Source organism: Dermochelys coriacea, chromosome 5 (assembly GCF_009764565.3).
Source record: "Dermochelys coriacea isolate rDerCor1 chromosome 5, rDerCor1.pri.v4, whole genome shotgun sequence".
Classification (NCBI taxonomy): Eukaryota; Metazoa; Chordata; order Testudines; family Dermochelyidae; genus Dermochelys; species Dermochelys coriacea.
The window spans coordinates 41,715,931-41,849,230 of NC_050072.1; the positions used below are offsets into that span (position 1 = coordinate 41,715,931).

General features: G+C 41.5%; 1 protein-coding gene across 2 annotated transcripts; it reads left to right on the forward strand.

Annotated features, from left to right (window-relative positions):
• Window positions 1-6,580: 6,580 nt before the first annotated feature.
• On the forward strand, window positions 6,581-85,099 carry LOC119855380 (regulator of G protein signaling 7 binding protein). Of its 2 annotated transcripts, XM_038401175.2 has the most exons (6): window positions 6,587-7,411; window positions 10,116-10,282; window positions 54,427-54,557; window positions 74,796-74,943; window positions 76,542-76,612; window positions 84,852-85,099. In XM_038401175.2, the coding sequence occupies exons 1-6, from the start codon at window positions 7,253-7,255 to the stop codon at window positions 84,941-84,943; spliced, it is 768 nt and encodes a 255-aa protein (XP_038257103.1). In that variant the 5' UTR covers window positions 6,587-7,252; the 3' UTR covers window positions 84,944-85,099. The 2 variants fall into 2 exon arrangements, with proteins under 2 accessions (XP_038257105.1, XP_038257103.1); XM_038401177.2 differs by lacking the exon at window positions 84,852-85,099 and having other exon boundaries at window positions 6,581-7,411; window positions 76,544-76,616.
• The last annotated feature ends 48,201 nt before the right edge of the window (window positions 85,100-133,300 follow it).

Here is a 133,300-nt window from a genome sequence, read left to right on the forward strand (position 1 = left end):
CAGAGTGCTGAATTAGGATGCAGAAGCATACTATCAATGGGATGGATTCTGCCCTCCTTTGCCCTGCTCAAGCCCAGGCAGACTGATAAAACAAGAAGGACAAGCACTGAGTCCCAAAACAAGAAGAAAGTGAGCTATGGAACGTTATGTCTTCTGCTCTCAACCACAGCTGAACCCTCCCGATTCCATGCAATATTCTCCATAACAATTTTATTGGCCATAACCTGGAAATCCCTCCATCTTAAAAACCAAAATTTTTCCAGTGGCAATAACACAGATGGTGGGCAGCTGTGTGGATCTCATTCCTGGCTCTGCATTGCTCCCTTTCTGGGCTGTTCCCCGAGTCCATCCTCAAGGTGCTTGGAAAGTGGTATCAGAACATCCATTGGACGATCTGGCCAGTCCAAGGCTTCTAGCTTTACTGTTTGTTCCTGGGACTGGAACGTTCACTGCTGTCCCCACTCCCTCCGCATGAAAATGCGACCACCCTCATTGAGTACTATGTCATGAAGGACAATGGGCTCTGTGCTTGGGACAGTGGCACGCACCCAGTTAAGCCCTTAATAGAAAGGGCATGTAGAGGGGGCATTGCAGGACCTGCCATTTTCATCCTAGGCCTTGGGGTACATGGTCTTCAGGTGCTTAATCCACTCCCTGCATTGCACAGAAGTCCATGATGGTCCATATGGTCTTTCAGAGGTGGATATTTCTGGAGCACTTCCTGACATGATCCTATGTGTAATCACAGCAGAGGTTAACTAGAATTCTAGTATGCCCTTTCACCCACCATCCAGCACGCAGGTAGTTGGCTATCTTCTGAACTATTTGGCAGAGCAGGAGTGAGCTGTTCACAGACTGGAGCAGGCTCCATGAAAAATGAAGGGTTAGATGCCCAGCAAGAGTACATTAACTGGTAGGTAGCTTCCAGAGCACAGAGGGTGACTAGGAAGTGAATACATAAAAAGGTCTTAAGATACTGGTGCAGAGAACTGTGGGAATGGTGCTAGTGGAGGACTATCTAAACTTGATCCCAGGTGCCCATGCCATGCCTTTGTTACCTTCACACTGCAAAGTGAATGGATAGAGTGCAGTAGATGTGTATTTAAGGGCTTTGAGTGTGGATGATAGGGGGGTTGGGAAAAAATGCATGGCATGACATACAGCAAGCCTGCAGTGTAGACATACCCTTAGTCTTTCCCGCTAAAAGCCTCCCCCCACTCACTTCCTTTCTCAGTCACTGTGGACAGCACCACTACTATCCTGTCTATCACTCAGATCTGTAATGTGGCAATCATCTTTGACTCAGACCCCTTTCTAGGTCCTCACATCCAGGCAATGTCTAATTCTTGCAGATTCTTTCTGCTTAACATATTTAAGATACAGCCTTTCATATCCATCCCTACAGCTAAAACTCTTGTCCAGAATTTCATTATGTCTCATCTCAATTACTGCAACATCCTTTTCTCTTGACCTTGACAAACGCTATCTTGGCCAACTTGTATCCCTTCAGAATCCTGCTACAAAGCTCATTCTCTTAGCCCATTGCTTTGACCATGTCACCTTTTTTCTTTGAATCCCACCACTGGTTCCTGCTTTTCCATTGCATCAAGCATAGGCTACTTGTTTTCACTTTCACGGCCCTTCACAGCCTGTCCTCACCCACTTATCCTCTCTCATTCACTTTCAAAATGTTGACTCTGACTTCCGACCATCCTGTGATACCAGCCTCTATTGCTCACTTGTTAAAGTTTCAAACAGGCACCTTTATGCTTTCTCCCATGCTGCTCCTCACATTTGGGAGGATCTCCCCATAAACATATTCAAAATTACATCCTTAACCTCCTTCAGATTCCTCCTTAAAACTCTCCTCTGACATGATGCCTCCAAAGAAACTGACAGTGGTTAGGTGCACAGACACTATTATCTACCATGCTGACCAATACTGCCTCATTGTTTCCTTGTACTCCCCATTTATATCTATCTGTTGTCTCTTTTGTTATAGCTAGATAGTAAGGTCTGTGAGGCAGGGACCATCTTTTTATTTTGTACAGTACCTAGCACAATGGAGTTTTGGTCCATGACTGGGGCTTCAAAGCACTATGGTAATACAAATAATAAACTAGGAGGCTGACACTTTGTAACTTCTGTAGTTTGAGCTCATTGTACACACCAGGGCCTTCTTGCATTCTTTCATCTATTTCAGGACTCCATATAACACCCTGAATATATCTCTCTTAATGGGGTTCTGTACACCTCTCATTTCCTCCTCTTCCCATAACAAGGAAACATTTGTTTCTGTACAATTTCAGGAAAAACATGTTGCTGCAAATATACCTGTCTTTACTCAGGAGACTATTTTGTTTCCTTCTGGTAGGAATTTCAAGTAGAGCCTCATTTTCTTTTATTCAGAGGCAGTCTTTGATAGTGTATTTTGGAATTCTTCCCCAAAAATTTTGAGAATCAAGAAGCTGTACAGAACTGCCTGTTTTTTCTTCATTTCAGAATGACTTGTTCTGTCTTTCCTCCTTCTCCTAAGTAACCTTACTGATGTCATGAAATCCTTAACTTTCCATGATGATCTCAAAAATCTGCTGCAAGAGTAAACCAAGAAAAAATGACAATTGCAAAATCAGCATTTTTATGCATGGCCAGAAAACAGCACAATTCATATACATTCTAGAATAGGGACCTTTTGAAAATATAAGCCATCAGGTACAAATGCCTCATAGATTCTGGGGAGATGAAGGTTGTGCCAAATATAAGTTAAAATGTAAAGTCTCATTTGACTTATTACCTCAGTTTCATATGGTGAAACTTTCCATGAGTGAAATCCTGAGCCTATTGAAGTCAATAGGAGTTTTACTCTATATACGAAATATACAATCAAACAAAAATGCACTCTTTTTTTGGATTTCCTGTTATCATCATTATTTTGTTATTTGTGTTATGGCAGCTTCTAGACACTCCAAACAGGACTAGTGTACTTTGTGCTAGGTGATATATGAACTAAGAGTAAAAGACAGTCTGTCTCAAAAAGTTAAAATAGTACTTAAAACAAGATGCCAATTATTGGGTACAACAAAAAATAGGAAGAAACAATACAGGGAGGATGCAAGAAACAGTAATAAGAACATGTGTTTGCATAGGCCAAATACATGCATACCTCAATGGTTTTAAACTGGTAATATTTTTTAAAATTATGACAAATAAGATAAATATCAGAAGTCCCTGGCCATTTATCTAGCCACTATCTAGAATGTCATTTTGCATAAATTCAGTGGTTCAAATTAATCCTCGATGTAGTCCCAATGACATCAGTGGTTTACACTAGGGGTTCATTTGGTCCAGTAAGTAGAACTCATTAATTTCTAATAGTTAATTTATGTATACTGGATATACCAGCTCTTCAGACATGCAACTCCAATAGCTGAAACTAAGTGCCTTAGAAAAGATAAGTACTTTTTGTTCTGCAAGGACAGTGTAGGATGGTGTACCAATTGATGAGTGAAAAATTAGTCATCTGTGCTTTGCCGGTGATATTGATCCGATTGAACATTGCAAGAAGGGCAAAAATTGCTAGAAAGAGTAGTGGTGGAAGCAGAGAAGTTAGGTTCAAAGATAATGGTAACATCTTAGTCTGCTGAAAAAATGAAGCTATTCCTACCCAAATCTGAGGAGGCACTGGAGTGCATTGAGCACTTCAAATAGCTGGGTAGCATGACTACAAGGGATGCCAAACATCACTTAGAGATCTGAAATAGAACTGGATTTGCAAATGCTGTTCTAGCAACACTGAGCCACATTTGAATCGGTAAAGGTATTACTATGACATGTAAAATGAAATTACGGCAGTCTCTTGCTATATGCATGTGAGACGTGGATGCTAAGGAAATAAGATATTAAGAGGCTTTCTGCCTTTGAATTGAAATGCCACAGGCAATTGCTGTGCTTTAGCTATACCTTGCATGCAAAAAATGAAGAGGTAAGTACACAAATTTACAAGATAGCCAAGTTGATACCTGATATCATCTAGATGACAAGAGGAAGAAAACTTGAGCTTGTGAGACAAGTGAGTCAGATGAGCAGAGGAAGATTGACAAAGCAAGTTTTGCAGGGTCTGGTGCTGGGGCATGGGTGATTAGATGATGGGTCTGACTGGACAGGATGCGGTATGCTGCACTTCTTAAAGCTGCGTGAAGATTGTAAATTGTGTAGGAAGGCTGCTGACCATTGACTCCCAGGTGGTGTGGTTACTGTTCATTGTGATGTGACTAAATGGTGATTTGTACTATGAAAGTATAATAAAATAAACAATGACAGTGTGAGGAAAAATTGCCTTCATATCTTTGTCTAGAGAAGAAGTGTAGTCCCATGGCTAAAGGCGCAGAAGCCTGGACATTTATGTTCTTTCTGGCTCTGCCCAATGAATCAGTGTGTGATCTTGAGCGAATCACTCAGATCTTTCCAGGCTTCACTCTTCCCAACTGTAAAATGGTGATAAGGATACTTGCCCACTTCTGTAAAGCAGTGAGATATACCAATGAAAAGCACTAAGTAAGAACCAAGTATTACTACTACTACACAGGGGTTGAGCTATGGTACTTAAACTCCTTTGAAACATAAATTTATAGGCCTGCGACACTGACTCAGCCCTGTAGCCTCAGCAGTAGTATATTATGCAGTTTATTGTGAAAAGGAAAATGGGCTGTCTTTCAAATGGCACTTAAGAGATCCTCTCGGCTCTGTCTGGCTGTTGAATGGCACTTCTTTATAAAAAATAAATAAATAAAGGCAAGGTTTTGGCCCAGTGTTCTTGGCCAATGGTTCGCTGCTGCCCCCCATCTTAGACCGTATCTACTTTAGAGGTTTTTTTTTTCCCCTACAATTTTTCCACCAGGGCTGCAACCAGGGCAACTCCACTAGTGATAGTAACATTGGTAGTGTGCCAAAATAGACCTGCCACCACCATTATAATCACAATGTCGTCAAACACTGCTCAGAGCAGTGGTTACAACAGTGGGGGCCACTGATAACCAGTCTATACTAACACTTCCACTGTTGCTCCTGCTGGCAGGAGCACTGGTGGGAAGTTTTAAGAAAACAATTTGAATGTAGACAAGCCTATAAAGGTGTCTGCATTCCATTTTGTGTATCCTGCAAAAAGGTCTGCAGTCTTGTCCCTTAGACTAGTGCTTGAATCTCCACTTGCATCTTCAGAGGCAGGATTGGGCTCCGAGTTTGTAACGTGCAACATTGTTGGTCTTAAAGATGTAAAATATCCAGCATTGTACTATGAAAAATTCTACTTTTCATACTGTAGAGAAAGTTATCATGCAATACCTCAAGTGAGGCAAATTCAGATGTGACCATTACTGCATTACTACTAACAGGGATGGCGTGGCATAGGTTTGTAGTCAGGCCCGGCACCTGAGGTATTGGTTTAGACCAGTAGCCTGCATCGGGGTGCCTGGCTGATTAGTCTTGTTGGAAGAATGTGGCTGCTGATTTGAGCCAATCTTACCATAGCATAGCAGCCTTCTCCTTCTGAGAAAGAAAGTGCATTCGGTCCCTGGGGTGTTTCACGCTTCACCCCATTGTGCAGGAATATTATGGAATTCAAGGAGTATAGAGGAAATGAGAAGAAATGTTTATATAATGCTTTCTACCCTCCAGGAAGAAGGTCTGTTGTGACTGTTGTTTGACGGCTGATCTTTTCTATACTGAGTCTTTGTGTTGTGTGCTGCAGAATCTCCCCTCCCTAACCTCAGCTAAGAGCATTTTCTCTAATGTGCAAAACTCCATAACAAGAATATTTGTTTTTGTATTCTAGGGGCCCATTTTGGATCAAGGAACCAATGACTGTTTAAAAAGACAAGCCCTTCCTCTAAATAAGTGAGGTGATTGTGGATTAGCCCAGGAGCTTTGCAAAAAATCAGATGTGGCACTGGGCTCATGGTAAAGGATAGTGCTTATAGTACTGTCACTGGCGTCAGTTAGATCCAATTGATGTACTTACTACAGTTATATCAAAGGGAAAAAGGGATAACTTTTTGCGTAAGATTGCTCACGGTGCAAACTGCTCAGCGTTTGTAAGCTGTGACTCTTAGAAGCTTAGGGGGAGTAGCGATTAGAGCTATCAAATTTTTGCCACTCACCTGGACACCTACACAATCCATGTCATAAACACTTGGCTTGACATACGGGCGCGGGACAAGGGGTTTCACTCTGACACGTCTGCCCTCTAATACCAGAGCCGATGTGGTGTGAACATTGGTCTGCTAAACCGGGGGTTGTGAGTTCAATCCTTGAGGGGGCCATTTAGGGTTCTGTGGCAAAAACTGGGGACTGGTCCTGCTTGAGCAGGGGGTTGGACTAGATGACCTCCTGAGGTCCCTTCCAACCCTGATATTCTATGCAAGTATCTCATTGTCACCTTATGAGTGTATTGCTCTGGAATTTTTTCTATGCAAGTAATAGGGCATTGCAAGTGATGCTCTTGGCGGATGGGATGGGGTTAAGGAGTGTGTGTATGTGTCTACACCGTAGGGGGAGTTGCACGGGTGGATCACAGTAGCATTCCCGCCCTATCAGTGGGCCAAGTTGCTCAGCACGTCAGTCTGCCCGCTTCCCTACGCCTAACCAGTCCCACCAAAGGGTTCCGGTGGGATCTTCGGCGAGGCGAGCCCTGGCAGAGCGGATCGAGGCGAACGCTCAGAGTCCAGGAAGGCGCCGGGCCGCACGCGCGCGGCCCTCCTCTCCCGCCGGGCCGGGCCGGGCCGGGCCGGGGGGGGATGAGGAAGCCGGCGCGGCTCTGGGAGGCCACCAGGAGAGGCAGCCCCGGCAGCGGCGCGGCTTTGGAAGGCTGAATTCCCTCCTGAATGGGCAGCTGCCAGCTGCCAGCCCCGGCCGCACCTGCCCGACCTGCAAGCCGGTGCCGACGGGAGGAGGCCTCAGCGCGCCCGCCCAGGCTGCTGAGCCGGTAGGAGTTGACGAGCCCGCTCCCCTTCCTGGCTGGAGTGGGAAGGATGCGGCCGGGCCCCGCGCTCCTGCTCGCCGAAGGTGACCAGCCGCCGCTGCCGCATTTGGGGGTGTGACGGGAGGCGTGTGGGGAGAGGAGAGTGACTCCGGATCCCTCCTCGGACTCATCCTCGCCGAGCCGGAGCCGCTGCCGCTGCCGCTGCCGCGGGCGGGGGGAATTTGCCCGCTCCTGCTGGGATCAGTGCAGCTGCTTTTGCTTGCTGGATGCGTGTGCATGAGTTCTGCACCGCATGGGCGCAAGAAGCGCCCCGGGACCGCCGGCTCTATCTTCCAGATCAGCAAACCCCCCCTGCCCGGCAGGGACGGGGGACGCCGGGCCAGCGGCTCTGAGAGCTCCTGCAAAACCCAGAGAGCCCTGGAGGACTGCAAGATGGTGGGTAAAACAAAGGGCTTCGCCCCCCCCCGCTCCCCAATGTATTTTTGTAGTTTGCGGTCGTGCCACGCCCCCTCCAGCTTGTCTATTCCGATCACACTTGCAGCTGCACTATTTTTAAAACCGCAGCCCCGGGTTAAGTTTGACACCCTTTCGCCCGAGTCGTAATGGCTAAAGACCAGGTGCCGCGAGAGGGGGAGAACTGATGGACCCTGCAGATTTTTGACCCTCAACCCCCCCAATTTTATTAGCAAAATAGGAAACAAGGGTGGCAGCGGCTAGAGCACCAGAATAATCCAGATCCACTGCAACCCATTGCAACAGTGCTGCAAAAACCCGGCTCCGGCACTCCCCGACACCTCCCCCCCCCCCACAAGATCCAGCCAAATTTTGGCCCCAACCCGCCCAAATTCTAATATCTTGCCTAGAAAGATCACAAGTGTAGCTTCTCCAACTGCACTAATTAAATCTGTATCGTGATTCATCTCACCCTAGCAATGCTGCAAAAAGCAAGATCTGGCACCTAGATTCTGCTGAAATCTGCCAATTTTGGCCCCAACCCTTTACAATCCACCACTTAAATAGATAAGAAGTAGAGGTGCTTTTAGTATGTCAAAAATATCTGTACTTCCATACACCTTAGCAGTGCAAAATCCTAGATTAAGCACCAGAATCTTACTGGATCCATCTAATTTTTTGGCCCCTCAAATGTAAGCGCACAAAATTTCTTCACTAAGATAGTCACTCTTAGTATGCCCTAAATATTTGGACCCCAGCAAAACAGCAGCACAAAATCCTGTCCCTGGCACCTGAATCCAGCGGGACCTCAGCAATGCTGGGCCCCAACTCTGCAAATTAGAGACTAACTAGAAAACAGTGGAGCTGATGCTATTTTTCACTAAAAATCTGAACCCTGAATCTCAGCCCTCTATCACTGGAACATGCACTGGGGTACCTGGATCCTGCCAGATCCTGCCAATTTTTGCCCCTAATATTCCAAATTGAAGTGTCTAAGTAGAGGGGGAAATGTAGCAGCTCCAAGTGCACCAAAAAAGTCCAGACCCTATTGCAAGCTGTCGTGGCAGCACTTTAAATACATCTAGCTAGCAACGTTTTTTCATTCTAATCCCCCAAATTCGAACATCTTAACAGAGAAGAAGTGGAACTGGAGAAGCTGCACTATTTAGCTGGTAGAATGTTTAGATTTGAGATTAAAAAAACAAAAGTTTGGGACCAAAAATTGCTGAGACCCAGCAGGATCCAGGTGCTGAATCCAGCTTTTTGTGCTATCGCTGTTCCCAGATGCACAAGGATCCGGATTTTTTGCTGACATAGTAGCAGCTACCATTGCATTCTATTTAGGCAGTGGCTTTGGGGTGATAATTGCCAACATTTGGACGTCTTCACCAGAACCCAGGGTCAGATTTGAGGTTTTTATAGAACTTTGTACCACAATGGATTGAGGTCCAGATTTGTTTTATTATTAATTTATTATTATTATTTTGTGCACTAGCATCTACACTTGTTCTCCTCTTAGGCCATGGAACTTGGGGGCTTGAGGCCAAATTTAGCAGGATCCACGTGCTGCATCTGTTTTTTAGTAGATGTATGAGGATGCATGAGGATCTGGATTGTTTTGGTGCAATAGAAGCAACTAAACCGGTTCTCTGATTCATGCTAGGGAATTTGGGGAGGAAGGGACAAAATTGGCCAGATCCAGGTATGGGAGATGGGTTTTTACAGCACCCTTGCACAGGGATGCATTGGACCCAGCCCAGACTTTCTTGGTGCAATATGAGCAGCTACCCTTGCTCTCTATTTAGGCATTAGAATTTGCTGGATCTGGTAGGAACCAGGTAAATCCAGATTTTTACGTCCTTCTTCCCCACTACAAGTGGCCTTTATTCATGCTTTTATCTCTTGCAAATCATAACTGCATTCAAAGTCAACATACATTTTGTTTCTTTTAAAATAAAAAGAACGCACATTGTAGATTAATGGAACAAAATAATAATTTTTCCAATGCTGTGAATGTAAAGATTTATCCAACAGTGTCCAAATGTGTCTGCTAGTGTGATGCCAGGTTGGAGTATTTCTGTGGCAAGGCTGAGAGGTTTATCTATTTCTTTGTCTGTTTATTTCACACTGGCCAAAGTGCTTTCTGGAATACTAAGTGGAAAGTGCCTTTCTAGTACATCTTATCAGCCAACAACTTCAGATCAATTTCAAGTCTGAAATCTGGGTTAGAGGCCAGTGACAGGAAGGAAATCATTACAAAATAAATTAGCAAAGACTTCAATGCATAAATGAAAGGTACTTTCCACTCCATAACTGTGTTGCTAATCAGAAACAGAGGGAGTGAAGAGAATCATCTCTGGAGACATTTTTGTCTTTCGTTATGATAAAAAATAATCTCTTGCTATCAGGAGAAGAAAAGCCTTATTTATGTCTGCATAATAATAAGATTAACTACCCGAACACGTTCAGAAGTTTAGTTGGGATATTACTTTCCTGCAAGAGAACATGTACTTATAAGGTAGCTCACATGAAGGCCCTACCCATTTGCTAAATGTTAAGGACTTGATCCCATTCTCTGTGAAGTCAATAGGAGCAGGCCTTGAAATAGGAACGTTTTTATAAATGCCCCATTATTTTATCAATTAGTTAAATGTTTCATGTAAGTAAACAATCTCTGTTTTTTCAGCTTGTTCAGGAGTTCAATACCCTGGTGGCTCTATACCGGGAGTTAGTCATTTCCATTGGGGACGTCTCCGTCAATTGTCCATCTCTACATGCTGAAATGCAAAAGATTAGAACCAAAGGATGTGAGATGGCCTATCAGGCTCATCAAAAACTAGCAGCAATCTCTGGGTAAGAGTCTTCTTAGATTTCTTCCATTCAAGCAAGTACCTTCATAATATTCAAGTTTCTGGTTGCTAAACAGTATTTCAACGGAGCTTTGGGCAAAGGCACCAAACTGTTATACTACAGTCTATGCAGACACCATTGTTAGGATTTAAATTAAGAGCTGTATGGTCTTGGAGTTTACGGAATGTACAAATCCTTATCACAGCATCATTTTGGGCCAAATCATGCTGCTGATAGGAATTTGGCACTGATGATAGTATCCAATTCATTTCATTGAGACTTTTTCTGTAAAGTGAGAAGGGTTTGGCCTTTAATTGGCAGTCACAACACAAAATGATCAAAAGAATATAATCCGTGGTTGAGCTTCCAGGGTGAAATTCCATGAGCCTGATCCTGCAGTCCTAACACAGTGGGAGTATTACATGACTAAAGATTGCAGGAACGGGCCTTAAGATAATATGGTTTTATAAATAGCTAAATAGCCTGTGCAGGGAGAGAAATCACCAATTTGATCACTAAGCTACTCAGAAGTATTAAAATTGCACACCGCTCAGAAATCATGTAGGGGGAATTCTTACTTTTTTTTTTCCCCCTGCTAAAATTTGTTTTAAGAAATGTATCTCATTTTCGAGGCTAAGGTAACAGATAGACTATGGGCAAAATTTTCAAGAGACCAGCATCCCTTTTTGCAGTTGCAATTTACATTTGTAAAATTTACACCTACAACTGAACTTGGGGTGCAGGTATTTAGAGATGCTAATATTCTGCTTTACACCTACAGTTGATTTTTCATGTACAAAATAAAGAGATTAAACTTCTGCCCTTATGACTATTTACCCCTAGATCAGCAGTTCCCCAAAGTTTATCCTAGCATGGATCACATCTTAAAGGAAATATTGTCTTGTGGACCATCTCCTGTCTCATTTGCTACTGTGGGAACTACAGCTGTTGTTTACATCAAAAAGACATAGAGGGGAAATATTTATGTATTTTCAGTCCTCTTTAATGTAATGAGTATTTTGTCCTTTTTGAAAAAAAAGTTAATCACAACATCTCTTAATTTCGTTTTCCCTTCACATCTGTTCTGTTTCTCTCAGCTGAAAACAAGGATGAGAAAAAAACAAGCTCTCTATGGACCACCAGCAAGTGCTCCTCAGACCATAAGTGGTCCACAGACCACAATTTTAGGAGCTATTGCCTTAGAGATTTTAAGTTTGGATCCTGCAAGTTGCCGAGTGCCTCCTGTAATTTAAAGGACCACCTGTCCACCAACTTCAATGGGACTTGAACTAACTCAGCATCTTGCAGGATCAAGCCCTTGAAGTGGGGCATATTTTAAAATACATAGAACTTAAACATAAATTATTTCCATAATTTACATCTGTATTTACCTGTCACATTTGCCTATATTAAATCATCTTTCTTATGTCTGCTAACTCTCACCTATTTGTATTGAAATGAGGGCTACAGCCTCCCAGACCATATTTCCCCATTTGAGTCTGCAGTAAAGACATATTCTAAATTTGTGACATCACATCCTTGTCATGGTAACAGAATGTGTCTTCAGAAACTCAGGATTATGGCTCATTGCAGGATAAACGAAGAGAAAAAGTTGATCTCTCCAATAAGGGTAAAATCCCCCCCCCCCCATAAAGCCTGAGTATTTGGGTTCTGTGGAGGTGAAATCCACTTGCCAATTAGTGGTTGCTGCATAGCACTCCTGCTTCTGCTGTTTCTGCCGATAAACTGTAGTAGCTGCCCCCAGTACTTCAACATCAGCCATGCAGGGTGTTAGGGCCACTGCATCAACATAAATGTATATCTCCCTTAGCTCGCCATAGCCTTCTGTGCCTGCCTGTGAAGATCCAACATGGAGATGCTTCCTGTGACACACAGATGATGCACAGAGATTCCTGTGTGGCTGCTCTGCCTGTGATTTCCCAAAGCTAGTCCCTATTGGGCTTAAGTGAGATGGAGAGCCTTTTATTGGCCTTCCATACCACTGGTGAATCTCACTCCAAAACCAAAACAGAAAAAACACAGTGCTTTTGGCATAATTTTCTTCTTTTTTCAGATTTGATTTTGTGCAATATTCTCTTTTAAATAGACACTGTTCACTCCAATTTGTTTCCCAAGCAAAAGACAAACTCTTACAAAACCTAGGTCTGACCGCACTAAAAATTCAACCCCCCAAAATAGCTACTATTTTTAAAATTCATTCCATTTAGGTGTAATAATAAAGGTAAGGAAATATGCTTGTTTCAAAAGATACGATTTTAACATGTTCATGTCTCAGATAGAAATCTGATGCAGTCACAGAGATGTCCTGCAGGTGCTATGAAATTGACTTGTAACTCATCTAAGACTGTATTAAACAACTGTAAATGATGTGATATCCATAACAACTGGTAAGTATTAAAAACCCAACAGTTCACTGTACATTGCTTATTTTGTCCAGTAGGCATTTCACAAGATGTGCTTTGCATGCTTAACCTCCTTCACCTGAATAATGAGAGCAGCAGAGAGAGCCAAATTAACTTGTTTCATGCAGTGTTTGAGGACTGGATTAAGAGGGCCAGGTCAGGGAAGGGCGGAGAGGGGGATACAATGAGGATTCAGAGTGGGAAAGAGAGATGGCAACAGACATGGCGTATCGGTCCCTAATTCTGTAAGAAGAATGATATATTGAACATGGTTTGGGGTCTGGACTGAGATAGGAGAAGACAGACTGGAGGGGGAAACGCATTAGGGATGGTAACAGAACAGAAAGGAAAGAAGCGGGAGTAGAGATTTTTGAAGACTAGAATGCACTGGTCAGGAGGCAGCTGCACAAGGAGAGGCAGGATTGGGACAAAACATGGGAGGATAAAAAGTTAGAGTAGGAAATAAATGGACAGGAATGAGTGGGGAACAGGAAGAGATGGCACCCATTGTGGGGGGGGGGAAGGGGCACCTGAGGAGGAGGGCTAAGGAAAGTTAAGGAAGTTAGCTAAGGAAAGGGAGGGACAGGTGTCTTCTGTAGCCTTTAAAATTAAACGAGCGAGAGAGAGAGAGACATAAGAAGAAAGACAAAAAACAAGACAGCAGGAAAAGTGCTGCTTTGACACAGAGTTTGTTGTGGGGACACAGCCCCCACATTGATTTTAGTACCAAGAAGAATGTCTAACATTGCCTCTTTGGCAGTTAGCGCCACTTAAAATATATTTTACCTAAGTTAAAGGAATAAGAAACAGCTGAAAATATTAAATAGCCATAAACATGTTTAATCAAAAATGCACGTTCTGTTCATACTCTGAATACCACGGGAGTCTCTGTGTACTGCACGTATAGTTCCCGAAAATTCTGATACAGTAGCCAAAGTTACAGTAGTCAGCTGGGCAAAGCCACCTTCCCAACTCTCTCGCCTTCTCTTATGGACTTGGTGTAGGGGTTCACACAAGAGAGAGGGCGGAGACTGGTCAGGTCAGGGGTGAGAAGCGAGCAGACAAAAACAGAGCCAGAGCTAGTGTAGAGCCAGAGATGGACTATGGGAATTCTCCATTTTTCTGGATGGAGCCCTCTGGGCTATCACATGGAGGCACAGCACCACAGCATAAAGATGTGGGAGGAACTCCATAGTAGACTCCTCAGGAACACAGCTGCAGTGTCCCCAACCTGCAGGTGTTCCTCTGAGAGGGGATAATGAAGTCCTGGCGCGACTTCAGATAAAATAATGCTCTTTACGCTACAAAATCTTTCAAAATCTTACAGTGCAGTACAAAGAAATTCAATTTAGTTTCTTGTGAAAAAGCACTCTAACTCCATCATAATGGTGTAACAAGAGCCTAAACGCAATTACATCCCTATATTAAGTTGCTTGCTTATATATTTTTGTTGTTGAAACATGTTTCTCTGAAGTTCCCATAAATAAGCAGATAGTGTATGAAATAATATATTGATGTTGCCTCACCAACACTATTATGACTTTTGGGGAATAACAAATATAAATTAAAACATTTTGAAGTAGAAACATTCCAACTTTATATCTTCAAATTGCAGCAATGGAAATGCAAGGAAATCCTTTCTGATGGTGCTCGTGCCTTACCACTTGAGATCAAATCCTGCTCACCTTACTCCCACAAGAATCCCATTAACTTTAAAGAGACTGTTTTCAAGAATAAGATGAATAGGATTTGGCTCTTGGGCTGAATTATTGCAGGTTATTATGGTATCAGAACCTAGAAACCTCAATAGAATTCTACTTCATATTATATGTGCGTGTAGGATCACAGGTTATGGTCAAAGGAGCAGAGACTACAGCAGCAATAGAAAATGAGTCAGCAAGATTTTCTTTAAAGGTAGAGCTCAGAGGAAGATTTAAAAATGGGAAAGGCATCTAGATGAGGATGAAGGAGAAAGTACTGAGAAGATACTTTCCTATAGACCAGATCCTCTTCCAAAAAAGAACTGTAAGGGACTGGGTAGGGGCAGTGATTGGCAAGGGAGCAGTGAGTGGAGAGCTGGGTTTGTGGGCAAAGTACATTATTGTTTTGGGGCATAAACAAGGAGAGAGAGAACTCGGGGCTGGAGTTTCAAACACAGTTATGCACCACTGCACGCACACTTTTTTGCAAATGCCTAATTTATATACTCAGATACCTGATATGCATGTATAATTGATATGCTGTGTGTGCACATAGCTAACTAAACATCTAACTGGCCATGCCTATATGCTAATGGATGGTTTACCTGTGAATATTGGCTCTTTTTGCATGAAAGTTGGTCATGCAAATGTGTGTGCACGCATGCAGTTGTGTGCATCTAACTTTGAAAACCTGGACTTACTATTCAGACAGAGCTCTGTATTTTTGAGGGATTAGCCAGACTTTACAGAACTGCACAAAACCTTTGGCTATTTCCTGCTTGATACTATATTTTTGGTAACCTGTAAGCTTACTCAAGGTTTGCTTTCAGAGACCTTGATAATATAATTGAGTATCCTAGTGTATCTCTTGATAGAGAGCCAGTAATAGTTAAGTGATTATGTAACAATACAAGGAAAAGTTCCCGTCAAATGGTTATGGTGCCATTATAAGCGATAGCAGTGAATCTTGTTGTGAGAATTCCAAGACGAAGTTTCCTTACATTACACTATGGTATATTTATTTTTATAACAAAGTCCATGCAAATACTAAGGCAGAATAGTTTAAAAAAAAATCATAAACACTCAGGAAGAACAAAAGTTAAGGCTCCCACAGCAACTTTACTTTGGCCACATTGCATTCCACTCCTGACATCACACAAAACATTGACTATGGTCTTGCTTGAACTATGTAATATTTATTCAATTTTATTGTTGTTTTTTCCTGGTGGTTTTCAATACATTTATATTGTTTTCTGGACCAACAGAGGATCACTCCTCTCTGGCTTATTTAATACCCAGAAATTGCAATGGCTGTAACAAAAAGCTGAATTCAAACCCATTTTTGGTTGTGTTTTTTATTAAAATTTCTATGAACTTCCCCAAATCAAAGTTTTCTAAAGCAAACAAACAAATAAATAAATTGTATCTTGGTCCAAATATTGCACATGTTGAAAAAGCCAAGTTAAAAAAAAAAGACAATTCAGACCTGTAACCAGGTGAGAGCTATATTAAGACAGACATAATAGAAAAAGTTTTAACCGTTTCACTTGTGAAATTAAAGAAGGCACTGCAAGAATAAGGATGGCTCAGCAGAAACATAACAAACAACAGTCAGTAAGGGCTGTTCAACAGGAGAGAATTTTTATAATCATGAGTCAAAGTGAGGTAATGTAAGCAAAAGAACAACAAATCAGAGCTCTCAGCACACAGAACATGAAACTCTACCCTCCCTGACTATTTTCACTGCAGCTGCCATTTCAGTTCTTTCCCAGAGCACTCGTACAAGGGGAGAGTGATGCTGGCATTAATTCCTTGAGTCTTGGGGACCAAGTGGTGCCCCTGTATCCTGCCATGGTTTATGGCTGGGGTATTTTTAGGGCCAAACTTGCCTTTTGCTAACATAGCTTTTTCACATAGGAAATGTTTGGGATCAGAGATAATATAACTATTGAGTTCAATCGGACTTTACCTCGCTGTAGCAGAATCTGGCCCATTATGTATGTATAATTTTAATTAAATAGAAAAAAAAAGTGGTAAGAGAAAACGCTTTAAATTAATTTTCAATGAAGTGTTTTATGATAGCAAATGGTATATCTAAGGACTCAGCTATTCCTACATTAATCTGCTATTGCCCAAGTATTGCAAAGATTTTTAGAATGGCAGAAGGGTGGAATTTTATGGTGGATCTGACTTGATTCAGTAAAAACAACAAATGTCTGGGCTTCTGCACTGCAGCTTCTTGCTACTCCTAAATGGAGTAATACCTTACTTGGCAAGAAGTCCTATTTATTTTATAAGGACTAATCACCGAATAAGATACTATTAAACATGAGCGAAGGTAGCAAAATCCAGCTCCAACTGAACAAGAGCTTGCAAGATCCAGCCCATGTTTGTTATAAACATTCCCATTCCATCATAAATAAGGCATGATATACAATGTGTGTGTGCGCACGCGCATGTGCAACTTCTGTTGATGTTTACTATAGTCCCCTTAAACTCTTACAAAAAATCTGTTATTTAGTGGGAGTACAGAATGTTATGGAGCCACATTCTAATTTCATTTGCACCATTTTAAATGTGGAGATTCACTGATTTCTCACTTATGGAATTACTCCAGATTTATACTGCCATAGCAGAGATCAAAACTTGGCCCACAGCAACTGAAGTCACCAAAATACACTGTTTGACCACTGTATATTTAAAAATGATGTAAAGGGACACAGCCAATGTGAAAGCTAGTCAATTAAAAAAAGACATAAAAATCATTTCAGTAATTACACATATCCTCGCATCCCTTTCCTGACTTTTGCTGTTTGACAGTCAGGTTTTCCTATTTAATAAAATGTTTTTCTCTTCCCTGTTGCTGTGTGATAGATCCATACAAAGAACAGAAAAATATAATAAAGGTTGAAGAGAGCCAGCCTCAGTCTATGCACCAATTAAGTACCAGTTAAGCCCTCAAAAAAGGACTTACATGGCTCATAAGAGTTATCATTTATTTTTTGCATTACTCTAGTGCCTAGAAAGCCAATCAAGATCACGTGCCACTGTGCTAGACACTATACAAACATGTAGTAAGAGAGAGTCCCTGCCCCAAAAGGATTTCATTATAACTCAATGAACCAGTTTCATCTCTGGTGCAACTATGTGAAGGTCTGTGGAGTTTCACCAGGGACGAATTTGACCTGCTGTGCTGGCAAATGCACAAAAGATCAAATTTATTCCCAGGCAGAAAACCAGCACATGACCCAGGTACCATTTAAGCCATGCTTTGACCACTTAAGTGGATTGTTAGCCTTTGCTGGCCCTCTGCACAGGGTTGCATATGCTGGGTTGCAGCAAATAAAAACCTTAGCTAATTGCTTGATTTTGTTATAGCATATTATTGACTTGTTTTAGATAAGAACATTGAAATCCTAAATTTTAAATCCTTAGGAAGCTGGATTCTTAAAAACCATCAGTCAGATTCTACCTTACTTCAGGAATAGTTCCATTGATTTCAGTGGAACTTCTTGTGGAGTGAGGTACTATTCAGGGTGAATAAAGGTGCCAGAATTTGACCCACAATTATGTATTATGGAAGTACTGGGTGGAGCATTAGTTTCTAAGGTGCCTTTTATTAATTACTTTATATAGCTTCTCAGGTGCAAGATTATTTTGAAATAGAGGCACCAGTTGGATGAAAGCACATGCAGATACATTCAGCAGAAAAGTAAAAACAGCAGCAGAATACATAACAGTGAGTTTAACCTGTGACTGCACCCTCAGATAAAGTATAAAGGAGGCATACTCAAGCCTACTTAGAACAGTAGAAGAAAACAATTTCTGAACACACTAGTAACCCTATTGCTGTATTCCTCCCATTCCCCAGCAGGCTTGATCCTGTATTCCTTACATCCCCCAACACCTCATGTGCCCCCAACATTGGAAGTTTGGGATGTTCAAGGAATGCAATATCAGCCCAAAGACAGTCAGAGGAACCCAGTTATCCTGCCAGTAGTGCACCACTCCCCTTGGTTTCAATGGAAATTGTCCATGTCAACTGACGGAATAATCAGGCCTTGAATTTATTAAAATTTATTAAAATACAAGAAGATTGCATCTCACTTAGTCCATCTGTTTGGGTTTTGTTTATGGTGTGCTAATACTGTGACCTCTCTGATTATCAGAGAAAACAGAATAACAAAATACTTTACAGCAATATGTATACTGGATTCAAAGATGCAAAACCCTATTTTCCAAGGAATCAGTATATACCAGCAGTTCTAAAACTGTGGGATGGGACCCCAAAGTGAGTCATGAGTCCATTTTAATGGGGTCACCAGGGCTCGCTTAGACTTGCTCGGGCCCATGGCTGAAGCCAAAGCCTGAGCCCCACTGTCCGAGGTCAAAGCTGAAGCCCAGGGCCAAAGCCCAACGGTTTCAACCCTCGGTGTCAGGGCTCAGGTTACAGGCCCCCTGCCTGGGGCTGAAGCCCTTGGGCTTTGCCTCCCTCTCCACCTGGGCTGGTGGGGCTCAGGCAGGCTCAGGGTTCAGTCCCCCCTCCTGGGGTCCTGTAGTATTTTTGTTGTCAGAAGGGGGGTCATGGTGCAATGAAGTTTGAGAACCTGTGGTATATACAATAAACCACACTCAGAACCAGAAGTCCTTTTAGTCCATTTATTCCACAAATTGCCACATTGAAGAGGAATTTTAATACTGTGCCTTCTTAATGCATATATTTACTGTCGAACTGAAATAGAACTAGTTCATGTGGATCATTTGTTTAGGCACAATCTGTACAGGAGAATTATGTTTACTATTCGAGCAGGGAAACTGCTGCTTCCCTTAGAAATCTAGTAAGGGCAGGTTTTCAAAACCTTGTGAGGGATTTAGGAACTCAAGTTCCATTGAATGCAACTTAAACCCCTTGGGGGCTTTTGAAAATCTCCCTCTAAATGGAGAAACATGAGGCCCACAGTAAGACCCCAAAATCCCACTGATTTCAGTGGGAATTTAGTGTATGCAAGGAACACCTGTGTTCTGATTCATCTTCGTTGAAATCAGTAGCAAAATTCCCAGTGGTAGCAAAGGGAGTAGGATTAGGCTCTGAAAGCAAGAATGGGCCTTAAATTTGTACCTGTTCTTTGTGTTCTTCCAGATTTCTAAATCACCTGCTACTGTCAAACGTGAATGATGTGAAACGTGCCAATAATTGCTATGCTACAATCATGCACTGATTCCTCTTTGTTTCTATGGAGTTTAAAAAAATAAGTGACTTAATAATGGAAAATTAATTAATTTTAACACATTTAAATTATATTCTGAATTATCCTTAGACTCACAGTAATATTTCTTTGGGTACGCTTTCATGGAAGGTTTCAGACTAGCAGCCGTGTTAGTCTGTATTCGCAAAAAGAAGAGGAGTACTTGTGGCACCTTAGAGACTAACAAATTTATTTGAGCATAAGCTTTCGTGAGCTACAGCTCACTTCATTGGATGCATTCAGTGGAAAAATACAGCGGGGAGATTTATATACATGGAGAACATGAAACAATGGGTGTTACCATATATACTGTAACCAGAGTGATCACTTAAGGTGAGCTATTACCAGCAGGGGAGCGGGGAGAAGGAGGAACCTTTTGTAGCGATAATCAAGGTGGGCCATTTCCAGCAGTTGACAAGAACCTCTGAGGAACAGTGTGGGGGGGGGAATAAACATGGGGAAATAGTTTTATTTTGTGTAATGACCCATCCACTCCCAGTCTCTATTCAAGCCTAAGTTAATTGTATCCAATTTGCAAATTAATTCCAATTCAGCAGTCTCTCCTTGGAGTCTGTTTTTGAAGTTTTTTTGTTGAAGTATTGCCACCTTTAGGTCTGTAATCGAGCGACCAGAGAGATTGAAGTGTTCTCCAACTGGTTTTTGAATGCTATAATTCTTGACGTCTGATTTGTGTCCATTTATTCTTTTACGTAGAGACTGTCCAGTTTGACCAATGTACATGGCAGAGGGGCATTGCTGGCACACGATGGCATATATCACATTGGTAGATGTGCAGGTGAACGAGCCTCTGATATTGTGGCTGATGTGATTAGGCTGTAGCTCACGAAAGCTTATGCTCAAATAAATTTGTTAGTCTCTAAGGTGCCACAAGTACTCCTCTTCTTTTCATGGAAGGGTGTCATTTATTTGTATCAATAAGTTAAATTGTTTGGAACAATCTATTTTTTATTTTTACAGTTTGATATATTGTACAGGAAAAAGTAGAGTAATGACAAATATCCAATTTAATAATGTCAGAGCAAATTATATGACATTTGTGTGACTGTGCATTTTGTCAGCATGTATGTACGCAGAACAGTCCAAGCCCTTGTTCACTTTATTTTAGAGTACACTGACCTTGGGTTCATAGGCAACTCATACAGATGAAATACATCCTTGTACAAAGGGCTCGGATTATAAAGGTTATAAACCAATTAAACCCATATTTGAGGGCTTGAGTGGGGCTTTCATTGTGTACATCCCTTATGCTAGACCTCTGCACAGGGATGAATTTCAGTCATAATGTTTAATCCTGCAATGCCTACCCAAGGGAGTAGCCCCGTTAACTTCATTGATACTACCCATGATTAGGGATTACTGACATGAATAAGGGTGGCAGGAGCCAGACCTTAATTTGGTTTTTAAAGTTTTAGAGCCAAAATCTGTGAAATTCTGAGCATCTTATAGTTGGTGCTAAGCATCCCCAAATCCTGTTAATGTAAATGGGAGTTGAACTCAATTACCACTTCGCAGGACAGGGCAAAGCTCTATATTGTCATAAATCAGGCTCCCCAGAATAATGAGATAAAATTGTGGCATTCTTTTCATCTGCCTTTTGCTTTTTGAATCTTTAGGGTTCCTGTTTTTAAGGTTTCCTTCACAACCAGGAGAGCTAGAAACTTACTCTGTTTGTTTAAAGAAAGAAAGATGAGTCTCACTAATCACAAGACCTCAGGAACTGCGGTTTACAAAAAAACACAGAATATTGCAAGAGTTACGATAAAATCGTGATTTGCTATCACATAGGGGAAATGGAGTTTAATATGCAGTTGCTACAATGCACAGTACTTCACATTATGACAGTGTATTAAGTGGAAATTGTGGGTGCTCCAAGTCACTGAAAGTTAAAACACTTATTTAGGTCCCAAAATTCTGGATTTGGTGCCTAACTGAACATTTTAGCCTCACTCTGTAATACTCTAATTCCCTGACTCCAAAGTTTGTGTGTTAAAGAAGGAGACAGCTTATTTCAGATTGCATCAATAGCACTGTATTTCTGCTGCCTAATGGTGTCACCATTTATATTATAAATCCTTACTTAGATGGGTTTATGATTCAGTCATGAGAATTTGCTCTGGACTAAAGCATGATTTGCAGATGCTCATTTAAACCCTTTTAAAATATATATTGTGAATGAAATCGATTTAGTCAGTTTTAAGTCCAGGGGAAAAAAACCACAAAAATAATCATTTGTGATTCCAGACCCTTGTAATGGCTAGTCTCCAAGAGTGGAATCGAGGGAAGAAATTAATGGAGGAGAAAACAAGGTTATTTACTAAAACTGGCATTCTCAAAATATCTTGCCTCCACAGATTCACCGTTCCTTTGTCCCTACTTGCCTTTGGAGAGTTGCTCTGGGTAGGCTGCTGGATATCGAAGATGCAAAGCATAAATACCTCCCTCTATAGATTTGTTCTTAACAACTTAAGGCAGGGGTAGTCAATTATTTTTTGTCAAGGTCCAAATTTCTCGGTCAAGGTATAGTCAAGGTCCAGATTCCAGAGAAACATTTTTCACATCACAATAACAATAACGCTAATAAGTAAATAAAGAGATTTCATGGTCCGTTCAAAAGTATATGGTGTTCCAGATTTGGCCCCCAGTCCACCTGTTGACTACCCCTGACTTAAGGTATGTCTCCACTGCAGTCACAGTGTCACTGCAGCTTGCGTAGACATACCCAAGCTAGCTTTAATCTACCAAGCTCAGGTACTGGTGTCGTGAAGCTTGTGCTTCAGCACCGGCTGTACAAGCCCACCTAGAACCCTGGGTAATTAGTTGCACTGCTAGCCCAAGCTGCCATGCTCCACTGCTCTGACACCCAAGCTTAAAGCTAGCTCATTTACATCTACACAAGCTGCAGTGACACCCCATGACTGTAGCGTAAATATGCCCTTAGTGTGCATGGATCCAGGTATTCCACTCACTTAGGCTCTACCTTTTTTCACGGCTCTGAATGTGTTTGACGCCCAGAATGTGGAGGTGTGTCAGCAATATATTATGGGGACTCCAGTTATAGGTAAAAAAATGTAGCTGAAGCATTACAATAGCAACTCTGAGTATAGAGTTGAAATAGCCATTTGGTTTTAAGCTAGTTCTAGCTAAACAAAACACTTTTAAATCACAAGTTTAGAGGGGGAAAAGTGACTGACTTACTGACAGGATACGGAAACAAATATATTTTTAAAAACACAACCAAATTTGAGGTTTAAATTAGGTTGTCAGGGTCCCTTTAACAATGGTGTAGTATCAGAATACACTGATATAATTAGACAATACAACATGGTTGCAACCTCTATCGTGCTCTCCGTATGCTCTTGTTCACAACCTACCATTGTCTCATTCTGCTCTTCCTTCCAAAAAAATGTCCTTTAGCTGTAGAGATTAAAAGCTTTTCTGAGCTTTTCTATGAAAGCGTTTTTTTTAGGTGGGCACCTTAAATCTCTGTGAAAATCATTCTTTATCCAAAAAAGTTTTTGGAATTGTACTGAGTTTTAGAAAAGAGCTTCCAGAAGAGATGGTTTAGGTGGTAGAAACCAAGCAAGATAAAATAATGTGTTTTCAGCATGTTTAACAGCGAAAGTGTGTTCAGTACTTAGAACTCAGCACCTTGAGCTGGAACATCTGTGTTTTCTGCCTGGCTCTGCTACTAGTCACTTAGGCCATGATTTTCAAAAGTGGGATAATGATTTTGGGTGCCGCAATTTTTGGGTGCCCAACTGGAGACCCTTAAAGCAGTGTTTCCCAAACAGGGAGCCACAAAGCGTTCATGGAGGAGCCATCAGGGTTGGGAGTGGGGGGAGGGATTTAATCAATAGGCCTTCTATTTTTTCTTCCTAAATGAGAAACTATTAAACTAGGCTTAAAAATCAACTGTGTATTATCTACGTATCTGCATCTTATGTTGCCGGTACTGCTGCCAGGCCTGGGAGCCTCTCTGCATCCTGGGCAGAAAGCCCTCTGGCGGCGTGGAGGGCAAAGAGAGGCTCCAATGGCCAGCAGCAGCTGCACCAGCAGATAAGGGAAGGGGGCTGAGGGAGAGACAGGTATGTCATGTCTTTCTAATGGAACAGTTTTTACCATGTGCTACGCCTACATGAGCAAACACTCGGCTGCAGAAAATGATGATTTTAATTAAATTAAACAGAAAAGCAGACAATACGATGACAGGTTACATTAGTTTGTATTTTCATGTCTCAGTATTACTGCAAAAAGTCCACAGCCACAATGTGTCATTTGTTTTTCAGTGTAAGTAAATGACAGTGTGAGGCATGGGGAAGTACAGAGACATTTAGTAACCCCAGAATTCATAAATAAGAGCTGCAATTTTTTCCTTCTGAAAGAAGAAGAATTAAAACGACAACAAAAAAGTGCCTCTAGAGAAGCAACTGTTCTTCTAAAAGCTTAGAAGCATCTATTGTTGTGGCCATGGACTTGCAATGCAAACAAGCACACCCCAATAAACAAGCACGTACTATTGGTGAGATGCTCCTACTTCTAGCTGCCAGTGGCGTGCAGAATTATGACTAGGGAGCAAGCGGCCATGGCACTGAAAACCATTCCTGTGTCAAATAGTACCATCTGCCGCCTCCTTGATGACTTGTAGAAAACATCCAGGACCAGGTGGTAGAACAAGTAAACAAAAGTCAATATTTTGCACTGCATCTTGATGAATAGCTAGCATGGCTCAGCTTCTGTGTTACGTGAGATTTGGAAACACAGGTTCAATAGCTGAAGAATTTTTATTTTGCAAAGAAATCCCAACCTGAACAACTGATGAGGAAATAGTCAAGATCCTCGATAAATGGTCTTAACTGGGGCTGTGCACTGGTGGAGCAGCAGCAATGACCAGAAAGAACAGGGGGGTTGCAGCATGAGAAAAGTTGCAAAATCCTCCGAACTCTAGTGTCCCTCTTGAATGTAGTGTCCTGAGTTGGTTAAAAAATAATGGCATTTGGTTGTGGGGAACCACCAAGTTTTAAAATACCTGTAGGGATGCCTCAGTCCTAAAAAAATTGGGAACCTCAGCCTTACAGAGATTGGACTTTGAGAAAATCAGACCCTTTTAAGATGTCTCAGGTTTGGCTCTCAAAAATTGAAGCACCCATAATCACGAGTCATCTCTGAAAACCCTTGGTTTTAGTCCAAAGCTTTCAATTGTTGGCACCTAAATCCCTATTTAAGCACTTAAATAAAAGGGGCCTGATTTTCATTGTGCTGAGCAACCATAGTGCTGTTTAGATGCCTAAATATTGATTTGAGACACACACACACACACACACAAGTTTAAAAATGTTGGGTTTAACCTCTCTCGGTGCCTTAGGTTAATCATCTGTGAGCTGTGTAATAATACATACCTACCTCCCAGGGGCATTGTGAAAATTATTTAATACTTTTCAATCACATCTCAATCCTTTAAGGAAAATCTTAGTAGCAATGGTAAGTACTTCTATTTTGCTGTTATATCGCTTCCTAAATAGGGCAAGTAAAGATGACATTTTTATAATAACCTTTTTCCTGAAGTGGCAATTGGAATATATCAGTTTAGTGGGGTTTTTTTTCCCCTGTAAAACAATTGCTACACATTTAGGGCCAAATACTTGAAGAGCTGAGCATCTCCTATTAAGCTCTCAGTATGTTACAGGATGAAGCCCTTGCTGAGTAAAATATTCCCATACAAAACCTTCATTGGTAGAGATTTAAATAAATAATACTTTTAAATGGGAAGAGGTCTAGATTTTTAAAGGTTTTGAGCCACCAAAAAATGCACATAGGTAGTTGCCTGAATACCTGTAGAACCTAACAGGAAGCAGAATGACTGCAGATATAGTAAATTGCTCTCTAAACAACATAGTCTCCTTTAAACCATAAGTTAGGACACTCTATATTTCTGGCATTTCTGTTTTGTCAGGCCAGGACAAGATACAGTTCTCAAAAGACAGTTCTGCTTACGGTAATGGGTTAGCATAATGGTAAGCCAATCAGATTGATTAGCTTCCCCACCTTGTTTTTTATAAACAACTTCAATTTATATAGTGTTTTATCATGCCAGAACATTTTCCTCTGCAGTGTCATTACAGTTCCAGGAATAATAATTTCTAGACAATGTGACTGATGTTGCTTGCCAGCAGAGGGAGCCCAAAATATTGAGGTAAATTTTTAGTGTGATGCACCAAAGAGTTGCATGATTCATTAATGCTAATAGTTGCAAGGCAAAATCCATACTCATATTGTCTAAAGCTTACCCCATTATGGTTTTTTGAATTCTGCAAAAATAGAAGCTAATGGATTTTGTTGTTTTTGCTTTGATTTCTTATTGATGGCAAGGTTTTCAAAATAACTTTTTGAAGTTAGGAGTACTTTCCTGATCAGAATTATTTAATTTACCAGAAAAGACCTGGGGTTCATTTGCAGCCGCTCGAAAAAATTGAATTCCCAATCTGTTGGATATGCCAATATTTCAAAATAGGAACTCTTTTTGCAGAACAAAAAGTTCTGAAAAATTTCAAATTATGAAATGTCTAAACATTTTTCAACATTTAAAAAAATGGTTTCAACATTCCCTGAATCAAAACATTTCATTTCTCGAAAGTAATCTGCATCTGCCTATGCTGCCTTGTGGTCTCTTGGGAGTTCTAGTTTGGGTGCCTCATGCCCATATGGGCCAGGCTCCCTGGCTGTCTACATTTGCCATGATAACCTGCAGTATCTCCCACTGGGTTAGCTGCCAAGTTGCATCATGGGAGAGGTGGTCTGGCCAAAGCGCCGAGCCCATACAGCAGTAGTTCTCAAACTTTTGTAGTGGTGACCCCTTTCACACAGCAAGCCTCTGAGTGCGACCCCCCTTATAAATTAAAAACACGTTTTAATATATTTAACACCCTTATAAATGCTAGATGCAAAGCGAGGTTTGGGGTGGCAGCTGACAGCTTGAGACCCCTCATGTAATAACCTTGCGACCTCCTGTTTGAGTCCCAACCCCCAGTTTGAGAACCCCTGCCACAAAGGATAATGGGGACATGAAACTCTAAAACTACACATCCCATGAGACACCACAGCAGCATAGGCAGATACAGATTGATGCAACCTCAAATAAACATTTCATTTCAAAATTTCTTGTGGAATTTTTTTTAAATGGCAAAATGTTGATTTTGCAGAAACTATATCCTCTGTCAGAAAATAAAACCCCCAAACACATTTGAACTGACACATCCTAACCACTTTTCTATTATATATAGGTTTTTACATCACATGCATTGCTGCAGTGTCTGAGTCCCTCCCAGTAGTGCATAAGCAATGTAACTACATCTCTGTCACATACTGTTTGTTTTCTCATCCTCTCCTCAGAGCGAGACACGTGGGGGGGACTGTCTTGTTTTGGTAGGGTGATGGTGGTGGTTGTTTGTTAAATATGCCGGTTGCTATATGTTTATATCAGAGAAGACACGGTCAAAGAAATGTGCCCTGCACTTTAAGCAGAAAGTGCTGAGGTTTGTGTTAGTCCTTAGTTCCTGGGAGGAGTTCATTCCAGTATTGGATCAGCACCTGAGGAGGTTCTGTCTCCTGCACAAATGAGCTTTATTTTTATTGCTGAGAATTTCATTATGCCGGAGGAGGAAGTTGTCAACCACGGTCTTCATCCTGGAGCTTTAGGTGGTCTTTTAGGTATCCTGAGCCCACGCCATGGAGCACAAAACCAAAACCTTGAACTTTTTCCAAATTCTGTGGGGTCCACTGGATTTAGAGCAGCCTAAGAGGCTGGGTTGGCAAGGAACTGGCCCCACAAACAGCATCTTTGTGTCCCTCTATTCCCAGTGCTTTATGGGCCTGATTCGCTAGTGTATTATTCTAATGTCATGTCATACATCTCCACTGAAATACAGCCTTAGGTGTAGCTTAGAATCCATCCCAGTATTTTTAGTTCCTCTTTTCAGAAGGTCACTTTCTGAAACTTTGCTTAAATTTAGAAATTCCATGTTACTAGAACTTTGAGAGTTAGAAGTTCCATTTATACTGGTTCTGTGTTGCTTTCATTCCATTGACTTCAATAGAATTATTCCTTTTATCTCACCAACCCTGTTGTAAATCTGCAATATTTTTGGAATTTGAAAGCGGAAGGGAGAAACAAAACAATCAATACACAGAATCAGCAGAAAGTGAGAGAATTAGTGAGAGTGATTAACAGATAGCTGGCGAGAGGGAGAGGAAAGGCGATCAGTTTGTAAATGTATTAAAATAGGCTTTTTAAAAAAGAATTTCAGATTCTTTCCAAATAACAAACAGCATTAAACTGAATTATTATACCAGTCTTCATCGTGTGATACAAATGCAAATGAAAACCACTCACCATTTTGTTTTATTTTAAAATAATAAGTTTAGATAACCACCTTTTGCAGCAACTGCTGATGAATATCTAGGGTCATTGTATGACTTTTATAGTTTCTTCAGTAATATTGTTCTGTAGGGTCATTCATAATTTATCCTGTCCAGTGAAAGCGTGGCAATCTGTGCCCACTGAGAAGCAGCAGGATTTGGGGCCATCTGAATGAGAAGTTTGCGTTCTCTCTCAGATCCCTGCAGTACCACACTCTAACACCTTTCCCCAGAAAAGAATGCATATATGTCTACCCTTATCACATTTCCTCAAGCTTATTTTAAGCCCGGAAGCTAACTTTCTTTTTATTTGCTTACCTGTGCGCCTTGGAAATTATTAACCTTTGATGTGAAACTTTGTCAAATTTCACTGAAAATCAAAATATTTGATAGCCTCTTTTCTTTTTCTACTTTGACATTAATATCCTCAAAGACTTCCCAGAAGTCACTGAAGCATGACCTTCCTCTTCTGCAAGAATGCTGGCTAATTTAATCAGATTGTATTTCTTAAAATAGTACTATTTGCAAAGCCTTTTCCCTCTCAGCTGATGGTTGGCTAAACTGAGATATACAGTCGGATGTCTCATTGATCTTTCTCAAATAATATCATACTTGCAGTGGGGGGGTTCTGTTTTGTTTTTTAAGATTGACTTTCTAAAAAAAGTCAGCTAAAGGTTTCTCCATTTTTAAGCACTCTTGGGTATACAGTATGCTATCTGATCTTGGCATCTGGTATTTTATTGATCCTTCTGTAATTACATTGAGTGTTATTCATTCATTGACATCAATAAGTTATCTTCCATTAATATGATTTCTCAGCTAGGTAAATTGGCCCTCTTTATTTGTAACTACAGATTAAAAACCAAGGCTAACATTTTCAGAGGTGCTCACTGATTTTGTGTTCCTTATTTTTTGGATAACTGACTTGAAATATCTTATGCCTGATTATCAGAGATGCTGAGTTTCCACAACACTCATTGCACTTTAGAGTTGGTGCCACTAGTTTGGCTTTATTTATCTAATCTCCTCCTACAAAAAAATTATGCAAATGTTTAACCTCATGCACCACACTACTCACGCTGAGTAAAGTAAAATATGCATGAAAAAATCCTTACAGGATTTGAGCCTAAGATTCAGTTGTTACACACTGTGACAAAGCTCTGTCCTTGCCTCCGTGGGTCCCGCGTTTCCTGGCGGATTTTGCTAGCCTCAGAGGCTCACTGTGACCCTCCACGTAACCCTTCTTTCTCTAGAGAGAAAGGTCACAGTCTACTGAGCCATTTTCATCATAAGCCAGCGAGGGAGGTGAGGAGAAGTTATCCTTCCTTGCACAGTCTCTGTTGTCTCCCAGTCTCAGTGATTAATCAGGGGCAAAGGTGGGCGGGGGCGGGAGCACGGGCCCACCCTCTACTCCGGGCTCCAGCCCAGGGACCCTAATAGTATCAGCTATGGTAGCTGACCTTTTAGAAACATGACATGTACAATTCCCTGGGCTACTTCCCCCACAGCAGCCTTCACTTCCTCAAGCTCCACTTCACCCTTACCTCAGGGCCTCCTTCCTTGTACCTGATATGGTGTGTACTACTCAGCCTCTCCAACAGCGCAACTTCTTCCCACAGCTCCTGACATGCATACCCACCTAACTAACTGGGAGGCTTTTCATTAGTTTCAGCCAGCCCCGGATTGGCTTCAGGTGTCCCAATCAACCTAGCCTTCTCCCTGCCTTCTGGAAAGTTCTTAATTGGCCCCAGGTGTCTTAATTGACCTGGAGCAGCTGCCATTTCACTTATCCTGGTACCAGGGATTTGTTTAGCCTGGAGCTAATATATCTATCTCCCACTACTCGTCCATAGCCATCTGGCTTTGCCCCGTCACAACACATATTCAGTTGTTTGATGCAATACATAGGTCTGTAAATAAGTAGCAAGCAGACACAGGTGGGCCAGTCTGCCTAAAAAAGGCTTTGTGTGGTATCTTCATCCCAAGTGCCTACTCCTTTATAATATTGTGATTATGTCACATTTTCCTGAAAGAGCAGAATTTTTTTAGTTCAGATTAAAGTTGTGTGTCTGTTGTTGCTTTGTTCTTTTATATGATATCAGTAAGTCTGCTAGGTTTCATTTCTCCTCCAACTGGTTCTGGGATTATCAAATTCAGGCTGTAGTTTGCAAAAAGAAAAGGAGTACTTGTGGCACCTTAGAGACTAACAAATTTATTAGAGCATAAGCTTTCGTGAGCTACAGCTCACTTCATCGGATGCATCGGATGCTGTAGCTCACGAAAGCTTATGCTCTAATAAATTTGTTAGTCTCTAAGGTGCCACAAGTACTCCTTTTCTTTTTGCGAATACAGACTAACACGGCTGCTACTCTGAAAGGCTGTAGTTTGTTCCCTATGTACGGTGACCAGATTTGCCAATTTTATTGGAAAAGTCCTGCTATTTGGGGCTTTGTTTTATTTAGGTGGCTATAGGTGCCCATCCCCTGTCCTGATTTTTCACACTTGCTATCTGGTCACCCTATCCCTATGTCATATTTCTTGTGTTTAGTCTAGTCCACGTCTTAGTTGTAAAACCATCTTTTTTAAGCTACAGCAAGGTACCATATTTCTTTTAATGTGTTTGGTTGAGCATCACTTTGAGGAATGAAATGAATATTTCCCTAATACCTAATTGATTATTTTTTTTAACCTGAGAATTTTTGAAGGCTGATCAGAAATTTTAGATCTGATCACAGCCTGTGTGTGAGGGGGACCTGCCTGCCTGCAACCTCTCAGGCAGAACCTGTTTGAGTTCACTTTGCCTGATGCAAAGGCATTGAAATCCCTGGAAAGACTCCTGCTGACTTCAGTGGGCTTTGGACCAGGCTGTTAATGGCAGCTGTTCACACAGTTGAGTTAACGATAATTAGCGTGTAGATGAAATGTGCCTGTTTTCCACTGGGATGTGTTCCAAGATCGTGAGGAGATGGTGGCATGGGGAGCCACTCCGAGGCTACATGTGCAAATGTCTTTATGGGATTTTACAGCTCTAATTCCTACCTTTTTTTTAGATGCAGTGATTTGTCTCTTTCTGTGCCATTTAGGGCTGCTTAAAATCGGATGATTAGTCCTTTAAGTCTTCACAGCTGGCTAAACCTTCTCAATCCAGTTTCAAATTTAGAAAGCAACTGCCACATTTTCCTACTTAGAATTGGTACCTAAGGTGGCACAGCAGCTAGGGCTATTTATGAAAATCTGACCTTTCAAGCGGGTATAATTGTGTCAAGGCTTCACATTATTTTAATCTGGAAAAACTTGGGTGAGGTGAGTCAAACTGTTCTTCCTTCTCCTGGTTCTGCCAGTCCGGAGGCCAGCATATACTCTGAGATCTGAGAGCTGCGCCTGAGTTAGAAGAAGTGAGTCAAGCGTTGGCTCTTTAATTCCATGTTTATACTGGCTTCCACTTTATTTATTTAATTTTTAAACAACATAGCCAACTCCTCCTGTTATCCCAAACATTTCTGTTTATTCTTGGGAGCTCTCACGGTGTTTTCAGAAACAGATTGCCTCATATTAGCAGGGTTGGCAGCAATCTCTGACTGAAAAAAATTAGGTCTGCGCCTGCACCCCAACTCAGGCAGTGCTTTCAATGAAGTCAGCAGGAGTGGTGCCTGAGCATGGCGTCCAGGGTAAGGCTCATAGATTATATTCTTCTTCTTCTTCCTTGATTCTGGTACTGCCATAACCTTTGCAGTGGGAGACCTCCTGTACAGTAATCTAAGCAAAGGCTTCTTATTTCTAGTGACCTTCAGACGTCATAGTGTCTGTTACCCTTTTCTGTCCCGATACCTTATCCTATAGGATACCATGCATCTCCTGAGAAGTGCTGTGCCCCCAGCTGCAAGATCAGCAACTTGTAAGATCTAGTTCCATCTGAACATGAGCCCCATCCTACCAGCCTTACTCAGGCAAAACTCCCATGAATTAAACTTCTCCTTAAGGTCTGCAGAAGCAATCCTAGAGTTTATTTCCTTGCAACTCTATTTCCTAATAATCAGTTCTCAGTTTTCCAGCTAGTATAGTCTCAATTCAGCAAAGCACTTAAGCATGAGCTTAAAGTTAAGCATGAGGCATTTCAGTGAAGGCAATGAGACAAGTCATATGCTAAAATTATACACAAGTTTAAGTGCTTTGCTGAATTGGTGCCTATAACTATCATATTTCTCATTAACTGTGCATTTGTGGAGCTGCAGTTAGATTTTGTGTGTTATTTGAACTGAGAGAAATAATACACACAGCTATTTGTACAGGAACATCTTATTCTCAGTAGCCTTCACCCCTCCGCCCCTTGCTTTGTTCCATTTTTCTGCATGCTATTCTTATCTTCCTTATTTTGAATACTTTCTGCATTAACAACATTTTCATGCCAGCAAATTTATGTACGACAGTCCCCGTGCTGTCATTTTATATTAAATGTGTTCAAAATTGTCAAAGAAAGTGCCTTCCCCTTAGCAAAGGAAAAGGAGTTTTTATTTATTGTGTGAGCACAGAAAAGCTGACACTTCACAACTGTCTACCTTGGCAAGATTCAGACTATAGTTCAGGATGGTTGCTGGTCCAGTGGTGTTTGCAGTAGTGGAGTGTGTTGTGTAAAGAGAGTTGGCATTTATAACACAATGCAACCCTGCTCTGAATAAGATTAGACAACTGGTAAAAATACTTAAGTCTCTATCCTTGCCACTGCCAATACAGCTGTGAAATACAACTCCACTCACTTGCTCCTTAGTAAGGACTGGAGGATACACCACTTAGGGTATGTCTACACAGCAAAGAAAAACCCACAGGGTCCTGGACCCCGAGCTTCAGCCCAAGCCTGGAGTCTACACAGCAATGAAACAGCCCCATAGCCCGAGTCCTGCGATCCCAAGTTGGCTGCCAGGGATTTTTCTTTGCAATCTAGATGTACCCTTAGAGGCTGTTCTGCCCCCCTGCCACACACTGAGCAACAAGGGTGTATGCTGGGGGATTCCAGTGGGCTGGAGAAGGGATCCTTTCCCCCAAGCCACAAAATGGCATTGCAGCTGTTCCACGGTCACTGCTGCAGCCCTGAAGCCAGAGTAGCCCTGGCTGCTCCTGCAACCTCACTCCCCAGGAGAGCAAATAGCTGGTGCATCCATGCAGGTGTTAATTTGATGGACAAATTCAGACTGGAAATGAGGCACCCATTTTTAACAGTGAGTGTAATTCACCATTGGAACAGCTTATCAAAGGCCATAGTGGATTCTCAATCACTGACAACTTTTAAATGTTCTTATGTCTCAAATCAAGATGGGATGTTTTCCCAAAAGCTATACTGTAGGAATTATTTTGGGGAAGTTCTATGGCCTGAGATACAAAGGAGGTTGGACTAGATGATCAGAGTGGTGCCTTCTGGCTTTGAAATCTAGGTCCTATGCTCAGATGTTGGGCCCATACAAGATCCTAGATAGATTCTTCTTTGCCCCTGCTCTGCCTCCAGTAGCACTAGGCAGTGCAGTGAGCAGAAGCTACAGTAGTTCCACTAAAAACAGATCCTTCAGTGCCAATGGAGAGCAAGGCAGGATTTAAAGGATCTAAGCAATGTATTGCTATAGTTTTGGCTCCCATACGGTTGATATGGGTTAGTATGAACCATTTCCTGTAGTAAAGCATGGCTGACTATCCACACTTTATACTCAACAAAATGTACCTCCTCTTACTACTACTTTTCTTTAGCCTCTCTCTCTCCCCTCTCCCCCACATTTGATTGTGGTGTTGTAATATTTTAAGTGCATAAATCTAGGATATACTCCTCTGATGGCCAGTTTCTGACTTGCCCTGATGCCATTGTGCAGGGGAATACAGGGGAGAAGCCCCCTGCAGAGCTACATTAGAGCTCCCCCATGATGGTTCCAGGATGAGAGCAGGGTCTGTGAGCCCAATACCCAACCCACCTGTTCATGTGGGAAGTGTGGGTGGAAATAGATGGGGAGTGAGCAGAGCTCTGTCCACCAACACTCCAGCCAGTACAATTAAGCTCCAGGTAGGAGGGAAGTAAATTGCATTTCTCTCTTTTTTTTAAAAAAAAAGGTTGCAGATTACTGTCAGAATCACGATTCTTTCTCAGTCTTACTGATACTCCCAGGTGACACAGCTATGTGCCATCCAGTAGTCAGGGTTGAGCCTGGTGTCTCAAACTAACCCAGTAATTCTTTCTGCAGAAAAAAGAGATGACATAATATTTTAATAATTAGAAGTTAAGACATTTAGAGTGACTTATACCTGTGGCAGTCAACCAGAGAATAAAAAGGAGGAAAACAAACAAAAAAAACCAAACAAACTCAGCCACATCAAATTAAGGGGAAAATGCATATACATTTCCCATATCTAGCTAAATAAAAAGAAACTACATCATGGTGTAAAAGTATGTGATGTAGCATAATCCATCTGAGATTATTTCCCACCAATGGAAAAAAAATCAATTAAATTAAATCCTGAGATTTATGCTCCCAAGAAATGAGGATTTTCATTAAAACCAATCTTCTTTTAAATTTATTTTGGAAGCTTAATCTGCAACCATTTATCATAAATTATTCAAAATTATGGGGGGTAAAATATTCCTGCCTGGGCACTTATTTTATCAGCATCTTGTTTTAAGGGTCTAAATCTCTATATATGGGTTCCAAGATTCCATGTAACTAATCTTTTTCTTTCTGACACATGTTCAAGTTTCTTCACAGTCTCAGTTGTGATTTTTAATTTAGCTGCCAATGTACTGAGTACATATATCTTTATCCTTCTGAAGGCTAATATGGGCAGGTATTGAATTTTTTCATTGAAAATGAAAATTCCAGAGCTCACCAGTTACTAAGAATATAATTGCAAACAGCATTTTATACATCTGAGTTCCCAAACTTCTAACTGTGACCCACCTGTTAATAAAAATACTGTTTTACAGTCGTCCTCCCTTCCCATTTGGAATTATGCAAACATGTTTACATGGAAAACTAATATTAGAAAAAATGTTTAGCTGTCTTTTAATGCAATGTGGGTCTGATCCAAAATCTGGTGCAGTTAATTGGAATTTTTCCATTGACTTCAATGGTATTTGGATCAGACCCTAAGCATTTCATCCTGTTTAAAAAGTAGGTAACTAAACTATCTTTTCTTCACATCTATGTGATTTCTCAGCTTGAAACAAGCTACGCCAGCAACACATGACTAGCTAGCTGTTCACAGACTACCAGTTAGTGCTTTATGGATCATTAGTAGTGCACAGGTGACAGTTTGGGAACCACTGTAAAGTAGAGAGGGAAAAAATATAGGAACAAAAGAGTTACTGTAACTATACACTATAGACACTTATCCTAGTGAACCAGGATGAATATTGAGTCTGACCTGCAACCCTTACTCATGTGAATAATCCTTATTCATCTGACCAGTCCCATTTAATGACCCTCACAACCATCATGTTCCCTTCCTCAAGGTTATCTACTTGGAGGAGCAGCTTTCCATTACTGATGGGCATGCCCCCCCCCCCCCCCATCAGCCCAATGGCTAATCTACAACTGCTGATGGGGCAGTTGCTATATAGGGGGATTCAAAATCATCGCATCCACTACCCAGTCTGACCACTTTGTTTCCCCAGCTAACTCATTAACTGACTTTCCTTCATGGGAGGCCTGTGCCAAGGTCTGTCTTTACATTTATTTAACAGTGTGTAATCATGTTAAAGAGAAGAGTCTTGACCCGACCAAGGCTATTTTAGAAATGTGGATCTGAAAACACATCCAAAGATTCCCCTTGGCTAACTTGACACCACCCTACTATGTAGGGTGTGAATTGGGGCAGGAAGGAATGCACACATTGCTTTGCTGATCCTGGGCCAGTGCAGAGGTCCCTATGAGTTGCTTTAAATTATAATCAAGACTGTTTTAGACCCCAGCCAATCCAAGATCAGAGGAAGGGAAAGGTGGCTAAGAGTTATCTTTATGCCCAGTCTCAACTCTCCACAGCTGGGACTTAGACCCTGTGTTTATTGTTTTAACTTTTGATATCCTAGGGGGCAGGGCTACGGTTTAATGTACACATTTACTTTGACTTCTGAGTGCTTAGAAGTGCCACCTTAACATCCTTTTGATATAGGATGGTTTTTTTTAAATAAAGTGCCCCCTGGGGAAGTTCATTTCATTTGCTTTTAAAGAAAAAAAGATTATATATAACCACTTCACAATTTAATGCTATTTGGCTGGATACAGCTCAGACTCCTTATCCCATGCACCTTATGAGGTCTGCAGAAGGGAACCTCCCTTTATGCAACTTAAGGCTTTTCTACATGGGGAAGTTATTCTGACATAAGGTAGGGTGTGAATTGAAAGTTAGTGGTATTCCTGAATAATTCCCAGGTGGAGACACTCTTTCTGGAATAAGAGGTTTTACACAGGGACCTTTCCAGTCAATTTCCCTGTAGACAAGCCCTTAGGAGGTCTGCTGGAGAGCATCCCATCTAGTTATTCCAGGAGCTGTGCAACTTTTACCTTATAAGATGCATAGTGAATGAGTTAACTTAGTCAATAAAATTCAGGTTTGGGGAGAAACCAAGCTTGGAAAATTCCAGCCAGAAATTTTCAGAACATCAAAAAGTTATCTGAACAGCATCTGAAATTGCCCAGCCGAGAGAGGCTTAAAGTGTTAACATTTATAGTTAAGTTGTTAACACTTTATTGGTTAATACTGACTTGCTGCCTCATTAATAAAAGTCATGGATGCAAAAGAATTATTGAAACCTAAGTCTGTACAGACCACAGCAAGGGTTTTTTTTTTTTAAAAGCCATTTTAAAAGCAAGGTTACCATTTCTGCAGCAACGGTCTCATATAATGAGCTTCCTAAAGAACTCTAAAACCTGTACAGAAAGCTTAGATGACTGGAATAAAATAAGTGATACTGTAATTTTTTTCATTGGAGGGTATTTCTGGAGGAGAGAAGCTAGAAAACTGAATTTTGAAAGACTGACATCTTCAAAGTCAACCTACAATTTAAGGACCGTATAATGCTCTTTACTTAAGAGTGAAGTCAATGGGAGTGGATCAAGGAAAGCAGATAACCTATTAGGTGAAATTGTAGCTACCTTGAACTATTTAGCATTGGAAGAGCTAAAATTCCACTAACTCAGTCATTATAGATACGATACCTCTATAATAAGAGCAACATTCTACTCTGTTGCAGCAGTGTAAATTCTGAGTCGCTCCATTGGCTTCAGCAGAGTAACTACAGATTTAGTAAAGGAGCACCCAAGACAGACATGATCATTGCAGAGAAGCTAAATGAATTCTTTGCACTGGTCTTCACTGCAGCGGATGTGAGGAAAATTCCCACACCTGAGCCATTTTTTTTAGGTGACAAATCTGAGGAACTGTCCCAGGTTGAGGTGTTGATAGAAAAGGTTTTGGAATATATTGGCAAGTTAAACAGTAATAAGTCACCAGGACCAGATGGTATTCACCCAAGAATTCTGAATGAACTCGGATACAAAACTGCAGAACTACTAACTCTGATATGTAACCTATTGCTTACATCAGCCTCTGTACCAGGTGACTGGAAGGTGGCCAATGTAATACCAATTAAAAAAAAAAAAGGCTCCGGAGGCCTTTTTCTTTAACTTCAGTACAAGGCTGAAAGTATAGTGAAGCAAAGAATCAAATACATAGATGAACATGATATATTATGAACAGGATATGTTGGAGAAGAGTCAACACAGCTTTTGTAAAGGGAAATCTTACCTCACCAGCCTATTAGAATTCTTTGAGGGTGTCAACAAACATGTGGGCAAGGGCAATCCAGTAGATTTAGTGAACTTGGACTTTCAGAAAGCCTTTGACAAAGTCCCAAACCAAAGGGCTCCTATGCAAAGTAAACAGACAGGGGATAAGAGGAAAGGTGTTCTCATAGATCAAGAGAGAGTTAAAAAAAGAGACAGGAAACAAAGCATAGAAATAGGTGGTCAGTTTTCAGTATCGAGAGAGGTAAATAGTGGGGTACCCCAAGTATCTGTACTGGGACCTGTACTGTTCAACATATTCATAAAGTGTTGAATCAGTGATATGGCAAAGTTTGCAGGCAATACAAAATTACTTGAGATAGTCAAGTCCAAAGCTGATTGTAAGGAGTTACAGATCTGGAGTACACTCACACCTTGAATACTGCATGCATATCTGGTTACTCCATCTTAAAAAAAAATTTATATATATATAAAAAAATATATATATTAGAATTGGAAAAAAGTACAGAGAAGGGCAACATGGTAGAAGTCTATAAAATCATGAATGTTGTGGACAATGGGAATAAGGAAGTGTCATTTACCTCTTCACATCACACACAAATACAAGAACCAGGGGTCACGCAATGAAATTAATAGGCCACAGATTTAAAAACATAAGGAAATACTTCTGTACACAACACAGTGTCAACCTGTAGACCTGATTGCCTGAAAATGTTGTGAAGGCCAGAAGTACAACTGGGTTCAAAAAAGTTCATGGAGGATAGGTCCATCAAGGGCTATTAGCCAAGATAGTCAAGGTCTCAGTCCCATGTTCTGCGTGTCTCTAACCTCTGACTGTCAGAAGCTGGGACTGGAGAATAAGGAACGGATCACTCAATAAATTGCCCTGTTCTGTTCATTCCTTATGAAGCATCTGGCACCAGCCACTGTAGGAAGACAGGATACTGGGCTAGATGCAGGGCTGGCTCCAGCATTTTTGCCACCCTAAGTGGAAAAAACAAAAACAAAAAACCACCAACCAAAAAAAAAAAAAAAACTTGCCGCCAAATGGGGAGGCGGAATCCTGCCCACCGAACACGGAGGTGGAGTGATGGTGCGGCTGCCGAATTGCTGCTAGCAACCGAAGAAGAGGTGCGTCCGTGCCACCTAATTGCCGCCGAGCATGAAATGCACGGTGACAGAGCAGCCGCTGAATTCCCGCCACTGCTGTGGGCAGACTGCTGCCCCAGAACCTGATGTCCTGCTGCCCCTTTACATTTGCAGCCCCAGGCACCTGCTTGGTTCACTGGTGCCTAGAGTCGGCCCTGGCTAGATGGACCTTTGGTCTGACCCAGTATGTCCATTCTTATGTTACGGAGAGCTGGTTCCATGTTCTTCTAAATTCTAACAACAAGGATTGCTATTTAATTTCAGGAAGCAAGAGTGAAAAATCTTAATTGTCAAAATTGAGGTTCCAAAAAAAAAAAAAAAATTCTGTACATGCCAGTGAAACGGACCATGTTTCATGTTTTTTAGTAAGCACTGAAGAGCTGATACAGTTTACCAGCATAACACCTTTAAAACAGACATACGATTTAAGAAATGAGTTTTCCAGCCACATAAACACAAGTCCTTTAAATTATCACCTGCTTTTTAGTAAGTTATCAGTCTACTGGAAGAAGCTTAGTCTGTTCTCTTGCTATTGTCTAGGATGCAGCACTGTTCTCTTGTATCACATCTAATGTTTCATCACTAAAGATTCATTACATTGCATTAGCATAGAATGAAAAACATGTATGGAAACATGACAACAATTTCTTGGAAAAGGCATGTATTTTAGAAATGAGTATCCTTTGTCAGTATCCAATCTGAAATGACTGTAGCAGATGGGAACAGAACAAACAAGTATGTTTTCTCAGTATCCACTTAGAAGAGAACATTGCAGTTCGATTACTTTTATAGTTATATTCAGAATAGTTCACCATATCCCTCATTATAATTTTAAAAGCTGAGCTGTAAAGCTGTGAAGGAAGCAAACACGTTTAAGGTATCAATACAAAAATCAGAATGTTTTCTTAGACTGGAAAATTTCAGATAAATACATTTCAAAATAAAACACTTTTTTGAAGTTCTTCTTTCACTTACCATCCTTATAAGTTCAGAATTCAGTATTTCTTGGTTCTTCTGCAGTAGCTGGTGATGGGTCAGATTCTGAAATGATATTTAAAGTGGCTTAAATTAGCATTTAAAATGTTAGACTCCTTTAGATTTACTTACACCCATTCTGCCACTGTATAGGGGAAATCTAAGTCGGTGTGACTAACATGGTAAGGTGTAGAAAAAGTATAAGAAGTCATAGGTTAAGTATGGCGGAGGTGTTTGTATTTAGTGAAGAGAGAAGTACCACTTTGAATATTCTATCATGGCATAGTTCTTGTTGAGTTTTCTTGCACCTTTTCCCTGCATTTGACACTACACTTCAAGCTCCTAAATTTGTAATATGCTGCTGCTTCTGAATCCAAGAACTGGGTGAAAGTTGTAGAAATTTTGCTGTTGGTAGACCCGATTCTCCTCTTGCATCAGTTTAAATTGGGAGTAATGCCACTGAAGTCAGTGGAACTACAGCAGTGTCCTACTGATGTAAGTGAGAGGAAAACCAGGCCCTTAGCATCTACGGGGAATAAACGAATTTCCTCTGCAATAAGTTTAGCATTTCTCGGACTCAGGGAAAGGTCATAAATTCTGAGCTCACATCTACATCCAAGTCATTCACATGGCATTTTATTTTACAGCTCCTGTACTTTGCTAGAGGATTTTTTAAGTTGCAGGATAGAATGTGAGCTATAGAGTAAAATACAGTGCAAAGTGATTTTTCCTTAGTCTGTCAAGCCAATTTACAATTTCCTGATAATTGAGAAATACCCATTTCCTTGGTTTATACTGTTTCAATTCTCTCCTGCTTTTTAAACCAACTTCTGTACGTATAATTGCTCACTTATCTTTAACTCCTATGGAGTCTGGTTGAGATTTTCAAAGTAGATTAATTTTAACAAAAGACTGGCTAAAACCCCTACACTGCTTTTCAAAAATCTCAACCTGCATATGTAGGTATCTAGCAGGAGGCCAGATTCAGGATTGCAATACATATTTGTAACTCATTCACTTTCATGGGAGTTGTAGGTGTGTAACTCAGGACAGAATTTGACCCATCAGCATTTTTCCTTGTGTATTCCCAATACTTTAGTTTCCCTTCGTTATTGTACATCTTAAATATAAATATTTGCATCATTAAATATATTAATATTTCCAAGTGTGTCATATTGGCTTAGCTGATACAGTTTTAAAACTGGTCATATTGTTCACAAAATACTTTCCCCTACAATTAACCCCAGGCTTCATCAAAAAGAAACTTTAAAAATAAAAGCTCATATCAAGCTCACTAGATGATTTGGCTTTCCTATCCTTATAACTACATATAATACATCACTATGTATTTTTAAACATTGCTCATACAATGTACAGCCTAGAACTGAACTATCCATTGTTAATGCCTGGCTACGATTTTCTGGTTGAAATAAGAAAATTAGGCCAGATTCTCCTTTCGCTTTTACCAGAACTACACTGGTGAAATTTACATCGATTTCAATGCAGCTACTTCTGAGCTGACACCAGGGTGGGTTTTGGAATAGCCTGTACATTGTTTTCCCAATTTGAATAGTCATCCTAAAGATTTGTAAAGAGACCATAATAAAATTAACTCAAAATGTTCTTCTGAAGCTGCAAATATTTCATAGTAGTTTATAGATAATTTAAAAAGCAATAGCCATTTTCATATTTAATATTGTTTTTGATTTCTAAGGAGGAGTAACTGATCTCTGCATATTCTTCTCTGTCTTAAACTGATTATCTGGATGTTGGACACAGTGTTCTCATTTCTGCCATACAGAAAAGATAATGGTAGAAGAGCTCCCTCTATGGGCATCATATTAAATGTCTTAGCAATCAGTTCTTCACAAAGACTGGCATATTCTATGTATTCTCAGTGCTCCATAAATCTATTTAGTTCAACTAATGTTAACAGGTGTATTTTTTTAAAAGAAGCCCTGTAGCGAAGTGAAGGCTTACCACGTGGTGCCTCCTGTTGGTCATCTCAGGAATTAGCTCTTACAGCCCAGAGTGCCCTCTGCAGGCCAGTGTCTCATCTGAGTTAGGGCCCTCATGTCCCTCCCAGACCCCGGTACCCCTTACCCTGGGGTTCTGCCACCAGAGTACTCCACAGTCTGGGTCTCCCCTCCCAAGGGAACCCCCACCCTCTAAACCCACCTTGCCTCAGTGGCTACTGCAAGTCATCATCTAGCCCCTGCTCACTAGGGCAGACTGCAGTCCGTAATGGCCAATCATCATTGGCAAGGGGGTAGGACCAGCTGCCTCTGTCTATTCCCAGGCTATACCTCTGTAGCCCCAGTACCTTTCCTGGCCTGTAGCAAGGTCTGCAGCCTGGGGGTTTACCTGGCTGGAGCTAGAGCTGGAGCTGCCCACTCCTGGACTAGAGTGAGACTCCTTTTCTGCTCCTGGCTCACAGCCCTTTTATGAAGACCAGCTGGGCCCTGGTTGAGCTGGCTACAGCTGTGGTCAGCAACTCAGTCAGCTTCCCCCAGCTGTTCTCACTCCCTTTATTTCCAGCCACAGCCCTCTCCAGGGCTGCTTTTAACTATTGGCCCCCCCAGGGCAGGAGCAGGATGACCACCCCACTACAAGCCCTAAGGAAAGAAAATGACGAAAGTACTCAATTCCCAAAGTATTAAAGATACACAGTGTTGGGGATTACTCTTAAAATTATAAATATGATTCAAAGAACAACCTGAAAAAATACAGAATTTGAACTACTGAATAAAACACTGATAAAAATATGTTTTATGTGGTGCAAACTACAGAATCTTTAACCTTACTGTGAAATTGTTCTTAATAGGCAATATCAAAAATATACCAAATTTGTCTGCATGTATTAGTTTCTGAGATAGTAAATAAACAGTAAGGCAAAGTGATGGACAGAAGCAAGAAACTTTTGCAATTAATTCAAGTTTTTGAACACAAGAATCGTGAAATGTAGCATGTCAGATTTTTTCTTTCTCTTTTGCAACCACATTTTTGCACTCCTAAATATTGGGGTTCTCAAACTCTGCATAGGGCACACCACATCTTAAAAGTGTCTATGGACCAACTCTCTTCCTGCTTGTGACTATATAACATCCCGAGGACAAGCATAGCGGTGGTGTGCAGTGGAAATTATTAGTGTTTAACTCATTTTTTGCTACCTTTCAATGTGATTTAGCAGAGGGAGAATGAGGAAACTTAAAGCTTCATGACCAGCTTCAAGGATCACCAGCAACAGTTCATACTGCTCTATTAGTAATTGTGCAATAAGCCTTAGTATAGTTAAAGCCTCTAATGGTTACCACAGATATAATGAAACTCCATTCACAGTGGAGTCACAGCAGACTTAAAGTCCTGAATTTTTTCCTTGTATCTCAAATGGAATTTCACTCTACATATTATATAGATACATACATAAATGCTTCCATCTATTTTTAGACATATGTACAAAACTAGACAAAATGTAGATGTTTTAATTTTTTTTAATCTGAAGATATCAGAGATACCTAAATCAATATAAGTTATAAACCCTCCCACCAATTCATCTTGGGGGATGATCCTCTTAAGGAATTTTAATTGCATTTAATATAATATTAAAAAATCAAGTTAGGTGACAGTTTGACCATGACTGACTAGTCAGTATCGTCAAGAAACAAGTCGTGCTCAGCATCAGGTCTGCTAATCATGGGTAAATCCTGGGCCCAGTCCTTGCTGAAATGACTTGTCCTTCACTATATTGCCCAGTCACCACCATGGCAGCTAACTGAATTGTTAAAATAAGGCTTAAGCATGATTAAGGCTGGGATTTTTCAAAGGAAATCTAAGAAAGATAGGTGCCCAACTCCAATTGAAATTCAGTACAATTTAGCTGTCTAATTCCCTTAAGCTCCTTTGAAAATCCAAGTTTAAATTTCCTCATGAACACAAAGGCTCAGACAAAGCTCACCCCTGTGCAGAGGGCCAGCACAAGGCTTGTATATCACTTAAACCACAATTAAGTCTCCTAAATAAGTCTAAACAGGTATTAAGTTATGCAAATGCCTTGTGCTGATCCTCTTGGTGAATATCACCCCCATTTGGACTCACTATTACCATCTGCTCTAGCATATTTACCCCTCAACTCATCCCTTCTCAAAAACCTGAGAGAACAGATAAGGCTTGAGTGTGTCCTGAACATCAACAGACTAGGCTCTATCAGACTAAGGGAATTCCACAAATTACTCCCTCCAGTCCCCTAGGTGTACATTGCACAGTACAAGAACTCCTCACTTAAAGTCATCCCGGTTAACGTTGTTTGTTACATTGCTGATCAATTAGGGAACATCAATGCTCCCTTCTAACGTCCTTTGGCAGCTGCCTGCTTTGTCCACTGCTTGCAGGAAGAGCAGCCCGGTGGAGCTAGCTGGTGGGGCTTGGAACTAGGGTGGACCGGCAGCTCCTCTATCAGCTCCCCGCTCCCCTAAGTTCCCTGTGCAGCAGCTGCCCAGCAGGCTATCAATTGCTGGCAGTTCAGCTCTCCCTCCCGCCACTACCATGTGCTGCTCCTGCCCTCTGTCTTCGAGCTGCTCCCCGAGCTTCCTGCTTGCTGTGCGGGGAAAGAGGGGGCCAATGTCATGGTGTCCCCCTCCCTCCTGCTCCTGCACCTGCTTATCCCATCTTCCATAGAGCAAGGGGGACACAGGACAGTCCTGGAAGCAGCAGTTGAAGTGGGTCTCAACTTGCTGATCTAATTAACAAGGCAGTGTACTTAAGACAGGGATCAGCATACTTAAAGGGGAAATGCACATCTCTCACTCTCTCTCTCTCTCACTCACGCACACACACACACACACACACGGTGTGTGTTTCTGTCTGCTCTGCTGTCTCCCCTCCCTTCATTCCTTCTGTCTTGTAGAGTGTGAGGCTACATAAACAACAATGAGTTGACCCTTGAGAGCTAGTTCATCATTTAGCAGTAAGACTTTCCCTGGAAAATATCCCATCCTCTGACTTCACCTCTTCAACCAAGCTTCACAATCATCATTGCTGTGTACCAGTATTAAATTGTTTGTTTAAAACTTACACTCTTTGTGTGTATGTATGTGTGTAATATAGTCTTTTGTCTGGTGAAAATAATTTCCCTGGAACCTAACTCCCCCCCACACACACATTTACTTTAATTCTTATGGGGAAATTGGATTCACTTAACATAGTTTCACTTAAAGTCGCATTTTTCAGGAACATAACTACAACGTTAAGTGAGGATTCCTGAACTAATCTCTTGGACTGGAGCAATGATCACCTATCAGATATGTTTTTAAGTGCTGAATTTCCATGAGATTATCTATACTCTCTCCTCATCTGCTTTGGGTGGGTAAAGAAATTACCACTGCGCATGGGGGCAAGAGTTAATAACTATTTCTGGCTCCCACTTGTGTTGCAGTAGCTCACAGAAAGGAGCAAAGAGGAGCTGATTTTTGGTCTCATTGGGAAAGAGATCCTGCCAGTGCTCCTACAGCAAAAAGATACTAGGGTTGGCTTCTCTGACTTTGGGTGACCAGACAGCAAGTGTGAAAAATCAGGTTAGGGGGTAATAGGTGCCTAGAAAGCAAAAGCCCCAAAAATCAGGACTTTCCCTATAAAATTGGGACATTTGGTCACCCTACTCCTATTGTGTAACTCCACTAACAACAAGCTTTCTGATAGTAATATCCACTGAATTATAAGAGAGCTCCCTTGGATATTAAAATGGCCTTCAAGGAGAAAATAGCCAAACGAGAAGCTGAAAAGTTGGTGTCTAACATTTATGTGGGGATAGTTTAAATTAATAAGATTATTGCTACCATTTAAACAAAGACCAGATGACTATATATTTATTAATTGATACAATTTTATAATGAATTTTACAGCTATCCTTAGTTGTTAAACATCTCTTAAATGATCACTATGTGCAAATTACATTATGTGCCTATTTTCTCTTATACCATACATTTTTGTAGTGAGTGTAAGGGAAAAACCAAAAGTTTGTGTCACTTGACCTCATGGCAACGCCAAAAAGATTGCTGAGAGCAGACTACATTGAAGAGGGTTTTTGTACAATACAAAGGATTCAGAGTAGTAGCTGTGTTAGTCTGTATTCGCAAAAAGAAAAGGAGTACTTTTCAATACCCACCTGCTGAAGTCAAGAAACAGATTGACAGAGCCAGAAGAGTACCCAGAAGTCACCTACTACAGGACAGGCCCAACAAAGAAAATAACAGAACGCCACTAGCCATCACCTTCAGCCCCCAACTAAAACCTCTCCAACGCATCATCAAGGATCTACAGCCTATCCTGAAGGATGACCCATCACTCTCACAGATCTTGGGAGACAGGCCAGTCCTTGCTTACAGACAGCCCCCCAACCTGAAGCAAATACTCACCAGCAACCACACACCAGAACCACTAACCCAGGAACCTATCTTTGCAACAAAGTCCGTTGCCAACTCTGTCCACATATCTATTCAGGGGTCACCATCATAGGGCCTAATCACATCAGCCACACTATCAGAGACTCGTTCACCTGTGCATCTACCAATGTGATATAAGCCATCATGTGCCAGCAATGCCCCCCCTGCCATGTACATTGATCAAACTGGACAGTCTCTACGTAAAAGAATGAATGGACACAAATCAGACGTCAAGAATTATAACATTCAAAAACCAGTTGGAGAACACTTCAATCTCTCTGGCCACTCGATTACAGACCTAAGAATGGCTATTCTTCAACAAAAAAAACTTCAGAAACAGACTCCAATGAGAGACTGCTGAATTGGAATAAATTTGCAAACTGTATACAATTAACTTAGGCTTGAATAGAGACTGGGAGTGGATGGGTCATTACACAAAGTAAAACTATTTCCCCATGTTATTCCCCCCCCCACCCCCACTGTTCCTCAGACGTTCTTGTCAACTGCTGGAAATGGCCCACCTTGGTTATCACTACAAAAGGTTCCTCCCCCCTGCCCGCTCTCCTGCTGGTAATAGCTCACCTTAAGTGATCACTCTGGTTACAGTATGTATGGTAACACCCATTGTTTCATGTTCTCTATGTATATAAATCTCCCCACTGTATTTTCCACTGAATGCATCCAATGAAGTGAGCTGTAGCTCACGAAAGCTTATGCTCAGATAAATTTGTTAGTCTCTAAGGTGCCACAAGTACTCCTTTTCTTTTTGCAAATACAAAGGATGAATCATGAAACTGGGTTACAGTGACACAATTAGGGATAGCAAAGAACCTTTTTTACAAGTTGGAATCTGAGGGTCACATTCGGCTCTCAGGTCTGTGGCTTCCATTGAAGTAAATGGGAGGTACATATAAGCATTTGAGAGCAGACTGTGGCTGAAAATAAGTGGAATCCTTTCAGAGACACCTATATAATAGAGCATTACAGTAATTGATCAACAGAACACTGTGAGACTAAGTCAACAGGGGTCATAGTGTGGAGATAATTAGATGTTACTATAGAAACGGGCCCAAATTATGTTCTTGGGTGTCACTGCTAGTACTCTGGACTTGTATGGGTGAAAATGAGAGCAGAATTTTGCCTTTGATCTAACTACACATGAATAATATTGTTCAAAGGACAGTTTTGGGTCAGAAAGTACCATTCAATCATTTTTCTATATACTGTGGCTCTTTTCAGAATAATATTTTTTGGGCTACTCAGGCACTTAAGCATTTATAAGAGTAAAAAGTGTCAGTTAAGACTTCCGTAACTGCTTTTTCTCATTTCTTTTGTAGCTTGTGGATGTACAGAAAGCCACTTAGATGGGGTACTTTAGTTAGCTGAAAAGTGTCTTTTTTTGTCAATAATTATTTAAATTGTAATATGCACAATTTTAAACTTCTACCCTTATCAGAATTATAAGTAAGATCAGTTTTAAGGGTGGTTATTCAACATCTCCCCTTCTCAGAAACCACTCTATGAGAAATGTTCCATTTTCTCATCCAATCTCCAGTTCCTCACTTTTTTTTTTTTTAGTGACAGCTGTGAAGAAAGTGAGAGACACTGATTATTACAAGTATAGTTTCCATAGCAACTATGACCCAAAAAAATGTTAGGTACAGTATTTCTCTTACTCATTTACACTTTCTAACACTTGGAAAGAAATAGACAGAAGAACTGGAGGGTAATCATCTATTTTATCTAAAATAGTTGAAATAAAAGTGATCCTCTCTCAAGAGTGATTATTCTAGTACTCCTGCCATCTTATGGTTTTGTTCAGTTTGGAAAGTCATTGCTGACCCTGTAGAGTGCAGTTGTAACTTTGTAACAACATATGTGGATAAATTGTGCCATTAAGGCATATGCTGACATTGGGGGCTTGACCCAAAACCCATGGAAGTTGATATGGATCTTTCAGTTGATTTCAATGGGCTTTGAGGCACTAAGACACTTTTCTTCCACATGGACAGCTGGAGGAGCTTGCAACCTACACCACACCTAAGGAGGATACAACATGATCTCTTCCAGGTGCACAGGGCCATGGACTGGTCATTTCTGGGGTGTGTAAAAGAGTCCCCTTAGGTTTTTCTCCTGGACAGTGGGAGACCCTGACCAAGCCCAGTTATCTATACTGGCTGGCTTATGTTCAAGCCCGAGCTTCTCAGTCCTTGCAAGGGGGACCCCATCCTTTGCAGGCCTTTTTATGTCTCTTCCAGTGAGGGATCAAAAGGAAAACAAATGTTCCAACACACCCAGGAATAACTTCTTCACACAGCGAACTCAAGGGGGAAAAGGCAAGGCCAGCAGTACCTGCTTACTTTGGGGCTGACTCCATAGTGGTTTTCTAGGAGTCCTTCTGGCTGGGTAGCTGAATCAGGCTCATTCTGTCAAGCTTACTCTGGGAGTTCCCTGCACTCCCCATAGGATTGGGTGTGGAGATCTCCTGGATGGGAATTCCCCTTGTGGCTTCAGGAGTCACTCCAGCCTTTTTCTGCTCAGGGTGATCACTCCCCACAGCCGACTGTAGATTCCTCCTTTTTAAAGGCCTCCTCCACACTGTACATGACTGACAGGGCTGGAGAGGTGGGGCTAGCCCCACACACAGAGCCTCTTTGGTGCCTTCCTCATCTCTGTGGAATCGATTAACTTCATCACAAGGTGGCTCAAAGAATATTAAACAGAGAGCAGCCTGTGTGCAGTCAGGAAAGTAGAGGGACTACAATTGTGGAAGGTGAAATGAGGGAAATCTTCTAGTGCCCCATTCAGTGGTGCTGGAACTAGGGGTGCTGCTGTACCCCCTATCTTGAAGTAGTAATAATAAACATCAAATACATGGTTTCCATCATCAGCACCCCCGCAATAAAAATTGTTCCAGCACCCTGTCCGCATCCTATCTTTGCACATTCATGCAGAGGCCAGGCACAATGCCACCCACAGAGTTGCATCATCAACATTCCATGCAGTATTACACATGAGAATGTAGATGGCATAAAAGACAATGAGAGCACTAGTGTCTAAACTAAAAAGATGGGACAAATCAGGACAGTGAAGGCTTCTGGAAAATCTAAACAAATGCCACTTGACTATTATTAAACATATTTATCAAAGGGAAAAAACAACTGTGTGAGAATGACCCAAGGTACAGGAATAAAAAAATGTTGTGAAGTCAGAAGCTCTGCTGTGGCTACATTTCAGAATTATGTAAATTGGATTAGATGACCCAAGAGGTCATTTCCATTCAACCTACCTAGACTTCATTCTTCAGTAAAGCGTATAAGAATCAAATGCTGCTCTTGGATCATACTTAGTTCCCATTGTCACTTTGAGTCCACTCCTGTAACTGCACCTCGCACAAAACTTTTAAGTCACTGAGAGGTTTACATTCAGAGCAGCTACAAATTTACAGTTGACGCTGATGTCATTTACACTGGTATAAATCAGGAGTAACCATTTACTTCAGTGGAGCAGTTCCTCATTTGCACCAGAGCCATGAAGATCAGCATCTGGCCTTTATGTTTTATCTAGTCTACTTTGGGCAACTCAAGTATGATTACATCAGTAATCCTTCTCAGCATCTGCCAACTAAAACTGGTAATACTGTTCAATTTAACAACAGTATGGCATTCGTTTACTGGGGAAAGAGAAGAGTACATTTCAGATTACTAAAGGTTCATAGGACATATGGTTGCAGGTCACCTAATACTTAGATTGTTTAAAAATGGAAAAATTGTGAACATGCATAACTGCCAAGGACTTTAGGCTTATATTTTCTTAGAATAATGCAATGCTGGATACTATTGTGATGAGTGCAAAAGATAGATTATAAAATACTGTAATATATGTAGTAGAATCAAACATTGCCTGAAGAGGCCATTAGTAAGTGCATTTTTAAAAATTAAAACTTGGTAGTTCTCACACCATATTTTTTTGTTTATGTTCCCGTAGTGCTGTGAGACTACTTCTAAGCAGTGCTTCCGCTCTAATTAGCGCTCGATATTCAGCTATCCTCCTGACTAAGAATTACTGAAACCTTCTGCACAAGGCCCTGTTGTTTGAAAAGACTGCGAAGCTAGAACAAGAACAAATATATGTTGTCATTCACAGTCACAGAATTTTTTTAAGGGAATTGACTAAGAATTGAATCTGAGGTCAAACAATGAATTGTTCAGGGAAGCATGTGGATTTAAGCCTTCATAAATACTTTCAGAATGCATAGTTACTGAGAAGTTATGGCCAGTGTCTGAAAAGAAAATACATTTGGTCTTTAAGATACTAAGGATGGGAAAGTGGGAGATGATTGTGTCAGCATAGCCTTACTCAGAGTCAATACCAAGGTGCAGTAAATACGGTACAGTATATGTAACATGATTTCTGAGGAAATAAAGCCTTCACATTGAAAGCAGAAACCATAACATATAAAAGGCAGAAGTGAGTGAGCAGAAATGCAGATACTGTGCTCTACCAAAGGGATAAGAAGGCACCTGGAATAATCAAGACTATTTCCCTGTATATGAGATGAAATTGGTCCTGAGAACAGAACAAACCACAATAATTTTATTACTTATGACAGCAGTTCCTAGGCATTTTCTGACGGGCCCCACCTTGCAGTGAACTGGTAAATGGGAGGCATCTTCCTGTGTCATCTTTCATCATATTTCAGGACAGGTTCTCTGTCCAATACTTAGGTTCTCTGTCCAAAACATGTGACTCAAGCAGTGCTCAGTGCAAGATATTTCAAACCTCCATTTCTAAAAGAAATTTTGAAGGAGAAATGAAAATATTAAGACTAAATACAATGATGCGCATTATGTATTCACAAGCCTGTTTTGGGAGCTGGATTGCCTTATAGTCATAGGCGCTGACTCTGTGGGTGTTCTGGGGCTGTGATATGAAGCTTTGATGGGCCATGGAGAGAGCACTCCCTGTGCTTCCTCAGGGCAGGAACTCCAGTTGTTTGGTCCTTGCACAGGGTATTCCCTTGAGACGCTCCTCCAATGCATACATGCATAAGGACCATGGCCAGTCACAGTCTGGCCCTCTATCTTAGGCCCAGAATGCATGTGTGCATAAGTCCCATTGATATCAATGAAGTCAATGGGAGAAAACCACATGGGTCCAAGACAGAATTTGGCTTTTAACTTGTTAGAACTGATAGGAAATCCCAAATTCCAATTAGAGAGTTCACTGAAAAACTGTAACATGTATGTACAGTGGCCTGGGGGAACGGCTGTTACTTGTAGCATTGAGAGCTTCAAGGTTCAAATCCCCCAGAAACTCTGGCTAAGAGAGTGAAAGTTTATTTTTCCCCACTTAGGAAGGAGGTTGATAAATTGGAGACCGTTCAGAGAAGAGTTATGAGAATGATTAAAGGATTGGGAAACCGTCCCTTGGTGACTGAACACCTTGAGTCTGTCTATTTAGGTTAACAAAGAAAAGGTTAAGGGATAACTTGGTTGCAGTCTACAAGTACGTCTGTGGGGAACAAAACTTTGATAATGGGCTCTTCATTATAGCGTACAAAGGTATAACAAGATCCAGTGTCTGAAAGTTGAAGCTAGACAAATTCAGACTGGAAATAAGGCTTTTTTTAACAGTGAGAATAATTAGCCATTGTAACCACTTACTTAGGGTGGTGGTGGATTTTCCATCATTGGCAATTATTACATCAAGAATGGATGTTATTCTAAAAGTCATGCTCTAGTTCAAGCATTAATTAATTTAAAGAATTCTTATAGCCTGTGTTATACAGAAAGTCAGACTAGATGATCACAATGGTTGCTTCTTGTCTTCTAATCTATAAATCAGTGTTAATTTGAACTGAGCTTATTGGTATGAAATCAGTGCAAACTGCTGGGATTTTGCTTAGAAGTTTTAAACCTTTCTCCTGACAGCAAAAAAAATGAAGTTAACCTTTCACCCATCCCACAGTTAGACAACGGCTTAGTGACGGCTTAGCCTCTTGCCATAGAGTTTCCACCAAATGCATCCAATGAAGTGAGCTGTAGCTCACAAAAGCTTATGCTCAAATAAATTTGTTAGTCTCTAAGGTGCCACAAGTACTCCTTTTCTTTTTGCGAATACAGACTAACACGGCTGCTACTCTGAAACTTGCCATAGAGTATCCATTTGACTGGGTTAAATGAGCATTGTTTGCTGTAGGTCTCAAAACACTTCAGTCTTGATTGATGTTAAGAAATTATTTGAGCCTAATACCAGAGGTAACAGAGTAGAGCTGTTGCAAATCATTTATCAAGTTAATTGCTTAAGTTCCCTTGAGCAAGCCCACAAGTCTAATTTTATTTCAACATAAGAGGCTCTGTAGAATTATCAATTTAGCAGCAGGAAATTACACATCTTTAAACAACGCTGGCAAATCTTTTTGTTGTTAAAATTTCATTTATAATATCCCTGCTCTAGAAATCTAGAGACATGCTATGAAATTTATCCAGCCCCATATTATTGCTGCTCAAGATGCCTTTATATTCAGCATTTGTTCAGTAAAGAAAATATTTTTATCTGTTTTATACTCCAGTTTTCTATTTTATTTGTCTTTCTTTTGCTGAAATCCTAAATCCTTGAATTGAATAACCAACTGTATAATTAAAAACACTACTGGCAAAGGTGATTGTGAGCCCACCTTTTAAACTTGGCTGGACAAATCTTTTCTTTGGATACTCAAATGAACAGCTACGCTTGTAAAATAAACATTTTATGCCTAAATGCTATTTTGAGTCTGCAAATGTGGGATTTGAATGTCCAACTTGGCACCCAGGTTTGAAAAATGGACCCTCTATGTGGCAAAATTATTTTATCTGTGTTCTAAAGAGATGACGCTCAGTTTGAAAATTAGTGAATGGATTTTTTTAGTCCTTGTCCTTCTTTCTACAATTATTATGATAAAGATGCTGCTCAAAAAAGCACCTCTTCCAAAAGTCCTATAAGCCCGAGACCTCCCCACACTGTAACATTGGCTAATCAGATGACTAACATTTTAAACACTGAGAACAACAGTTGAAAAAGAAATTCATACAGAAGTCCTGAAACTAAAAAACTGTTCACTCAGCTTCACCATTCAACCACTCCAGCCTATCCTATCCCCAGGCTTGGTTTGAGTGCTGTGTTTTTAGATTGTATATTGTTAGGGCAGGGACCTTTCTTCATACTTTTCTGTGAAATACTTAGCACACTGGTGGATCATATTCATTATTAGGTTTCATGTATTAATGCTGTAACAATAACATCTAAGCAATACAAAACAAGAAGTTATAACCAAAGACCCTACTAGATTACAGAAATCATGTGCCTGATCCTGAATTTGTGCTTCTACATATTAAAATTACACTAGGACGACATGAGTCTACCACCGCCACCAAAAAGTTATACTCCCCCAGCACATGTGGAGAAGGAACAAATGCTCAGACTTCGCAGGTTACAAATGAATTTTTCTGCTTTTGTCAAAAAAAAACAAACCCCAAAGTGTGCAGGGGAAAGTAAGGACCGTATACATTAGAAAAGACTTCCCACCGTTCAGAGAAAGCTTGTGACTGAATGTAAAACTTCCAAAGTAATAAAGAATAAAACACCTCCTGGATCTTGATATTAGAGGGAAATACAGAATTCGTTATCACTTAAATTGTTTTAAATATTTAAACACTTCATGGATGACAGGAGGGGGAGAAATAAGTTAAATTGAATGTTTTGTAAAATATGTCTAACGTTTATATGGCTAATGACTTCTTTTAAATAAAATTCTCTAGAAATAACAAGTTTTCCGTAAAAAGAAAAGGAGTACTTGTTCTCTAGTACTTAGAGACTAACAAATTTATTTGAGCATAAGCTTTCGTGAGCTACAGCTCACTTGATCGGATACATAGATTTACAGTTTTCCATAGACTTACAGACAGACAGTTGAAGGCTGTATTAAACAAGTCTATTTTAAGTACAGTCTTCCTCTTTTTTGTTGCAGCCCAGAAGATGGAGAGATTCATCCTGAAATCTGTAGACTATACATTCAGTTGCAATGTTGCTTAGAAATGTATACAACAGAGATGCTCAAGTCCATATGTCTGCTAGGATCCCTCCAGTTTCATCGGAAAGGTATTGAATTACACAAACACATCACAGACACTAACCTTCAAAACTGATCTTTGTTTAGTTTTCCTTGGGTAGACATACAGTATGTATAGAAATACATTCTTGAATGGTCTTTACAATAGAGGGATTCACATAAGCGGTGGTTCTACTATGATGTCACCATCCTTATAAAAGTGTGTTGCATCAGGTGTGCCTATCTAATGTATTATTGTGATTTAAGAGCCTGGAATTGGAATAATGTTTGACCCGAAATGGGAAGTTTTAGCTCCCTGTACCAGTTATTAAGATACCACTGCAGAATGGTGGGTTCTGAAAATTTTTGATTCAAAAGTATCAAAACATTTCATTTCAGGCTACCTTGACATTAAATTGTGACAGCCTGAGCTGCCAAGATGCCTTGTGGGAGTTACAGTTCAGGTGCTTTATGTCCCCAGTCACCTCCATAAGCTGGACTTCATCTCCCATCATGGTCATGAGACTCCCATGATGCACCACAGCTATTCACCCAGAGGGTTTCATGGGAGATGTAGTTCAGCCAGAGCCCAGCCAAGAGAGGAGAATGGGCAAATAAGGCACCCAAACAACAACTCCCATGAGGCACAGGCAGACAGATTGATGTTGAACTGACCCTAAAGTAAACATTTTGATTCTGTTCAACATGCCAAAATGTTTAGATTACAGGATGACCCAACTCAAAATGAAATATTTTGTTTTGATTTTCCTCATGTTCAAAAAACAACTATTTTTTGGCAAAATCAAAATTTTCCTATTCAAAATTTTGTTTTTATGGAAATTGCATTTTCTCTTAAAAAAAAACATTAGATGGAAAATTCTTGACCAGCTCTACAATTCAACAAGATGATGTAAGGAAAGGAGCTTGTGCTGTTAGCAGCTGGGCTGACAGGAACTCTCTCCTGCATATCTCATGAGGAATTTAATACAGGAACTATGAGCAGTATTTGTGAGGTGATCCTTATGACTGCCTCAGTTCTCACTTTACTTTAAGGTCACCTGTTCCACATACTCAGATAAAGCAGTACTACAGTATGGCAAAAAGGAGAATCATGATATATCCTCCTTGCATTAGTACCACTATACCCTAATTGCGCCCTGGCATATCCATGAGCGCTGATTTCTTTGGGGTGGAGAGGTTTACTCATATTGATGAGCACTGTGCATCTCTCTGTGCAATGGGGCCCAACTGTGTATTTCCTACACATTGATGAGCACTTACTTTTGCAAATAGGCCTATTATCTTGAAAGGCATGAATGAATGTTCACAGTTGTGAACAACAGTTGTACAGTCACAAAACTAAAGGAGAACTTTAAAACTCTAAGACCGATAGTTAACATTATCGTCACCTAATACTTTCCATTACCAGTCCCTATTTTCAGGCACTTGTAACTTTGTCAGACATCCGTCATTCGAGCTAATTTTCCATGTTTGCTCTTTTTAATTTGTTTAAAAAAAAGTTTTAATAAAATCAGTTTTGTCATTTCCAAGAATGAAGTTTGGCAAATTAGCTAACTTTTCCTATGTTAAATATTTTCCCAGACATTTCTTTGAAGAGCTCTAGTCCCTCCATTGCTTTGGAGCACGGATGTGACGTTGGTAGTGGGACAGTGCTGGGATCAGATAGGTGACTTTTACTCTCACCAGGAAAATCCATGCAAAGATGGCTGAGTTATAATATCTGAAAATCATTATTTGCACATAATCAGCTTTATAAAAGGCTTTCTGCTCGAATCACCACATATTCCATCTGCACTGAACAGACTCCAGCCCCACACAACTCCAACATGCCAACAACACTGAGCATGTTCCAAAGTCTCACTCAAACTCCTTCACAATGAGTACAGACCTATAGCTCCAGACACCTGCAGTACCCCTACCCACTTTGTCCTAAGGAGAGTGTGCTGGGCTGGAAGCCAGCAGAAGACTTCCACTGTCTAGTGTTAATAAGGTTTACTTCACAGCCCTTATTACTGAGCAAGGCCTTACATCTCCTACTACAAGAGACAGTCAAGAGTCATTGCCCAGTCTCACAAATGGCCCGGCAGTTTGTACTAGGTGATTTCTGGCAGAGATGGCTGTGGCAACCTGTCTCCACTGTGGCAGATCCACATATCATCCACATAAGCTAAACCACTGCTCAGGCTGCATGTACCAGATCTAGGTGCTTGGCTGTGCTGTCTTTAATTTACTAAACCCTCCCCTCCAGACCCACGAATAGAAGCCAGTAATCCTGATTCTCACCTTTCTACTGCTGTCTAGTAAATGTCTGGAAGTTGAAACTAGACAATTCAGAATGGAAATAGGGCATAATTTGTTAACAGTGAGGGTGATTAACTATTAGGACAATTTACCAAGGGTCACGGTGGATTTTCCATCACTGAACAAGACTGGATTTGTTCTAAAAGCTATGCTCCAGAAATTATTTTGGGAAGTTTGGTCAGGCTGGGTAATCACAGTGGTCACTTTTGGCCTTGGAATCTATGAAAACAGTTGTGTAAACCACTGGCACGTGCATTCTGTCCCTATGTTTCTGTTGGGCCACAGAGTATAACAATGTATTGAGATACCCCAGTTACTCCTTTAGTTCAAGTGTTAGAGCTCTTCAAAACGTACAGATACATTTTGAGTTCTTCGATAGCTGCATCCGCTAGTATCAAAAAGTTTTCACCTAGGAGAGGCCCAGAAAAGTAAATACGAACTTATTACCCTGATCGCAAAGACCACATCAAGGGATTTGTTGGTTCAGCCAAATGTGAGTTGTGCAAACTGACAAAGTTTAGTAATACATTGATTTTTTTCACTATCCCTGTTTATATTAAGCTGTATGCTTTGTAGCTAAGACGTTATAGTAAGTGCTCCTGGATGGGTTTATTAAGCTTTTTTAAACTACAGGCCGAGACTTTTCCAAGAATGAAGGTTCTAATATTCCTCAGAGATGTTCTTCTTCCAGTGAAAATTCACCTTTCCTGTAAAAGTTAGGTCTGATTTCCTGAATAATTTCATATTTGTTTAACCATCCACTTAATGTAATGTGTAGAACCATAAATAACAGTTTATATGTTCATATAGCTTGGCAGATTTGCTCGATTGTCACAGGCAGCAGGGTGGTTTGGACCATATTTGTGCTAGCTATCCTGAAAAAAAAGAAGCCACAACCTCTCCCCAAAATATACTAACATTCTTTTCAAGGCAAGATAGAAATTCTTTATTAGCCTTTTAATGCAAGATATTTGCATCAGAAGGATTATCCATGTCTAATTACAGGAGGTAGCTAAAGTGGAAATCCTTTTTATTCACTCACAATCAGAGTAAGAGATTTGTGACTGGTGAATAACTTATTTTTATATATATGGATATTCATAAAATATTGTACTCTAGAAATAACTAAAGCCTCTTCTGTAGTTTGTACATACTTTTCCCACCACTGATATTTAGGAGTAAGCAATGGGGGAGTTCTCAGACTGAAAGATAACTATTCCCACCCCAAAAGAAGCAGCATGGACAGTCTGAATTACAGGATTAATAGAGTCATAGTGTATGATAGCTACTAAAACATGTTTTTCTTAAAGGTACATGACAGATTGCACTGTACCTCCCAATAGCTGTCATTAATAGTTTATTCAGGGGACTTACCAGCCTAGAGAGATAGAGTAGTCAGCTGTTGAATGCAGCCATTTTTTGCACTGTAGAGGTTATCATTTTAAAATCAGCATTTACCAAGTTACTATACAGTTGTATTTGAGGTAGTGCAGTTGTGTCCTAACTAAGCATAGGGAAAATCATATTTCATGTATCACTGCCAGAGGCTGTAACTTTTGTCACATTCTGACTTAACAGTGACCACAATCATTTGTCTCCAACCGTCTAGAGTATTGAAAGAATCTTTAATAACTAAAATTGTTCTTATAATTATATCCGGAGGAGGTGGAGAAGTGAGATTTTTGGTATTAACCAATAAAATAATATGTTGTTCTTATATAGAGAATACTTACCTTGCATCATAAGGCAATGTAAAGAGGTGATAAGTATCATCTCAGTTTTACAGATAGAGAAACAATAGGTTTAATAACTTGCACAAAATCAGACATGAGGTCAATGGCTGAACTCAGAATCTAAGCTGAGTTTCCAGTTCCCACTCCCCAGTAGACAACACTACACAGAGGAGAAAGTTTTCTGTCATTGCAGCCTTATTCCCTCATGTGCTTAAATGTTTAAATCCTGTCACACCTGCTGAAAGTTTCCAAATTTCCATATGTGATCTGGGCAGACAGTAGGGATTCCATAACTTACTAGAAATTTTAAAAACACAAACTAAGATGACCCATCCTACAAAGTACTTTTTTTTTAACATTGTGCAAGTGGATCAGACCATTTTCGTCACTATTTTTCAGAAATAGCTTCTTGTTTCCAGAGGGCTTAGCACAACTTGTCAGTTGTTTGACATCTTAAAAATCTATTATCCACTAGACCAGCAGCATAACTAGCATTATGATAGACAGCAGTAAGAGACTTAACTTTAACACTGTTGTGAGACGGAAGAGATACTCAAGATACGTGTACTCACTCTTCGTAGAAAAGGCAAAGAAAACAGTTCATTTTTCTGTTATGTCTCTATTTTAGTCTCTTAGACACTGAGGTCTGCCTTGCTGGAGTCATTACTGCGGCTGCCATATTTTAACCAACAGTCTTTCAGCATATGTTGAATCCTAAAACTTGTATTCTTTCTTATTGTACCAACTTTTCCATCTAACAGACTTTTGTGCCCTCTTCTTTAAATTCATTCCGCAAGGAAAAGGTTTATACACTTGGGCCTGCATTGTAATACTCAGCTGCTGTTGAAAAGCTTTAAAAAGCTAGATATAAGAAACAACACAAAGCACGCTGTAATGATCAAAGGGTCTATTTGTCCTCAGATATAAGTAGCAATGTTGAGAATACACATCCAATTAATTTTCCTTGTCTACTAGGCATAATACCCATAGAAATAGTAAATGATTCCAGTATTCACTAATATTGTTAAAATGTGTGTATATGTCTGACCTTTTCCCCACTGCTAGCAGGTATATAATTACTTGGCAGGTCTTGTGGTTCATTTTTGAATTACAATAATATATTTTCCATTTGCTGTTCCTCTAACCTGTCAGGGAAGTTTTAAAAATCTCTCTTGAGACTTCAACAATTTCTGTTCTTATTTTAGAGCCAGCAGATTCAAGTAGAATAACATGCAGACTGTTCACACCAACCTGCGGCTAATAAATAATAATCCGGGTTCTTGTACATTGACCAGACATAGCCAAGTAATCTGCAGATTTGACAAGAGCATGAAAGCTGAGGCTGTCTGCTTCTTATGATGCTCTTTCCCCAGGGGACCCCAGCCAGCTCTTTCATAGAGCGCCTAGCGGGAGATAGATGATTTTCTGGAGATTAATGGAACATCAGACCACAACTTGAAGTGCCATGATTCAAGTACTTTTTTTCCTACCATCCCCAAACTTCCCCATCTCTCTCTATTGTTGAATAAACATTCCTATATTGACAGTACAGAATACAAGGCTGCCTGTAGAGTGATTTCCTGCATTCTTACAATCTTCAAGACAGCTTCACTGCTGCCATACAGCCTCTGTTAGAAAAGACAGACGCCAGTATCCATTACTTCTTTGTATAGCTATAACACACACAGTCACAGCGAGGCCAACAGCCAAAAATAAGTCCAGTTTTGCTATGCAGCAAGTACTTTGAGGGAAGGGGTTCTTTGTCAGTTTATTTGTATAGTACACACAAAAAAACCTATGTCAAAAGACCATTATTAAGGTGCCAAAGTCAAGAACTCAGAAGTTAGGAAATACCAGAATTAAGGTGGCCTGTGCCATTTGTACTATCTTAACAGTGTTTAGTTATCTTCCCTTCTGCCTGCTCCAAATACCTTTACAATGCAAATCCTTTGTCCTGGAGGGGAGGCAAAGCTGGAAACTTTTAAGTATAAATTAGAAAAAAAATGCATGACTTTGGAGGGTTCTCTGTGGTGTGGAGGAGCAGATCCCTTGAGCTCCAGAGCCAGCCACTAATATCCATTTCCATCTGGAGTGGAGCACCACAGCTGACCCCCCTAATAAAGGAACAGGTACTCCAAAAATCTCTGGAATGTCAGCAGGCGAAGATTTGTCTACTGGAAGCTCTATGAGTAGCTGAAAAACAAGGAGAATGCAGGTCTCCTAGTCCCTGGACAAGACAGCTGCTGCTGAGGGCACTGAATGTATAATGGCTGTGATGGAGAAAGTTGCTGCAGACACAGTAGATATCCAGGTCATGATACCTCGATTAACTCTTCTCTGCAATTGCTGACAGGACAGGTGAATGAAGCAGAAGGGACAAAATGGAAGATCAGGTACAAGGGATCTCAGTCCAGGTGCAGAGAAGTCTCACAGAGTTACCGTCTCTTAAATATACAGTGGCAGATGTTGAGGGAAGGTCTTAGTGCAATAATTTGAGACTTATAGGACTACCTGAGTGAGTAGAGAAAGGCAATGCTCTAGAATTTGTTTCCTGGCTTCTTTCAGAAGTGCTCAGCCTGTCATATGATTTTAAATTTGATTTAGAGAAAGCATATAGATCCCTGGCTCCTAAGTCAGCCTCAGATGCCAAACGTCGTACACTGATTGTCAAATTTATCAGATTTACTGTAAAAGAAGACATAATGCAGCTAGCTTGTGGAAAAAAGAACTATTTTGGGGGATGTCACAAAATGAGATAATGATTTTTCAAGACTTTGCAAAAAGACATGGTTAAAACAGAGATCAGCTTTAGAAGAGCAGGGGAACTTGCCAAGCACTGGGTGAACAAATATTTTATAAAGTTTCCAGCTCAGTTTCATGTCAAGCCTAATAAGGAAGTACATCTGTTCCAAAAGCCACAAGCAGCAGAAAGTTTTTTTTAAATAGCCTGCAGTGAATTGAGTACCTGTTCTGTTTTATACCAAGTTTACTTCCCAGTTGTTATGTCTGCTCTACCTGCACTTATGAGCTTATCCAGTTACCGTGACTCATTCACTTATTTGGGTTCTCTCTCCTGCTTCAAGCTGATACTTTATTAACTTTTGGGACATGTATATCAATTCTCATCAAATGGCTAAATGTGAAGCAAGGGAGTTAAGGAAATACCTCATCCCAAATTAATCTCATGGGACTGAGCTGACTGAGGAAAGGGTAGATTTAAATTGCATATTAACAATATTAAGTGCCTTTGCTTCTGCATTTGTTTTGGGGAATTAATGAAACATTTGACAACATCCCTAAATGAACATCAACACGAATGAATTATTTGTGATCATTCAAGGCCTATGTGTTCGCTGAGCACTGATGTACACCAAAGAGATCACTAGGGGGTAGTGCAGCTTCCTGTTGCTCTGTACAGATTTGAGGGCTCCAATGCCGCTTCTTAAAATTGGTGGCTGTGGGAGACCCTACTGTATCCTTACTGCTCGGGGGTCCTCAAAGCCTAGCAGCTTGGGCTGGAAATCTGAGAGACAGCTCTCCTCCCTGCAAGATGTCATGGAAAGCTGCCCGGGACTGACCAATATAGCTGTACCCCCTATGGAACAACGGAGCAGAGGAGAAGACCAGTGTAGGTTGCTGAGCTATGTGGACAGTGATTTCTGCCCTCCCTATTACCTGCTACTTCCTCCCTCTCACCCTCCTCCTGCTTGTCCCTTTTCCCCAGTCCTCTAACTTTCTCCCCCCATGTCCTCCCTCCACCCCCCTACTTCCCCAGTCTCTTTCCCCTTGTTGCCCCTTCCCCCACCTTCTATAAGATCAACCCCATGTATATGAACATGAAGTATAAAATGAATATAGACGAGTCACTTGTTCAGTTGAAGTATTTGTTGTATTCTTTGGTGCAGTTATTTACAGTTTGTGGGAGCAGTTAGATTTCTCCCCTGATAGCTACGGTATATGTTTACTTAATGTGGGGAAGGGAAACTGAATGTTTGGTTGTAAACTAAAAGGAGGAGGGGCTATGTGGCCATGAGAAAGTAATCCTCACAACATAAAGTGTCTCATTCAGTGCAGCAAGCTCTATTACCGATACTCTGGTGTTTGGTTCAGCAACCTACAAAGATTACCAGTTAGGGGATAATAATATCCTTGAATAGCATGTTAAGAAATATTACATTTGTGAAATGTGAGCTCCCTTTCTATTGCCTTATAATATAGGTACTAATCTGTGGTATGGGAATAATAGGATGCCTATTAAAAATAATAATTTAAATTGTGGATATTGGTGGAGCCTCTTGCCTAGATGGTGCGTCTTCCCAGCCCGCCTCTACTTAATTGATTTGGTTTTGTTTATAGTGTTAGATGTTGGATAATTATTGCAATTACATTGTGCTCTGCTATGCTTGGTAATAAGTAATAGTGGTAATATGTATGTTTTGTGTTTTTATGTTTTTGTTTTAACTTGTCTTTTTGTGCTCTTCCCTCTCCCTCTCCGGAGCCCTCTCCTTCCTATTCCCTGGAAGTCTGGCAAGTGGCAAGCATCTGGCAAGGTAATCCAAAATCTCTAGAATAAGCGTCTGAGACTTTTCATCCATAGACTTCCCCACCACATGGGTTTCTGTGTGGGGAGTAGAATGGGATGTAATACAGCAAATAATACAACGGTTCCATCACCTCCATTTGTAAGAGTACTCGTACAAAAATAATTATTAACACAGCCAAATGGCCCTGAATCTTAATTCTATTTCCAAGAATGTGAAGGGTCTCAACACTCCAATGAAAAAGAACAAATGTGTACTCATTTTGAATGACAGTAAAAGGAAGACACTGCTTTTGAAGGAGACACACTTGACCACAAATGAGGCTGCTAAATTAGAGCATGACTGGGTAGGAAAAGCAGTGTCTTGCGGTTTTTCATCCAGATCCAGTGGGGGAGCCAACCTCTTCCATAAAGCAGTAGCAATAACAGTTTCTGAGTGAATTTCAGATGTTCAGGGCAGATTTTTAATTCTTAAAGTCACCTAGTCACTGCTTATATTAATGGGCCTAAGCTTGATGATCCTGAAATCTTTCATAGGTTTTTTACTAAGTTTTATGGAGAACCCCATATCCCTGCTGTGATTGCTGAGGATTTTAATTATCTTTTATGGACAAATCTTGGCCTCAGGGGCATAAGCCAGCAAAACTAGAATGGCTCTGAAGTTGCACTTTAAAGATCTAGGGCTATGTGATATCTGGAGACTCATACTTCCAATGAGTAGGAACTATTTATACTTTTCTCCAGTACATGGGTCCTATTGTCCTATAGATTGTTTTGCTCCCCAGTGATATGGTTAATTCTGTAACTGACTCCTCCATTAATACAATTGCTTACTTTGTTCATGCCTCTGTAATTCTTCAAATAGCAACAGACCCAGGTGAGAAACAGCCAGGTAAATGGAGATTTAATTCTTCACATTCATTAGATCCTCATTTCAAAATATTTATTGAAAAGGGAAGTTGGCAAACCTGGAGACAAATCAACCTTCAACATCTTCTAGCAGGTTAATGTGGGAGATACTCAAGGCCTATTTGAGAGGTAGAATTATAAGTTTTGCATCAGCCAAGAAAAGGCCGAAAATATGAGAAAAAAGTAAAAGAGCTTGATTTGTCTTAAGCCGCAGTCCCATTTCTAGATTTGGCTCAATCCCTGATTAATTGTAGATCTGAGCTCAGTAAGAGAGGCAGCGCAGGCTCAATTTTCCCTATTTCTACTCAGGCAGGACTTCTGTGAATTGGGTGGAAAACTTGGCAAGCTGCTGGTGTACCACCCAAGACAAAAGAACTCTGCATGTAGAATCATGGTCTTCCATAATAACCATGGTAAATTATGTACATCACCTAAAGAACTCTTTATTAATATTATTAATTTCTGTAAAGATCTGTACAAATTGGACACAAAGCCCCCTCAACTCCCACAGGTGCTTTGGATCAATTATTTAAAAATACTACATCACTGCAACTCAGTATAGAAACCTTGACACACCACTAACAGAGGATGAGTTAGTTGAGGTCATTAAGCATCAGAAGGCAGGGAAAGCCCCCAGGCCAGATGGCTTCTCTGCCAAATTCTATAGACCCTTCCTTGACCTCCTGTCTGACAAGATGCTTAAGATGTTTCATGAGTCACTCCCAGAGTGCACCCTTACCCCTACGCCGAGGGAAGCCCTAATTATAGGTATTACTAACCCAAGAAGAGACACTACACTATGTTCCAATTATAGGCCAATTTTACTTATTAATGGTGATGTCAACATATTGGTAAAAGTTCTGGCAATGAGACTGGAGAAGGTTTGGGGTTCTATCATACACCAAATCAAGTGGGATTTGTCAGAAGCTATCGTGGCTCTGATAACCTTTGACAACTTATTGATATAATAGTAGTGAAATAGGATGACCCCGAACCACAAGCCATATAAGCCTTAGATGCAGAAAAGTCTTTTGATAGAGTGGGCTGGAGATATGTTTTATACCTTACAAAAATTTGTATTTTGACTCATATTTATTTTCTGGATTCAACGGTTATATTCTCACCCAACCTCTCCCATCACAATCAACAACGTGACCTCAGATATCATCAGCCTCTTCTGGGTTACTCTGCAAGAGTGCCCACTGTTGCCATTACTTTTTGATTGGGCTCTTGAGCCCCGGCAGTAGGTACATGGGCTCATCCAGTTATCTGAGGCATTCAAGTTGGTTCCATGGAGTATAAATTGATGTTATAAGCAGACAAGGCTCTCTTGTATATATCCAAGCCCAAAACCACTATTCCAGCCTTCCTATTACTAATTCAAAAATTCAGAACAATACTTGGTGATGGCTATCATAGCTAAGATGTAACAATTTCATCCTCAGTGTCATGCAAAAGGACCTCTCTGGGATAGCCCAGACTGGCAAACTGAGGGGCGGAAACTGTAATTTATAAGAATTGACTGAGGAAGGGCATCATATGGATTTACTAATTAGTCAAGGAGGATTTTTCTTATTTCTAACACTAAAGCAGCATGGGTACCTGATCTCAGCAGAGTGCAGTACTTACAACTAAAACACTTACTAACATATCAATTTGGTCCAGATGCTGTCAGACTGCCAGAGTACATCTACACACATATGGGGATAGACGTTGTGGCTTGGCCTAAAGCTTGGGCTCTGAAGGCTAAGGAGGGGATTGAGCTTCAGAGCCCGAGCTGCAACTTCCAAGTGCTGTCTACACACCTAGTTTTAGTGTGGTGACCTGAGCCCTGTGACCCTGAGTTTGTCCACCTGGCTGGGAGGCTCACTGCCACTGACAGTGTAAACATACCCCTAAAACTACTGGTAACCTTGGAAATGCTTCTTAAACTCCCCCACTATGTATGCTCTACTAATGAAGAGGAACTCCAGTGGTTTGGAGTTCTTTGTGAAAGGGTGGAAAGGGAACTTCACACAGACCTTAAAGGAATCCCAACGGCAGCACGTTACATAATGTTAAAAATGCTTCAGTGGAGCTCAGGCTACTCCTGATACAGCAAAAGATTCTATTTAATTTTAATTCTATTTAATATATATTGGACACCACACAGGTTGCACAAGAGGGGGGTCCTGTCCTCTGATGTTTCCTGCCGCTGTAATAAAGAAAAAGAACTCCCCTGATGCACATGTTATTGGACTATCCAACAGCCAGGCAGCTGTGGAATGAGATGGACATGAATGAAAACAGTGCTTGACTTCAGCAACCAAACCTCAGCTGAAAATTATATCTTAGGTTATATATCTACTGTGCTGGTTCTTGAGGGCCTCAGTCATTACCAAGTATACGATTTTACAAAAATGGAAGAGTAGGCTTATACCCAGAATAGAGCAGCATGTTCAGATCTGTCTGAGTTAGCAGCAAAAGAAAAAATAGCTTATCAACATAGAGAAAAATTATATGAATTCAAAGAAATTTGAACCCTGTTTCTTGATACATTTGGATAAGAAATGCTGAGATATTCAAATAATGCCAGACTTCCATTCTAACTGATCTGCTTTTTCCCCTCCCGCTTCCCTCTCCCAGGCTCCTCCCCCTCCTTTTTTTTGGCCTACTCGTGTATATCTTTTTATTATTGTTGTTGTCGCTTCCACCCCAACATATTATGTCTGTATAATATTGTCTGGTTTTGTATTGTCTGGTCTTGCAGCTTTGACAAGTTGTAGAGATGCATGATTTTATTGGCAATCCTGTGAAATGTGTGGGTTTTGGTAACATATATAAGCTCTAAGACCTTTTTGTATTTTAGATTCTTGGTTTCTTTATGAAAATTTATTTTAAAAAAATCACTGAAGAGTGCATGAATTTAGCCACATAACTCACTAAGTTGAACAGGTTAATGCCTTTGGAGGCAACACCGTCGAGCAAATAAAGCACTGGACAGGGTCAGGAGTCCTGGGACCTGTTCCTACCTCTGTCATGGACTTGCTGTGTAACTTTGGTCAAGTCACTTCATTTCTGTTTGATCAACCACATCTTTGTCTATTTAGACTGCAAGCTCTTTGGGGCAAACGTGTAGAGCGCATAAACACAATGTGGGTCCTGCTCTTGGCTGGAATGTCTAGCTGCTGCTCTGATGTGAATAATAACCCTAAAGCAGGTTTCAGAGTAGCAGCCGTGTTAGTCTGTATTCACAAAAAGAAAAGGAGTACTTGTGGCACCTTAGAGACTAACAAATTTATTAGAGCATAAGCTTTCGTGAGCTACAGCTCACTTCATCCGAACAAATTTATTAGAGCATAAGCTTTCGTGAGCTACAGCTCACTTCATCCGATGAAGTGAGCTGTAGCTCACGAAAGCTTATGCTCTAATAAATTTGTTAGTCTCTAAGGTGCCACAAGTAACCCTAAAGCAGTGAGCTGACATTTCTTTATGAGCTGATTTAGTAAGAAACACAGGAACAAACATTGTAAAGACCTCAGGGAGTACTGTCAAACCCAGGCCTCAGACACGAGAACATGTTTTAATTATAGTTCAGTGGGAAGCTAAGTAATGTGGAGATACTCAGGACTAGCTTAGGAACTGCTTTGCAGCATTTACAAAATTCACCTCAGCTTCCTGTAAATAAAAAAGGCCTTGTTTTACTAATCTTGCTGCATGTTTTATTGATGTAAATGATGCTTCCAACACTCAATAATCTTTTTCTGCCAAGTGTGAGCAAATCTTGAGTTAGTCAATTAACCACTAGAAGGTCAGTAGGAATAGTTTTCTTCTGAGACACTCCAGTCAGATCATTTGGAATGATGGCTGTGTGTAAATGAATATTGACTGTATCCAGATCCATCAGTAATTAAACCAATCATTATAATTAAATTATAACACTTTGTCAGGTGTCATTGAATTCTGTCACAAATATATGTTGTTTGCAATAATGTTGTTCCTAGGATATTAGAAGACAAGGTGCGTGAAGTAATATCTCTTACTGGACCAACTTCTGTTGATGAGAGAGACAAACTTTTGAGCTACACCAAGCTCTTCTTCCGGGAAGAGTACTCTGAGGCCAGTTCTACACTAGGAAATTAAATCGGTATAACTACGTCGCTCAGTGGTGTGAAAAATCCACACCCCTAAGCAACGCAGTTAAACCAACCTAGATTGATGGGAGAATTTCCCATTGGCGTAGGCACTCTATCTCCCTGAGAGGCGGTAGCTATGCTGACAGGAGAAGCCCTCTCATCTGCAGAGATAGCCTCTTCACTTAGGAGCTACAGTGGCACAGTTGCTTGCTGTATTGTAGTGTAGACCTGCCCAGTGCAGCTAAATACAAGGTGGAACAGATGGCTTAGCATAAGGAGTTAATACATGTTGCAAGAGATCATTTGACGTGGAATAGGGAGTTAACACATTTGCAGTCATAGGACAAAGGAGGGTTAATGGATTATACAATGTGTTCCATCTTGTATTTAGCTGTCACACTGAGTGCCTTTTCCAGACCTGAAGAAGAGATCTGTATAAGCTTAAAAGCTTGTCTCTTTCACCCACAGAAGTTGATCCAATAAAAGATCTCACCCACATTGTCTCATAAATATTTGTTAGCATCCCAGAGTATGAACTGATACAACCCACAGGACTTCAATGTATCAACAGCAAATAATTTTTAAATTGGTTTGGGACTGTAATAGTGACTGATAAAGTAAAGTAGCTCTGCTGACTCACATTTTCATAGTAATAAGTCCAATGTCAAGTTAGGATGCTAGGTGATTTTATTACATTTAAATACTAGTTGCACAGTGATGGGGTTACTTGGAAATCAGGTTAATGAACAAAAGAATTTTTAGTCTCTGCAATCTCAATTAGATCATTTTAAATCACTGAGAGCAAGAGTCATTATTTTACACTGGAGTTTCAGATTGGTGTGACATTTCAGAAAGTCAGCTAAATTTATAACAAGAAATATTTGCCCTTTTTATGGCAATTCATAGAAAGCAAACACTCATTCTTTCATCACTTTGTCCATAGATGTTCACATTTTGCCATCGGAACATACAAAAAATGTGGTTCAACCACAGTTCCGTTAAAATACAAGAGAAGAACGTTTTATTACCTTAACCTCATTCAGAATCAAGTTGTTCTAAATAAGTGAGGAACCTCTTGCACCAAGCAACTGTGAAAAACTGTTGTAACTATTGAATTGAGAGATTCTGAACTGAGGAAGCTTATAGATGGATCGCTGAAGTTTAAATGCCTAAATACATAATCTACACAGGTTTCAGAGTAGTAGCCATGTTAGTCTGTATTCGCAAAAAAAAAGGAGTACTTGTGGCAGCTTAGCTACGCAGAAACCAATAATGCCATGGTACCATCTGCAGATCTTAATAGCCAGTTCGGTTACATTGTTACTTATATTAGTAAACTATTAGCTCCCGTACACATGGGATTAATGATAGGAATGTGTTTTACATCACAGAATGTTGTCATGCTTGTATACTCCTACCAGTCAGCTGTGCATCACTGGAGCAAGGTAGCTCTTCTTATACAAGCGTTGGATAAAGATGCATGCAGGAGATCAAAGAGGAGATGGGGCAGGAGTTTTGGAGGGCAAAAGAGAGGGAAGGTATAAGGGTTTTTCCCCTTAGTCTAGTACACACTACATTAAAAGCCACTGTGTCAAGGAATTAAAAGCTCTGTTGTTATCATACATTTATACTGAAACTAGACTAAAATGTCACTGTTAATGACAGTAGGAAAATATCATATGAGCTATTGGTCTGATCCATAGCCCTTTGAAGTCAGTGAGCTGTGGATCACACACTCACTGCAGCATGTTGACAGGTAAACATTCTGTGCATCTCTTCCATTATAGCATTCCACTTTATTTGTAAAGGTTAGGTAACATGTAAACTTAGAGTTAGTGGGACACCCTTTCAAAAGGACATCATACTGCATACATTACAGTGCAAGAGGTTGAGTAAAGGGGCTGTGGCCACCCTAACTCAGACATTATGTGCCTTCACGGGTTTTCTTTCATGAAGCACGTTGTCTTTAATAGTTACTGCAGTTAATACTGGTCAGACTGGGCATGGGACTTACATTGGATTTGTCTAAATTTTCAAAAAAAAAAAGGGGGGGTATAATCAGGCAGAGTTAATCTCTGCCCTCAGATACCCACACACAGCTCTCCCTTAATTTAATTGGGAATTCTGTACGAGTATCAGAGATCAATATTTGGCCTGTTTTAAGGTGCACCATGCGGTCTTGCAAAATACATATACATACAAAAGAGTCCAGTTTGAGGTGGGAGTCAAAGGGGAGTCTTTCATTTTTGTTTTTTCCCCTCCAAAGTTATATTTTATTCAATTTCCAATGTCTTAAAATGGAAATGGGAATATTTTACAGCTTGTCATTATTTCAAAATTTATCCTTAACAAAAGTCTATTGACACAACCTAAGGAAAGAGTGAATTAGATTCCCAGAGTTACATCTCTAATTAAGATTGCAGTGTGCCCCAGTGGAATAGTACAGGCAAAGCAAGGGTAGGATCAGCACTCCATGTCTGTACACAGATTTCTGCCAGCTATATTGGTCAGGGGTGTGAAGAGGTGTAGACATGGTCTTACAATACTATTCTGCTAGGCACTTCAAGAAATACCATAGAATAGATACTTGGATTAAAAAGGAAAGAATTGAGCTTAGTGGGAGAATTGTGTGCATGCATCATGGAGCGAATACACCACAAAGCTTCTGTGATGTAAATTCAGAGTGATCTAGTTTCTGTATTGTATGTCCATCACAATAATAAAAATTCTAAATTACAGGTAAGTGTGTACCATGCACAGTACAAGAGCCTTATGCATTGAAGTTCCTGGCATAATTCCTTTTCCATCATGCATTTTGGATTAATAACAAATATCTTAAAATAGTATATAAAAGCCTTTGATAGCATATAATTTAGATAAAAAAAAACCTCACTGAAATCATGGTGTCTTTTTCTATGTAAACTGCATTTTACTTCAAGTTTTAGAAGCATTGGAAGGATGGATTACTTAACTGATGTGCTATGATCTCATTATCCTATTTCAGTGGTTTTCAACCTGTGGTCCATGGACCCGAGGGATCTGCAGACTATGTCTAAGATTTCCAAACGGGTCCACACCTCTTGGAAATTTTTTTAGGGGCCCGCAAATGAAGAAAGGTTGAAAACCACTGCTCTGTTTGAAAACTGGTATGAGAAAGAAGGACAAACTGTGAGAGAAAAGAGAAGTACAATACATGTGAGGAGAAATAAGCACTTAAATACACTAAACTCTCCTTGGGAAAGAAGAGAGAACGGGTCAAAGGCAAATTTGGAAGGGGAGCATATCATCCCCATGCTAGCACTATGGAGATTCCCTAGAAAATATAACAGTTTTTACTGTTTCCCCCCCCCCATTATTGTTTCTATTGAGATACCCACTCATTCTTCAGAGATCCAGGGGCAGCCACAGCCAAGGGAGTCCCTGGCATTGCATCATAGGGTCATGATGCCAGGGAACAAGAGTTGGGAAGAGGTGGTAGACCAATACAGAGCCTCCACCATATTCCAATGCTATGCTGGATTTGGGGGTAGACCCCAGGGCCTAACTCACAGGTTTAAGCCTATGACCAAGATGTTCTTCAGAGCCTTTATTATTAACAGACTCCCAGTTATTTTTCAAGTGATTTGGCAGGCATCCTGAATTTCAAGGAGGTCTTCATGAATCAGTTAGGATCCAACCATATTACTAGTGAACAGCTCCTTTCAGCCAAAGAGAGCTTGGTACCACTCATACTGCCAAAACTGTACAAGACTGCCTTTGTGCTGACAAAAAAAAAACATTACAGGCACTGTACGTCTGTCCTTTGGAAGAGGAAATAACAATCCTTGTTTTAAAATCATAGCACTTCAAAGTAATGGTAAAATTAATCAGCACCAAATTATAACACTGCTTTGTATTTCTATAGTACCAGTGACAAGTTGGATTGCTTTCAAGAGCAATCCTATTTCATAGAAAGGTGATAAGTGTGTGATATGAAAGTTGTGTATTGTGTAATGGGTTGGTATAACTCACTGCTCTTTCCAATACAGTGAGTAAAATAGCCAAAAGGACCAGACAGATAAGCAATTAAGGTTTTGCATTGAGGTTTCTGATAAGACAATGACAAATGATCTGGAAAAATGGGTAAACAGTTAGATGGCAAAGTTTGCAGATGATACAAAATTACTCAAGATAGTTAAGTCCAAAGCTGACTATGAAGAGTTACAATGGGATCTCACAAAACCGGGTGACTGGGTAACAAAATGGCAGAGGAAATTCAAGATTGATCCATGCAAAGTAATGCATATTGGGTAACTATACATACAATATGATGGGATCTAAATTAGCTGTTATCACTCAAGGAAAAAATCTTGGAGGCATTGTGAATAGTTATCTGAAAACAGTCGTTCAATATGCAGTGTCAGTTCCCCCCACCCCCCAAAAAGGCTAATAATTTAGGAACCAATAGGAAAAGGATAAATAAGACAGTAAATATCATGCCATTATATAAATCCATGGTATGCCCACACCTTGAATACTGCATGCAATTCTGGCCACCCTATCTCAAAACAGATATATTAGAAATGGAAAAGGTTCAGAGAAGAGCAACAAAAATGATTTAGGGTATGGAAGTTTTCATATGAGGAGAGATTAAAAAGACTGGGAGTATTCAGCTTGGAAAAGAAATGACTAAGGGGGGATATGACTGAGGTATATAAAATCACGACTGGTGTGGAGAAAGTGAATAAGGAAGTCTTATTTACCCCTTCATATAACACAAGAACCATGGGTCACCCGAATTAAATTAATAGGCAGCAGATTTAAAAAGAAACCAAAGGAAGTACTTCACACAGCCAACCTGTGGGACTTGCTGCCAGGGCTGTTGTGAAGGATAAAACTATAACAAGGTTCAAAAAACTAATTAAATAAATTCATGGAGGATAGGTCCATCAATGGCTATTAGCCAAGATGGTCAGGGATGCAACCCCATGCTCTGGGTGTCCTAAAGCCTCTGACGGCCAGAAGCTGGGAGTGGACGACAAGAAATGGATCACTTGATAATTGTCCCGTTCTCGTGATTCCCTCTGAAGCACCTGGCATTGGCCACCGTTGGAAGAGAGAATACTAGGCTAGATGGACCATTGGTCTGACCCAGTGTGGCCATTCTTATGTTCTAACTGGGATGTATAATTGGAAGGAGGTTATATTAAAGCTAAAGCCCAGAAGGAGATCACCCAGGAAGAGGGTTTGATTGACTCTTCATTAAGCAGCGGGTCAGGAGGGGAGAGAGAGATGGAGCAGCACTTTAGTCTGGAGTTCAAAAGGAGCCTCCATGAGATGAGAAGTGGAGCTGTTCCCTGTGGCCAAGGATACCTGAGGTGAGTGAGAGGTTTAAAAAAATGGAAGTTTGATTCCCAGGATCTCTAGCAGACTTCCAGGCTGAGAACATGCAAACAGCTTTGATGACCTGAGAGACTGGATGATGGAAATAAACAAGCAATTTCTTCTATACTGTAATTACACAGATGAGGTTTAGCTAGGTGATTTCTGGACAAGTTTGAAGAAGATTAGATAGGCATTCAGACCACAGATTTTGTTTTTAATACTCATTTCTTTCTCTTTGTGATAAACCTTCCTTAGTAAGAGCTTTTTGGTCATAGATTGTTTGGGCAAATTCATGAGGTCCATCCAGAAAGGTAAATAAACTTGAACCTCTAAGGAAGGTGTCTGGAACCCAACTCTGAAATTTCTCAGTTCAAATGGCACACAAAAGAAATCCATCCCATCAGATGCCTGGTGCCAGGGCTACACTGGGTACCACAGAGTAGGGTGACCAGATAGCAAGTGTGAAAAATCGGGACGGGAGTGGAGGGGTAATAGGCACCTATATAAGACAAAGCCCTGAATATCGGGACTGTCCCTATAAAATCAGGACATCTAGTCATCCCTACCACAGAGGAATTGCCGAGGGTCATGGACTAGAACCTTGTCAGGGCACCAGCTAATTCCATCAACCCTAACTTCTTTGCAGTCACCATCACCATGGTCCAGGCCCAACATCTCCCTCTCTCCTTCACAAAAGACCTGACTACCAGCCCTCAACCACTCAGCTCTAACACCTCCTTTTATTTCCTTGTAGTAAGTATGAATCACAAACTTGGTGCAGATTTGGAATCTGCTGCATTTTGGGTCGTGAATGTTGGCAGGTGTGTAGGGCTATTAAAACTTGTCAAGTACAGAACTGCACATTTTGTCCTACTTTTTCAGCACAGCATACTACTACTAACTAGGATATGTGCATTGTGCTGTCCATTGACGTGAGAGGTTTTGAAGTCTTTTTCAATAGATGCACTACTGTTCACTGTTTTTTGTTCCATGTTGTCCTTTGGCCCCGGCACAGATTTTACACAGTTAAGCAAAATGTTTAGCTCCACACTCCTGTCTTTGACCTCACTCCCGCTGCTGCTGCTTGGCATAAGTAGTGCAGTGGCCAAGCAGCAGATCTCTCATTAGCAGATAGACAAGTTGCCATCCATTCCCTGCCCTTCTCACTTTTCACGTTGAGTTTGTGTTCATAACTCTCTGCACCGGTGCTGTGCATGATCAAGTCCAAAACACCACATTTTAGTCTCTGTATAAGCAGTGTTTAAATAACAGGGATATGTTTTGTTTTGTCTGAACATTTTAAAGGAAAAGAGCCTTGTGCAACACCCAGGATCGTAGACAATAAAATGGAGGAGAGTTCAGAAGTACGTATTTTAGAAGACACATCATCTTCACCAATAGATATTCAACAGCATTCATGGCAGGTTTCCACCGATATTGAAAACACTGAAAGGTATGTGTAGCCTTTATTCCTAAATACTGGAATTTACATCTAATGCTTTATTCAGCCTTTCCCACATAGGCAATCAATATTGTTATTTGTATCAGTATATTAAAAAGGCATTTTAACATTTCTTCAGAACTTAATGTACATGGCAGTAACTTCCAAATCAGTGGGTACAAAGATGGACCAAGAGTGAAATATTTGATTTAGCTAAGAACCACTGGATACTACTGTCAAAGCATGAAGAAGAAGAAACTACAGAGATAAATGGGCCTACTTGCGGAACAACAATAATAAGACTTATTTTCATTTTAATTTTAACCAGGCCTCTGCTTTTGTATCCCAAATTACCTGGACTCCATTTTTGCACTTGCCAGTCAGGTATTTAGATATCCAATTGACATTAGTTGTGCCTGCCAATAATCCTGAACGTGTGGAAATAAACAAGTATATACCAAACTGAACTCCTTTCATCCTCTGACTATCCAGGTGCAAGTTGAAGCTTCTATGGCCCTTTAAAAAAAAAAGTAAGAGATAACCCTGGTGGTCATTTCTGGTCTTACTAAAACTGATCTATTATTTAAGGCTTTGTGTGAGTTACCACTGAGAGCATGAGGGCTACCATATTTCCTTGTATATAACCAAATTCTGTTCTTTTAAAAGGGGAGGTGAATAAAACTGAACTATAGGAAAGACAGTTGCACTGCTCTGTTTAGGAACTATATTATAGTTTCAGTGGTATCCCAAATGAATTAGGCAAGATCATGCTGTCTTTCAAACCAAAAACCCTTTAGTGCAGCCTGAGCCCTCACACAGTTTCTCTTTCACTTTACAAACCGTGATCCACTTTCAAAACACACACACACCTGTAACCCTGCTATGGGAGAGAGAGGAAACCCATTATCATAGCAGTGGGGATTATTTAGTCTGTTTTCTCACCTTTAACGTTTTGGGCAAATCCCATGCACTTGAGAGGGGTTAGGTTGACATGCTGGATGGAATGTTCTCTTCATCCACAGAATGGGAACTGATACAACACGCGTGATCCCTACAGTAATTTATTTATTACTTTTTAAACACTACCTTTGTGCTTGGTACTGTCCAAGATACAAAACACAAAGAGGTACTGTCGCAAAGAACTTATGGTCTAAGTGTTTGCCATCTGGGGGCAAAAGGGTAGCGCAGCCAACACTGGTGCTGATAAATGCCAGTTGTGCTGCGTATGGTGCATCTCTCCACTAGGAATTGGACTGAACCCACCAACTCATTTTATAAAAAACCACTCAACATCCAGGAAATGGTAATTATGTCATCATCCTAGGCTAAATTTGAACCAGAAAGCTGCCAATTACAATCAAATCAACCCTCCACTTCCTCATTAAATCTAAGGGCATATTCCTCTTGTAACAAAAATAAAGAATTAGACTGGCTTTTATATTGGAACCAACTACTTGTCCAATAGATAGATCCAAAAGAGCTCATTAGTCCCACTTTGAGTTTATTACTTTCATTATTTCAGTGTATTGTACTATTCCTACAACCCCCAAAAGCAGAAAATAGGTTATGTAAAGTCTCCATTCTATCTGTTTTACTTTTAATTTCCACAGAGACATGAGAGAAATGAAAAACCTTTTAAGCAAACTCAGGGAGACTATGCCTTTACCATTGAAAAATCAAGGTGAGTCTTGCTTTTTCTGTATCTAATGTAAATTAAGGCATTCAAGTGTTTTGGCTCAGTTTATATCAGAAAAATATAAATTTTTTCTAGATATTATAAAAAAATATTCTGAGTAAGTCTTGGCGCCACTGATGTCAATGACAGAACTCCCACTGACATAGAATCATAGAATATCAGGGTTAGAAGGGACCTCAGGAGGTCATTTAGTCCATCCCCCTGCTCAAAGCAGGACCAATCCCCAACTAAATCATCCCAGCCAGGGCTTTGTCAAGCCTGACCTTAAAAACTTCTAAGGAAGGAGATTCCACCACCTCCCTAGGTAACGCATTCCAGTGTTTCAGCTCCCTCCTAATGAAAAATTTTTTCCTAATATCCAACCTAAACCTCCCCCACGGAAACTTAAGACCATTACTCTTTGTTCTGTCATCTGCTACCACTGAGAACAGTCTAGATCCATCCTCTTTGGAACCCCCTTTCTGGTAGTTGAAAGCAGCTATCAAATCCCCCCTCATTCTTCTCTTCTGCAGACTAAACAATCCCAGTTCCCTCAGCCTCTCCTCATAAGTCATGTGTTCCAATCCCCTAATCATTTTTGTTGCCCTCCGCTGGACGTTTTCCAATTTTTCCACATCCTTCTTGTAGCGTGGGATCCAAAACTGGACACAGTACTCCAGATGAGGTCTCACCAATGTCAAATAGAGGGAAACGATCACGTCCCTCGATCTGCTGGCAATGCCCCTACTTATACATCCCAAAATGCCATTGGCCTTCTTGGCAACAACGGCACACTGTTGACACATATCCAGCTTCTCGTCCACTGTAACCCCTAGGTCCTTTTCTGCAGAACTACTGCCTAGCCATTCGGTCCCTAGTCTGTAGCAGTGCATGGGATTCTTCCATCCAAAGTGCAGGACTCTGCACTTGTCCTTGTTGAATCTCATCAGTTTTCTTTTGGCCCAATCCTCTAATTTGTCTAGGTCCCTCTGTATCCTATCCCTATTCTCCAGCGTATCTAGCTCTCCTCCCAGTTTAGTGTCATCTGCAAACTTGCTGAGGGTGCAATCCACACCATCCTCCAAATCATTTATGAAGATATTGAACAAAACCGGCCCGAGGACCGACCCTTGGGGCACTCCACTTGATACCGGCTGCCAACTAGACATGGAGCCATTGATCACTACCCGTTGAGCCCGACAATCTAGACAACTTTCTATACACCTTATAGTCCATTCATCCAGCCCATACTTCTTTAACTTGCTGGCAAGAATACTTTGGGAGACGGTCCACAGGGCAAGGATTTCACTCAATAGGGTTAGCTGAGCATCCTCTAAAGCTAGTATATTTTGGAAATTAAGAGCTAAGTTATGTCTCTGCTGAGCAGAGCTATACTAGAGAAAGGGAAGAGGCATAATAAAATTTTATTATAAATTTTGCAGATGACACCAAGCTCAGAGGGGTTGCAAGCACTTAGGAGGGAAGGATTAGAATTAAAAATGAGTGTGACAAATTGGAGAACTGGTCTAAATTCAACCAGATGAAATTCAATATAGACAAGTACAAAGTTCTTCACTTAGGAAGGAAAATGCACAGCTACAAAAATGGGGAGTAAATGGCTAGTGGTAGTACTTCTGAAAAAGGTTCTGGGGTAATAGTGGATCACAAATTGAATACCGGTCGACAATGTGATGCAGCTGTGAAAAAGGTTAATAGCATTCTAGATGTATTAATAGCAGTGTTGTATGTAAGACATGTGAGGTAATTAACCTGCTCTACTCAGCACTGGTAAGATCTCAGCTAGAGTTCTGTGTCCAACTCTGGGAGCCACACTTTAGGAAAGATGTAGTTAAACCAGAGAGAGTCCAAAGGAGAGCAACAAAAATTTAAAAAGTTTATAAAACCTGACCTGTGGGGAAAGCTTCAAAAAAACTGGGCATGATTAGTTTTGAGAAGGAAAAAAAAGACTGAGGGGGGACCTGATAACAATCTTCAAAGTCTGCTATAAGGAGGTCTGTGATCATTTGTCCCATGTCCACTGAAGGCAGAACAAGAAGTAATGGGCTTAATCTGTAGCAAAGAAGATTTAGGTTAGATATTAGGAAGAACTTTATAACAATAAGGGTAGTTGAGCTTTGGAATAGGCTTCCAAGGGAGGTTGTGGAGTCCACATCTTTGGAGGTTTTTAAAAACAGGTTGGACAAATACCTGTCAGGGGATGGTCTCTGGACACTCTCCAATTTGTCCTAAAAAATTAAAAGCTAGGGCATATTCTTTATCATATATTAGTATTTCCATAATGCTGTCAGTGTACATGGCAGCCTACAACAAATAAAGTGTGCTAAGCATAACAGGTCCTTGTCCCAAGGAGCTAACAGTCTAAAGGTACAGCAGTTATGAGAGAAACACAGAATGGGGAGAATACATTGCGCTCCTGAAGTTTCATGGAATGGAGGGGATTGCAAAGAGTTTGGAAGGAGGGGAGGAAGAAATCTCAGTGTGCATTATATAGAAGGTCATTCCAGGTAAACAGGACAGATAGTAAAAAGGCACAAAGTCTGGAATGGGGCACAAAGAGAAAGAAGAAGGTGAACATAGCAAAGGAAATACCTACGCAGTGGAAGAGGAGAAACTTGAACTCAGTGCAGAAGAGAGGAAGACAGTTCAGAGTTCCAGGGATGAATCCTTCCTCTGCATTCTGGCCCCGTTATATTGTTCTGGTAATCCTTCTGACAGGTGGAGTTGGCAGCAAGAAGAGCCAGGTTCAATGTCTAGAAATTTCTCTTACCACCACAAAATAAAAAAGTCCCCATCTAGTAATCTGGGGAAACTAAACACTGCGTTTGGGCGCCTCTCAAAGGCGATCCTTCCCCACTCGCAAGCACTGAGTTTGCATAAAACAAAATAAAACTTTTATTAAAAGGGGAACCAATGTTAATTTGGGAAAACACCAGAACTGCAATTCAAAAGCATGTGATCGTAGGCAAACATCCACCCCAGAGTGTGTTGGACAGTGTCCTTTGCCTCAGTTTCTCACTTTGCGGTGTGAAAGTCCAACCAACAAATGTCCCTTAACACAGCACTCCCCTCACCTGCCACTGTACCCTACTTACCGTTGGCTGTCCTTGGTTGGCGAAGGCCCAGAGTTCAGAGGTACATTCACATGGTTCAACTCCCACCTCTGGGAGCAGGGAGACATCGAGCAATGCCTTTGCTTCTGCTCTGTAACTGGCTTGTAGCTGTCGCTCTCTCTCTGCCACCGTTGCTGCTCCCACAATGTCACATTCTGAGGTTCTGCCACTGAACCCAGCTCTTAATGATTTCAGCAGGTAACCTCACAGCCAATTGGGTCTCTGTATTGTCTTTCCCTATCCCCAACAATGTCTAAGGCTTAGCCCCTAGACCTGTTCAGCAATAATATCATCTCTAGGAATCACCAGCCAGAAACAAAGACTCTCAATTGAGACCAATCAGCTCTATCAAATGCTAGACTCTTGGCAGCATCCACACCACCACATAGAAACACCTATCCCCATCCTCTCATCTTCATGGGGATGTGGCATCCCTACTCCCTGCTTAGCAAGTGAGGTTCAGTTTAGGGTGACTCCCTCAATCGGGGGGGTCACATGGTAAGCACAGTTCTGGTGCCTTTTACTCATATAATAAGGTTAACACTTCATCTTCATTACCCCTGCATTCAAATCCTTGAGTGATTTGTAACCCCAAGCCAACCAAAATTGATCATTTTGGCAAAGTAGCTCCATCTGCTGCACATGTAAGCAGAGTAGGCATGCCTGTGCAAATGTGGTCTGCTCCTGAAGTCTTTCCCCCCAGCTCATCACAGGGGAGAGCTCATTCAGGTTCTCCTTACACTCTACATAGATGGCCTGAAGATCTCTGGTAAACGCACCAGAGGCTTTTAGGGCTGTACATCAGGCAGACACACTTTTAGTAGCCCAGAGACTGCTCTGAACGATGTTGGGGGCCAGCCCCAAGATCAAGGAGATACAAACGGCTCTTTTGCTGCTCCCATAAATATACATCATCTATGTTTAGAGCTTACTGCCCACTTCTGGGAACTGAGGTCTCAAGAAGGGATGATAATACTTAGTAGTGATATAGGACTTTATGTCTTCAAAGTATACTAAGATCTTTAATTAAAACTTTATTTTGGATTCATCAAAGAGGAAAAATAAGGGAGAGAAGACCTAAAAGGAGGAGATTTAGTTAATTACCAGGGTACGAGCTAACAACTTTAATGATTAGATGTGAAATTAAGAGTCTGGTTGTAAAAAAAAAAAAAAAAAAGTTGTGAGATGATTTGATAGTGTTGAATGAATGAATCCTTACAGGACCTGAGCCTGCTCTGAGTGAAATCAATGAGAGTTTTGCCGCTGAGTTCACTGAAGTCAGGGTTGGCTCACAATTACTAGTCTTTTCAAGCTTAGTATAATGCTACTAAACTTTCAGCTTTGCTTGCCGTCTGACTGAAGAAGAGTTCAGATACCCAAATGTATTGTGCATGTGCAGTGGGTGAAATTTAAGAAGAAAGAGAATGTATTCTCTCAAAGGAATCATACATGCAAGACAAAATCCATTTCTTACCCTTGTTATTACAGCTGCATATGCAGCACTCTCTCTGCAACTAGCATGTGTAATATAATCATTCTCTTCTGAGGTGGATATCAGTGCTGCCCTTTGGATCACCTACCAGAGGGTTCATGAATATTCTGAACAGCAACCTATCCCCTTCCCTGCCAGGACATCTCCATTATGCACTCAGGCCCCCAAAGGGGCTTAGGCACTGCAACATCTAACCTAACTTTTAGGTGCCTCGCCACCCAGGAGAATCCACAAACCCTGAGGGAGGCAACCAGGCTCCTTATGCAATGTCTGGGGAGACTTAGACACCTAAGAGAGGGATCCACAAAAGCCAGCATGCTAAGTGGGGAGCCACCTAAGCTAGCTAATAGAAGATGCCAAAGAAGAGGTGTGTCTTAAGCCTCACCCCATTCAATGAGTTAGACACCTAAGTATGTGATGGAGGGAGGCGCCTATCTCCACTTGGGATTCAAAGCTGTGAAACTCCTGGAGACAGGTGCCTAAGGAGTTTCTTGCAAGATCCTCTCATATGCAGACGTCAGAGCTCGATGTCCAGGTACAGTAACCAGAGGATAGATTCTGTATCCAGAGAGGTGAGTCACGGTAAGCAGCCCTCCATATGTCAAGATGGGCACTCTTTGAACAGATGAGTTATTGTCTGCAACACTGCCCCACCATCACAATCTGGAGAGGAAACCAGGCCAAGCTAGTGCCCAACCATGGCAACTCTGTACCCTCCTGAGAGTAACCCATCAAGCCTGGTCCAGGATCTAAAATCAAGTGGACAAGGGCGCAGATGCAGCAACAGGCTCCTCAGTTTACTTAGTGTGTTAGATTCTCTTGTAGAGTAGAGGCATCAATGGGAAAGACGGTCATTTTCAGCTCCCTTCTGGTGCTGATTGTCCAGCTTGGGGAGCAAGTCTACTGCCTTCATGTGTCAATAGCAAAAAGCAAAGCAAAAAAAGACAAAATGCAAAAAATCTGAATTCTTACAAGAACAGCAATGGCACACACCTAACCCCACACAAAACAGCCAGAAGAGGGGGTAGAAAGGAGAGGGCAGCAGGAATGGCCTTTCTTGTAACCTTTAGCCCAGTAGTTAGGGAACTCACCCAGGAGGTGGGGAGCCCAAGTTCAATTATCCCATGTGCCTGATGTGGAGAAGACAGGTGAATGCCCTAATCACTGGACCATAGAGTCATTCTTTCTCTCTGGTCCAATGAAACGGCTTTCAACAGGAGAGCACCATATCAGAGTATCCCATAGTGCAGTGGCTAGCACCCTCATCTGTGAGGTGGGACACTCAGGTTCAAATCCTTTCTCCACATCATGCAGAGGCGGGAATTGAACTGGGGTCTCCCATGTTCTGAGTGAGTACCCTAACCAATGGGCAAAAGCTTATAAGGAAGGCTGCTGCTGCTTCTCTCCACTCCACCAGACTATTTTGTGTGGAGTTAGGTGTGCTCATAGCACACCAGCCTCATAGGGCAGATAGCCATTCATAAGAATGGCCATACTGGGTCAGACCAAAGGTCCATCTAGCCCAGTATCCTGTCTTCCGACACTGGCCAGTGCCAGATGCCCCAGAGGGAATGAACAGAACAGGTAATCATCAAGTGATCCATCCCCTGTCACCCATTCCCAGCTTCTGGCAAACAGAGGCTAGGGACACCATCCCTGCCCATCCTGACTAATAGCCATTCCCCCACTTATCTCACCTGGTTTGAGGCTCAGGGCTTGGGAGCAAGCCAAACACCAGCTGTCAGGACTGAGGTGGCAGTGCATGGGCCCAGAAGTAGAAAAATAGGGCACTTTAATGGCCCTAGAAATTTAAGCGCTGAGGGATGTTAGATGCCTCCAGGTTTAGGCAGCAACATGGTAGGAGTTTTGAGAATCTCAGTGGAACCTAAATTTTGGACTTAGGCAACTGAAATGGGAGTTGGACACTTAAGTCCTTGTGTGGATCAGGGCATCACTCTGTATCAGTCTGGTCAAAGTTAGTCCTGAAACCAGGTGTCTAAATGTAGCCTTATGTTTTTCCAAATTTGGGAAACTCTTTTCTTAAAACCTTTTCATAGTCAGCAAGAATTTTATTATTCATGTTTTTCCTAGAGCTGTGAAACAATGTTATTTTTACAAACAAATATAAAAATCTTGGGTGGATGGGGGAAATAGGTCTTTTATCTTATCAAGGACGAGCTTGGATTATCAAAGAATGTCGCCTAAAGTTCAGATCTTGAATCCAAATAAAAATAGCTTTAATTTAGGTTCCTAAATATGGATTTAGAAGCCTAACTTTAGGCAACCAAGTTTGAAAATTTTGCCCCATCTCCAGAGATGAAAGGGTAATTCCTCTCAACTTGCATCTGAAGAAGTGGGTTTTTTACCCACGAAAGCTTATGCCCAAATAAATCTGTTAGTCTTTAAGGTGCTACCAGACTCCTCGTTGTTTTTGTAGATACAGACTAACATGGCTACCCCTCTGATCTCAAGTTCGGTGATTGAACCACTATGCCACCTGCCAGAATTTCTGTCTTTCTTCCTCTACGTTTTTAGTTATCCAAAATGGATATTCTGAAATACTGTTTCTGTTGTCATGGGGCAATGGCCATAGCTCTATAATTAGCATTTTAAGACTCAGAATATATAAAACAAAACTATATTATTGAAATAAAATTGACCTAGGACAGAGTTGCTACAGAGCTGCATTATCATAATTAAGGCTATGATTTTGTCACGGATATTTTTAGTAAAAGTCATGCACAGGTCATAGACAATACACAAAAAAAATCACAGAAACCGTGACCTGGTCCTGACTTTTTTACTAAAAACATCCCTGACAAAATAGGGAGGGAGGAGGGTCCAGCATCCTGCTCCTTCCCCCCCTGCAGTGGCTGGGAGCTGCAGGGACCCCATGGCCCAGTGGGTGGGAGGGGTCCCCCTGCCACCCTGTGGGGCTGGGAGCTGCAGGGGGGGGTCCCCGCCATCTGCAACGGCAGGGGAGCTGTGGGGGGCTCCTATCAGCAGTGGTGACTGCGGAGGTACAGGGGACCTCCAGCCACTGAGCAGCTCTGGGGTCCCTTTGCTGCCGCCAGTAGCTGGAAGCAGCGGAGGGCCCCCCCTGTGGCCACTGAGCAGCTCCAGGGTCCCTCTGCCACTGCCAGCTGGGAGCTGCGGGGCGGGGGGGGAAGGCTGCTCACAGAGGCGGTGCCGCTGGACAGCTCAGGGGTCGCCGTCAGTGGCAGCAGCTGGGCAGCTGTGAGAGGGTCCCCCACCACCCGTGGATGCTGGGTTACTGCTAGGTCCCCTGCTGCTGGCAACTGCTGGGGCGCCCAACATCATGGAGGTCGCTGGAAGTCACAGATTCTGTGACTTCCGCAACCTCCATGACATAATCTTAGCCTTAATCATAATTCATAGTGTATGAACATGCTCTTTACAAAAAGGACTGAACTTAGATGCATTTAGATTGTAAACTCTTTGGGGAAAAGACCATCTTTTTAGCCTGAGTTTGTACCGTGCCTAGTACAATGGGGTCCTGGTCCACTACTGAGGCTCCCAGGTGCTACTGGAATACCAATAAGTAAGCAGTTTCTTCTTTATACACCTAATCGTATTACATTTTGTACTTCTTTCATTATAGATGATAGCAGCCTCCTAAACCTGACTCCTTATCCATTAGTGAGAAGACCGAAGCGAAGATTCTTTGGACTATGCTGCCTTGTCTCAAGCTAAAAACTTCAGGCAGAAACTCCAAGAAAACCATAACTTTCATGAAACCAATATTATTTGACCTTTGAAAGGATAAACCTTACTGCTCTTGATTATAAAGCGTTTTCTACACTGCCCTAGTCCTTCTCCCCCTGCTCTTTTCAAAAAGGAGTTTTACAGTACAAAGTTGTTGTTCTCAAGAACCAGAAAGGGAACAGATTTAACATTATGATTTTTTTAAAAGGTTTTGTAATGACATTCCGCATGTCTACTTTAAACCATTCAGTGACTAGATGCAAGAATTATAGTTACTAGCTCATCCTAAAGCTTTTTTATTATACAAATCACAACAGAAATTGTGTGTACAGTACAAAACTATGACTATAGCTCTTACTAGTATCACATTAATAGAATATGATCAAATATTGTAAACAATTTTTAAACGTAGAAAATTATTTCAAACATCAAAATGTGTTTAACTTCTAATATTAAAAACAAACTATTGTAACAGAACATGCACAAACTCTCCTACTGCTTTTTGTGCTCTCATTCATATTTAGTCTTCCACTATATCTCAATTTAACAAAGAACTTCACAGTAAAATTTAATTTATCATACTCAAAATCATATATGAAAAATATTCATATTTGTAAATACAAAGTAATCATAATATCTACATACTGTACAGTAGATAGAAGATAATTAATTTCCTTTTAAACCAATGGTGTCTATTTCAACTTTGGAAGAAAGGGGCAATGGAGTTAAAAGATGGTGTAGTACAATATACAATTACCCTCGAACATAAATCAGAAAATACTTTGTTTCCATTAAAAGTTGAAGCATGGTGTCTGCACATCAACTTAGTGTTAACTCTTATAGGGCATGCCAGAATTAGCTCAGACTGTAAAATATTAGGCATTTTACATTGTTAATAAAGTTTTTTAGGTAAACTAAAAAATGTCTGCTTTCTAATTATTATATCACTAGGAAATCAATTTACTATAATGTCTCAGTAATAGTATTTGCTCCATTTTCAAGACTGCTGTTCTCGGAGGAAGATGACAAAGTATAATCAGCCCACAGACATTATTTAGACTGACAACTAGTGGCAATGTTATGTATTGCAGGACATAGATATCTGGGAACTATTGTCTCAGACACTGAGGGAAGACAGACAAAACACCAAGAACGTGGTTTAACTAAGCTGCAACTTTATTAAGTAACATATCTGGGAACTATCCAGCAGTAACTATTCCAGGGCAGGTCATCCTTCCCTTGTAATCTGTAACACCTGGCAGAGGGCTGGTATCAGCGCCACACCACACCATACCTCCCAACAGACCTAAGTTTGTGGACCTGTCCCACTTTGACCCCCGAACTTCCCTGTCCCAGTTGAAGGGGCTCCTGTGGGGCTGGCTGGGCTACGCTCTCCCCTCCAGGCATTGTGACTTCGCCCCTGCTGCATGGGAACACAGTGCTGCTCAGGTTTGGCCCACCCCCTTCCCCACTGAGAGTAGGACTTGAACACCACCTTGGTCCCCAATCCCCTTGTGGACAGGTCCCATCCCACTTCAGCCACTGAAAATGTTGGGAATTATGTCACCCCTACACAGCATTAAACAGGTTCCATCACTGTTGCTGGTACCCCATCACCCTCTTCTCATATGAGGGTAGGGAAAGGATGTTGTCTTTTCATTGCTGTGGATTTTAGGAGTCCATACCACCTTTCCCACCTTCTCTGGGAGATGCCTCATCATAATCTGCTTCCAACTGTGCTTTATCAGGAAGCTGCCCCCAGTCAAATGAATGTCTGCACTGGGCACCTGCTAATGTGACAAATGCATTTTACTGTCAAATCTACCCACCAGGACTCTGGGCTGCTAAAAGGAAATTAAAAAAAAACAAAACACAACACATTGCCTACACCAATCTGGCAGTGCAGGAAAGATTCCTTGCTAGACTTAAAAAGGTGACTAGCATGATGCCCACAGCAATGCCCCAAAATCTCAAGGGAGTGGGAGGGGGTGGAGCTTTTTTTCCCAGTGCAGAATGATGTCTCCAGGCAGGGGAAGATCTCATTTTGGTATGCGGGTTTATGCTGCACCCTTTAGTCCAAAGGATCAGCTACAGGGTCCCACTCTGACCCACAAGGAGGCTGAGTGCCTGCAAAGAGGGGAGAAAGGGAGTAATCCTTAAAGAGCCCAAAGGTTTTCCTTCCCCTGCTGGCCCAGGCAGTCTCCCCCACCTCTGAGGCTGGAGATTCAGGGGGAAAGTGTTCTTTGGATACATGGCATACCCGTTTTCAAAATGACATGGTTGAAAACTGTGACCTGATCTGATTTTCAGCACAGATAATTATCTCACAATAAACATATTTATGGGACTCTAGAGGCTTGATCAAACTCCTATCAAAGTCAATAGTAATTAGTCCATTGAGTACATTAGTGAGGGACAACAACGTAAGTGTCATCTTAGAAAAGAGATGACTAAGGAGGGGAATATGAGAGAGGTCTATAAAATCATGAATGGAGTGGAGACAGTGAATAAGGAAGTCTGATTTAACCATACACATAACACAAGAACCACAGGTCACCTGATGAAATTAATAGGCAGCAGGTTTAAAACAAACATAAGGAAATACTTCTGTACACAACTCACAGTCAACCTATGGATCTGATTGCCTGGGGTTGGTATGAAGGCCAAAAGTATAACTGGGTTCAAAAATGAATTGGATAATTTAATGGAGGATAGGTCCATCAATGGCTATTAGTCAAGATGGTCAGGGACACAACCCCATGCTCTGGGTGTCCCTAAACTTCTGACTGTCAGAAACTGGGACTGGACAATGCGGGACGGACCACTCGATCAACTGCCCTGATCTGTTCACTCTGAAGCACCTGACAATGGCTACTGTTGGAAGACAGGATACTGAGCTAGATGGACCATTGGTCTGACCCAGTATGGCTGTTCTTACGTTCAATCTGACAACACAAAATTAAATTCATATTACAAAATCCATTCAAAAGTTAAATATATTAAATTAAGATGTCTATTTTTAGCTAGATTATAAATGTCCCTTCTCTGATATTCTATAACAAGGAGGGGAGGCAGATCCTTAAATAAAAATTCTTAAAAAAAAATCAAGTATTTCTGCTTGTATATACTGTACCCACCAGCGGAGTAGACAGAGGTGTGTGAGTTAATAATGAAGATTCTGTCATAGGCTGACCCGCAGCAACACACATGGCAAGTACTAGGTGTAGGAGGTTACCTCTACATCTCTGTCAAGGTATTTATAAAAAGAAAAAGGAGGACTTGTGGCACCTTAGAGACTAACAAATTTATTTGAGCATAAGCTTGCGTGAGCTACAGCTCACTTCATCGGATGCATTCAGTGGAAAATACAGTGGGGAGATTTATATACACAGAGAACATGAAACAATGGGTGTTACCATACACACTGTAAGGAGAGTGATCACTTAAGATGAACTATTACCAGCAGAAGAGTGTGGGGGGGGGAACCTTTTGTAATGATAATCAAGGTGGGCCATTTCCAGCACTTGACAAGAACGTCTGAGGAACAGCGGGGGGGGGGAGAACTAAACATGGGGAAATAGTTTTACTTTGTATAATGACCCATCCACTCCCAGTCTTTATTCAAGCCTAAGTTAATTATATCCAGTTTGCAAATTAATTCCAATTCAGCAGTTTCTCGTTGGAGTCTGTTTTTGAAGGTTTTTTGTTGAAGAATTGCCACTTTTAGGTCTGTAATCGAGTGACCAGAGAGATTGAAGTGTTCTCCAACTGGTTTTTGAATGTTATAATTCTTGATATCTGATTTGTGTCCATTTATTCTTTAACATAGAGACTGTCCAGTTTGGCCAATGTACATGGCAGAGGGGCAGAGCTGGCACATGATGGCATATATCATATTGGTAGATGTTCAGGTGAATGAGCCTCTGATAGTGTGGCTGATGTGATTAGGCCCTATGATGATGTCCCCTGAATAGATATGTGGACACAGTTGGCAAAGGGTTATGTTGTTAGTCTCTAAGGTGCCACAAGTCCTCCTTTTCTTTTTGCGGATACAGACTAACACAGCTGCTACTCAGAAAGGTATTTATATGTTCTCTGCCAACATGGTGTCTAAGCTGCTGAAGAACTTCGGAGGAAATGAACGCAAGCAAGACTGATTTTCCCTAATGCAGAGAAGTTAATGTCAAATCCATGTACAACAGAAGTTACAAAATCCCAATCCTCTGTACTAGATCCCACCCCATTCAATTTTGGGGAACAGAAACATATAATAATAAAAAGAAATATGGAAAAAGTAACCAATAAATGTTTGCAAATCTCAGAAATGTTTGCAACAAGTTTGTTTGTGTTTTCGACAAAGGTTCAGACTGAAAAGGGTGAGGACTATTTTTATCTGAACTAATTTTACCAGTCCTACACATTTCTCCTTTTTAATGGTCTTTGATTCTGTAACAGTTATTATTGTGGGGTTTTGTTATTGATTTTTGTTTAGAGGGCGTTTGGAATTGTCACAATATTTGTGAATAGAACAGTGATATTCATATTGCACCTATAATTTTCATTGTTACAAATTAGCTTATCATCACTTTTGTGAAAGTTCAAGTATTAATGACTGTAAAAATGGTATCTTCCTACTCATTTGCTCTCTGTGTATTTGGAGTAATATCTACTGACTATTGACAAAGTCGTTTTTATCGACTTTATACTCTTGCTGGCACTGCAGATCAAATATAGCTAAGAGTGAAAAGAATTATATTTTTCTGCATCATCTAAAGAATTGCTTACTAAATTCCATTTATTTAAACCTGCACAAACCAAAGCAAAGCTAATGGGCTTGCACAGATGTCACGGAAACCATAAACTCTTTAGTAGGAATGGCACAGGTGTAACTGAGGGACGTCTTCGGTATGAGAGACTTTGGCCACTGTCGGAAGACAGGATACTGGGCTAGATGGACCTTTAGTCTGACCCAGTATGGCCATTCTTATGTTCTTATATTACTGGTGCTGATTTGCAACCACAAAAGAAGCTAGCTTGATTCTCAGATCCCACATTAGCTTTACAGGGCAAAAAGTTTAAAACAAAACAAAACATCTTTTTACTTTAAAATGCAACATGGCAATGACTGTGAAACCTCACAATACCATATTTACAATTAGTGTTCAGAACTGCTCTTTAAGTGACCCAATATGGTTCTGAAAAGTCCATTTTTAAAGGGATAATTGGGAAAAAAAGACAAATGCATTACAAAAACGATTACTAGGTTTCCATGAATTATACTGTACTTTCTGAAGTATGCATTATAGTGAAACCTTTGTAATTCACTCTTTTTATATGCATGACAGTCTTTGTTCAGTGTATATAGTGTAAGGGGACTGTTGCCCCCTTACTAACATTCAGTGGGGGTGTTTTAGTTGCTAGGTCCCAGTACTAAAAAGGGAGAAGGGTCAATGGGGAATCAGCACCCTGAGACTGACAGCCCCCAGGAACAATGGGGAGAGGCCAATGCTCCAGGTCAGCCTGAATGACAAGGCGGGCAGGCTAATTAGAGAGTCAGGAGGCCAAGGAGGTCCCGTCCTCCGTGTGAGCTGGAATTGCCTGGGTCAGACAGAGTGGGCCCAAGCTGAGCTGGGCAGCAGAGACGTGCCAGATCCACAGGTACCAGAAAAGCAGCCCAGAGAGAGCAGACCCTGTCCTGGGAGCAGAGCTGCAGCCCCAAAGCTAGAGGCACAGCCCAGAGAGAGCAGACTTGCTCTGGGAGCAGAGCTGCAGCAACCAGAGCCAGAGGGGCCAGAAAAGCAGCCCACGAAGCAGGTCAGTGCTGAGAGCAGAGTCACAGAAGCAGCCTGCAAAGCAGACCTGTCCTGGGAGCAGAGCTGCAGCAACCAGAGCCAGAGGGGCCAAAGAAGCAGCCCAGGGAGCTGGAGGCAGAGCAGCAGCAGCAGCAGTGCAGAGACAGAGTGGTGCAGCTGGGGCTGGAGCCGTCCGGAGCTGGGTGCAGTGAGTGGCTGGAGAGACCGAGGGGGACCCTGGTCAGCAGGCCCAGCACAGGGAGATGCCTCAGCCAAGAGGCTCTGCAGGCCAGGCTGGGATCGTAACCCCGACAGGGCGGGGTCGACACTGGGCAGAAGGGTCCTGCCACTTAGAGCCTGAGAGCATGTGGCCACCACCAGAGCAAGTGTCCAACCCACAGCATCCCTGCAGCACAGCCAGGACCCGAAAAGGAGGCCTGGGACTTACAGGAACAGACTGTGAACTGCCCTGACGTTCTAGAGATGCTGTTCGTGATGTTCCCTGCCACAGAACGGGGTGACGTGTTTCCTTTAACCTTTCCCATTTTTCCTTATTCTTTTTTAAAATTAATTGTTGATTAAATAACTTGCATTTGCTTTAACTTGTATGTAATGGTCAGTGGGTCAGAGAAGTGCCCAGTGCAGAGAGTACCCCGGAGTGGGGACACCCTAGCCCCTGTCCTAGGTGACCACAGCAGGGTTGGGGGTCAAGCCCCCCAGGAATCCTGAGCTCAGCCTTGTTGGGGTTACGAGGACCCTGCCAGACAGGAGAGTGGAAGGGGAGTCCCCAAAGGCAGGGAGGCCACTGGGTAAAGGAAGTGGGAGCGAGGACTCAGATCCTTTCGCTAGCCCACTTCACTGGAGTAGTGTAGAAGCCAGGAAAGTTCCCCACAAGAGCGGGACTATTCCCCCACTTACAATAGCATATTTGACATAGGACTGTCAATGCACTATGAAACCTTAAACCTCACTTAAACAAATCTCCCCTTCTCATCCTCCTCCCCCCAAAAATCAAGTCATAGAATATCAGGGTTGGTAGGGACCAGTCATCTAGCCCAACCCCCTTCTCAAAGCAGGGCCAACCCCCAATTTTTACTCCAGATCCCTAAATGGTCCCCTCAAGGATTGAGCTCACAACCCTAGGTTTAGCAGGCCAATGCTCAAACCACTGAGCTATTCCTCCCCCAGCAGCAACCTCTTTAGCCCTTATCAATATGCTGGTAGCACAGTGTACAAATCATATACATACTAAAGTTGCAAAGTGAAATTCCAGAGCTCTTACTTCAGCAAATACAATGCTCTACAGCACACGTACATTGGATAAATAACACATTGTAAAAACATTTTTTGATCTACAGAGTACGTCTGGGAAAGTGTCCATATGAACTGCTGGAATGTGTCTGATGTGGCAACTGTCTCCATTTTTTTTTTTTTTGGCCGTGGGCAAATGAAAGCAGTTGACTTTTTAAATACCTGATTATATTCTAAGGCATAAAAGCCAGATCAAGGCAAGAAGTAGAAAAGACCAAGAGGCGGTTCTATCATGCAGGAGGTCAAAGTAGATTATCATAATTGTCTCTTCTGTCCTTTAAAAAAATCTATAAATCTAATTGAAACCAAATAATCTACTGCCATAGTTTTGCATCTCATAAAACACTATGTCATACTGCACCATCACAGGGATTGAATACTTACTAAAAGATATTACAGTGTTGCCAACGCTCATGATTTCTCAAGAGTATCAAAAATAAATCTGTTAGTCTTTAAGGTACCACCAGACTCCTTGTTGTTTTTGTGGATACAGACTAACACGGCTACCCCGTGATACTTGACATTAGTAGGTGTTTTTCTTAAATCCCCAACTCCTATAGGTAAGTGAGTACAGGAGAATCTGAGCTCTCATCTCACAACCGATTTCAAACCTTTATGGGTGCAGAGAAAAGCCTGGAAACCTGCAATGAGGCCACTCTAAAGGCTCTGAAACCAGAAGAGAAATAAAAAGAATCCAAAATTTATTTTTTTTTTTAAAAAAACCCTCATTGTTTGGAGTGGGGGCTTGATTCATGATTTTTGAACACTTGGGGTTGGCAGTATTGGAGATAATATATGTACATATGGTTGTGATCACTTTATGGCAATTGCCAGAGGGCAGAGGGGTACATAGGATACAGAGATCCCCAAAAGGTTCACAAAAGACTATCATGCAAGGTCTCTAATAACAGTCTGTGTCACATTGGTCATCAAAGTCATTGCAAGATGTATGGATGGAAAATGTGAGGAGTTATGTATATATACTGAAAACTATGCTATCTAGCTCTGTGAGTTAAGGCACGTCACTCCAAGGTAATCCACATACTCCTAGCAGGCAGGAAGGAAATAGACACTTATCTCATGCTGGCTGGTAATATGCAAATTGAGTATTACATCATTTACAATTAATGCCAATTTACAATCTGAGCATGATGCTGATCAACAGATTGCAGGGGCTGGAGGAAATAATAAAATCAGCAGGAGTTACTCTGTTTAAAGGTGAGACAATGAATTTTTTAAACTATATCTGGGGTACAGATAAGGCTTGAGTATTCCTTCAGTTTCTGAGGACAAGCTGCCAGCAGGCTTGTTTTTTTCCAGATGGGGTCTCAACCAAATTGGTTGAAAATGCTGGGGGAGAAAACCTGGTGTAAGTTATCTTGTAGGAGATGCGGGAAGGCCTTGTTAATTAAGTTTAGTCTCTAGAAAGTATGTTATGATTTTGTTTTACATGTAACCATTTGTTTTCAATATTCTTACTCACTGTCACTTGAAATATTTGTTCTTTGATAATAAACTGATTCTTGTTTCCACTATTTATATATGCTGTGTGTTCAGCAAAGTGGGGATCCTGAGCTGAAATTTACAAGTTGGTGTGTATTATTTCTTTGAGAAAAGCAGATCTAAGACTTCTGAGAGTGTTCAGTGGAACTATCAGAGGAGTGAAGTTCTGGAACAGCCTTCCAAGGGGAAAAGTTGGGGCAAAAAACCTACCGGTAACTTGTTCTAAGACTGAGCTTGATAAGTTTATGGAAGGGAAGCTATGATGAAATTGCCTACAATGGCATATGACCTATCCAAGACTGCTATTAGCACATATCTCCAATGACTGGAGATGGGACACTACAGGGGGAGGGCCCTGAGTTACTAGGGAAAATTCTTTCCCAGTTATCTGGCTGGTGTGTCTCATACACCTGCTCAGAGCCTAACAACTGATTGCCATATTTGGGTCCAGGAAGGAATTTTCCACTAGGTTATATTGACAGAGACCCTGGGTGTGATGGGGGTTCCACTTTCTTCTGCAATGCAGGCTACAGGTCACTTGCTGGTTTGAACTAGAGTAAATGGTGGATTCTCTGTAACTTGACATCTTTAATTTGAGGACTTCAGTAACACAACCAGGGGTTATGGTCCTACTACAAGAGCAGCTGGGTGAGGTTCTGGGAATTGCAATGTGAAGGAGGTTAAACTAGATGAGCACAATGGTCTCTTCTGGCCTTAAAAGTCCATGAGAGGCAGAGTACTCCTAAGGACACTCAGAGGACTGAGGGGTTGGCATGTGCCTGGCACTAACCTGTACAGAGAGAACAAGGCCTGTGAAGGCTGGAAGCTAGTGCTTGTGTTGCCAGAGGTCGTTTCAGGGAGCTGGATATGATCTAACTCTCGCAGGAGTCTTCTTTTTTGCACATACACCATGAGCCCCTGGTCCTATCTAATCCTATAATGAGCCAGGCACATACTCCCAGAGACATTCCTCCATGCCACTGTCAGATTACTTTCACACATCTTGCCTTTTGGGAAAAGAAAATGACTAGCGTCCCAAAAAGTAGATAACTCTGTTCTCAAAAGTACACATTAGACTAACCACCTACCAAACTGGGTTTAGAAATTAACTGGATTTGGATTATAATTATTATCAATCATTTATTAGAGTGGTGCCTAAGGACCAATCAAGAATGGGGCCCCTCTGCGCTAGCTATACAACCAGACATGAAGACAGTCCCTGCCCCGGAGGTGCTTACAGTCTAAATAGGCCAGGCAGAGAGAGGGTGGGGGAAGGAGGATAGCACACAAGCAGAGTGAACTATGTGACAGCAGCAAACGTCATGTTAGTTCCACAGTTTTTGTTTCTTTTTGGGTGGGGGGTATTTAGGAGAGGCTGGACTAGGAAAGAAAAGCGAAGGGAGAGGGGATAGTGAAGGGGAAATGGGAGTGAGAGAGGGCAGGGGAGAAGAGTGAAGTGAAACTCAGATGAAGACACTACACGAGAGGGGGTGGAGGAGGGAGGCACAAACAGCCAATCATCCCAGGGCAGAACTGTAGAAAGTTCTCTGAATGTCCAAAGGTCTTCACTTTGGCTCTTTCTGTAGATGTTCATACTGGCTGGGGAGTCTCTGGCTTGTTCCTCTCAGCATTCTCCGCTCCCCTCCCCCTGCCCAAGGCCACATGGCACGTGGGAGGTGAGCCATCAACTGTGACCAGAGTGGTCTCCCCTGCACAATTCTAGATCCAGTGGAAGTGTGGGGGCAAGAGTGGCCCCAGCTGGGGCCTAGTTTACTCCTTTCCCCTTAGTGCAGCAGTCCCTGCATTGGCTGCTTCTGCAGCTGCTCTTACCAGCTGGAGTTGGTGGTTGTTATTTTGCAAATAATGTCAGTATAAAAGTTAGTGTCAGATGCTTATCAGTTAGCATTTGGACAATGTGTAAAATAGTATACAAATACTGTGGGTTTTTATTATTCTTTAGTTAGTCTGCAACCAAACCAGTATTTTCTAATGTAGCACGACAACTAAATGAAATTCAAACAAACGAACAAGACACTTCACTGATTTTCTTTCACAGAATAGCCACTACCCACTGCAAGGGGAGGATCCCTAAACTTCTCACTTCCCACAGACTGAGAGCCAGGCTTGGAGGAATGATGCTGAGCAATAACTTAGGAAATGGCTACATGGCTATTAAACCCACGGCTCAGGCTCACGGGGATCAGGCTAAGGGGCTGTTTAATTGTTGTGTAGACATTTGACCGTTGGCTGCAGCCAAGCTCTGGGACTCTCCCACCTTGCAGGGTCCTGAACCCTAAGCTCCAGCCCAAGCCTGAACATCTACACTGCAATTAACCAGCCCCTAAGCCTGAGTCAGTTGGCACAGGCCAGCTGTAGGTTTTTAATTGCAATGTAGACATACCCTAAGATGGAGTAATTCCCATGTGCTGCACAAGTCCTGAAACCAGGGGAAGGCTGGACTTAGGACAGAGAGAGTTGAGTTGCAGTATACTCGTAACTGGAACTCATAATTGAGCTTTCCACTCTCTGTACACCTCTGAAGCTCCTCCGTAGGGCCTTCCCTTCCCCTACCCCCACATGCAGCAGATTGATTTGTCTCCTGTTAAGGCTGGCTTGATGCACAGGCAGTTCGCTTAGGTGACTTTCACTCTCCAGAAGAGCTCTATAGATTTTTTGGCTGACTACACCCAAGTCGCTACCTTGAAGGCGCTAATGGCAAACACATCCAAATATCACCATATAGAAAGGGAGTGTTTACGTATTCTAAGTAGGTTCTATATGAGGAATGTGTGACTAAATACAGAGAACATGCAGCTACAAATACAGAAGTAAATAATCTTTAAATAACATTTCACACCAGTTTTGTACTGTAATACCTTTATGGCAAGACTTTTCCCTGCTTTATGTACATGCGGCACCTAGCACAATGAGGCCCCATCCCCTCTTGGTACTACAGTATAAAATATAAATAAAGAACAATAAGTGTGCAACTACAAAAAGCAATGCACACGTAAAAATTCACTGGTAATATATGCTATCTTCAAAACCCACAGCATTCTCTTTTAAATAAATATATTGTTTAAAAATAAAGCATCTTTCCCTCATTTCACACAAACAATGCCAATAGCTAAGTTACCTATGCATTCATGTACTAGTCGATTTTCACATAATGTACTTTTTACTATGTCCAAAAGATGGCAGCACAATGATATACATTCATTAATACTGGTTAATACTAAAGATCAAGTCTATTAGTTGTTAGACTGGCTATACAGTACCATCCCAAACATCCACATGGTATTGGAGACATCAGAAAAATTTGAAAAGCTGGGGTTTGGAATACTTGACGACATAGCGAATATCAAATATAATTATTGTGTTGTAACATGACTTTCAGTTAGAAATTTGACAGGTTTCAGAGTAGCAGCCGTGATAGTCTGTATTCACAAAAAGAAAAGGAGTACTGGTTCCTGTAACCCACCCAGCAATATTGTTAATCTATCCAACTATACTCTTAACCCAGCAGAAGAATCTGCCCTATCTCTGGGCCTCTCCTTTTGCTCCTCCACCCCCACGAACATGATATAGTTCTGTGGTGACCTAGAATCCCATTTTCGATGTTTCCGACTCAAGGAATATTTCCAACACACTTCTGACCAACATATTAACCCACAGAGACCTTCCTACCAACACTACAAAAAGAAGGATTCTGGGTGGACTCCTCCTGAAGGTCGAAACAGCAGACTGGACTTCTACATAGAGTGCTTCCGCCGACGTGCACGGGCTGAAATTGTGGAAAAGCAGCATCACTTAACCCATAACCTCAGCTGTGCAGAACACAATGCCATCCACAGCCTCAGAAATAACTCTAACATCATAATCAAAAAGGCTGACAAAGGAGGTGCTGTCGTCATCATGAATAGGTCGGAGTATGAACAAGAGGCTACTAGGCAGCTCTCCAACACTACTTTCTACAAGCCATTACCCTCTGATCCCACTGAGGGTTACCAAAAGAAACTACAGCATTTGCTCAAGAAACTCCCTGAAAAAGCAAAAGAACAAATCCGCACAGACACACCCCTGGAATCCCGACCTGGGGTATTCTATCTGCTACCCAAGATCCATAAACCTGGAAATCCTGGATGCCCCATCATCTCAGGCATTGGCACTCTGACAGCAGGATTGTCTGGCTATGTAGACTCCCTCATCAGGCCCTACGTTACCAGCACTCCCAGCTATCTTCGAGACACCACTGACTTCCTGAGGAAACTACAATCCATCGGTGATCTTCCTGAAAACACCATCCTAGCCACTATGGATGTAGAAGCCCTCTACACCAACATTCCACACAAAGATGGACTACAAGCCATCAGGAACAGTATCCCCGATAATGTCATGGCTAACCTGGTGGCTGAACTTTGTGACTTTGTCCTCACCCATAACTATTTCACATTTGGGGACAATGTATACCTTCAAATCAGCGGCACTGCAATGGGTATCCTCATGGCCCCACAGTATGCCAACATTTTTATGGCTGACTTAGAACAACGCTTCCTCAGCTCTCGTCCCCTAATGCCCCCACTCTACTTGCGCTACATTGATGACATCTTCATCATCTGGACCCATGGAAAAGAAGCCCTTCAGGAATTCCACCATGATTTCAACAATTTCCATCCCACCCTCAACCTCAGCCTGGACCAGTCCACACAAGAGATCCACTTCCTGGACACTACGGTGCTAATAAGCGATGGTCACATAAACACTACCCTATATTGGAAACCTACTGACCGCTATTCCTACCTACATGCCTCTAGCTTTCATCCAGATCATACCACACGATCCATTGTCTACAGCCAAGCTCTATGATATAACCGCATTTGCTCCAACCCCTCAGACAGAGACAAACACCTACAAGATCTCTATCAAGCATTCTTACAACTACAATACCCACCTGCTGAAGTGAAGAAACAGATTGACAGAGCCAGAAAAGTACCCAGAAGTCACCTACTACAGGACAGGCCCAACAAAGAAAATAACAGAACGCCACTAGCCATCACCTTCAGCCCCCAATTAAAACCTCTCCAACGCATCATCAAGGATCTACAACCTATCCTGAAGGACGACCCATCACTCTCACAGATCTTGGGAGACAGTCCAGTCCTTGCTTACAGACAGCCCCCCAACCTGAAGCAAATACTCACCAGCAACCACACACTACACAACATAACTACTAACCCAGGAACCTATCCTTGCAACAAAGCCCGTTGCCAACTCTGTCCACATATCTATATGGGGACACCATCATAGGGCCTAATCACATCAGCCACACTATCAGAGGCTCGTTCACCTGCGCATCTACCAATGTGATATATGTCATCATGTGCCAGCAATGCCCCTCTGCCATGTACATTGGTCAAACTGGACAGTCTCTACATAAAAGAATAAATGGACACAAATCAGACGTCAAGAATTATAACATTCAAAAACCAGTCGGAGAACACTTCAATCTCTCTGGTCACTCGATTACAGACCTGAGAGTGGCTATCCTTCAACAAAAAAACTTCAAAAACAGACTCCAGCGAGAGACTGCTGATTTGGAATTAATTTGCAAACTGGATACAATTAACTTAGGCTTGAATAGAGACTGGGAGTGGATGAGTCATTACACAAAGTAAAACTATTTCCCCATGTTATTTCTCCCCCTCACCCCCACCCCCCCACTGTTCCTCAGATGTTTTGTTAACTGCTGGAAATGGCCCACCTTGCTTGTCACCATGAAAGGTTTTCCTCCTCCCCACCCCCCGCTGGTGATGGCTCATCTTAAGTGATCACTCTTCTTACAGTGTGTATGATAAAACTCATTGTTTCATGTTCTATGTGTGTGTGTATATAAATCTCCCCACTATATTTTCCACCGAATGCATCCGATGAAGTGAGCTGTAGCTTACGAAAGCTTATGCTCAAATAAATTAGTTAGAAATTTGGTTAACCGTAGATAACCAGCTTTATAATGTAATGATCTTGTAGAGAAAATGCAAAAAAGATAATAAACACCCAGCCTTAAGATGATGTGTATGAAATCAGCAGCAGTATATACAGAGGCACCACATCACAGATGAAGGCAGAAAAACAGTCCTTGTCTATACAACTCTTGTGCAAGCATACTGTGCACCTTTATTGGCACCTCATTACAGAGGGACAGCATAGCAATTCCTGTGTCAGACCAGTCCAGCGCCCAGTAACTTGTCTAATAGTGGTCTGTATCAGCTGCTTCAAAAGGAAGATGCAAAAAAAAAAAAATCTTTAAGGAAGATTAAGCAATAATCTGCATATATGGAGATTTTCTTTTTAAATCTCATCAGTTAGAGGTTGGCTTATACTCCAATGTATGAGAATTTATACCCCTAGAGTTTTACCTTGTCTAGTGTAAATATGGACATTTATTCATTAAAATAAATGTTTAATACTTTTATGAATCCTGCAGAACTCTTCACCTTAGTGGTATTTTGTGGCAATGAGTTCCACAGATGGATCATGTGCTGTGTATTTCCTTGTATCAAATTTAAATTTGTTGCCTTTCAAATTCATTGGATGCCTTTTTAATCTTGTATTATGAAAAATGGGTAAATAGGAGTAGCTGATGTATTATCTCCTTACCAATTATTATTTTCATAGATTCCAAGACCTAAAGGGACTGCTGTGATCATATAGTCTGAGTTCCTGCCTAGCACAGGCCACAGAGCTTCCCTAACTCAATTCCTGTTTGAACTAGAGCTTGATTTAAAAGTTGCTGCTGATGGAGAATCCACTCCAGCCTCAGGTAAACTGTTCCAATGGTTAATTACCCTCATTGTTAAAAATTTGCTTCTTATTTCCAGTCTGAATTTGTCTAACGTCAACTTCCAGCCACTGGTTCTTGTTATACCTTTGCCTGCTAGAGGGAAGAGCCCATTATCAGATATTTGATTTCCATGTAGGTACCTATTTTGTACACTTCAAGTAAATCTCAATTTATTAATCTCATTGTTAGTGACGGGCATGTGGGTAGTCGCACCTAGTGATAAGGGAAGGCATTGGCAGCCAGGAGTCAGAGCCCAGAGCCAGAGATCAGAACTGCGGGTCAGCACTAGGTTACCTGGAGTGAGGTGAGGTAGCAGCAGTAGCAAGGCTGAGTCCAAGACAGCAGCAGACACTATCACAGCTATGGGCAAAAGCTCTAAGTAGCCGCTGAACTGCTGCTGGGCATAACAGCTGGTCTGCTGACTCATCCAACCAGTCAGACAGTGGAGCCAATTAGGCAACCTACTACAGGCCTGCTGTGGTCAACAGGGTGCCTGGAGACTGGCTGTGCTGAAGGCCCTGATTCCTGACACTCTTCTCCAAACTAGAACAATCTAATCTTTTCAATCTCCTCAGATGGAAATCTTTCTATAGTTCTTATTTTTGCTGCCTGTCTCTAGTCCCTTGTATCTGCTACCTTATCTTAGTGGACCTATGCATTAATTCAGCATTGTTTTTCCATTGCTTAAGAAACTCTGATGCTGGATACAGAAGTAAGTCCCCTCCAGTCATCAGTTGGAAGGAAGTTGGCCATGAAACTGGGTCCTGAAAGTCTCTGAACTAAAGGAGGGGGCAGGGTTTGAAGTTGACTTGATAAGGAATGCAGAAGGACACCAACCCACGCCTCCCTGAGACAGGGAGGGAGAAAAATCAAAGAAGGATTCTCCTGCCTTTGAAGACTGTTGTTGCATTTCTAAGCTCAGCGTAGCAGCTCAGTGTGGGAACAAAATGATAACAGGTTATGTATGTAAATCACTGAGATTATTTATTAACACATTCTAGTGCTTGTCACATTTTCAAACATTACACATCAGTGACAGGAACTTTACATTGCTTCTACACATTCAACAATTTATCAAACAAAATTTGGAAATGAGACTGGATGGTATCATTTTAAAAAAAAAATCTTTAAGGTTGAAAATTGTAGTTCAAAAATGCCATAGAAGTAAGGCACTGAAAACTGTCAAGGAACAGAACAAACAATACCATCAGGTCAGATCACACTAGATGTAAGTAAGACAGTTTGCTGGAAAATATAAAGCCAGCATTAAAGGGCAGGGCATTTAGGCGATGGATTTTGGTGAAACCTCTGTTACTGGAATTTATTTCAAGGTCCTGAGCCCTCCCTTCTCCCAGACCAAACAATAGTCAATCCTCAGTTTATAACCACAAAGCACTCACAATACTATAGTCTCATTATATTGGTTTAAGAAAGGGAAAACTATGCATCATCCAACCTGCCCTTTCCAGAATGGCAGTTAAATAGGATTGCAAGCTTTCTGGAGCAGGAGCAATGTATCTTCCTATAAGTTTGTACAGTATCTAGCACATGTTGGGTTCTACTGTAATAATAAATAATGTATCTACTGCACTAGTCTCAAAAGATGCCAAATTACCACATACCACTTCTCCCATAGGATCAGGCCTACTCTGGGCAGTATACAGCATAAGGGCATTAGTTTTTCCAAAAACAATGGATTATGCAGAACAGTTTAAATATGAAAGTAATATGTATGAGTTCAAAGAGCTAACCAGGTGCTGGGAAAGGGTTGATTGTCTGTGGCAAGACTACGGCTAATATGAAACTTAACATTCACCAAAGCAGTAGATATTTGCCAAGCTCCAAAAGTAAAACTAGAGAGAAAACACTTTGAATCACTGGAATGAATGGTATTTAAAAAACAAAAAGTAGGACCTAGAAAATAAGCATTTCAAACTACAGTAAGAGTAAGGCACTGAACATCTGAGAATTAATTATCTTTCATATAGGATAATCTGCAGGAATTGTACCAGAAATAATTCTTTTGCAATTTTGTTCAAATGAAATAAAATAAAATAAAATACATACATGTCACAGAAACCTGAGGCCTAGACAGATTGACTGGAACACTGTCCTGTCTCAATAGTGAGCAAAATAAAACAGCAAATGCAGTTTGGAAGTGAATGGATACCTTCTTGTAGTTAAACCTGATAAAGGATCTCTAGTCAGTATACTGCCAGAAAAGGATTACCAGAAAAAAAGTCAGTAATAAAATTAATACATCTAAGATTTAAAAAAAAAAAAAGTAAAAGGTAGTAACACTGTGCAGAAAAATCAACTCAGGAGTGTAAGGTAAAAAAACAGGTTCAAATCAATTTATTGATCAAAAGTAGAAATCAGCATAATACAGAATGGTCAGTACATTACCACGCTGGAGAAGAGTCTTTCAGCAGTTACATCTTCACTCTGTTCCAAATTAAGAGCTCAGTTTTGCTCATATTTATATATCCCTTTGTTTATGAGAGGTAGACAGTTTTTTTAGATTTTATATATCACATTTGTAGAAACATCCTGGAGGTGAATGCATGGCTCCATGGGTGATATTGTCAGCAAGCTTCAGTTTCCTTGACCATGGGATGTTGTTCCAAGGTGAAGGACTGCAGAGCAGAGATGGGGTCCACCAATCAAGGAAGGGGAAAAGTATCTTCAGATACAGACTAGCTAACCTAGGGAGGCGGGCTTTAAACTAGGTTCGACAGGGGCAGGAGACAAAAACCCACAGAGCTAGCAGATCCAGCAACTCTGATGTATTCCATGCAGGAGCACGTTTGCTGCAGGGAGCTGACCTGGTCAGCTGAGAAGATGCGATGTGAGCTGTCCATGCCAAGCAAAAAGGAAGTGGAATTTCAAAGACTCCTGGACCTTTAAACGGGGAGGGGCACATGACAGTGAACCTGACTGCAGAGCAGCAGAGTTCAAACTGGTGACCAGAGTAGTCATGATGGGCATTGTGGGACACCTCCTGGAGGCCTTTTAGGGCAACATAAGCAATGCAATATCTACATTGACACTGCGTCGCTCTAACTACGCCGCAAAAAGCTCTATGCCTCTCATCGAGGTGGTTTTATTATGTCAGCATATCAGGAGAGTTAAATTGGCGGGAGGAGCATTGTGGTGTGTATACCTCCACTGTTTTGTGTATGAAAGCTGACTTTTGTCAACAAGACTGTGTACTGTAGATATGGCCTAACTCTCTTTCTCTAGCCCTTAGATTCTGTTCCTGCATACTACTCTGCATGGGTAAACCCTTATACTTGTGTGGAGCCCTGTCACAGGGTCCCTGCAGGCTTTCTCCCTCTTGAGCCTATGCCCTGTGTTTAGGCTGGTATAATAAAGAATCTTCCACGACTTCTTTTACTGGATCACCCAAGTGTCTTTATTTACAGCGATCGTGCCATTCCCAGATCCCCCAACAGCTAGTGCCCCACAGACCCTCCCCAGGGTCTCCTGGCTTTTGAGACTTCCTTCTTTGGTAAGGAGACAGCAATACCACCCTCCTGTCTCCTCCCAGGCTAGCCTCCCCACTGAGCTTTGCCCAGGGCTTTTATAGCCCTCTCATGCCTCAGCCCGGCTGTCACTACTTAGCTCAGCATGTTCCTCTGAGCCAGCCCTCATTAGGGCTTACAGCTGGGCTCCCTGCTGAGTACCTGCGATCTCTACACCTGGCCTATGAGAATGAAAAGGGCTTTATGAGGAAAGTTAGCAGACATTGACATTATGTGTCCAGATAGAGAAGAAAAATAGGTGTTTTAAAAGCACATACATTTAGAAAAAACCCTGTCCTCCTGCATGACAGTTCATTTTGTTGCTACAAGATTCTACAGAACTGGCTCATTCCATCTTCATTTTTAAATTGGACTGTGGAATCAAAAACATTTTGAGCCCGTAAAAAAACAGTCCTGATGAAGGGGATTATTGAGGCGGGAGACAAAGTACAATTGCCTATACATTTTATACAAGAAAGTCAACTGTATTGATGCCATAATCCTCTACACAATAAACAAGCAGTTAGTTCTTCCAGACAAGGATACCAGCCATCAGGATCAAAGTCATTTTAAAGATCACAAAAGAAAACATTGGTTTCAGAGTAGCAGCCGTGTTAGTCTGTATTCGCAAAAAGAAAGGGAGTACTTGTGGCACCTTAGAGACTAACAAATTTATTAGAGCATAAGCTTTCGTGAGCTACAGCTCACTTCATCGGATGCAAAAGAAAACATTGTTTGTGTTGATTTAATATTGCCAGACTGTAGCAGTACTTATGGAAAGGAAGGCAGGCTTTTGTTCCTGTTAGCAGTACTGTGTTTTCCCCTTGTTGACAGATAGCTTAGGCTAATGTGTCTGGGTAATTTTAAAAAGCCTTAATCTTTTTTAAATTACTTGCAATGGATGTCAACAGCGAAGGGGAGAATTTATTTTGTCTTCTATTTCTGTCAGGAGCAGCTGTTGCAGAGATTATTTTAAATTGTTAGAAATCCTAATAGATTTTTTTATGAATATTTCTCTTGTTCCTGAAAAATTATCTTACAAAGAAAAGCTATGGAACTCACTGCCAGATTTAATAACGACAACTAACCTCACAGCATTCAGAGCATATTTCTCCTCCCAGAATTGTCAGTAGATCTCTTCTGTTATATCTAGGCAGTCCAGCATGGCCATTTTCACATGGGCATAGTCGTGTACCGCCATCGAGTTGAGCCCCCAGTACACAGCCTGTGCTGTTTTCTTTAAGGGGCCAACGGGATATTCTCTTGCTCAGGCGGCCACTGGGCCACCACCGCCACCTGCTCAAACATCATGAGACAGGCCTCTGGGGCACTCATGAGACTCACTCACTGCTGATGTCACTAGGACCAGGCCCAAAGGCCATGGAGGCAGACAACCAGCAGGCTTCAGAAGCTGTATCAGAGTCACCACTTGCTGGACCAGCCATTGTTGCTGCTCTTGTTGCTATGTGCTTAGTTCCTCGCGCTGTTGGGCCACTATCTGTTGGAAGAGGTGCTGCTGAATGGCCTGCTGCTGCCACTGGTTTTCTGCCATCCATTTTAACATGTGCTCCTGATAGGCATTGCCATAAAAATCACCAAACCAAACCCTTAACATTGGGTTAAAGACCCAGGTCACTCATGCCTCCCCCTTTCTATGGCCTGCTAAACCCAGGGTTGTGAGTTCAATCCTTGAGGGGGCCATTTAGGGATCTGGGGCAAATATTGGGGCTTGATCCTGCTTTGAGCAGGGGGTTGGACTAGATGACCTCCTGAGGTCCTTCCAACCCTGATATTCTATGATTCAAATACTTGCAAAGCTGCTATAAAAAGATGGAGAAAAATTGTTCTCTCTAGCCACAGAGGGCAGGACAAGAGGCTATGGGTTCAAACTACAGCATAGCACATTTAGATTAAATCCCAAGAAAAACTTCCTAACTGTAAGAACAGTAGGACAATGGAACAGACTGCCTTGGGAAGCTGTGGAAGTTCCTTCACTGGAGGTTTTCAAAAGGAGGCTGAATAGCCATCTGTGTTGGATGATTTAAATACAACAAATCCTGCATATTGGCAGGGGGTTAAACTACATAACCCTTGCAGTCCCTGCCAGCCCTATGCGTCTATAAATACAACATCAAAAGTAATAACCAAAATGAATCACAGTTGTGAAAAGCTATAAAACAGTCTAACATTTTAGAGATTTTGTTTAGATTTGTTCAATATTATAATATAAATTTTGAGTAACAATATGTACTTAACTAATTATAATTTTGCAGGAACAAATGATGATTATGCTCTTTATTTAGATAATAACTTTGTGGTGGTTCTTGTTTATAAAGTAGTACTTTGGACTAAAATTTAGAGACTGAAATTTGAGGAATTTATTAGCCTAGGATATAGTTACTTCTGTATTAATGGGAAGCATCATCAAGAAGCTGTAAAAAATAATTGTGATATGCTCAACTATCTCCCAACCCTGTCCCTTACCCAATCCCCATTATGTTCTCTTCTCAGCTCATCCTTGGTCTTGAGGAAGGTTTAGTCCTTGTACACAAAAACCATCAGTTAGGTTGTATGTTTACTACATTTCATATATATTTGCATGTGATTAATATATTACATTAAAAAACATTAAAAGAATTAACATTAAGGTTACAAAATCAAGCCCTCAGAAGTTGGAAAATGCCAGAAATAAGGTTGTCCGGGCAACTTTCCATCAGCCCCTTTGTGTGCATGCATTATGGTACAGTCTTTAGTATGTGAACCTGTAATTATTTTTTCCGCAGGACCCCTGTCTCATTAAGTGAATCAGTAGTTATTCAGATTTTTTTTATCCTCCTTATTCAATGTATGGTCTCATGCCTTATTTACCATACACCATCCTAACTAAGTACTAAATATAAAGTTTTTAATTTCCTTCTGCTGTTTCTAGGGTGCTGTGACCATAATATCTCATTGCTTCACAAATATTAATGAAGTCATAATGTAGAGACCACTGTGAGATAGTCTTATCTCTATTTACTGCTGTGAAATTGAGGCACCAACAGAGTAAAGCCAAAAGTGTCCACTAGTTTTGGGTGTTCAACTTGGACACATACTGCCTGATTTTCCAGAATACTTAGCATTTTTGTAGCATTTTATATGTTCAAAGCACAGCTCCAATCAACTTCAGTTGCAATCATGAATGCCCAGCACTTCTGCAAATTTTGCTTCAGTCTTCACTAAAAAAGTTAATTCTGATGAGATTCTTAATGCAATTAATACTAACCATAATAGGGAAAAAACAGCTTAAAGAATATCTACATACATTTGTTATATTCAAGTCAGCAGGACCTGATGAAATTCATCCTAGAGTACTATGGGAACACACCAACTTAAAGAAGCACCAGACCTTGCCAAAACAACAGATGCAAAACCTGCATATCTCCACTACTACGATGATCACCCCCCACATACACAACACACCTTTCAAGATCCATGAGTCCTACCTTGACATGTTGTGATACCTCATCCAGTGCACTAAATGTCCCAATAACAACTATGTGGGTAAAACCAGACTATCACTATACTCTTGAATGAACACACACAGAAAAATGATAGAAGACAAAATCACATCCTTATCACCGGTGGGTGAACACTTTTCACAAATCACTCCATATCTGAACTCTAGATCCTCAACCTCAAAGAAACCTGCCCATCACTTTCAAAAAAAGCCTGGGAGCTTCAATTCATAACCTTACTAGTCACTAAAAAGTGTGGTCTTAATAACGGCTTATTATAACAATCTGTAACCCAGTTACCCCCCCCCCTTTGTGTTTTATGACTACAGGGGTGTTAACAGGCCACTTCACCTTGAACGGTCCCTTAGAATATGTGCTAACTCCATGTGCAGCAGGTATCATAGCCAGGGGTAGGCTGTGCCTTCCCAAAAAGTCGAGCATACCCTGCCCACACTCCACCTCCAGTCCAGGCCCCCGCTGCGTTCCAGCGCTCTGCCTTGGCTGGCCCAGACTGGCTGGCCTACCTCCAACAGGGGTCAGGGTGGCTAGTGCTGGAGCAGGAAGCATGGCTGCCTGGCACAACAGGGCTAGACGCACCACCCAGCTGCCCAAAGCACTGGGGCAGGCCGCGCACACCCAGAGCACTGGGGTTGGGGCCTCGCACCCTGGTCCCCTGGCCCTGGGCCTGTGGGGGGGTACTATAGGCGTTTGTGGGGAGGGGAGCGCCTTGGGTGGGAGGGACAGGGCCGGGGGCTAGCCTCCTGCAATGGCTGGGTCACCAGCTGTCCATGGCTAACTCCTTATGCTAAACTATCTGCTTCATTTTGTACAGTAACTCCTCACTTAACATCCTAGTTATGTTCTTGAAAAATGCAACTTTAAACAAAACGATGTTAAGCAAATCCAATTTCCCCATAAGAATTAATGTAAGGGGGGGGTAGGTTCCAGGGAAATTTTTTTTTGCCAGACAAAAGACATTATATACATATACAGTATAAGTTTTAAATAATTTTAGACAAACCATTTAATACTGCACTCACCAATGATAATTGTGAAGCTTGGTTGAGGCAGAGGTATAGCGGGGTTGGGGCATGGGGGCTTGCCCCACTCTACCCACTGGGCATTCCAGCTGGGGAACGGGTGGAGGCGTGGGGGCTTGCCCACTCCCCGGCTGGAATGTTGGGCAGGCAGAGCGAGGCAAGCCTCTGAGCCCTGACCCCACTCCCCGGCCGGAGCACCAGCTAGGCAGAATGGGGCAGGCCCCTACACCCCAACCCAGTCCCCAGCAGGAGCACCACGTGGGCAGAACGGGGCAAGCCCCCACACCCTGACCTGGTCCCCGGCAGGAGCACCGGGCAGGCAGAGCCAGGGGAGCCAAACAATGTTATAAGGGAACACTGCTGGATTTTAAAGGAGTATGTTCTCTAATAGGTCAGCAATCTAATAGTGAAACAATGTTAACCGGCAGGACATTAAGTGAGGAGTTACTGTATTCAGCTCTGACACTCCGAGTACTTTTCCCAAACCTGAGGAAGTGATTTGTGTAGCTCATAAGCTTCTCTCTTTCCCACCAACAGAAGTTGGTCCAATAAAAGATATTACCTCACCCACCTTGTCTCTCTAATATCCTGGGAGTGACACGGCTACAACAGCACTACATACAATATTTTTGCTAGTATTTTTTCCACTTGATTTTTTTTTTTTGCAGCCCTGTACAAACTGGATGTGTATACTCTCTGATCAGCTTCACTGTCAGTACAGGCTTCAAGCTTCAATCTAAAGCCTATGAGCAAGGATTATAGAATATGGCTCTTCATTTCTGCCAAGTTTTATTTAAGTACTGCAGGATGAGTTCCCTTAATGTTGGAATTCTGCTTCTAATGTCAATTAAGCAGGGTGGAGGAGTGGAAGCTGTAATCTCCAGAAGATGGGTAGTGCTGTAACTGTATATCACTATTGTGGTGGTACTTTGTCTTGAAATAGGGAGCAACCTCTGCAGCTGCTGAGCTTAGGAGACTCAGCAGTCCTACAGGTGGAGAGGCAGATTTAGGCTGGATACAGCCCATAAAAAACTTATTTATGCTGTAAAAAGTTAACCTGAATATATGTAATGGGGAGGGGGAAATGTGGAAAATTCATATTCTAATAGTATTGATTCTGCAAACAAGTTTGAGAATATTATAGATTTTTTTCCCCCAGCTTTTGTCCATCCATCTGGCAGCACCAATTCTTTCAAACTGAGTGTAAGTGGTTTTTACATAATTTGTTCAGCATTGGTGGACTAACTGGATTGGGGATTGGTGCACTATTTTATTTGCCTTTATCATCACTGCCCCTGTGCTTTGCTATATGTTTCTATATACGAATCCTCAGAGATTAGGCACTGGCCTAAAATACAACACCTGGAAACTTCATCTGCTCAAGAAGGTAAGCAAAAATCCCAGTAAAATTCTATTAATTTAGGTACTTATTTTTATCACCAGTGCCATGGTTTATCTTTATTGTGATTGTGCTTGGTTAGTGCAATGTACACCATTTATAAATGTTTCCATTAAGTTAATTTAGATCTAGTTTTATGTGCTAGAGTGTACCTGTGGTACTAACTTAGTCTTGAATAACATTAGTATTGTTCATTCGAAGACAAACTGGGAGCTGTGATAGTCATTGTAACTATCTTACAGCAAAATTTTATATATTTTGTCTTTGCTTGAATTTGATGGTGGATTCAGAAGAACTGTTACTTTTTTTACAGTTCAGACAATAACCAATTTGAACCTCATAGTAAAAATAACTGAACAATAAAATGTTGAGTTTGCGCTTTTCTAAGAAATGCCCAGTTGGCAAAAACATGCCACAGAGTGGGGGTGGGGGTGAGGGTGGATTGATTCTAGGACCAGGGTGACTATGGGCATCAACTTCTAGAAACACTAGGGAGGGTTGGAAAATTCTTATTCTTACAGGATTCTCCAGTTTCAACACCTCCCATTAATTATGTAGACTGAACACCTTGTGTTATCTGACCGGCCATATTTTACTCTCCCCCCACTTTAGGGGTAGTATTAAAATAAGAATGTACAATAAAGAAAATATTTTTCACCCCCTTGTCTTTTTTGAAATAGGTATTGTTTAACATATATGAATGTCACAGAATGCAAATATAAAACAAATTACATGCAAAGAAAAAAGAAAGTCAAATAACATATAGGAATAAGCATACAACATAAGGAAAGAATATTTTTACAAAAACATTTGGATATAGGACAAATAGATACTTGGAAGTTTTATATACACTAGAAGTGATTAGCAAAGAGAATGCAAGAAATAGTAAATATGTTAGTGAAGACATACAGACTGTTAGAATCATAGGAAGAACATTATTAGGTTTTCTAGTCCAAATCCATGAAAATCCAGAATTGTTCCACACGGTATATTTTCTGTTGTTTTGGAGGTTTATTTCTAAATGCCAACAGATGAGGCTGCCATTATTTCCCTTAGAACAACACAGAGGAGTCATGATCAGGTGTCATGATCACCCAGCCCTTCCCTTATTGCTAAATGGGAGAGGGGCTAGACTAGATCAAAATTGGATGGGAGACTCTGGGGTCACAGTATGGTAGGGGTTGAGAACCTCTGCCTTGAACTGTCGCACATCTGAATACATCTCACAGTTGGAAATCTTTTCCTGAGATTCAATTTACATTTTGCTTTTCCTAATTTCATCCTAATTATTACTTTATTAATACCTCCAATACTAAATAACACCTCTCCGTCCTTGGTTTTGCACCCTTAAAATATTTTTAGATAGTTATCATGCCTCCAAGCTAAATTTAAATTTATCCTCACAAGTCAATCTCCTGACAATTTTTGTTGTTCTTCTCCGAACTCCTTCCAATCTGTCAATATCTTTCTGGTATGGCAGTATGCCTTTACATCTTTCAGCATTCCTGCTTCCCAAATGTCTCTTTCCCAGTGAATCTGTGTTTTGGATTATTTGCTCTAACTATATGAAAGTTGCATTTTCCAGGTTGATTCCCATTTTGTTATTTTTCTGCTAGTGTTTCTAATCTTAGTTGGTATATTTGTATTACTTCTCCATCCTCACTGGTATTTGCAACTCCTCCCAGTTTAGCATCACCTGTGAATTTCATTAATGTGATATTTACTGCCTCTTTCAGATTATTTTTATTAAGTAATATTGGTACTAATATCAATCACTGCAGCTCCCCACTAGAATAAATACATATTTACCATTTATAGAGTGCTTTTTTGTCCTTAGATCTCAACACACTTTATAAAAGTATGTTTATCTCCATTTTACAGGCCAGGAAACTAAGGCACAGAAAGGTTAGGGGTGAAATTTTCAAAAGAGATATTAATTTTTGGGTGCTTCAGTTTTTGGCTGCTCAGGTTTAGACATCTCAAGCTTAAATTTTTATATTAAACAGGGAATGAGAGCACTAAAGATGGGAACGTACAAATTGAGGCATCCCAAATTAGAAGACAAGTAAAACATTTTAAAATGTGGGCCTGTTTGCAGTTACCTTTCGGTGTTTGGCACCCCCTTGTGACAAAACTAGATGACACACCAAGCCTGACTTGGTTTCCCTCCTCCTTCTGCTCTGATGGACCCATCACCTTCTAGTCTACTTGTTGGTCTTTTGTCACAATGTCAGCCTTTCAGGTGGGCTGTTGATAGTTCTTTATGCTAGAGTCCAATACTTCAGGAAGCCACTCACTATAGATGACGGCATATAGTGCCTGTCCTCTTTGCATATTGCCTGCTTGTTCAAAGCCTTCATAAACCTTGTTGGGTTTGGTAGGGGAACTCAAGCTGGCTCACTCTTTGTGTTTCAGGCCAGGGACCAGGTATAATGCAGTTGGAATCAATCTCTCTCAATCTCATACTGTCTCTCTGACTTGCTTTCTACCACAATCCTCTTGTAAGCCATTCCTCAGATTCACACATTGTGGTCCTCTCCTCCAGAGGCTCTGGTTTCCTGGGTGACTTTTCAACAGTCTGCTGCCAAGCCTCTGCTTCCAATGGCTCCTCAGCCTCTCTGGTACTCATTGGGTTATATGTCAAATCATCCTTATGGCTTCTCTCTTTAAAGCCAGAGTTCCCCTCACCCTTCCTCCTGGAGCTGGGGTTATGGTTAAAGCTGTCAGTATCTCCCTCCTCCAGACAGGCACCTCCTCCAGTCCCCCTTTTGGAGCCAGAGTTGTATTTCAAAGACATCCTCTAAATTTCTTCTTCAGGCAGGATTCACCCAGCTCTTCTCCTTGTAGCTGAACTTTTAACTTGGGCCAGCTGTAGGCCTTAATCTACAGTGAGATGTGTTAACCAGCTTCTCCTTCAGTTGGCCCTTCCCCCCGCCACAACTAGTGCCTGTCCAGAAGGCTCAATAGACCAGCTTTCTCTTGCAGATACCCACCTTGCTATGAGGAAGGAGGCAGCATACATCCTGGTCCCCTTCCTGAAGCTCATCTCAATTGGCAGAGGGGTGGCTTGCCCTGACCACTCTGCAAGGCTCTTGTTTTTGTGCCTTTAAAGAGACAGTAATGGGATTACTCCCAAACATTACATATTCCCAGGACCATTGCCTCTCTCCCAATATCTCCTCAGTCTTTGTACACCAGAGCCATGCCACATGTCAGGGGTGGACTGACCCTTAAGCACTGCTACCCTAAGGGAGCAGATCACCCCATTACATGACCTAAGTGATTTATCAAAGGTCACACACCAAATCAATAACAGAAAACAGAATCCTGGGGCAAAATCCTCATCTGGTGTAAAATGCCATAGCCTCACTGAATTCAATTGAGCAATGACAATTTCCCAGCAGAGAATCTGACTGTGCTGGTCTGCTAATTCTCAGTCCATGCCTTATCTTCTGGTCCATGCCACCATTAGACACTTGTCTTCTACTCAGTACGGAGTTGTTTCTCACTTCCGTCTACATGGTTTTAAATAACCCAACTTTTATAAAACATAGTTACATATATTGTACATTTTAATAGCCCACTTCTACAAAGGTTGAGTGAATACCAATTTCCCTCCTTTATTTTGTCATTTCGAGAGCCTGCACTTACAACTTTTGAAACAAGGCTTAACACAAAGTATATGTAACCCCCAAGAAGATTACATAGATTCCTGGGGCTCTGTCTGCTGGCAGCTCAGGGAGAGGCGCACTGGCCCTGGTAGGGAGGGGGAGCCAAGGCAGACTCAGAGTCCACCCAGCAACCAATAGGGAGTGAGAGGCCCTCCCAGGGAGAAGCCATTTAGTAGTCAGTCTGGAGCAAGTCAAGAAAAGGGCAGGACTGGCTGTGTGGGGAGCTGGTGAGTCCCAGGCCTGCATGCAGGGTTCCCCCTGAGAACAGGCCTCTAGGGACCTGACAGCAGATCCCTCAGCTGGGTTTTTTCCTTCCCCACTGATGATTCCCAATTTGTAGCATTTGCTGGGAAACTTCCCAGCCAGGTTGAGTTCTCCCTCCAGCTCCCTAGGTGAGACCAGTCATCACATGGTCAGCTCTGCTCTGTCTGCTAGTCCAGGGAAGCTGCCTGCTAAGTGTGTGACTGGAGGCTGGACTAGGAGGCTACCATTTGGATGTTAGTGTAGTTGTGTAATCTACACCTTGAGCCCTGCACCCCTTTGGGGTGAGGAGAAATCCTGGGATCGATGCAGCCTGATTGCTGCCTGAGGAGGATCCCTGCCAGCAGGGAGCAGCCCATCTGCAGTGACTGAGGAGTCCAGAGTCATCTTCGAACCTGAGGAGCATTTATGGAGTTTGTGAGTGCACCATCGTTTAGGTAAAAAGAAAAGGAGTACTTGTGGCACCTTAGAGACTAACAAATTTATTAGAGCATAAGCTTTCGTGAGCTACAGCTCACTTCATCGGATGCATTTGGTGGAAAAAACAGAGGAGAGATTTATATACACACACACAGAGAACATGAAACAATGGGTTTATCATACACACTGTAAGGAGAGTGATCACTTAAGATAAGCCATCACCAACAGCAGGGGGGGGAAAGGAGGAAAACCTTTCATGGTGACAAGCAGGTAGGCTAATTCCAGCAGTTAACAAGAATATCAGAGGAACAGTGGGGGGTGGGGTGGGAGGGAGAAATACCATGGGGAAATAGTTTTACTTTGTGTAATGACTCATCCATTCCCAGTCTCTATTCAAGCCTAAGTTAATTGTATCCAGTTTGCAAATTAATTCCAATTCAGCAGTCTCTCGTTGGAGTCTGTTTTTGAAGCTTTTTTGTTGAAGTATAGCCACTCTTAGGTCTGTGATCGAGTGACCAGAGAGATTGAAGTGTTCTCCAACTGGTTTTTGAATGTTATAATTCTTGACGTCTGATTTGTGTCCATTCATTCTTTTACGTAGAGACTGTCCAGTTTGGCCAATGTACATGGCAGAGGGGCATTGCTGGCACATGATGGCATATATCACATTGGTAGATGCGCAGGTGAACGAGCCTCTGATAGTGTGGCTGATGTGATTAGGCCCTATGATGGTATCCCCTGAATAGATATGTGGACACAGTTGGCAACGGGCTTTGTTGCAAGGATAGGTTCCTGGGTTAGTGGTTCTGTTGTGTGGTGTGTGGTTGCTGGTGAGTATTTGCTTCAGATTGGGGGGCTGTCTGTAAGCAAGGACTGGTCTGTCTCCCAAGATCTGAGAGAGCGATGGCTCGTCCTTCAGGATAGGTTGTAGATCCTTGATGATGCGTTGGAGGGGTTTTAGTTGGGGGCTGAAGGTGATGGCTAGTGGCGTTCTGTTGTTTTCTTTGTTGGGCCTGTCCTGTAGTAGGTGACTTCTGGGTACTCTTCTGGCTCTGTCAATCTGTTTCTTCACTTCAGCAGGTGGGTACTGTAGTTGTAGGAATGCATGATAGAGATCTTGTAGGTGTTTGTCTCTGTCTGAGGGGTTGGAGCAAATGCGGTTATATCGTAGCGCTTGGCTGTAGACAATGGATCGAGTGGTATGATCTACAAAAAGAAGGATTCTGGGTGGACTCCTCCTGAAGGTCGAAACAGCAGCCTGGATTTCTACATAGACTGCTTCCGCCGACGTGCACGAGCTGAAATTGTGGAAAAGCAGCATCGCTTACCCCATAACCTCAGCCATGCAGAACACAGTGCCATCCACAGCCTCAGAAACAACTCTAACATCATAATCAAAAAGGCTGACAAAGGAGGTGCTGTCGTCATCATGAATAGGTCAGAGTATGAACAAGAGGCTACTAGGCAGCTCTCCAACACCACTTTCTACAAGCCATTACCCTCTGATCCCACTGAGAGTTACCAAAAGAAACTACAGCATTTGCTCAAGAAACTCCCTGAAAAAGCACAAGAACAAATCCGCACAGACACACCCCTGGAGCCAGGACCTGGGGTATTCTATCTGCTACCCAAGATCCATAAACCTGGAAATCCTGGACGCCCCATCATCTCAGGCATTGGCACCCTAACAGCAGGATTGTCTGGCTATGTAGACTCCCTCCTCAGGCCCGATCCATTGTCTACAGCCAAGCGCTACGATATAACCGCATTTGCTCCAACCCCTCAGACAGAGACAAACACCTACAAGATCTCTATCATGCATTCCTACAACTACAGTACCCACCTGCTGAAGTGAAGAAACAGATTGACAGAGCCAGAAGAGTACCCAGAAGTCACCTACTACAGGACAGGCCCAACAAAGAAAACAACAGAACGCCACTAGCCATCACCTTCAGCCCCCAACTAAAACCCCTCCAACGCATCATCAAGGATCTACAACCTATCCTGAAGGACGAGCCATCGCTCTCTCAGATCTTGGGAGACAGACCAGTCCTTGCTTACAGACAGCCCCCCAATCTGAAGCAAATACTCACCAGCAACCACACACCACACAACAGAACCACTAACCCAGGAACCTATCCTTGCAACAAAGCCCGTTGCCAACTGTGTCCACATATCTATTCAGGGGATACCATCATAGGGCCTAATCACATCAGCCACACTATCAGAGGCTCGTTCACCTGCGCATCTACCAATGTGATATATGCCATCATGTGCCAGCAATGCCCCTCTGCCATGTACATTGGCCAAACTGGACAGTCTCTACGTAAAAGAATGAATGGACACAAATCAGACGTCAAGAATTATAACATTCAAAAACCAGTTGGAGAACACTTCAATCTCTCTGGTCACTCGATCACAGACCTAAGAGTGGCTATACTTCAACAAAAAAGCTTCAAAAACAGACTCCAACGAGAGACTGCTGAATTGGAATTAATTTGCAAACTGGATACAATTAACTTAGGCTTGAATAGAGACTGGGAATGGATGAGTCATTACACAAAGTAAAACTATTTCCCCATGGTATTTCTCCCTCCCACCCCACCCCCCACTGTTCCTCTGATATTCTTGTTAACTGCTGGAATTAGCCTACCTGCTTGTCACCATGAAAGGTTTTCCTCCTTTCCCCCCCCCGCTGTTGGTGATGGCTTATCTTAAGTGATCACTCTCCTTACAGTGTGTATGATAAACCCATTGTTTCATGTTCTCTGTGTGTGTGTATATAAATCTCTCCTCTGTTTTTTCCACCAAATGCATCCGATGAAGTGAGCTGTAGCTCACGAAAGCTTATGCTCTAATAAATTTGTTAGTCTCTAAGGTGCCACAAGTACTCCTTTTCTTTTTGCGAATACAGACTAACACGGCTGCTACTCTGAAACCATCGTTTAGGTAGTTAGTCAGGGAATTTGTTCTGGGGACTCCCTACTCCCTGAACTGTGTCCTCAAGCCAGGGAGTAAGGGTTTAAGGATTTTATAACCTGCTGCATATTACACCTGTGGATGGATTTACCACCTTCTTCCACTTGTGAGTCCTTTGGGCTGTTCTGAACCCAGTCAGCCATGCTGCTAAACCACTGCAGAGAAGAATTTTGTAGTTATAGGACATCAAGGGCCCCAGCAAAGTACGTGTACCAACGGGACACTAATTTTACATTTGCTACATTAAGTCACGGATATTTGCAGTGTGGTCACCGGTGACCCTAAAAATAGTGTTTTACCATGTTATGTTGTATTTGTCTGCAGTTTAATATAATTATTGTGTTGAATACACTTTTATGTGTTTGTGTTATTTCTTGGAAGTCTCCAACTATCTGGCAAGTAAGTGGAGATTACTCTGTAGTTAGAATTTTCCACCCAAGCTGCCCTGGTGACCCTGCCAAGAAGGAGCGAGGGGGATGGAGGCACCACAAAGTAATTTCATAAGAAAGAAAGAAAGAAAGAAAGAAAGAAAGAAAGAAAGAAAGAAAGAAACCACACTGAGTGGGTAGCGGGATCCAAAAGAACCCAGACCTGTCCATCAAAACCTGTAAGCAGATTGGCATTAAGGGGGGTAACCAGGTGGAGAGGGGGTGCTACATATATATACTCATTAACAAAAATATCTTGCTGATTATCTCTTTAATTAAGATCTTGATGAGAGACAGAAAAGCGCTTCAGATCATCTTGGGAATTAAGAATACCAATATTAAACTAAAAAAAAGAAAAGGAGTACTTGTGGCACCTTAGAGACTAACAAATTTATTTGAGCATAAGCTTTCTTGAGCTACAGCTCACTTCATTGGATGCATGCAGTGGAAAATACAGTGGGGAGATTTTATATACACAGAGAACATGAAACAAAGGGTGTTACCATACACACTGTAACCAGAGTGATCAGGTAAGGTGAGCTATTATCAGCAGGAGAGAAAAAAAACCTTTTGTGGTGATAATGAAGGTGGGCCATTTCCAGCAGTTGACAAGAACATGTGAGGAACGGGGTTGGGGGGGAGCGTGAAATAAACATGGGGAAATAGTTTTACCTTGTGTAATTACTCATCCATTCCCAGTCTTTATTCAAGCCTAATTTAATGGTGTCCAGTTTGCAAATTAATTCCAATTCAGCAGTCTCTCGTTGGAATCTATTTTTGAAGTTTTTTTTTGTTGAAGAATTGCCATTTTTAGGTCTGTAATTGAGTGACCAGAGAGTTTGAAGTGTTCTCTGACAGGTTTTTGAATGTTATAATTCTTGATGTCTGATTTGTGTCTATTTATTCTTTTACGTAGAGACTGTCCAGTTTGGCCAATGTACATGGCAGAGGGGCATTGCTGGTACAATTAAACTAGGCATCCAAATATGAACAGACATTCTAATTGCATGTAATAATAAGAAATATATTGGATTTTTTTGCATTAGTTGTAATAGGAATAGCTGATTAATTTTCATCCATCACAAGAAAAAGTAATCTACACTGAAACTCATTCAACAAGAAAAGAGAGGGGGGAAAAAACAGTTACTCACCTTGTCATAACTGTTATTCTTCGAGACGTGTTGTTCATGTCCATTCCAATCAGGTGTGCGCCATGTGCACGCCAGCCAGAAGATTTTTTTATATCAACAAACGGGGGTTCATGTTCCTCTCCCCTGTGCCAGGAAGCCCTCATGCTGTGGGACTTCTGTGTAGAGCACTGGATACACCTGCAGGCATCGTATCTCCTGGGGATACAAAAAGAGCTGGTGGACAGGCTCAGACGATCTTTTCACTGGTCCCTTTGTCCAGACATAGTGATCTGAATCTTCCATCTCTGGGGCTTTCCCCAAATAGACCCGTTTGCCACACAACGCAACAGGAAGTGTCAGCTATTCTGCTCGTTCATGAATCACAGCCCAGGTTCCATCTCGGATGCATTCCTGCTTACATGTGGGGGCTGTCTCCTTTATGCATTTCCGCCGCTTCAGTTGGTCCACAAGGTGCTCCTCAAGATCCACAGGGACCGAGGCCTAGTGATATTGATAGCTCCGGCCTGGCCATGCCAGCACTGGTTCACATCACTCCTGGAAATGTCTGTGGCAACTCCAGTCACCCTACCACTTGTCCCGGACCTAATCACGCAGGACCACAGCCGCCTCCGGCACCCGAACCTTGAGTCGCGACATCTCACAGTGTGGAAACTCCCTGGCTAAATGCCATGGAGCTGTCCTGCTCTGATCAAGTCAGGCAAGTTCTCCTTAGCAGTAGAAAGCCCTCCACAAGGGTGACTACCTTGCCAAGTGGAAGAGGTTCTCCGTCTGGTCAGAGCAGCACCATCAGCCGCTGACGCTCATCTTGGTGCCATTCATACTGGACCACCTCCTCTATCTTAAGCAACAGGCTCTGTCTGTGTCATCAGTAAGGGTCCACATGGCTGCCATCTCTGCCTTTCATCTGGGCACAGACGGCTACTCAGTCTTTGTGAACCCGATGGTCAGCCATTTCCTTAAAGGCCTCAACAGACTTTACCCACAAATGTGACAGCCTATCCCAGCTTGGGACCTTAATCTAGTCCTTTCCAGACTTACAGGTCCACCATTTGAGCCACTGGTGACGTGCTCCCTGCTTTCTCTCTCATACAAGGTGGTGGTGTTTCTGGTGGTGATAATCTCAGCTAGGAGACTGTCAGAGCTCAGGGCCCTTACATCAGAGTCCCCTTACACGGTATGAAGACAAGGTTCAGCTCAGACCTCACCTGGCTTTTCTCCCTAAGGTTGTCTCCCAGTTTCATATCAACAAGGACACCTTCCTCCCAGTGTTCAATCCTAAGCTGCATTCCTGCGGCAGGGAGCAGAGGCTTCACTCATTGGATGTCTGCAGAGTGCTAGCCTTCTATATCGAGAGAATGAAGCTGTTCCAAAAGTCCATCCAGTTATTCATAGCAGTGGCAGACAGGATGAAAGACCTCCCTGTATATCACAACGCATCTCATCATGGATCACGTCACGCATTCAGAAGTGTTATGACTTGGCAAAGGTGCCCGCTTTGCCCGTCACCACACACTCCACCGGGTCTCAGGACTCCTCAGCAGCATTCCTGGCACAGGTCCCCACACAGAAAATCTGCAGGGTGGCAGCGTGGCCCTCTATACACACTTTCATAATGTACTATGCGATCACTCAACAGGACAGAGACGATGCAGCCTTCGGACGAGCTTGTGCTCCAATCAGTGGATAGCTCCGACCCCACCTCCTGAACTTCGGCTTGTGAGTCACCTGATTGGAATGGACATGAACAAGCACTCAAAGAAAAACCGGTTACTCACTTCCTCATAACTGTTGTTCTTAGAGATATGTTGTTCATGTCCATTCCAATACCAACCCTCCTACCCCTCTGTCAGAGCAGCCGGCAAGAAGGAACTGAGGGGGTGGAGGGTTAGCAGGCCTAAATATTGGGCGCCATGAGGGCACGACTCCAGGGAGCACCCAGGCCGACTCTACAGATGCTGTTAAAGGAAAAATCTTCCAGCTGGCGTGCAAGCGGCGTTCAGACACCTGATTGGAATGGACATGAACAAGCACTTGAAGAAGAACCTTTCTTCCTCCTTGTTTTCTTTTTCTTAAAGTTAGTCATATTCTGACAGCAAAGAGTTGCATATAATTTCATAGAGTTTAAGACCAGAAGGGACCATCAGATCATCTAGTCTTACATCCTGTATAACACAGGGCATTAAATATTCAAAAAAATCTCTCTATATTAAGCCAAAAGACTAGTTAGACCAAAGCATTTCAGTCCTCAGGAGACTAAACTGTGTGCCACAGGCAGAGAACAGGAGAGATCAAAGTACCACCAATGACTGAAGACCCTTCCATGGCAGGGAATTGATTAGGTGCGATATGTCCAGATAATCCCAGCAGATGATTCTTACCCTATGCTGCAGAGGAATGCCAAAAACCAAAACAAAACAAAAAAACCAGGGGCCCTGCCAATCTGACCTGGGGGAAAATTTGTTTCTGACCCTAAATCTGGCAGTCACTATGCTCCTTAGCATGTGAACAAGACATATCATCCAGGTATCTGGAAAGAGGGTTCTCTGTACCATCTCGGAACACTGGTTCACCCCCATCTGGTATCCCACCTCCAGCTGTGGCCAATCTTTGAGGCCTCAGCAAAAGGTGGGGAAAAAAAGCCCAGACTACATCTAGCCAATTGTGCATCAGGGCAAAAACAAACAAACAAACAAACCCCACCTCACCCCACCCCACCCTCCTTGACCTCTAGAAGCAACAGGCTGAAGCCTTGAAGCATGATTTGATGTGTCATTATTTGAATGCAGAACTGTAAGTGTTATGAGTTAAATAAATCATCCTCAATGTTTAACTCGAAAAGCTCTTTGCTAGACATCGAGGAGGATAAAAGAAATCTTTTGTTGGAGTTATTTTTTTTTAATCTTTACTGAGGTGAAACTTAGAAGGGGAAGTATTGAAATTGGAAAAAAATGAATTCTTTTTTAAGAACAACTTCTTTCTTTTGGCCTTCTTTTCCAAGATTCAGGTAATTAATCTCCCTCTGTCAGTAGATGATATAAAAGCAACAGTAACTGTACATTAAACAGATTTGGCAGAAGCAAGCGGGGGGGGGGGGGGTATGCTTATTAGAGATACAGAACACTGTAGAGGTTTGGGGAGGAGAATTAGAATAATCAGAATTTAAACATGATAAAATAAATCCCTTAGGAAAACCTAGTTCTTGTACATTATAATCTTCTAAAAATTCAGTTTTTCTATGCATTAAGGGCCCATTGACCACAACGGAAGCAGAATCAGCCTCCAATACACTATCCTGAATGAGCTCTCCAGCAATTGCTTTTCTATTCTCTGTCTGGGCTTCTAAGGCTCCCATTCTCTATTATTGTTAATATTTTAGCTTTTCTGATCAATTACTTTTGAATCAAATTTATTTTTCAAAAGAATCAGAATGACCCATAAATCCTGAATTCCAGAAAAATACTTTTCTGAGGGGGAAAAAAATAGCAGAATCTGTCTGCTTTGTGGTAAGTGCTTTTTCTGCAAGCTGAACAGCCTTCAGTGTAGTGCAAGACAATGGAAAGTGTGATAGGGTGCTGGAATATTAGAGAAACTGTATTGGTACACCAGTCCCGCTTTGAAATTACTGGAGAGTCTGCAGAATTTTTTTCTTCAGAAATACTTCTCTGTGTTTTTGTATTTATATTTAGTAACCAGAAAACTAAAAGAACAAAGGCAGAATGGGAAATAGAATTAAAGGAGGGTAAGACAGTGCCTTTTCAGAGCTAAAAAAGGGTAATTCGTTTAAACCACAAAATTAAAGAAATAAAAAATTCCAAACCACAAAAGAGTCAACTTTCTCCTGGGGACCTTGTGGGAGCTCAGCTTCCTCATGCATTTAGGAGAGGGGAGGTAGCTGGGAAGAGGGGGCATCCCAGCTGATTGGCTGGTCAGAGAGGTACAGCGGAAGCCTATAGGTTCCCACTCTCCCCACCCCCTCACTGAGGGTGCCATTACCTGCCAAAATCAGGTGCAGTTATTTGATAGGGAATACAGTTCCCTGGTAAGCCAGAATTGAAAGTGGAGTTAGGGGAAGGCATCTCCTAAAGAAGCGGGTTGGCGCTCTTACTGTATAGGACACTAAAGAGAAATACCTCTCTTCCCCACCCCATAACCATCAGATGAGGTGGTGAGATTCTAGCAATAGATTAGGACCAGGTGTGGAAGGTGTGAGGCTGATGGCAGCCCTCCATCAGGTGGCACATATTACAAAGAAGGATGACCTGGACTGTATGAGTTATTGCTGGATAGTTCCCAGGTGAGCTAAATTAATTAATGTATGTAAATTAGTAGTAGTCCCACTGAAGTCAATGAAGGTAGACTAGTGTAAAACTGGAGTGAGTTCAGAATCAATACTAAAATATTTAGATGGATGATGTAATTTCCCAGGTCTTGATCCCAGGCTGGGGAGTCTCCAGACAGCTGCCACATCCTGGGCTCCACCCAATGCCTCCTGAAACCAGCTGGGCTGGGAAGCTGCTATATAGCCCTAGCCAAAATACTACTCATGGGAGATTTGATTAGAGGATGGCCCAGCTCCGCTGATTGATCCAACTATGGATCAATAGTTCCTCTTCCTGGCTTCCTTTAAGCCAGGAAGAGGAACAAGGTGGTTTCCTTTTGTGGTATATGGGATCCTGCTTGTACCTGCTTCCTGCATCCAACCTTTCACCCTGAAAAATGAGTTTTGGGGTGTTGCTACAATAATTTGCCTATTGCCCCCTTAATCTGTTCTTCCCAAGGTAAAAAATACCCCAAGCTTGCTATGGAAAATCTAAAGGACATAAATATAACCTTCCAATAAACTAACTGACGCAGGCAATAATCTTTCCAAAACAAAATATCTTTTTATTAAAGTAGCTAGTAATCCCTAACACAATGTATCCTAAAAGTCCTAAACTCCCTGAGACACCAATCTCTTATTGCAAGTTAGGGAGCACTTCAACTACAATAGCATATAGTTCAAATGATAGTAAGTGAAGCAATTTGTTGCAAGTGGCCAGTTTGCAACAAATTGCTGACAGCAGATCTTAAGTTGCTTTGAAGTTTACATAGATAAATTTCAATTAAACACACATATTAAATGCTATACACGATCCTAAACTAGGTTTATACTAAAACTATAATTAAAAGAATATGAAGTTTACTCTAAAAGAAAGCAGCAATAGATTTATAGAAATCTAAAGAAAAGGAGTACTTGTGGTACCGTAGAGACTAACATATTTATTTGAGCATAAGCTTTCGTGAGCTACAGCTCACTTCATCGGATGCATTCAGTGGAAAATACAGTGGAGAGATTTATATACACACACAGAGAACATGAAACAATGGGTTTTATCATACACACTGTAAGGAGAGTGTATATGATAAAACCCATTGTTTCATGTTCTCTGTGTGTTGTATATAAATCTCCCCACTGTATTTTCCACCGAATGTATCCGATGAAGTGAGCGGTAGCTCACGAAAGCTTATGCTCAAATAAATCTGTTAGTCTCTAAGGTGCCACAAGTCCTCCTTTTCTTTTTGCGAATACAGACTAACACAGCTGCTACTCTGAAACCTTTTAGAAATCTAATCGCTGCTGCTGTTCAGCTCCTGGTCAGTCAGTTGTGCTCTGCTCCAGCTTTCTTTTCTCTCTCTCTCTCTCTGCATCAGTTTGTCTTTGGCTTCTCTTGCTGGCTTTCCAGCTCTCCCTGCACAACTCTCTTCTTCTCAGATGCAGCCTCTCGACTCCGAAAATGCTGCTGGCCTTTTATGCTACATTGTAGCTCTGTCTTTATATAGCTTCCTGTTCTTAGCTAGTTACCTCAGTCTCACATGCTCAGTCTTGACCATTACCTCAGAATTCTGATTGACAGCTCTACCTTTAAAACAAGTTGTGATCAGTATGAGTGGTTCTGACCAGCTAGAGCTTAACTGATTGATCTCTCTGTCACCCTTTACTGCACAATCTTGCACATGCTCACTGATGTCCTTTACCTCAGAGCTGTGATTCTGCCAAGCCACACACAAGTGGCTCTTTGCCAGCCCCCCCCCTTTTTTTTTAAGAAATCTTAAGTTCTTACTGAACATGCTCAGGGTCTGCAGTGTCCATCTCGGAGTGGAATGATTTTTGCTATTCAGAATAAAGATCAGAGATACAAAGTAGAGACTGGATTGTTTTCTCTGGTAATAAACCTGTTCCTGCTCTGCTCCTGCCTTACTCCCACCTTCACTCTTGTTTCCACCATGTTCTTGCTCCGTGCTTGATCCATGCCTCACCTCCAATCCTCAGTGACCAGTCCTAGCTCCAACCCTGGTCTCCGAATTCTGACCTTGACTCCGGGTTGATCCTTGACTCTGGCATTTTGTATCTGACCTCGACTCTTGTCCTCTGCTTTGATTCCTGGTTCTGACTCTGACTTGACCCCTGGCTCTGGTAACTGGCAGTGGACTCTGGTGCTTATCCTTGGCTTCATTCCCCACCCTACTCCACCCAGTAGACCTGACTCCTGCTCTGACTACTAGGCAACACTATCTACATCCTGGTCCATAACAGTTTATTTTACCAAAAGCAGCAGAATCTAAGAGTGAATTGAATGGAAAATAGTGGTAGGTGGAAAAACTGTTTTGTATTCTCAATAGAAATGAAGAAAGACAATGCCCAGTGTACTTGCAAACTGCAAAGTTAAAATGTCAGATTTGAAGTACTGATATTCTTTCATTATAGTAACATGAATAAAGCTAAATGGATACAGAAGAGGATGGATCCTAGAATAAAACTAGCTGTGCTGACTTTAAGCCAGTCCTTTCTGTCCCACTCAGCACAGGGAGCATGTCAGGGACAACTTTGGTAAGAAGAAAGCAGAGCTGGACTATGATGAAAGTCAGAGCATTCATATATTTGCTATAATATGCACCGGGGTAAGTTCAGTTCCAATCATTCCTAGGATCAGGGAAGTCATAAAGGTGTCTTAGAGCCATCTTTAGAGTCTACAAAGCTAGACTGAGCATGAACTCATATACACTGATCATTTCAAAAGTAATAATAATAGTGGTAGTGAATGGTTGGTGGATATTTCAGGCCATTAATTTGGGATGATGAAGAAATTTAACTACAGACTGAGTGGGAAATATTATAGGAAGTGATAGAAAACACAGTGGAGGAGGTTATTGGGAAACATAAGCAAACAAGGAAAAGCTGGACAAGCAACAAAACAAGAAAATTACAGGAAAAGTATAAATAAGCCAAGATTGCTGAGAAAGCAGAAATAAAAGAATTATGCAAAGCAGTGAAGAAATCACAAAAATTGGGCATGTCAAAGTTTTGGAAAGAAGAGGATAAACAACTAGAGAAGGCATCAGTAAAACAAGAAATGAAAACAATGTACTAAACCATCCTTGCCATTTCTAAATATTATAGATGACAATATTTCACTCAAAATATTGCTTCCTACACAGAGGAATTCTATATTAGACCTCATCTTGATAGATAAAGAAGAACTGATCACAGAATTAAAAATTATGTGCAAGTGATCATGAATTGTTCCTCTTTGTTAGGTGCAAACAGTAGTATATATGCTTGGTGCTTTTAAAGAGCCAGTTTCACAACGCTGAAAACAATTATGAGTCAGATCAGTTGGGAGAAAGAATTTAAACATGAAAAATTTGAATGACAATTGGGAATTGATTATGAACATTTTGTTGAAGGTCACACTGTTCAGAAACTAAGCTGGTTTAGAGGGTAAGTGAAGGCAACTATAATATATAAATATATGTATATATAATTAGGGCTGTCAAGCGATTAAAAATGAATTGTGGCAATTAAAAAAATTAATTGCACGATTAATCACACTGTTAAACAATAATAGAATGCCATTTAAATATTTTTGGATGTTTTCTACATTTTAAAATATATTGATTTCAATTATAATATAGAATACAAAATGTACAGTGCTCACTTTATATTTATTTGTTATTACAAATATTTGCACTGTAAAAAAAAAAGAAATAGTATTTTTCAATGTACCTAATACAAGTACTATAGTGCAATCTCTTTATGATGAACGTTGAACTTACAAATGTAGAATTATGTACAAAATATAACTGCATTCAAAAATAAAACAATATAAAACTTTAGAGCAGGGGTGGGCAAACTCTTTGGCCCAAGAGCCACATCTGGGTGGAGAAATTGCATGCAGTGCCATGAATGTAGGGCTGGGGCAGAGGAGGGGTGCAGGGTGTACGAGGGGGCTCAGCACAGGGGGTTGGGGTGCAGGAGGGGTGTGGGATGCAGCAGGGGGCTCAGGGCAAGGGGTTGGGGTGCAGGGTGCGGGAAGGGTCTCAGGGCAGGGGGTTGGGGTGCAGGAGGGTTTTAGGGTGCGGCAGGGGGCTCAGGGCAGGGAGTTGGAGTGTGGGGTGCAGGAGGGTTTGGGGTGTGGGCTCCAGCCTGGTGCTGCTTACCTGGAGCAGCTCCAGGGTTGCAGTGGTGCAAACCGGGGCCAGGGCAGGCTCCCTGCCTGCCTGCTCCAGCCCCAGCCCTAGCCCCAGCCCTGCACCACTCCAGGAAGCAGCCATTACCACGTCCCTGCAGCCCCTGGGGAAGGGGGGACAGAGGGCTCCGCACGCTGCTCTCGCCTGTGGATACCTCCCCTGAAGCTCCCATTGGCTGCAGTTCCCCGTTCCCGCCCAATGGGAACCTCGGGGGCGGTACCCACAGGCAAGGGCAGCACATGGAGCCCTCTGACTTCCCCTCGTCCAGGGGCCACAAGAACATGGTGCTGGCTGCTTCTGGGAGTGGTGCGGAATGCATGGCACCATGGGGGTATCAATCCCGTGAGCTGGATCCAAAACCCTGAGAGGTCAGATTCAGCCCGCGGGCCATAGTTTGCCCACCCCTGCTTTAGAGCCTACAATTCCACTCAGTCCTATTTCTTGTTCAGCCAATTGCTCAGACAAACAAGTTTGTTTACATTTGCAGGAGATAATGCTTCTTGTTCACAATGTCACCTGAAAGTGAGAACAGGTGTTCTCATGGCACTGTTGTAGCCGGCATCACAAGATATTTGCATGCCAGATGTGTGAAAGATTCATTTGTCCCTTCATGCTTCAACCACCATTCCAGAGGACATGCATCCATGCTGAGTATGGTTTCTGCTTGATAACAATTCCAAGCAGTGCAGACCAACGTCTGAGTCAGATGCCACCAGCAGAAGGTTGATTTTATTTTTTTGATGGTTCGGGTTCTGTTGTTTCCACAGCGGAGTGTTGCTTTTTTAAGACTTCTGAAAGCATGCTCCACACTTCATCCCTCTCAGATTTTGGAAGGCACTTCAGATTCTTAAATCTTGGGTTGAATGCTATAGCTATCTTTAGAAATCTCACATTGGTACCTTCTTTGCATTTTGTGAAATCTGCAGCGAAAGTGTTCTTAAAATGAACAACATATACTGGTAGTCATCATCTGAGACTGCTATAACATGAAATATATGGCAGAATGCAAATAAAATAGAACTGGAGACACAATTCTTCCCCAAGGAGTTCAGTCACAAATTTAATTGACGCATTTTTTTTAATGAGTGTCATCAGCATGGAAGCATGTCCTCTGGAATGGTGGTCGAAGCATGAAGAAGTGTATTAATGTTTAGCATATCTGGCATGTAAATATCTTGCAATCCTGTCTAAAAAAATCCCATGTGAATGCCCATTCTCACTTTCTGGTGACATTGTAAATTAGAAGTGGACAGTATTATCTCCCGTAAATGTAAACAAACTTGTTTGTCTTAGTGTTTGGCTGAACGAGAAGTAGGACTGAGTAGACTTGTAGGCTCCAAAGTTGGTGGTTTTTTTAGTGCAATTATGTAACAAAAAAAATCTACATTTGTAAATTGCACTTTCATGATAAAGAGATTGCACTACAGTACTTGTATGAGGTGAACTGAAAAATAGTGTTTCTTTTGTTTATCATTTTTAGAGTGTGAATATTTGTAATAAAAATAAAAATATAAAGTGAGCTGTGTATACGTTGTATTCTGTGTTGTAATTGAAATAAGTATATTTTAAAATGTAAAAAACATTCAAAATGTTTAATAAATTTCAATTGGTATTCTATTGTTTAACAATGTGATTAATTGACAGCCCTAATATGTGTGTATGTGTATATATATATATATAGGAAGTAAAAGGACACAAGAAGAAATCAGTGGCCAGCAGAATTAAGGACAATAAGTAGGAGTTTTTAAAAGTATATTAAGAACAAAAAGAGTACTAACAATGGTATTGATCCATTAATAGATGGAAATGGTAGAATTCTCACTTTCTGGTGACATTGTAAATAATTAAGAGGACAGGTCTCTAATAAAAAGCAATCTGGATTGTTTAGTAAAGCTGGGTGCAAGCAAACAATTTGCATTTTAATATGTCCAAATGTAAAATTATACATGTAGGAACAAAAAAATGTAAACTATACTTACAGGATGGGAGGCTCTATCCTGTGAAAAAGTGACTCTAAAGGACTTGAGAGTTCATGATGGATACTCACGTAAACATTATCTCCCTATGCAACATTGTGGTCAAGAGAGCTAACGTGATTCTCAGATGTACTCGAAAAGGAGTAGGGAGGCTATATTAGCTCTGAATTTGGGACTGGTATAAATGCTACTTTGGAATATTGTGTTCACTTCTGGTGTCCACAATTCAAGGAGGTTGTTGATAAATTGGAGAAGGTTGAGAGAAGAGCCACAAGAATGATTAAAGGATGGGAATACATGACTTAGACTCAAGGAGCTTTATCTATTTAACTTAATAAAGAGAAGGTTAAGGGGTGATTTGACCACACTCTGTAAGTACCTACACAGGGAACAAAAATTTTGATAATGGTATAACAAGATCCAATGGTTGGAAGTTGAAGCTGGACAAATTCATACTAGAAATAAGGCACATTTTTTTAACATTGAGAGTAATTAACTATTGGAACAAGGGTCGTGGTGGCTCCCCCATCAATGGCAATTTTTAAATCAAGATTGGATTTTTCTAAAAGATAAGCCAAGCTCTAGTTCAAACAGAAATTAATTCATGGAAATCCTATGGCCTGTGTTATACAGGAAGTCAGACTAGATGATCACAGTGGTCCCTTTTGGTTTTATAATCTATGGAAAAAGTGAAGAATCTGTCATTTACACATAACTTGGTTTGGAACAGCCCTGCAATAGTCACCAACTTTTAACTGTAATATTCACAGCTTATGTAGAAATTATTTTTGTAAATCCTTTATCAAGTAGCTTAATCTTATTTTCCATAAAAATAAAGATAAAGAATATTTTATTGTAGTTTACTTTCCCAGAATACTCAAATATAAATTGGAATTCAGCAAATCTAATGTCTGATCAATCTGGAGATATAATTCAAGAGAAGCTGCTGGAAGTTACACAAACTAACGTTACTAAAATTTATCATCCACATGACTGTGTTGTTAGAATATAAATGGTGGGCAATTGCTGATGAATGGTGCGGCAATGAAATCAAAACATGTACTTGTCAGTGTTTGTAAAGAAATGTGTACAGATGACTGGTGCTGTACTATAAGATTTTTAATCTGTTTTCATGTAGTAATATTAGTATGACACAGGAAGTAAAATTGACATGTTAAAGGTTTAATGCTACATACTGCATTTTTCTAATGCTGCAGTGAGACCATTGGGAACTAAAATAACAGTTTGACTGGATCGTGGAAATATTTTTTTGAAGGATAAGCTAGAGATTCTCATGTTGATAAAATGACTTTGTACAGACAGTAAAAGTTAGGAGTTCAGTAGAGCATCAGTTTCAGTAGAGTAAAGTTAGTGAAAGCTGAATACCAAAAGAATACTGCTTGAAATCGTCATTCTGGAACATGCCAGTTTCCTGTCTATCTTATGTGTTTGCATAGAAAGCCCAAACATCATAATTGGAGCTTATTTGACCCTATTGAAAAGTAAATTTGTTTCTCCTATGCTGTGCATTGGAAGTTGAGGACTGTACATTTCCTGTGGTATTTTATATGTTCTGTAGAATGTTTAGAGGCTGCCATTTTCTTTTTGTGAATGGTATTTTCTTCAATCATTTATAAAACTGTTACTTCATTCACTATTGATTTTTTTAAATCTGTAGCTGAATCTTGGCCCTGGTATAAAAACTGAGACCTAGCCAGAATTTGTGCCCAACACTTAACATACATTGGGCTGACTGTTTGTAAAAACCTGCTATGAAGGGGGATTAGAAAGGATCATCTTTCAGTTTAAGGGATGAGGTGCTCAGCTAATGAAAATGATTGGCAAACAGTCATTTCTAATGACCAGGAGTCAATGCATATGTCAAGTGCTTCTGTGAGGTCTTCTTTCACATTAAGGGGGGTGGAGTTGTGAACTCCGTCTGCAGTCAGGAACAGTCAGGTTAAGCGTAGGCAAAAATTCTGGCTAGGTCTTACAGGTTCTATGCCCACACCATGACTGGGCCAGGATGATTATAAATGATTGAAGAAAATATTCATCATTCACAAAAAAAAAATGGCACCTACTGCCCATTCTGCAACACAAAGACTCTTGAGTTTGGACTGTCCTTAGGTTGCTCATTAGGCTTGGGACAGCTTCCTGCTCACTAGGTCAAATAATTTTGAAAATATACTTGTTCAATCATGCAACAGAGCTCTAATGACCACATATGTTTATTATACCTGATTGTTTCTTCAGTTAGTAAAGTCTCTGGAGCAGGCACTATTTGAAGTACATGTAATCTATTGTACTGTACCATCAATACTTACATCCCTCCCCCCTGAATATTTCTATTTCATAACTGGCAAATTTTCTGTGTCTTCATGCATTTTTCTGCTGAACAACATTCCCTTTGTCACAAGCTAGAGCAGCAGCCTGGAATTCCTGCTGGGACACAGAGATGAAATAGTGGTCCTGACTGTGAGACATCAGAGCTCTTCACAGCTATGGTCATATTAAAACAGTGATAAATGTTTAGACAACTCATTTTTAATATATAATCTATTAAAGTAATGTAAACGTTTATTTAGCTGAAGTACATGTCTGAAGGGGAACTGTTCACTACAGCTTTCCCTTAACGCTGGGATTCCTTTCTTTAAATCCTGGCCCAAATCGTGCTTATGTTTCAGATGAGTAAAGTCCTATTGACTTCAATGGGACCTTCTGCATGAGGTAAGTGAGCAGAATTTGGCCCATAGTGTGAAAAACTAGCCAATAGGCAGAAAACTATGAATGAAAGACAGATTTGTGGCCCTAACTATGCCCATTTAAACAAAATCCTTAACTTTATTTTAATATATATACATCTTTGTATTCAATTTCCGTTGTTCTGATAGTAGAATTGAAGGAATAAAATTCATACAATATCATGACGGCATTCCTTGCAGTAAGGTGGAATTGAGCCGGTTCTGCACTGTGACACAAGAAAAAAAAACAGTATATTAATGCTTTCTCAGTTCCACAGTTCCTTTAGATAAAAAAATATATTGATGGAAGCTTGGGTAAGTCGTACTTTTTAGGAGATGCTGCCTTTAACATGGAACAGGGTCCTTGGTATAAAATACCATATAATTATCATTGGATAATGGTATCTGTGGTCATGATGATAGATAAACAACTATTGCACCTCGTCTATTGAAATCAAAAGACTGCCTATGTACAATCAGAACAAAAAAAATCTAATGGAGACAGAAAATTACAAAAATACAGAAGTACCGTTAAAAAACATGACCAGTTACTTTTCTAAACTAAAAGCCGCGCAAACTACATACTGACTGTCATTAACAAAGCACTAAGACAGGGGTGGCCAACCTGTGGCTCCGGAGCCCCATGTGGCTCTTCGGAAGTTAACATGCAACTCCTTGCACTGGTGCTGACTCTGGGGCTGGAGCTACTGGTCCCAACTTTCCACTGCTCAACCCCAGGCCCTGCCACTACTCCACCCCTTACCCCAAGACCCCTGCCCCTTCCTGCCTCCTCCCCTAAGCCTGCTGCACCCTTGCTCCTCCCCACTCCATCCCAGTGCCTCCTGAACACTGTGAAACAGCTGATTGTGGTGGGCAGGAGGCATGGGGAGGGAGGGGGAGGTGCTGATCAGCAGGACTGCTGGCAGGCAGGAGGTGCTGGGGGTGGCGGGGAAGCTGATGAGGAGGCTGCTGACGTGTTACAGTGGCTCTTTGGCAATGTACATTGGTAAATTCTGGCTCCTTCTCAGGCTCAGGTTGGCCACCCCTGCACTAAGATGTGCCGTAGTAGCAACCAGAGAAATCTGCTTCAAAAGGGAGCTAGCAGTATCAAGGGCATGGGAAGAAGAAATGAAGGGAGATCAAATTGCATTAACCATCCTATACTTTTGGAATAGGCAAAGCCTGGATGAAACCTGTATTTCATGCCAGCAATACGCATGGTTATCCATGAAGGGGATGCCAAATAATAAACTTTAGAGTAGGGTCAGGACACAAATTGTCCAAAGTCATGTCCTGTTGA

Bases quoted from the DNA above. Each gene is read 5' to 3' on its own strand.
- LOC119855380 (XM_038401175.2), top strand. From the start codon at position 7,253: ATGAGTTCTGCACCGCATGGGCGCAAGAAGCGCCCCGGGACCGCCGGC. The intron at 10,283-54,426 runs GTAAGAGTCTTC...TTTTTGTTGCAG, and splicing joins AAACTAGCAGCAATCTCTGG to CCCAGAAGATGGAGAGATTC. The intron at 54,558-74,795 runs GTATTGAATTAC...AACATTTTAAAG, and splicing joins CCTCCAGTTTCATCGGAAAG to GAAAAGAGCCTTGTGCAACA.